The sequence below is a fragment of the Ranitomeya imitator genome, chromosome 3, assembly GCF_032444005.1.
Source record: "Ranitomeya imitator isolate aRanImi1 chromosome 3, aRanImi1.pri, whole genome shotgun sequence".
Taxonomy (NCBI): domain Eukaryota; kingdom Metazoa; phylum Chordata; class Amphibia; order Anura; family Dendrobatidae; genus Ranitomeya; species Ranitomeya imitator.
In genome coordinates this window covers 61,471,224-61,607,631 of record NC_091284.1, presented here as the reverse complement: position 1 = coordinate 61,607,631, position 136,408 = coordinate 61,471,224, and the positions used below count along the sequence as shown (strand labels likewise).

Here is a 136,408-nt window from a genome sequence, read left to right as displayed (position 1 = left end):
TAGCGGAACGCACCAAATATAAGACAGATAGTGTATGGTGCGTTCACAGCCCGGGGTCCACCGTGCAGAGATGGAACCTGCTGCTAAGTAATGACGGACTATATGGCGGTACTCATAAGTAGTCCACACAGTCAAAAGCGGCGCACTCACTATAAGTTGGTGCTCAGAGGTAAAAAATGGTCATGCAAAAGAAAAACAACCTCTAGCACTCAAAAGTAATTCAACACTTTTTTCTTTCTTGAGAAAAATATTATTTATTAATCTTCAACATTCAGCCGATATTTGACATAGACATCAGAAATATGCAACGTTTCGGCACATTAGTGCCTTTCTCAAGGAAGTCTATTCCACAGGGATAAGTTGCCAAAAAGAACCACGGAGCCTTCAGGCTCATCTATATACTGGCACTGTAGTAATGTATGGAATCGGCGTGTGTCACAAGAAGACAGGAAGTAACTCATAAGTATACACACGTGGGTTAAACTTCACCCAGCGTGAAGGAAGCGATCCTGTTGTGTCACAGGATCGCGGTATCGCACATAGAAGGCGAGCAAGTAGTCAGCGAACTCAACCCCAACTAGGATTGAAGTCCGATTAGACCCTTGCTGGCACAACACCGCAACTGGGTGTGTAAGGAAGCAGAATAACAATATTAGGGCACAAGAGTGCATGCGGTGCCGCACTGACAAACGCCACTAACCACCCAGGCTTGGGTAAGGAAAGCACAGAGGAAGTGCACGGCGCCGTACTGGCGGTCACAGCAACTGGACGCTGTAACGTGTGATTAGTGCTGTAGGATAAGTCGGGCGCTAGATAGCAACCATACACCTTCCGCGAACAGACATTCAATAGGGAAGGGGTATCCAAGGACGACTTGCACTCACAACAAACGTACGCAAGCAAATGTACACTAGCGCATGGCCGTGCGGTCATGCGCAGTTTATATAGTTGCAGCACAGGAAGTGGCCACAGAAACTTTGCCCTTCCAAGACCTGCCAAGAGGACCAATGGAATGTGCTGCAGAGCCTGAGCACATGACCCTCGATCTCCAACGGGAGATCTTGCCCTGGGCATGCTCAGTGTGTGCAGACAAGGACTTAGTCCCAGAGAAGTCCGCTCGCTGCTGACCAGCACTGGCTTTAATGGCAGAAGCTGAAGAAGCAGCAGTAACTCTCTGTACAGAGTGAGACTGAGCAAGACGCTGGGACCGACGTCCCTGCTGAGCAGACTCCACTGTGGCTGGATAAGAATGGGAGACCGCAGCGGAGATGGCCCGAGATTCCCCCTGTGCAGAAGCGGGAACTCGAGACCTAACATAATGTCACTGATGAGTCACTGTATTACTTGTACACTATATACAGAGCTCCTGTGTATAATGTCACTAGTGATCCCTGTATTACCTGTACACTGACACTATATAGAGAGCTCCTGTGTATAATGTTGCTGGTGAGTCTTTGTATTATCTGTACACTTACACTATACACTTTATACAGAACTACTATGTATAATGTCACTGAAGAGTCACTGTATTACCTGTACACTATATACAGAGCTCCTGTGTATAATGTCAGAGCTCCTGTGTATAATGTCACTAGTGATCCCTGTATTACCTGTACAGAGCTTCTGTGTATAATGTCGCTGGTATTACCTGTCCACTTACACTATACACTGTATACTATGTACAGAGCTCCTGGGTATAATGGCACTTATGGTAATATTAGTATTGTGGCTTTTTTTTATTAATGATCAGTATTGTAGTATTTGGTTACTATGTGGTGTCAATGTTTGATCTGGTTATGGTGTGGCATTATTTGTCCCATGCATGTGGTATTATTTGGTCACTATGTGGCACTATGTGATCTGGTCATGGTGCGGTGGTATTTGTTCATTGTATTTGGTATTATTTGGTCACTATATGGTGGCTATATGTGATCTGGTCATCATGTGGTTGTATTTGTTCCTTGAATGTGGTATTATTCAGTCACTATGTGGTGGTAATAAGTGGTCTGGTCATGGTGTGGCGGGATTAACCCCATATCTGCAGGATAATAGTGTTTTATTCTGGTAACAGGTTCCCTTAAAAGACAGTACAGCTCCATTCATTGTACAGTGGCCAATCCCAGAACTGCAGCTCAGATCTTATTTACTTCAATAGGTGCTCAGTTCTAGTACCCGAGTGTGGCCTTTACATTATGAATTACATGGCGCTGTTTGACTCTATTCCCTACTTACACCCAGCTTCTGCTAGAGCTTAAAATAATTAAAAATCTGATGTCATCGATAAAGTAAGCATGGAAAACTCCTTTAATTCCCTCACAACCACATTACGTTAATTTCCATCACGTGGTCACAGGGTAAGTATAAAGTCGGCCCAGGAGATGACGCCATAACTGGTAGATTCCAGCTGTTTTACATAACCAGCATCTGCCTGTAACTACAGCATCCGGACCGTGCTCTGAATGCTGCAGTTTAACCATTTAAATGGCACTGTCAATCTCTGGCAGCGGCATTAAAATGATGCAATTGCCGATGCGTGCCTGTGCTCCCTTTGGCCACCCACGATGCGATTGCAGGGAGCCAATTGATTACCATGAATGTCACCTTCATCCTCCTGTGAAGCTGAGCCTGTGGTTGGACTCGATAGGCGAATATTATTTAGCTGTGAAATGCAATACAGCGAGCGATCGGTGGGCTGAGTATTCTTTCTTTTATGCTTAAATCCATTCTGAGCCTTTAAAAAAATGTAGAAACTCTCGTTAAACATTCCTTTTGCCAAAATGATTGTATCTACACCATCCGATACGATCAGATCAGTGCAGGCGGTATTAGACTGGTCAGAGCTGATGGACACCCTGTTGACTAGAAATTTTTTTACACCCGGTTGTCAATTTTTCAATATATTTCCAAGGAAAAATTTTTACAACCGGTTGTCAATTTTTCAATATATTTCCAGGTAGAGTTTCAGTGGAACGGACCAATACACAGTATTACGAAGAGGCGCAACAGAATTATTATTTCAAAAGGATTACAAGCATTCACTAAACAAAGCCAAAATGTCCTCTTTAAAAGCGAAGGTGACAGATGAGCATAAGATAAAGAACATTTTTTTCCTTCTTTTTTTCTTTCAAGGATAAATTAATATATACAAATCCTACAAACCTTCAGCAAAGTAACAATGAGAAATATTGATTTTCTGCTAGCAAAACATGAATGGGAACATCAAAACTGTTCTAACCAAACAGCAGAATATAGAAGCTCTGAAACGAGAGCACATATTTCCTCCTGCTACATCAGTTCATAGAGAAGTTCCCGAGCTCGCACGTGCCTGACATGAATCATCTCCCAGAAAAGGCCTCATCTACGTCGCTGAGCCAGAAGCAGGCACCACGTATGGTCCATATTCTACACACACGCCAATAGAATGAATGAATGAATGGTGTTTACCGTGTTTAATGATGGCACAAATTAGCAATATTACGGATCCGAAAATCTGTACTGATTTCTAAAACAATCTTAAAAGAAGTCCGTTAGCACCTTTTGTCTTCTAATCTTGCCTCAATTCTACAAAATCTGAAGTTTAACCAAATGTGCTAATTAGGGTGCTGGGTGCACCCTTGGTGTGGCCAAGAGGATCAGTGCACCGTACTGCCCTCTTCTTTTGCATGGCCCACCTCTCTCACTGGTGATTGATATCGCTGGCTTGCCAGAAGCAAACACTATCTGCAGTGAAAGCTCAGGAAAGTCAGTGCTCGTCAATCACCAGTGGAAGACAGGGACGTGCAAAACGAGTGGACGGAACAGTACACTAAGGATCTTGGCCACAACAAGGGTGCACCGAGGTCAATAATTAGCATATCTGGCTAAACTTCAGTTTGTGCAGGACAGCGCAGCTTTGTTCTCTGCGTATTGGCAGATCTTAGGAGAAAATGGGAGGCTAACGTAGTGATAGGGTACCTAGATATGAGAAATGTGTGGGCACTTTCCATGTCTCCGGGTAGAGGACCACTTTAAGCCACTTTATTTGACTTCTAAGTCACCAGTTAGATCGAGTGATTACTTACCAAATAATTACTCATATTTCCTATGACCTTGCAAAACTATCCAGATTCTATAATGACGCCATTGATATTACAGGATTCTATGAAAGCAATAAACCAGTGTAGTGGAAACAGAAAGCAGCAGACGAGGAAGCATCTGATGGTTTCTCAGCAGCCGGGGCCTCGTTGGCCACATTTCCTGTCAATGAACGCTTATCGCTATCGTAAAGGAAATTTACCATCTTCTCCCCTCGATAATCATTTCTCTTGTACAGTTTTAGAGGTTTCTATTATCATTTCTTCAGAACACAAGACCAGATCATGTAACATTTTACTATCTTTTATGCGTGTAATATTAGCGCATTATCCTGCTTGGGTATAATCTTTACCAAGCATTTTCGAGCTTTAATAAATATCCTTCTCTGAAAATTAATGATACCCCTTACTTGTCTGGGGTTTCGTTTGTATTATTTTAAGAAGGGGCTTTCCAGCAAAAATGGTTGTTGTATATAATGTATAATGGTAAATTAATGTAACTTGCTAATATTATAAAATGAAAGGTGTGTTCTGGTTGAAAGAAGTGATCTGCTATCCATAGAATAGGTGGTAACTTCCAGATTGGGGGGAGTCCAACCTCTGGAAACCTCCAAGACCAATAGAACACCCACTGCTTCCCAGATTGCACACTTTTATCCCTGTTAGAATGGAGCGTCAGTGCGCATGCTCAACCGCCAAGCCGTTCATTCTCTACAGGGCTGCAGGAGAAAGTATAGCACTCCAGCAGTACCATAGAGAATGAATAAAGCCACTGGGATAAGATCATTACTTCTTCCAACGGATATAAAGAAAGCCACCCTGATACCAGTTCTAGGTCCCAGTACCTTCTGTACCTTTTTGGGAGGTCACATGAGATGCTCGTCAGGATGCTGATGGGCTGTCATTGCAGCTGGGAACCTATTGAAGGCATCACTGTCTGCCATGTTAGAACTGCTATGAAGCCTAGCCCATAGCTGGGCTTCATCGGAGAGTTTCAATTTCACATTGCACTGCAATACTATGGTATTGCAGTGTACTGTATGGGCGATCAAGCAATCATAGGCTCAAATAACCTATGCGAACCTGATAAAAATGTAAAAAAATATATACAGTTACGTCCATATATATTTGGACAGAGACAACATTTTTCTAATTTTGATTATAGACATTACCACAATGAATTTTAAACAAAACAATTCAGATGCAGTTGAAGTTCAGACTTTCAGCTTTCATTTGAGGGTATCCACATTAAAATTGGATGAAGGGTTTAGGAGTTTCAGCTCCTTAACATGTGCCACCCTGTTTTTAAAAGGACCAAAAGTAATTGGACAATTGACTCCAAGGCTATTTCATGGAAAGGTGTGGGCAATCCCTTCGTTATGTCATTCTCAATTAAGCAGATAAAAGGCCTGGAGCTGATTTGAGGTGCGGTGCTTGCATTTGGAAGGTTTTGCTGTGCAGTAAACATGCGGTAAAGGAGCTCTCCATGCAGGTGAAACAAGCCATCCTTAAGCTGCGAAAACAGAAAAAAACCCATCCGAGAAATTGCTACAATATTAGGAGTGGCAAAATCTACAATTTGGTACATCCTGAGAAAGAAAGAAAGAACTGGTGAACTCATCAATGCAAAAAGACCTAGGCGCCCATGGAAGACAACAGTGGTGGATGATCGCAAAATAATCTCCATGGTGAAGAGAAACCCCTTCACAACAGCCAACCAAGTGACCAACATTCTCCAGGAGGTCGGCGTATAAATATCCAAATCTACCATAAAGAGAAGACTGCATGAAAGTAAATCCAGAGGGTTCACTGCACGGTGCAAGCCACTCATAGACATCAAGAATAAAAAGGCTAGACTGGACTTTGCTAAAAAACATCTAAAAAAGCCAGCACAGTTCTGGAAGAACATTCTTTGGACAGATGAAACCAAGATCAACCTCTACCAGAATGATGGAAAGAGAAAAGTATGGCGAAGGCGTGGTACAGCTCATGATCCAAAGGATACCACATCATCTGTAAAACACGGTGGAGGCAGTGTGATGGCTTGGGCATGCATGGCTGCCAGTGGCACTGGGTCACTAGTGTTTATTGATGATGTGACACAGGACAGAAGCAGCCGAATGAATTCTGAGGTATTCAGAGACATCCTGTGTGCTCAGATCCAGCCAAATGCAGCCAAACTGATTGGTCGTCGTTTCATACTACAGATGGACAATGACCCAAAACATAAAGCCAAAGCAACCCAGGAGTTTATTAAAGTAAAGAAGTGGAATATTCATGAATGGCCAAGTCAGTCACCTGATCTCAACCCAATTGAGCAGCATTTCACTTGTTAAAGACTAAACTTCAGACAGAAAGGCCCACAAACAAACAGCAACTGAAAACCACCGCAGTGAAGGCCTGGCAGAGCATCAAAAAGGAGGAAACACAGCGTCTGGTGATGTCCATGAGTTCTAGACTTCAGGCAGTCATTGCCAACAAAGGATTTTCAACCAAGTACTAAAAGTGAACATTTTATTTAAAATTATTGAATCTGTCCAATTACTTTTGGTCCCTTTAAAAACAGGGTGGCACATGTTAAGGAGATGAAACTCCTAAACCCTTCATCCAATTTTAATGTGGATACCCTCAAATGAAAGCTGAAAGTCTGAACTTCAACTGCATCTGAATTGTTTTGTTTAAAATTCATTGTAGTAATGTCTATAACCAAAATTAGAAAAATGTTGTCTCTGTCCAAATATATATGGACCTAACTGTATTTTTAAAAACTGTAACTCCCCAAAATCTAAAAGTTTAAATTACCCCTTTTTATCAAACATAAATAGTGAAATGTAAAAAAACAACATATTTGGTATTGCTGCATGTGTAACTGTGTGAACTAATAGAATATCCAATAGAATAAGTCAATATTTATCCCAGAAGAAGAGCAGTAGAATTTTCATTTATTGCTTGCCACTCTTCCTTCCAAAAATGCAAGATGGAATAAAAATCTCATATGTACCCAAAATGGTATCAATAAAAATGTCAGCTTGACAGACATTTGACAATCGCCTCCACCCTCACACACAGATCTATCGATGGAAGAATAAAAAAGTATGAGCATCAGAAAATGATGACACTACTTTTTTTTTACAAAGTTCTTAATTTTTTTTAACAACTAAAGATATATATCTATGTAAGTTAGGTATTGCCGTAATCATAATGGGCTGAAGAATAATATTTCTATATTTTAATTTTTTGGCTACGTTAGTCATTTTTGCTTCACAATGGAGTCCAAAAATGCAAAATACAGTGAACATTGGCAAAATTGCACTGTTTTTCATTTTCTCACCTCACTTGGAATTGTGTAACTGTTTTTCAGTACATTATATGGTAAAATGAATGGAGTCATTGAAAAAAGCAACTCATTACATAAAACAGAAACAAAATGAACATACTGTATACCCTGTAATATGAAAGTAAAAAGCAATAGTGCATATAAACACTGTTTTTGATTTTCAAAAAATTTCACTTGGAGAATCCAAGGGTGCAGCCTCCCTTATTTTGAGCTGGACATTACATTTGTATTGCTTTCCATTGATTGGGTCCACAGTCGGGCCCCGCATCTGCTTGGCCCTTATTCAAATTTAGGTAATTTTTGACACATGATAAGATTTTAATACTAGATGACTTTTAACAATTTTTAAAAAAAATAAAAAATAGTATTTACTAAGTCTCTTTGTTATTTATATGCACTGTTGTTTTTTACTTACAGCAGGGTATATGTTAATAAAGTTTCTATTTTAGGTTTTATCTGTTTAATGGCCACTGTGAACATGCTCCCACACATTGCATGTATACCAACTTATACTCCAGTTCATTGTTCGGTTTTGTTATGCAAAAAGCCTCATATGGCATAGGTTGAAAAAATGAGTCCATCAAGTTCAACTTTTCTTCACCAGTTATACATTTTCTAGCGCTAGATTCTTTATAACACACAAGGCCAATTGTTGTTATTAAAGCTTCCAGCCGTCCTGAACTCCCAGGGATGATCACATGAGCCGGTGAAGCCGTGAGAAGTGTCAGGCGAGCCAAAGTCAGACCAGAGGACACCGCAGTAGCCAAGGGGAGAGACTAATAGTGTGGTAAGAGACAAGCTGGGGTCAGAAGCAAGAGAGAGACATGAGGTACCAGAAGGACTAACGAGTAGGAAGTCAGGGGACAAAGCAGAGATCAAAACCAGGAGTATCATGAGAAGTGCCGAATCAGGAGACAAATGCAAAAACGGGGAACAGACCGGGTCAAACACAAGCACGCAACCATGAATAAGCAATATAAACAGATGTTCATGGGGTCAGATGCTCAGCCGAGATCGGATGTATAACTGACAATGGGCACAGCACATGGGCGGGTAAATATAGTCCTTCCCAACCCAAAGAGAGGCCACATAAATTAACCCTAGAAGTACTGCCAAAGAAATCCCGAACAAACCATGACAAAAGCTGTTATAGTGTCTGCCTTTACTATTGTGATGAAAGCGTTTATTCTTAATTATTCCAGACTTATTGTTTAGTAGGTCAAGGGACATGTGGATCGCCCTCACGGACAGTGGGGTACTCAGTACCGGGTCCTTCGGTTCTTAGGGGGATGTCACGGTGGCTGACCCGGTCCGTGGCCCGTGGGATGTCCGTGTAGAAGGGAAAGGTCTTTAAAGGGATATGTTCGTGATGCCACCTGTGGTATTCGGTCAGGGTGACCGACGCTGCTTTAAGGGGTCAGCTGGGGTGATGTTATGGCAGCTAGATGGTATACCTTCCCACAGGTGAATTATATCCCCAGGGCTTCCCAGTGTGTAGATGGTGGATGGTGTGAGGCGCGGTGAAGAACGAGGACACAAGGTTGCAGTCTCTTTACCTTTTACTGAAGGCTTCAGCATCCACAGTCCAGAGTACAGACCACAGGGCAGGAAGAGTCCGATCAGTTTGGAGGCAAATCCAGAGTCCCCTTATCCAGGTAGAAATCAGTAGCCTTCCTCTAGCACCTTGGTGCCATAGTACCTTACTGCTAAGCCTCTCATAAGGTCTTCACAGATGTTGTTGATGTTGTTGATGTTATATCTCTCTGTCCCCCAGATGGATAGGACAACCCGTATGACCGGTGACGTGAGGCTTTTTTACAGGGACTCTATCATGCCCCGGCCTCTCGTGGGTGCCACCTTGCCTCCTGGGTGTGGGGCGGATCAGTAACATGAAATTAGCTGTCCTGCCGGTCTCTGGAGCAAGGCATAAAGGACTGTTGCTCCCTCGGTGTTCCGGCTACCGGGATCCTGCGCCTCTGAAGGAGGCAGCCTGTGCAGGGCAGAACTCCTTCTGGTATCCACTCCTTTGCTATGACTTCTTCTCACTCTCTACAATACAGTTCTCTGTTCGTGTCCTTTCTTAGGAACTGCCGCATGTGGGGCAGGCGCAGCTCCGTGACCTTCCGTCTAGGCCTCTGACAGGCTCCCACCCCTGTCAGGGACCAACTACCTGAGCAAAGCTAACTGCCTAACTTCCTCTCCAGGCAACCAGTTTTACCTAAGTGTGAAGAGTGCCCTAATAAATAGGAGCATAGCTCCCCCTGGTGGACTGGAGTATAAAATGTGTTGTATCTTTTTGTTACCTGGTAAAGAGATCTCCTTCATTGCCTCCAAACGTAACATCACTCCCCCCTAGAGGAGAATGATATTACTGCAACGACCAGGACCCTGGGGCGCTGCACTTGAGCCATTGTTCATATGAACCTGTACGTTGACTCTCGCATGTTGATTTGTTGAATGCCTGCTGATTATCTATTGTATCAGCCCCTGCAGATTATTAGCCTACTGAGCTTGGAGGACAAATACGCAGGTTAATTGAACGATTGATGATGGTTAATTTGTTGGGTCAAATGATTAAGTGTGATCAGTCACCTGAAACACATCGATGTCGCATATCATGTAGCTTACATCGCTGATTATGTTTTATCCTACATCGAGCACTTTTGGTGAATAAAGACTTTTGTTCACAAGTTCATTGAGTCGGAGTTTTTTGTGCTTATTTAATTTGTTGAATACCTGCTTACTACATATTGTATCAGCCCTTCAGTTTATTAGTCTACAAACCTTGGAAGACAAAATATGCAGGTTAATTGAACAATTGTACAGTGAGCGATTACCTCCTCCCACCTTCCCCAACCCTGAGGAAGAATGCCCTGAATAAAGAGCTGTGGAATTTAAAAGGGATCTGCCTCTGTTTCCAGTGTCACTCTTCAGGACATCAGCTAAGGTGAGGAACCATGGCTTCATCTGGTGTAATACAGATCTGCTTCACTGCCCATCACTGTACCCACGACGACATTGGAGAACCCAGGTTGGAACAATCAGGTCACTTGGTTACATATCTCACTGTACTTAGTCAGCATCCTAAGCTTGTCTCAACCTCCTCTTTGTGGGTGCCTGCCAAAAACAGGGTGCTACTGGTTGGGGTAGTTGGCACTGAATGCCCCAAAGCCTCATATCTAATCCCTTGTCATTTGCCCCATCTTGAGCAGTTGCTGGGTCTGTACTATATGTTATTGACTGTTGGTGAACCAATAAAGTATCACTGCAGTATGTTAGCTTAACCCTGTGTTGTCTGAGTAGTATTCTGCCCATTGAGAAAGAGTATGAGAATTCAGTGGTATGTGCCCTGGCCCATGGTGTTTCTAAAGACAGTGAGGCCAGCGGAAGAGAGCACCCACTGACCCTCGTGTCTCCACAACTACCTCTTGCGGTCTGGCATTTCACAGTCTGACTGCTCCAACTGTAAAGAACCCTTCCTATTTATCTGATGGAAACGCTTTTCCTCCACATGTAATGAGTGCCCCTGGTCCTTTTGTAAATTTCTTGGAAGGAATAAGTCATGTGCCAGTCCATTGTATTGACCAAAAATGTATTTATACATATAAATGAGATTGCGTCTTTTTTCTAAGCTAAACAATCCCAATTTCCCTAACTTCTCATCACAGGAAAGGCCTTCCATCATACAGTATGTAATGACCTACTTGCCACCTTTGAACTCACTCTAACTTCCAATATTTTTTTTTAAATATGGTGCTAAAAACTGAAGCCGACATTCAACATGTGGCCTTACGAATAAGTTATAGAGGGATAAAAATACTTTTGGATCGTAGGATCTTATCTCTCTTTTTATACCCCCCTAATATCTTGTTTGCTTTTCCCGCTGCAGCTTGACATTGAGTACTGCTGCTCAGCTTACTGGTGACCAGAATGTCCTTTTCCTGTTGATATAGTCCCATTTAATGCATTTGAGTTAATATGATTACTGCGGTCACAGTGCATTATTTTACATTTATCAACATTAACCCCTCAGCACTGACATACCATTACGTCTTGGAGCATGTCAGGGACGTCTGAGTGCGCTCAGAAGCAGAGCCCGCTCCACAGACAACAGATGCCGGATATCTGTCTGTAACAGCAGCGATTGGCGTTCCCACAGATCATTACTATTAACTGCTTAAGTGCCAATGTCAATCACTGATCCAGCCTGTAGGTTGGTTAGGATGCCCATGAGCTCCCCTGCAAGTTGACCGTAGGGAGCCAAAAGGTAACCGTCATGTGATTGCTTCTGTGATGCCAAGCCTGTGGCAATTAATCTCCGAGATACAGTAACAGGAGGTTGAACTACCTTTTTTGGATATCCTGATTACGAAGTCTGAGGATGGAGAAAGCTTACAAGCTACCATTTACAGAAAGCCTACTGCAACCAACTCTTTGCTCAGATGGGATAGTCAGGACTCTCACCCCCTTAGGAAGGGTATTCCTAAACGTCAATATCTGAGACTGAGAAGAAACTGTTCCAATCAGGGGGACTTTAAAAGGAAGGCGGATGATCTCAGACAGATTCCTGAGTAAGGGCTACCCGGATTGGGTTTTGAGGAGGGCGTTTCAATTTGCCAATAGACAATGTAGGGTATCTCTTCTAACACCCTCTACGAGAGAAGGAGAGAAAGAAAAGAAGGTAAGATTGATTTGTGCCTACAATAATGGCGCATCCTCTGTGAAGGAAATTTTGAGGCGCTATTGGGGGATTTTGAGGATGGTTGAGGATCTCAGGGATGCTGTGGGAGAGGAGCCACAGATTACCTACCGAAGATGTAAAACCTTGGGGGACAAGACTTGTGCATAGCCACTTTAGCACTCCTAAAAAGGAGTCTTGGCTCCCTAAAAAACCTGTGGGATGCTTTAAAGTTGGCACTTGCACAGCATGTGCATTCATCCAAGGGGGTAAGGAATTTTTTAAGAATAATACACAGGAAACGTTCACATTAAAAGAATTGATCAATTGTAAACTACGGGCATCATTTACAGAGCCATTTATATATGCGCGACTACCTATATTGGGAAGACCATCTGGGAATTTCGGAGACGGATAGGAGAACATGTGGGTGACATGCGTAACAAGAGGGATACCCCCATTGCCAGACATGTCAATGGTATACATGGGGGGGACACAAAAGTGATATGTTTCATGGGAATAGACAAAATCAGTATGCCCCCCAGGGGAGAGGATCTGGATAGGCTACTCCTACAAAGAGAGGCGAGATGAATATTCACCCTGGACTCATGTCACCCCCGGGAACTAAATGACCAACTTAGCTTCGCATGTTTCCTCTAACCCAATGTGGTCTGATTTTGTATCTCCATCAGTGCCCTTATCAATTTGTTTTTTCCTCTCCTCCCCTTTTCTCCCCCCCACCCCCCTTTTGTCCTTGGAATCCTAATTCTTCATTCCTCCTCATTGGGCATAATGTATTCCTTTATGAGATATTTGACCACTGTAGATATCTGTTGTTTAGATATGTCTTCTTTTTTTTTTTAATCCATATTTTCATCTCTCCCTTTTTGGTTTGGTATGGACTGGTTAATTAGGGGACCACCAAAGAAAACAAAGCGTGACATGTCGATTGTGACAGTATGAGGGGCCTACCTGTTCCCCTTCTAGATATAGTAATCCCCACCGTATGACTGACCCCGCTACCCATTCGGGGGTTATGGGACAGCTATTTTTTAGCAACTCAACTTTGTTATGACTTGCCTCTCACTTAACCAACTCTCTGTGTTACGGTTTCTTGTATCCCTCTCCTCTTTTTCGTTTCTCTCCTGTGAGAGAAAATATATATACACGTGTTACCTTGTCCTTGTGTCTGCATAATATGATTGGAATCCTGCTGCCATATACTACCATTATGCATATCCTTTAATGTGGGTGTACATATTACCATTCTGTTTTAACATACTGTATCTTTATTAATAGGGCACCCCCTTTGTTGTGGCACTACTAGGCACTCTATTTGTTATTTTTCAGTACGGAGCATTTAGTATCAAACAGCTTAGCATTATGCAGCCGCCCCTTACAAATGTGCGTTCCAGTGTTGGAGCGCACAGAAGGGGCGTGATAGGGAGGCTTACCCGACCGGAAGTGATGCATACAAAATGGCGGCGACACTTCCGGTTGGCAAGCGTGTCTGGAGCGCATGCCATGACCATGTGTGCGGGGTAGGCGGACATGACGCCGATGCTACCTGTAAGTATAGTGATCCTTGTACCAACCCCGTCCCTATACGGTACCCGTGATAGGGACACGTGGAGGGACTAGTTAATTATAACACAGGTGCAGAGGCGAACCTTAATCTGGCAGCTATATAAGGAGGGTAAGGATTGTTACCATGAACATAGACGGCTGACTGCACTCTATGGGTACCTAGCCACTGCGGGTCCCTAGACCTAAAAGGACTTTTATTGGACCTTTATTAGACTATTGGCCAGATCTTACTGGCATGTATATCTTGCCTGCTCCCCTGATGAGTCTCCGCTATTGGATATGAAATGCGTTGGGAGAATCTGTGATTGTCCATGTATTGGTGGTGTCCATAGTTAGGGATCACTTGGGGCCTGTCCTTGTTAGGACAGGAGTTCGAATGGGCATAACAGGGAAGGAAAGATATCACCCCATCCCCAGCCCCTATCCCTATGCGTGGACAACGGACCTCCAGTCAAGGATACTGGGAGGCACTCTATGGTGACCATACGTCTGCTACTTCTGGAGAGGCACACCGCTCTGCTATCATTGGTGAGATCCAACCAATTTTTATCTCTTGAGCACTGGTTCACATGAGCACTTTTTGGTTTTTTGTTAGTTGGGTTGTTTAGATTTTATGTGTTTTATTAAAAGTTAAGTTTTACTATAGGGGTATCCTCCAAGCTAGATAATATTGTTAACCCTGAGGGTACATTAATAGTGGCGATCATATCACACTATAGCTAATTGTATCCATTTTCCCTTAGTCTATATGTTATCAGAGGGTCACTGGCGCTGTGTGTGCGGGGAGATATGTGTCACGAAGGTTGCTATCTACTGTGGTGTGAAACCCAGAAGTTTCTCTCCAGCATGTTATGTGCTAAGGGGTTAATCGGCCATGACAGGGTTGGGTTTCTTGTGAGTAGCTGTAAGAGATGGGTGGGATGGCCACTCACCCTATCTCCTCCCCAAGGCTGTGGTTGGGGGAAGATAAATGTCCAGCAACTGTATTTTTTTCTCTGCTGTGTGTTTGGAGACAGGGAAGTCTCCGGGTGGTAGCTCCAGTGGGAGTTGAAGTGTACTGTATCCTGAGCGGGGAATCCTGCAGATACACGGACTGTGCTATAAGTTATCTTTTGTTTTGCTGTTATGCCAGAAAGGCCATGTTTATTTTGTTAAATCCTGCCGTGGTTTATGCTGTTTAATAAACCAGCAGAAGATTAACCTAAGCAGTATTCCTGTGTCTACCTCTGAGAGCAGCTGAGTGAGTCAACCTACACATTGGTACTATAATAATAATAATAATAATCTTTATTTTTATATAGCGCTAACATATTCCACAGCGCTTTACACACATTATCACATTACTATGAATAGTGTAATTCAAAACAACATCTTGTCACACTAAAAAATAAGCCCCACTGCTCATAGTACAGGCATTTGTGGACCCCACTTCTCCTGGTACAGATCTTTGTGGTCCCCACTCCCCACTGCTCCTGGTATCCTTGTGGTCCACACTGGTCCTTGTGCAGATACTTGTGGTCCCCACTGCTCCTGGTGCAGATAATTGTCCTCACTGCTCTTTATGCAGATAGTTGTGGCCTCCACTGCCACTGGTATCCTTGTATTCCCCACTGCTCCTGATGAAGATACTTGTGGTCCCCATTGCTCCTGGTGGTGGTCCCTACTGCTCCTGATGCAGACACTTGTTGTCCCCACTGCTCCTGGTGAAGATACTTGTGTTCCCCATTGCTCCTGGTGCAGATAATTGTTGTCCTCACTCCTCTTTATGCAGATAGTTGTGGCCTCCACTGCCACTGGTATCCTTGTATTCCCCACTGCTCCTGATGGAGATACTTGTGGTCCCCATTGCTCCTGGTGGTGGTCCCTACTGCTCCTGACGCAGACACTTGATGTCACCACTGCTCCTGGTGCAGATATTTGTGGTCCCCACTTCTCCTCGTGTAGATACTTGTGGTCCCCACTGCTCCTGGTGCAGATATTTGTGGTCCCTACTGCTCCTGGTGTAGATACTTGTGGTCCCCACTTCTCCTGGTGTAGATACTTGTGGTCCCCACTGCTCCTGGTGCAGATACATGTGGTCCCCACTGCTCCTCGCGCAGATACTTGTGGTCCCCATTGCTCCTGGTGCAGATAATTGTTGTCCTCACTGCTCTTTATGCAGATAGTTGTGGCCCCCACTGCCACTGGTATCATTGTATTCCCCACTGCTCCTGGTGCAGATACTTGTGGTCCACACTGCTCCTGGTGCAGATACTTGTGGTCCACACTGCTCCTGGTGGTGGTCCCTACTGCTCCTGATGCAGACACTTGCTATCCCCCCTGATCCTGGTGCAGATACTTGTGGTCCCCACTTCTCCTGGTGCAGATACTTGTGGTCCCCACTTCTCCTGGTGCAGATACTTGTGGTCCCCACTGATGCCTTCATCCCATTTAGATAATGTACCATTTACAATGACTTTTTGTTTCCTGTCCCTTGACCAGTTTTTTACCTATGTGCATGCAGTGTCCACTAGTCCCAGCTTCTGGAGATTCAGTGTGAGGCTGTTGTGTGGTCGAGCATCACATGCCTTTGTAGAGCCAATATATGTCACATCAGCTTCATGGCCATCATCCAGACTTAGAAACCCAACATGTTGATTAGATACCACTTATCTTTCATGAATCCATGTGGTTGTCAGTTATTACCGTATATTATTCTCTGCAATATATTTCTGCAGGTCATCTCTTATAAAGGCACCAAAAATGTTGCACACTACTGATGTCAGACTTACCGGATGGTAGTTGCCTGGATCCACCGTCTTATATTTCTTAAGTAAACAAAAAGTAAGCGTCACACGGCTACGTAACGACACAAAAATAAAAAAGTTGTGTCTCTTGGAAGAAGGTGAGGAGAAAACAAAAGTCCAAAAATGAAAAATCGCCAGGGGTCAATAAAATTCAGGTACCTCAAAGATTGAGGCTACGACAACATTGATCTTCTCATGCTGCTGAATACATACTATCTAACATGATTTGTGCAAAAAACATAGAAAAGTCTACTTTTTAAGATTACGAATCTGGAGATAAGATGCTGGTGGGGGACACTGCACAATAATCTCCATCTAACACCAGACTCTTATCTCTACTAAGTATCAAAAACCCAAAAAAGTTTTGAGTTCCTTTTTTGACTTTTGCTTCTTGCTGATGTTTTTTCTCCCAAATTCATCAAAATAACACTTGCAAATCATGAATTTTGTGCAAAGTCCAACATGTTCTTTTTTTGTCTTTAACTGATTTTGCAACATTTTAACGGGAAACGTTGCACGTTTCGCAAAATGTTGCAATAAAGTGCCAAAAAAACCTCTTACATTCATAAAATCATTCCTGCAGGGAACTGAAATAGAGTTTTGCTAAATGTTTTGACTTTTAAAAAAAGTAAAGAAAAAAAAAATCACATTTCATAAATCTGGAAAACATCTAGAAAAATTAGCTAAATCATGAAAGACATCTTGAAAAAAAGACGCAAATCGTTTGATGAGTTTGTTGCAAATCAAGAAGTTCCCAAATGAAAAATATTTATGACAAAACACTGGCAGTAATGCAATGATTAATTGGGGCTTGTGACCCTGATTCCAGCAATGTTTCACTTACTAGATTGTGTGTTGTTATTTCTATAAAATCAGTGTTTTGTCAGCAGGAGATTATCACTACAGGACTAGCTGCCTCTCGCCTCCTGGTCTACGTATTCTGTGTAATCCTTCCCCCACTACTGATTAGCAGCTTTCTGACAATGTATATGGTACAGAGAAAGCAGCCAATCAGTGGTGTGGGTGGGGTTATACAGAGCTCAGCATTCCGAGCACTGCTAGATCTGCAGCAGAGAAAACGGGGATTGTAAAATAATGAAAATATGCGGAACTGAAAATGACACATCTTTGGAATCAAACTTTCAGCCCCTACATCATGCTGCTCTAAGATTACATAGTAAAAACCTGTTGACAGATTACATTTAAAGCACACTGGGGGACACACTGGGGGATATAGATAGCTGCTGGTAGGGAAAACGGTTCTGTGTGCTGATCCATCAATGAATGAACAACTGGACATGTGTGCTCGCTACCGCACTGAGGCAGATCGACTGCTGCCAAAAGGATGAAATTGAAAAACCGATTAAAGTGTCAGTATCGACATATAGTGCGTCTAGACTAGCCTACAGATGGACTAGCCATCATGTGCCGTTATCTTGGAACTTATGTGTTGTCTGCCATGTTTATTTAAATAACTTAAACGCAATACCGCAGGGAACAACCAGGGTGTCAAATACACATTGGAATGGAGGTTTAGTGATACTGATAATAATTCCACATAAAGGATAAATAAGAGGTCATTGAATCTTAGATTTTTTATTTACAAAAAATATTTCTATCTACAAAAATGGGGTACAGCCATGGGGTACAGCCATGGGGACGCAATTTGCCCCAAGCTACAAAATCTATAAGTAGGAAGATGAAAGGACTCAACAATCTACTCTGAAGGCCATTTACGGAATGGGCTAATATTATGGTGATGTTTCATTGATGATATTTTGTTTATTTGGGATACTTTGGAGAACTTTAATTAGTTCCTTAATTTCATTCTTTTGTCAGCAGTCTATTTGTCTCAGCGCTGTAACAAGCACACATATCCAGATATACTTTTAAAGATAATAATAACTTTTATCAACCACTGTTTGGTAACATTAACACCCTGGAAAAAGGGTTCAAAAACAAGCTTTGAGATGACTTACCCAAGCATACGGAAGATGTGTGTCAGTGAAGGAGCATGGGATTTGGGCCTGGTGGTTGCAACAAATGCAGGTTTCCCATTCTTCTATGTGTGATGTTGAGAAAATCAAAGGATCAAAGTGATCAGGAAAGGATTTCCAGTCAGTGAAGTAGAAAGAATGGCTCTCTAGAGATGGGACCATACTTTTTGGAGGGTTCCATTTAAGGCTGATAGACTTGTCTAACGAAGTGCCGTTGTGCTCTGTATATTGCTCTGGTTCTTGTCTTTTTTTGACCATTTTTTTGTCCTGGGATTTCGATAGCTTCATGCATGTTACTAATGTCTCTTCTTCCTCCTCGTCCATGTCCTGGGTAGGAGCTGTGAAAGAAACATTGAACCCATGATTATAAGTCTAGAATTCGGATTCTTCCTGGCAGGAAAACTATACAAAGCAAAAATGAAATAATGTTCGAAATATGTTGACAATTTTGGAACTTGAAGTTGTGTCATAGATGTAATAGTTCTGCAGTTTTACCATGACTTTTCTACCAATGCAGTTTGCCACGTACTGGGTATATCACAGTTCTCTCAGTAAAACTGCAAGCAAAGATATTAATAACCATTAATGTGGCTCAGTGGGTAGCACTGTCGCTTCGTATCACTGGGGTCTTAGGATCCTATCCCACCTAGGTCAACATCTGCAAGGAGTTTGTATGTTCTCTCCATGTGTACGTGGGTTTCCTCCTGGTTCTCCGGTTTCCTCCCACACTCCTAAGACATACTGATAGGGATTCTAGATTGTGAGCTCCAATGAGGACAGAGATGATAATGTCTGTAAAGCGCTGTGGAATTAATGGCGCTATATAAGGGAGTAAAATAAATTAAACATTGATACGTAAATGATATTGGCAAATTGTTGATTTCTTATAATAAAAAAATATTTATTTGCTAAAACCAGAATCCGCCTTTTAATTTACAAAAAAATTAGAAAACATCCTCACCAATCTTTCCCTTACATTTCTGCTGTTACTTTGATCCCATTTAGTTTTATGCTGCTTATGAAAATATTTAAAGTGTCCTTTAATCTCAGCCACGTCCCCACTCCTTTTCTCAATCTTTTTACTAGCTGTAAAATGTCATTAGTTGCAGCAGGAGCCTCCCCCCATTGCCCTGTGCTGTGCTACATAAAGAATGTTAAAGAGTAACGGTCATTTACATCTTTTTTGCATAATTAATAGTACCCAAAGTTGTAATATCACTTATTAGCGAAATCTTCTTCTGGACAGAACTTTTATTATTCAAGTTCTCAATTCATGGGTAAAATGTGTCTTCAGCTAATACAGACTTTCCATTACTGAGATGGGAAATAACAGTTGGTGCTTTTAAAGTTTTATGGAACGTGCAGCAGAATATCCGTGCCTGCCTCTAGCTTTGCCCATCTCCATAGAACTGCGGAGGTCAGATCCGCTTTGATGTGGGCTCCGGCGGTGAGCCCGCATCAAAACCGCGACATGTCAGCTGTTTTGATGATCGCTGCTATGTAGCAGAGCCGATCAGGCTATGCCAACTTCTAGCCTCCCATGGAGGCTATTGAAGCATGGCAAAAGTTAAAAAAAAGTTTAAAAAAATATGAAAAAATAAATAAATAAATAAAAGTTTCAATCACCCCCCTTTCGCCCCATTCAAAATAAAACAATAAAAAAATGAAACCTACACATATTTGGTATCGCTGCGTTCAGAATCGCCCGATCTATCAATAAAAACAAAGCATAAACCTGATCGCTAAACAGCATAGTGAGAAAAAAATTTGAAGCTCCAGAATTCCGTTTTTTTTGTCGCCGTGACATTGCATTAAAATGCAATAACGGGCGATCAAAAGAACGTAACTGCATCAAAATGGTATCATTAAAAACGTCAGCTCGGCACGCAAGACATAAGCCCTCAACTGACCCTAGATCACGAAAAATGGAGACACTACGGGTATTGGAAAATTGCGCTTTTTTTTTTTTTTAGCAAAGTTTAGAATTTTTTTTTACCACTTAGATAAAACGTTACCTAGACATGTTTGATGTCTATGAACTCGTAATGACCTGAAGAATCAAAATGTCAGGTCAGTTTTAGCATTTAGTGAACCTAGCAAAAAAGCCAAACAAAAAACAAGTGTGGGATTGCACTTTTTTTGCAATTTCACAGCACTTGGAATTTTTTTTCCCGTTTTCTAGTACATGACATGGTAAAACCAATGATGTCGTTCAAAAGTGCAACTTGTCCCGCAAAAAAACAAGCCCTCACGTGGCCATATTGACGGAAAAATAAAAAAAGTTATGGCTCTGGGAAGGAGGGGAGGGAAAAACGAGAACGCAAAAACGGAAAAGGGCCGCGGCGGGAAGGGGTTATAAGCACCAACCGCCATCTCCTATCTCAGTAATGGGAAAATCACTGAATGCAGATTTTACTCGAAAAGAAGAAAGGAGCAGATTTCTCTGATAAAATCTATCACAAAGTTATTTATTTTCATGTAGTGTTTCCTTGTACAAGTGTAGTTGTGCATTGCACCATCCATGCATCCATTTCTATATGTATAAAGATATCTGCAGCACCCCACCGCCGCCGTGTACACAGACCTGGTAACACATGCCGATACGTCTCCTGTCCCTCCTATAGGGCTAGTATTTTTATACTCTGCTTCCCCAGTAATGCTCCAATCACAGACTATATGGGTTCATTTCTATGCTATATACCAGGGGTGTCAAACTGCATTCCTCGAGGGCTGCAAACAGGTCATGTTTTCAGGATTTCCTTGTACTGCACAGGTGATAATTTAATCACCTACACAAATAATGAGTTGGTGATTAAATTATCACCTGTGCAGTACAAGGAAATCCTGAAAACATGACCTGTTTGCAGCCCTCGAGGAATGCAGTTTGACACCCCTGCTGTATACTAAGCCTAGAATACCCATACTTTTGGAATATGGACTAAAATCCTATGCTAAGAATGCGAGGGTAAACTGAAGACAGTACTCCCAGAAATAATGTATAGGTGCAGGTTAGATCTGTATATATGACATGAGATCTTACACTGTAGCAGAGAGTGTCTCACGTCATCATTGGCCTTTTTATTTCGGACTATCTTCTGCAATCTTTTTAATGTCCCCATCGACTCGGATTTGCTGTCATCCATCTCCTGTAAAAATATTAAAAAAAAAGCAAAAAAGAAAAACAAGCAACGTAAGGGCACTTTATATCTATGGACTATTTTGCACTCATTAAAGGGGACATCTCTATCTCAGATAAATATGGCATATTCGTAAGACTTAGGCAGGGGTCACACCACCGTATTTTCTCTCATCCGAGATAATCTGTCCGATTATGCTAAACACACTATGATCAGAGTGTGATCACAGTGTGCTCTGATTCCCACAAATGAGAAAATGGATACAAAAAAGTCTCCATCTCCTCCGTGAAAATCGGACTGCACTCAGATGTCATCTGAGTGCACCTATGTTGTGTACCCAAGGTTAAGAAAGAATGGGGAGGTTTTATGTACATTAGCATGACTCCCTCCATTGTGTACTATGTGCATTATGGAAACAGCCAGGCTAAATTCATACTCTGAATGCGGTGGCCTGCGGCAAGGGATCCGCACTCTTGTCAGACATTTATGTCATTCTACAACCCTTTGAACTTTCATAGAAACTAGATTGACCATAGATAAGGGACAACCTATATTTCAGGGTATGTTTACTTTTTTTTACTGTATAGTAAAGTGGAATACCTTTTTTTTCATACTTTATTTTTTTTACTATGAGAGTCAATGGCTGACATATGTCACCGAATGCCTATGCAGAGGCATTCATCGAGGCTTCTGTTGGATGTATAAACATGTAAAATGTCTAACATATACAAAAAAACTAATGTGAACAAGGCCTTCAATGTAAAACCTGTGATGTTAGCATCATTTTATCTGCAGTTTAGAGGGTTGTGTGACTTGACCACCCATCTGATGGTGCTGCAATATGCCTAATGACTACTTCGGCAAGCAATTAGCTGCCAATGTCAGATATGGCATGCAATAAGTCACAAAAATGAATCGTGGCACCATGGCAATGTTTCAACATATCCCAATGATTCTGAGATTATTTTTTCATGTCACATTCTACTTGGTAGAGGTACATCTAAATATAGGTTCCCTGGCATCCCTCTGCCCCGACGCGCATTTCACTCTGCTTCTATGGGAGCCGTGTCTAGGCAGGGGGCATGCCGGTTTAAATAGTCCAGCTGCCTAGACATGCTTCCGTAGAAGCAGAGCAAAACGCGCGTCGGGGCAGATGGCGGCCCGGGAACCTCCACCTAGCCACTATCTGGTATGTTATAACCCATACAATGACTGTTATTATGTCACTATAGTGATTGCTCACAGCCATATATTTAATAATGTATATTTGGGACAATTACTTTGCAAAAATTTGCATATATGTCTTATTTGGCAATACTTATTGCAAGTATTATATTGTTCCATTGGTATGAGGCTACAAGTTTGGTTGTTGAGCGCAGATATTGCATATTATGTACTTGGGGGTTATATGGCATCTGTGGGTTTGTTGTAGGAGATCCAAGGGTATTGCAGTCCCTCTTTTTTGGATCTAGCACCTTCTCTTTATGATGTTTTATTGATATATAAATAAAGAGATATTTTATTTTACTAAGTACCAGTGCTGGAGACCCTTAAATTGTCACTTAGGGGTTTCCGTTTTGTGAATAATCATACAGCCAGTGTCTGATACGTGCTGCCCGTGGACCTGTATCAGATGTAAGGGTCCCTTTAATAAATGACATTTACCATGTGTCTACATTACATCAACACTATTTTTTTAATGTCCTTTTACTTTGGTAGGATGTTAGAGGGGTGTTAGCATAACATTTTCATTTTTTCAAGACAATTTAAAAATCTTTTTTATATATATATTTTTTTAGACACCTATTGAGTTTTGAAGTGAGGATTTTGAGGGGCCTTTATATTGGACAATCCCTAAAATTAATCTAATTATAAAAACAACACCGGTCAAAATATCCAAAAACTGATTTCAGGCAGTTTGTGAACCCTTTTAGATTCTTCTTAATATTAATGTATCCCAGCATCTGTTCTCACCATCTCCGTGTTTGCAGCTGACCCTTGGTTCCGCGTTGGGTTCCATTGCTCGTGTGGAGGGATCTGTCAAATATTACGGATTAATTTCAGAGATGGTATCTAAATAAATCCTAAATTCTGTGCAAAATAATGTCTGAATATTAATAATACTGAATATTTTTTTTTGTAGAAATCACAGACCAATTCTCCCTGTGAGCGCATTCACACATCAGGTTCCATGTTTTGCGTCTTCGAAAACGGACGACTTTTTTTTCTAATGCGGCATCCGGTTTGATGCATTTTATCTCATCCGTTTTTTTTTTATCACTTATCAGTGGATCCAATGAGAATACAATAAAAAAAATTGTAATAAAATGTCTTCCATTTTCCATCCATTTTTATTTGATTCCTATAGTCTTTAACCCATTATCTACCAATGTCCTTTTTTTGGGACGCCTTATCCTTAGCTTCTAGCAACTAAGATTTTATCATTTATATAATTAGGTCCAATTTTTTTTGTGTTGTGTTTGTAAAATGAATGTTTTCAAAATAGGAAATCGTGTCGTTGTCATTTTTAATCGAATATTGGGACGCCCTTTTCTGAAAAATCCGTACTTGTAAAAAAATTTTTGGCAAGTAATGGGTTAATGGCCGGTTCTGATCCGCAAAAATGGAGGAAAGTACACAGATCCGTAAAAAAATAAGTAGTTCCATTAAAACTCCATGAATCTGTGTGCGCTCCATACTGAAAGTGAGAAAACTGATGAGTTAATGTGCTGTCGATATAAAAAGTCTACACACCCCTGTTAAAATACCAGTTTTTTTTGTCATGTAGAAAAAATCATGCCAAAAGGATCATTTCATAACTTTTTCCACCTTCAATGTCACTCAATCTGTAAAATTCAATTGAAAAATAACTGAATATTTTTTGGGTGAAAAAAGAAAAATAATTATATAAAATGACGTGGTTGCATAAATATTCACCCCCCCCCCCAAACTATCACGTTTCTAAAGTAACCTTTGAATTTCGGATGGCATTCAGTCTTTTTGGGTAGGAGTCTATCAGCACGGCACATCTAGAATTGCCAATCTTTGCCCACTCTTCCTTGCAGCGGTGCTCCAAATCTGGCAAATTGTGAGGGCATCTCCGGGGTACAGCGCCCCCATCAGGTCTCCTACAGATTTTCAATTGGATTCAGGTCTGAGCTCTTGCTGTGCCATTCCAACACTTTGATCCTCTTCTAATAAGGCCGTTCTTACTCTTAGTTTATTTGGGGGAATGCTTAGGGTTGTTGGCACACTAGAAGGTGAATTTTCGGTGGAATTTGGCGAGGGCAAAGAGTGGGGGACGGGTTATACCATGTCTGATAAATGCAGCAGCGGACCTCCTGAAGTGGGATAGAATATGGGAGGGAGACAACCAGCCGCTGCGCAGCTTCTCTGTGACATGTCAGGGAATGTAGAGGGAACCATGACTGTCTCAGACAAGCTGTGAAGAAGCAGTCATAGGTTACAGGTGAAATCGCACAAACTGTGGGAAGACGTTACAAGCCCGCGTACAAGACATCAGACTTGATCAGGGGGCTGGCTTGAATTCCAGGCAAGATACAAACCACGCCACTTGATCCATGACTGAGTGGAAGGAGGTATTATTAGGGGGCTGGCTTGAATTCCAGGCAAGATACAAACCACGCCACTCGATCCATGACTGAGTGGAAGGAGGTATTATTAGGGAGCTGGCTTGAATTCCAGGCAAGATACAAACCACGCCACTCGATCCATGACTGGGTGGAAGGAGGTATTATTAGGGGGCTGGCTTGAATTCCAGGCAAGATACAAACCACGCCACTTGATCCATGACTGAGTGGAAGGAGGTATTATTAGGGGGCTGGCTTGAATTCCAGGCAAGATACAAACCACGCCACTCGATCCATGACTGAGTGGAAGGAGGTATTATTAGGGAGCTAGCTTGAATTCCAGGCAAGATACAAACCACGCCACTCGATCCATGACTGGGTGGAAGGAGGTATTATTAGGGGGCTGGCTTGAATTCCAGGCAAGATACAAACCACGCCACTCGATCCATGACTGGGTGGAAGGAGGTATTATTAGGGGGCTGGCTTGAATTCCAGGCAAGATACAAACCACGCCACTCGATCCATGACTGGGTGGAAGGAGGTATTATTAGGGGGCTGACTTGAATTCCAGGCAAGATACAAACCACGCCACTCGATCCCTGACCGGGAGGAAGGAGGTATTATTAGGGGGCTGGCTTGAATTCCAGGCAAGATACAAACCACACCACTTGATCCATGACCGAGTGGAAGGAGGTATTATTAGGGGGCTGGCTTGAATTCCAGGCAAGATACAAACCACGCAACTTGATCCATGACTGGGTGGAAGGAGGTATTATTAGGGGGCTGGCTTGAATTCCAGGCAAGATACAAACCACGCCACTCGATCCATGACTGAGTGGAAGGAGGTATTATTAGGGGGCTGGCTTGAATTCCAGGCAAGATACAAACCACGCCACTCGATCCATGACTGGGTGGAAGGAGGTATTATTAGGGGGCTGGCTTGAATTCCAGGCAAGATACAAACCACGCCACTCGATCCATGACTGGGTGGAAGGAGGTATTATTAGGGGGCTGGCTTGAATTCCAGGCAAGATACAAACCACGCCACTCGATCCATGACTGGGTGGAAGGAGGTATTATTAGGGGGCTGGCTTGAATTCCAGGCAAGATACAAACCACGCCACTCGATCCCTGACTGAGAGGAAGGAGGTATTATTAGGGGGCTGGCTTGAATTCCAGGCAAGATACAAACCACACCACTTGATCCATGACCGAGTGGAAGGAGGTATTATTAGGGGGCTGGCTTGAATTCCAGGCAAGATACAAACCACACCACTTGATCCATGACCGAGTGGAAGGAGGTATTATTAGGGGGCTGGCTTGAATTCCAGGCAAGATACAAACCACGCCACTCGATCCATGACTGGGTGGAAGGAGGTATTATTAGGGGGCTGGCTTGAATTCCAGGCAAGATACAAACCACACCACTCGATCCATGACTGGGTGGAAGGAGGTATTATTAGGGGGCTGGCTTGAATTCCAGGCAAGATACAAACCACACCACTCGATCCATGACTGGGTGAAAGGAGGTATTATTAGGGGGCTGGCTTGAATTCCAGGCAAGATATAAACCACGCCACTTGATCCATGACTGAGTGGAAGGAGGTATTATTAGGGGGCTGGCTTGAATTCCAGGCAAGATACAAACCACACCACTGGATCCCTGACTGAGAGGAAGGAGGTATTATTAGGGGGCTGGCTTGAATTCCAGGCAAGATACAAACCACGCCACTCGATCCATGACTGGGTGGAAGGAGGTATTATTAGGGGGCTGGCTTGAATTCCAGGCAAGATACAAACCACACCACTCGATCCATGACTGAGTGGAAGGAGGTATTATTAGGGGGCTGGCTTGAATTCCATGAAAGATACAAACCACGCCACTCGATCCATGACTGAGTGGAAGGAGGTATTATTAGGGGGCTGGCTTGAATTCCAGGAAAGATACAAACCACGCCACTCGATCTATGACTGGGTGGAAGGAGGTATTATTAGGGGGCTGGCTTGAATTCCAGGCAAGATACAAACCACACCACTTGATCCATGACCGAGTGGAAGGAGGTATTATTAGGGGGCTGGCTTGAATTCCAGGCAAGATACAAACCACGCCACTCGATCCATGACTGGGTGGAAGGAGGTATTATTAGGGGGCTGGCTTGAATTCCAGGCAAGATACAAACCACACCACTCGATCCATGACTGGGTGAAAGGAGGTATTATTAGGGGGCTGGTTTGAATTCCAGGCAAGATATAAACCACGCCACTTGATCCATGACTGAGTGGAAGGAGGTATTATTAGGGGGCTGGCTTGAATTCCAGGCAAGATACAAACCACGCCACTCGATCCATGACTTGGAGGAAGGAGGTATTATTAGGGGGCTGGCTTGAATTCCAGGCAAGATACAAACCACACCACTGGATCCCTGACTGAGAGGAAGGAGGTATTATTAGGGGGCTGGCTTGAATTCCAGGCAAGATACAAACCACGCCACTCGATCCATGACTGGGTAGAAGGAGGTATTATTAGGGGGCTGGCTTGAATTCCAGGCAAGATACAAACCACACCACTCGATCTATGACTGAGTGGAAGGAGGTATTATTAGGGGGCTGGCTTGAATTCCAGGAAAGATACAAACCACACCACTCGATCCATGACTGAGTGAAAGGAGGTATTATTAGGGGGCTGGCTTGAATTCCAGGAAAGATACAAACCACGCCACTCGATCCATGACTGGGTGGAAGGAGGTATTATTAGGGGGCTGGCTTGAATTCCAGGCAAGATACAAACCACGCCACTCTATCCATGACTTGGAGGAAGGAGGTATTATTAGGGGGCTGGCTTGAATTCCAGGCAAGATACAAACCACACCACTGGATCCATGACTGAGAGGAAGGAGGTATTATTAGGGGGCTGGCTTGAATTCCAGGCAAGATACAAACCACGCCACTCGATCCATGACTGGGTGGAAGGAGGTATTATTAGGGGGCTGGCTTGAATTCCAGGCAAGATACAAACCACGCCACTCGATCCATGACTGAGTGGAAGGAGGTATTATTAGGGGGCTGGCTTGAATTCCAGGAAAGATACAAACCACACCACTCGATCCATGACTGAGTGGAAGGAGGTATTATTAGGGGGCTGGCTTGAATTCCAGGCAAGATACAAACCACACCACTCGATCCATGACTGAGTGGAAGGAGGTATTATTAGGGGGCTGGCTTGAATTCCAGGCAAGATACAAACCACGCCACTCGATCCATGACTGGGTGGAAGGAGGTATTATTAGGGGGCTGGCTTGAATTCCAGGCAAGATACAAACCACACCACTCGATCCATGACTGAGTGGAAGGAGGTATTATTAGGGGGCTAGCTTGAATTCCAGGAAAGATACAAACCACGCCACTCGATCCATGACTGAGTGGAAGGAGGTATTATTAGGGGGCTGGCTTGAATTCCAGGAAATATACAAACCACGCCACTCGATCTATGACTGGGTGGAAGGAGGTATTATTAGGGGGCTGGCTTGAATTCCAGGCAAGATACAAACCACACCACTTGATCCATGACCGAGTGGAAGGAGGTATTATTAGGGGGCTGGCTTGAATTCCAGGCAAGATACAAACCACGCCACTCGATCCATGACTGGGTGGAAGGAGGTATTATTAGGGGGCTGGCTTGAATTCCAGGCAAGATACAAACCACACCACTCGATCCATGACTGGGTGAAAGGAGGTATTATTAGGGGGCTGGCTTGAATTCCAGGCAAGATATAAACCACGCCACTTGATCCATGACTGAGTGGAAGGAGGTATTATTAGGGGGCTGGCTTGAATTCCAGGCAAGATACAAACCACGCCACTCGATCCATGACTTGGAGGAAGGAGGTATTATTAGGGGGCTGGCTTGAATTCCAGGCAAGATACAAACCACACCACTGGATCCCTGACTGAGAGGAAGGAGGTATTATTAGGGGGCTGGCTTGAATTCCAGGCAAGATACAAACCACGCCACTCGATCCATGACTGGGTGGAAGGAGGTATTATTAGGGGGCTGGCTTGAATTCCAGGCAAGATACAAACCACACCACTCGATCTATGACTGAGTGGAAGGAGGTATTATTAGGGGGCTGGCTTGATTTCCAGGAAAGATACAAACCACACCACTCGATCCATGACTGAGTGAAAGGAGGTATTATTAGGGGGCTGGCTTGAATTCCAGGAAAGATACAAACCACGCCACTCGATCCATGACTGGGTGGAAGGAGGTATTATTAGGGGGCTGGCTTGAATTCCAGGCAAGATACAAACCACGCCACTCGATCCATGACTTGGAGGAAGGAGGTATTATTAGGGGGCTGGCTTGAATTCCAGGCAAGATACAAACCACACCACTGGATCCCTGACTGAGAGGAAGGAGGTATTATTAGGGGGCTGGCTTGAATTCCAGGCAAGATACAAACCACGCCACTCGATCCATGACTGAGTGGAAGGAGGTATTATTAGGGGGCTGGCTTGAATTCCAGGAAAGATACAAACCACACCACTCGATCCATGACTGAGTGGAAGGAGGTATTATTAGGGGGCTGGCTTGAATTCCAGGCAAGATACAAACCACACCACTCGATCCATGACTGAGTGGAAGGAGGTATTATTAGGGGGCTGGCTTGAATTCCAGGAAAAATACAAACCACACCACTCGATCCATGACTGAGTGGAAGGAGGTATTATTAGGGGGCTGGCTTGAATTCCAGGCAAGATACAAACCACGCCACTCGATCCATGACTGAGTGGAAGGAGGTATTATTAGGGGGCTGGCTTGATTTAGAAGGCAGTAGCAAGCTTCGCTCCTTGACCTGGGACCCAGCATCCTAGAAGGGAGGATGAGCTCTCAGGAGCTGCATCTCCGTCACAGTATATAGTTCTACATATCACATAATGTGATCATTAAAACACTACTATGAATGTGAGCTTTATAGTATTTGAAGTAGCGTCGATGTGAACATATTATTTGTATCTCCCCGGAGTACCCCTCTTTCTAGTAAGATTACATTTAATCCGCTCTAATACAATGTTATACACATGAATAGATGAAAATACCCAAACGGGTGACTCTTGTTTATAGGCATTGCATCTCCAGTTTATAGATGTTATCTACAGCTTATAGCCATTTATCAACTTCATGCCTCTTATTATTGTTAATCTGAAACACCAGCACAAGACAGAAAAATAACGATAAAGATCGATAGATAACCAGGACTTCCGTTTCCATGTTCTATGGGACAAACAGAACATCACGATATGATTTTATTGTCATCTAATTAAAACCATTAAACTCTATATCAATCGCCTTTAATAAAGTAGTGGCTGCTAAAAAGCTATCGGTGATTGAAGCAGCGCTCCATATATTAATATTTATTGCCTAGCCATGTGACCTACACAGATATCCTGAGTCGATAAACTCCATTTCTACCCAGATGGATAAAAAAAGTGTAGGAGTCATCGTATTTAACTAATTCTTAAGAGTGGCCATCCTTGCTTGGAGGGAAAGTGGATGGGGGTCCTAAGTGGTGAGACCCAACATTTATCTCTGACGCACTTCAACACTATTTATAAGTCAATTCTACATAAACTTTTTCCTTTATTGAACAACATAATTAACATAATGTTTCCTTCATCGTTTACACCCTTAGGTCCACCCAAGTCTCCACGATAGCATTAGAGTATAAAAACATCATAATATCATACTTTATTCCACTCTTGGGGACTCAGTGCAACCAAGAAATGCATGGCTTAAATGAATGCCATATAGTTAACCAGGAATAAAAAAAATGAAAGCGCTTGTCTAGGACTTCTGCAGCGTCCCAGAGTCCTGGTCGTTGCAGTAATGTCGTTCTTCCACCAGGAGGGAGCGATGTTACGTCTGATGGCACCAAAGGAGTTCACCCTGCCAGGTATCACATCCACACACACACTTCACACGCAGGGGGAGCAAAAGGTTCTAACTATTAGGCCACTTCTCACATTTGGGTAAAACTGGGGGTTGGTTAGGAAGTGAGTACAGTTGCAGTTGGAGTTGGAGCCAGGAGGAGGAGAGGAAGAGAAGGAGACTGGGCTCGGCCCAGGGAATTCCTGTCAGGCAGACAGAGGAACAAGGAAGAACTTCAGCGGCTCAGTAGGAAGGACACGGAGCTGCGCCTGCAACCCATGCGGCAGCCTCCTAAGAAAGGACAAGAAAGGAAGTGTGCTGTAGTGAGTGAGCACAGAAGTCATAGCAACAGGAGTGAAACAACAGCGGGAGACCAGCTAGAAGCAGGCTGCCTCCATCTGAGTGCAGATCCGGTGGCCGGAACACCGAGGGAGTGATAGACTCTACGCTTTACTTCAGAGACCGGCAGGGCAGTCAATTCCAAGTTGGCTGTCCAACCTAAGAGCCTAAGCAGACAAGGTGGCAACGCGGAAGAGGGGCATCTCTAGGGTCCCTATAAAATAGCCTCAGGCCACCACCGTCATACGGGTTATGTCCTATCCATCTGGGGGACAGAGAGAGAGAAGTAACAACAGTGAGGACCTAATAGTAGCTACTGCAAGTAGGGACCTACTACGTTACTGTGCGCAAGGGGAAGGCTACTGATTTCCACCTGGATGAGGGGACTCTGGAATTGCCATCAGACCGGCCGGACTCTGCCTACCCTGTCATCCGGCACCCTGGACTGTGGATGCTGAAGCCTTCAGTAAAGGTAAAGAGACTGCACCCACTGTGTCCTCGTTATTCACCGCGCTTTACATCATCCACCATCACCATCTACACTCTGGGAAGCCCTGGGGATATACTTCACCTGTGGGAAGGTATACCATCTAGCTGCCATTCCATCACCCCAGCGGACCCCTAAGCAGCGTCGGTCATCCTGACCGAACACCACAGGTGGCGTCACGAACACTACCATTATCTACAAACTCTGCCTTTTATTGGGCGCCCCTCATAGGGCCACGGTCTGGGTCGGACCACCGTGACATCCTCGCTGAGGGAACAGAAGGACCCGGTACCGAGTACCCCATTGCCCTTACGTGGGGTCGATCCAATTACACACCCAGAACTGCCACCGAACATCTGTTTTAAGCTCACAATGCAAGCAAAAATGCAAGGTATACAGCATGGCTTTGTACACTCTGTACACTGTGTTGCTGTCATTATTGGGTACCACAGCTCAGGTCCCACGTACTTCAGTAAGAGCTGAGCTACAGCACCCAAGAATGGCTGCTGTGTAGTGTCGGGAGCTGTGCTGTTCCAGCTCTGTACACTGTGTACATCCGTCCACCATGGCAACTGCAAAATGCTGATCAGTGGCGGTGCAAGATGTCAGTTATCTACTGATTGAAAAGCGATCTAATCTGAACTGGTGCATAACCAAAAAAGACTTACATAGCAAATAGATCAATGGCTGCACTAATGTTACTGTACTAAAGCAAGGGAATGTGCGATACATGAAATGTGAATAGCATAATGGCTTGTGAAATCTATGAAAAAACACATGAGATGCTTAGCACAAAATTTGGCCAAAAAATGTGAGCCCATCCACCAAACGTCAAGGTAATCTCATGGATCGAATGGGTCCCTGACCTGTCTACCTAGTGTGAACACTTACCTATGGCTAATAACATGGTAAAACCTGCATTAATAGGAAGGTCGGAACCAACTGTGTTTGGATGTAATTAAAATCACAGCATGGTGAAGGGCGGGGCGTTCAAGTCAGAAAAAATAGTACAGTTGAGTGCAGCCATTGATCTATTTGCTATGTAAGCCTTTTTTGGTTTTGCATCAGCTCAGACTAGATTGCTGTTCAGTCAGTTTTCCTATATTTACTATGTACTATTTTTTCTGACTTGAACGCCCTTCACCATGCTGTGATTTTAATTACATCCAAACACAGTTGGTTCCGACCTTCCTATAAATGCAGGCTTTACCATGTTATTAGCCAGAGGTAAGTGTTCACACTAGGCAGTCAGGTCAGGGACCCATCCGATCCATGAGATTACCTTGACGATGGTGGATGGGCTCACATTTTTTGGCCAAATTTTGTGCTAAGCATCTCATGTGTTTTTTCATAGATTTCACAAGCCATTATGCTATTCACATTTCATGTATCGCACATTCCCTTGCTTTAGTACAGTTGAGCGCAGCCATTGCTCTATTTGCTAGTTATCTACCGATATCATATTGATGACCTATACTAATGATAGGTCATCAGTATATAAGATCTGGTCAACTGAAAAATCCCCCCAGCTTCCTCCAAGCCACCATTTTCTCATTCACTGTTCATGTCCTGTATTAGCAAAATCCAAATGTCCAGTGCAGCCAGTCACTGCCTTCAGCTGTCATGTTAGCATGTTCAGCACAAAACCACTGAGGGCAGTAATTGGATGAAGTAGTCGCATGGATGTACAGCACATCATTACGATAGGAAAATCAATAAAGACCAGTGGGCTCCGCCAGAGTGGCATGGCTGGAACAGCACAGGATTTAGCAGGTGAGCCACGGTTTTTGATTTGCTTGTAAAGCATATTGTTTTCAAATTCTATGTAATCCTTTAAGTTGAGGAGTTAAAGAGGTTGTCTACCATGTATCCACAATTTTCTCTTTTAACTAATTAATTACTTTACTATGTACATTTATCTAGTTATGTTTCCTCGATCTTGCTGTGCAGATAGCGATCACATGATGCCATATGGCGGTTTCCATTTTCTTTTTGCAGCATCTGTTGGAATGCCACAGTGAGGTCGCTGGACAGGTTTGTCAATGAGGTGTGCCTGTGTGGTCTTCTTCAGGCCTCCTGAGATAACCTCTAGAGTGATGTCACTATGTCGGAGGCTGGAGGCTAGAAGGAAATCCTAAATGTATTTAGAAAAGTGTTTCCCTTTGCCTAAGTTAGTTAAGAGGGTGGACATGTGGTGGACAACCCCTTTTGAAATAGATTCCGGATGGTAAAGTTTAACTGGGTAGTCTCCAGAGGAATTGTCATAAATGTCTCTCATGAAATGATCCCATTGAGATTTGAGGCTTCTTAATGAACTATTACCATCGCATGCTAAAAAGAGTTATCTAGATTTGGGATGAAAGCCTGCAGACATTCTATTTGTCTTCAGACTTTTGAATCCTCACCACTCACAGTCAAGATTTTCCAATTCGGCATCGAGAGCGAGTAGTCGCTTTGCATGCATGCAGTCACGTACCGACTAGATGTGCTTGACCTCATTCATTTCATTTGTGTTGAGCAAGGCACGTCTGGTTGGAATGTGGCCGCACTTTGGCGCTCACATGGCCATCTGGTCTCACCGCCTGAACCAAAGAGAACTGACAGCTTGCAGTGGCAGCAGACTTTTATCCCAAATCTGGACAACCCCTTTTAAAGACAAATCTCCAAATTTCCCATACAACCTCAAGGAAAAACAAAAACCAATGTACTGTTCATACGATGGACTGCTTTTTTCTGACCACTGTTCCATATAACTGTATATTATTATTAGGAAGTTTAATTTACCTGGCAAAGATTTTCTTCAGCTTTCCTCCTGGTAAGTAAAGTATTTCTGTCTCCCATCATAAATTCTTCTTCACTGAGATCTACGAAATATACACAGAGTAAAGTTTACTTCCTAAATGTTTTTACAGCTTAAAGCCTCCACCTTGAGACTGAAAAATGACTTGCTCTACCTGGCGTCCTCCATTTGCCACACCCTGCCTACTTCGCTCAGGTTGTGGTGTTAGCCTCCATCTCCTTTTGGGATGGCATGGGGAGAGCAGGGCTAAGGCTGGGTTCATATTGCGTTGAACCCGCCCGTTGGACGGACTACGTTACACCGCGGCATAACGCGGTGTAACGTAGTCCCTTAATGCCGCCATTGAATCCAATGTCGGATGCATCGCTAGCACAAGCCCACCATGGGCGTGCGCTAGCGATGTGCAGTCATTGAGTGACGGACCCCGAGACGCGGGCTGCAGCGTTTCCGAGTGCGTCACCGCTAGGGCAGATAGAGCTAGCAGATGCTCTATCTGCGCTAGCGTGCTTCCATACCGGCACTTGCGTTTACAGCAGCCCGTTACCGTATGTGTTGAACGGGCTGCTGTAAACGCAATGTGAACCCAGCCTAAGTCTAAAGCTCGTCTGCCTGCCTTTCCTATCCTACTGCCAGGACAGGAATGGCAGAGAAGGCAAGGTCTACACTCACTATTGAACTCCCCATACTACTGTAGTGGCCATCCCGAAAGCAGAGGGAGCGGAACGCTGATCTGAGTAATGGAAGCAGCGGGAAGTAACTGGAGGGTGCCATGTGTGGTGACTAAAAATGAAAAATGTTCAGTCCTGTTTCAGTCCCAGGGTGAAGGGACGCTTCAATTATCACATATCACAGGCTGGAGCAGCACTGATATTTTGTACATCACGACTGCTGCTGGTTTATTGGGCTCCAATATTGACTTACCGGAGATAGATCAGATTGCACCCGCTACACTGACGAATGCCTTCCTGTCTTTATATTACGTTGTTCATATTATCGATTGTGACCCAACTGCAGCCCCAAGAGTCCAGTATAAGGCAATCCCATTTGGAAACTGATTTTGGAGCCAGTCCCCAGAATCTTGGGTCTATTTCTTAGAGGATGATACTTTTGATAATGTGTGCCATAGTTTTAAAATTATTTTTTTTTGTCTCTGTGCGATAAATTGGCACATATGCACAGAGAGTTTTTTGCCACTTTTTGTTTTTTTGCGCCTTTCAATAAACTGGACAATCTTCAACTTAAAAAAGAATACAATTAAAAAGATTTTGCACTCCACTCGGTTACAAGAGTACAGTTGCACAAACTAGGTGGCAAACGATGAATTAGATGTAGGACAACCCAACCCAAGGTCATAATGCTGAAGAAAAGCCTGAAGAAACTGAGTAAAATTAACCTTAAAAGGTCACAAATTAAATAAGGAATAAAGTACAAATAAAAAAAGTCGCTATTAAAATTATTTTTTCTGCAGAATCAAAAGAGCGAAAGCAATGATGTATCTGCCCCCCTAGATTACAATACAGTATGCACAAACATGTTCTGTATGGACGGGTGGTGTACCACAGAACCGTTTACCTGAAGGGCCCATGGGACTTAAGTTTGAGCTTGGCATTACATGAGTAATGTATACAAATATACGGGAACTAAAAATATAGGTGGATGATGAGTCTTTGGGGGATCATATGGAAGTATATATGGAGACATATGTCATCACACTCAGTGGCGTAGGAAGGGGGGTGCGGGGGGGGGGCGGTCTGCCCCGGGCGGCACAATGCGGGGGGCGGCCGGCGCTGCAGGAGAAGAAAAAAAAAAAAAAGACGCCCCTTTAAATCTTCGGGTGGCACTGTCCGCCGCCACGACCAGGGCCAGCTCCCCCCACCCCCTCCCCTGCCCCCGCCCCCCGCTCTAATACTCACCTCTCCTGGTTCCTGCGGCTTCAGCGTCCTCTGACTCTGCGACGTCTCAGAGCAGAGGGCGCGATGACGTCACTACTGTGCGCGCCGCTCAGCCTCTCTGTCCTGAGCGTCGCAGAGATGGAGAGACGCTGACTGCACCGCACCGGACCTGCGCTAGGAACGGGAGAGGTGAGGATTTTACTTTTTTTTTTTCTTTATGTCTGACTGTCTGGGGGCAATGCTGGACACACTGGGGCAATACTGGAGACCATGGGGCAGATTGCTGGACACACTGGGGCAATACTGGAGACCATGGGGCAGAATGCTGGACACACTGGGGCAATACTGGAGACCATGGGGCAGAATGCTGGACACACTGGGGCAATACAGGAGACCATGGGGCAGAATGCTGGACACACTGGGGCAATACAGGAGACCATGGGGCAGATTGCTGGACACACTGGGGCAATACAGGAGACTATGGGGCAGATTGCTGGACACACTGGGGCAATACTGGAGACCATGGGGCAGAATGCTGGACACACTGGGGCAATACAGGAGACCATGTGGCAAAATGCTGGACACACTGGGGCATTACTGGAGACCATGGGGCAGAATGCTGGACACACTGGGGCAATACTGGAGACCATGGGGCAGAATGCTGGACACACTGGGGCAATACTGGAGACTATGGGGCAGATTGCTGAACACACTGAATACTGGAGACCATGGGGCAGAATGCTGGACACACTGGGGTAATACTGGAGACCATGGGGCAGAATGCTGGACACACTGGGGCAATACAGGAGACCATGGGGCAGAATGCTGGACACACTGGGGCAATACAGGAGACCATGGGGCAGAATGCTGGACACACTGGGGCAATACAGGAGACCATGGGGCAGATTGCTGGACACACTGGGGGCAGTGCTGGACATACTGGGGCAGATTGCTGGACACACTGGGGGTAATATGCTGGACACACTGGGGCAGATTGCTGGACAACATGGGGGTAATATGCTGGACACACTGGGGCAGATTGCTGGACAACATGGGGGTAATATGCTGGACACACTGGGGGCAGGACTTGAGGCATGGGCAGAATGTAGATACGGGGCATGATTGGAGACACGGGGCAGGATTGGATCATGGGGCAGGATGGATACGATGGAGGCTGGTGGGGCAGGATGGGGAGATCATATGGGGTAGAATGGATACTCATGAGGGCAGGATGCGAGAACATATGGCTGGAGCCAGGAATGAGACACACGGGGCCAGGATGTGGAATATTATTACCATAGGGGATAATTAAGGGATATTATTACTGCAGTGATGTATTTATTTTATTTTTTGAGTATACTGTTTTAAATGGGGGGGCGGTCCTGTTACTGTGCAGAGTGACACTATATCACCTTTTTTTCTTCATGTGATGTAATGTAGAAGTTGTGAAAAATTAAGTAATGTGTTCTGCAAGCGGAGCTCGAGATAACTGTGTTATTTCCTGCAGAAACGAGTCCTGGCTGGAAGGAATGATGGCGGTCTGTGCTGGATGAAAGATGAAGGACTTCACCTAGAGACGTCACTGGTGAGTCAGTGTTACCTATACACTGACACTATACACTGTATACTATATAGAGCTCCTGTGTATAATGTCACCAGTGATCTCTGTATTACCTCTACACAGACACTGCATACTAAGTACAGATCTCCTGTGAATACTGGCACTTATGGTGATAGTATTGTGGTTTTTTTTTTTTTATTACTGATCAGTATTGTAGTATTCAGTCACTATGTGGTGGTAATATGTGGTCTGGAAATGGTGTTGTGGTATTTGTCCCTTGTATGTAGTATTATTCGGTCACTATGTGGCCTGGTCATGGTGTGGTGGTATTAAGTCACAGGTGTGGCATGTGGGGGTGACACCATTAGGCCCAGTTTAAGTTCTACAAAACAGGAAAACCATTTTTGGTAACCTTTGTGTGTATTGAGCCGGGGAGGGGGGGGGGGCGCCAAACTCGGGAACAGCCCCGGGCGGCAAAAGCTCTAGCTACGCCTCTGATCACACTTATGAACATATTACCTTCAATGGGACCGTGCCTTCTGAGGTAGGAATCATGGTCAGGTCTCCTGGAGGTAAGGTAATGTGCTGTTACTCCAACTCTCCTGTCTGGCATCAAAGAGGCGAAAGTTACAATCACTACATCAGTCAAATGTATTTTCAGAGATTCACTTTCCGATTCTTCCTGTGTAATGTGCAGGGCTTTTGACAGATTTCCAGCGTGAGGGAACATACAATTGCATTGCATTACTTCCGGGCCATAGAATGTAATGGAGTATGCCGGCACATGCGCAATACTGATTTTATGCTTTGCCCACAATATGGCAAAGCATACTGCGCATGCGCGAGAGGACATTTGAATGCGCACATGCGGTAACTCTACGTGAACACAGGAATTACCTGAAAGAAATGCGTAGAGCTAGCCAGGAGGGGGAGAGAGATGGACAGTAAGCCCTGCCCAAAGGACCGGACCGAGCATACACCGCGGGAGGATTATAAACGGTATTTGTGGATCATAGGTGGGGAGTCGAGGGGTATCAAAAGTACTGGTATAATGCATAGGTGACAATAAATTGAATGATATTTTTACATGATATCCCCAAAAAGTGGTGACAGATTCCCTTTAATGACCAAATACTTATTTTCCATCATAATTTGCAAAATAAATCTTGCCAATTCAGACGAGGTGATTTTCTGCATTTTTACTCTCAGGCTATGTGCACACGTTCAGGTTTTTCATGTTTTTTTCGCAGTAAAAATGCTATAAAAACTCATTAAAAATGCATATATTATGCATCCAATCATTTAGAATGCATTCTGCATGTTTTTTGCACATGATGCGTTTTTTTTCCGCAAAAAAAAAGCATCGTGGTAAAAAAAAGCAGCATGTTCATTAATTTTGCAGATTTTCTGCGTTTTTCCCGCCATTCTATGCATTTGGGAAAAAACGCACAAAAAACTCACCAAAAACGCGTCAAAAACGCATGAAAAAAACGCATGCGGATTTCTGGCAGAAATGTCCGGTTTTTGTCAGGAAAATTTCTGCAAGAAATCCTGACGTGTGCACATAGGCTCATAGTTGTGGTCTACCTATGATGTCAATTACAGGCCTCTCTCATCTTTTTAAGTGGGAGAACTTGCACAATTGTACCCTGACTAAATACTTTTTTCCTCACTGTAGTTAATGCGCAAGTTTTTAGCAATGTCCTGGATAGCCCATTTAAGGCTGCACTTCTCAGTAAAGATACAATAGATGAAGGATGGTTCAGCTGTCAGCTAACTCCCCCAACTCCTCCATACACATGAGCCAGACTCCTCTGGTGGTGGCTTATCTCCACATAATACAAAAGGATCTGCTGTCCAAAACCAGATATACTGGATCCTTATCTACCCTGACATCTTTCATGAGAAAGTCAGGAGCCCCCCCTTGCACTTTAGATTGTCAGCTGAGCCTGAAAATATTGGTGGTTTTAGCCAACTTTAGTGTACGGGAATTTTAATCTAATATTGTAAGGGTACCGTCACACTATAACATTTAGATCGCTACGACGGTACGATTCGTGACGTTCCAGCGATATCGTTACGATATCGCTGTGTCTGACACGCAGCAGCGATCAGGGATCCTGCTGAGAATCGTACGTCGTAGCAGATCGTATGGAACTTTCTTTCATCGCTGGATCTCCCGCTGTCATCGCTAGATCGGTGTGTGTGACACCGATCTAGCGATCTAGCGATGCGATCCAGCGATGCGTTCGCTTGTAACCAGGGTAAACATCGGGTAACTAAGCGCAGGACCGCGCTTAGTTACCCGATGTTTACCCTGGTTACAAGGGTTAAACAAAAAAAAACCAAACAGCACATACTTACATCTGGTGTCCGTCACGTCCCTTGCCGTTTCTGCTTCCCGCACTCAGTGACTGCCGGCCGTAAAGTGAAAGCAGAGCACAGCGGCTGTGCTTTCACTTTCACTTTACAGCCGGCAGTCACAGTGCGGGAAGCAGACGGCAAGGGACGTGACGGACACCAGATGTAAGTATGTGCTGTTTGGTTTTTTTTTGTTTAACCCTTGTAACCAGGGTAAACATCGGGTAACTAAGCGCGGCCCTGCGCTTAGTTACCCGATGTTTACCCTGGTTACCCGGGGACCTCGGCATCGTTGGTCGCTGGAGAGCTGTCTGTGTGACAGCTCCCCAGCGACCACACTACGATTTACCTACGATCACGGCCAGGTCATATCGCTGGTCGTGATTGTAGGTAAATCGTATAGTGTGACGGTACCCTTAGAGGTCAAACCAGCATTGTTAGCTTAATCAATCTTGTATGTAATTCCTTGTACGTTGTAATAAGAGTTCATCTTGTGCACAGCAATCAACCCTTACACTAGAATGTAATGAAATATTAACACTTACCGAATGCTTCATTTTCTGAAATGGATTTCTGCATGAGAGACCTGAATAAAGAGAATATCAATTAACATTGATAGCTATGATCTATGGTCAAAGTTACATAAGGTGCAGTATAGGACATGACACTGAGCTAAGATAAGGCAGGACAGTAGGAAGATGATTTTTTAGGCATTGGGCCTGTAGGGGGTCAGTCCTTGCCAAGAGCTGAATTACACTGTGACTAAGGGTCCCGTCACACAGTGGCATTTTGATCGCTACGACGGCACGATCCGTGACGCTCCAGCATCGTAACAATATCGCTCCAGCGTCGTAGACTGCTGTCACACTTTGCAATGTACGACGCTGGAGCGATAATTTCATGACGTATGTGCGATGTAGAAGTCGTTGGTTACTATGCGCACATCGTATACAATATCGTGCACACCTTTCTTACACCATGCGATCATGCCGCCACAGCGGGACACTAGACGACGAAAGAAAGTTTCAAACGATCTGCTACGACGTACGATTCTCAGCGGGGTCCCTGATCGCAGGAGCGTGTCAGACACAGCGAGATCGCTGGAACGTCACGGATATATCGCTGGAACGTCACAAATCGTGCCGTCGTAGCGATCAAAATGCCACTATGTGGCCGTAAAGTGAAAGTGAAAGCACGTCACCGCTGTGCTCTGCTTTCATTTTACGGCCGGCAGTCACAGTGCGGGAAGCAGACTGCAAGGGACCTGACGGACACCAGAATGTAAGTATTTGCTGTTTGGTTTTTTTTAGTTTTACGCTTGTAACCAGGGTAAACATTGGGTTACTAAGCGCGGCCCTGCGCTTAGTTACCCGATGTTTACCCTGGTTACAAGCGAACGCATCGCTGGATCGCATCGCTAGATCGCTAGATCGGTGTCACACACACCGATCTAGCGATGACAGCGGGAGATCCAGCGATGAAAGAAAGTTCCATACGATCTGCTATGACGTACGATTCTCAGCAGGATCCCTGATCGCTGCTGCGTGTCAGACACAGCGATATCGTAACGATATCGCTGGAACGTCACGAATCGTACCGTCGTAGCGATCTAAATGGTATAGTGTGACGGTACCCTTAGACCGCATTCAGACACCCATTTTTTTGCATGTGAGAAAACAAGAACCATTTTTTAACTGGAGTGCTGGATCTAATTTTCCTCCATCTTTGGTCTTTTATGTTTAATTTTTAATATCAGTATGACATTGTACAGAAAAAAATTCTAAGCTTCTCTGATTTATTAGAGTAGATAGTAAAAAATGGACAGAGGTCGGATGACACACAGAACGCATCCTAGTGTTACCTGCTTGTTTGACAACCCATTCACATACGGAGCAAAAACAGATGCAAAATGTAAACCATCACATACGGAGCAAAAACAGATGCAAAATGTAAACCAAAGTTTTTGTTGTTGGAAGGATGTGTCTTTAAAAATCAACCAGACAAAAAAAACATCCATTATGGTATATTTCCCATATATTTAGATGTTTAAAAAAATGGACGCAGTTGCTCTTTGTTTTTGTTTTTTGGCTGAACAATAAAGTTGTGCAAACTATTGCGGTTTTAGACATTTCCTTTCCTCATATGAACAGGTCCTGTACTGGATCATTTTATTTTTGTTTTTGTCATTCAAAAGCAGATCCAAAAATAAAAATGCCAAATAGACATGTGAATATTGCCTTATTCCCTGTTGAAAAAAACATCATGATTGACCGAAATAAGACCTAGCCATACACGTAACTGTTATGTCTGCTAATGAAAGGTGTTATGAAGGCAATCCAGAGACACAGTGTGCCTAGCGATCAGAGCGCACACAGTGATCTGACAAATACCCAAAAACAAAAGAACGAGCTCTGAGACGTGGAAACTCTGTAGACTGCACACCTGATCCTATCCTAAACACAACTAAAAGCGGCTGTGGATTGCGCCTAACAACTACCTATGCAACTCGGCACAGCCTAAGAAACTAGCTAGCCTGAAGATAGAAAAATAGGCCTGACTTGCCCCAGAGAAATACCCCAAAGGAAAAGGCAGCCCCCCACATATAATGACTGTGAGTAAGATGAAAAGACAAAACGTAGGGATGAAATAGATTCAGCAAAGTGGGGCCCGATAATCTTAGACAGAGCGAGGACAGTAAAGCGAACTTTGCAGTCTACAAAAAACCCTAAAGCAAAAACCACGCAAAGGGGGCAAAAAAGACCCACCGTGCCGAACTAACGGCACGGCGGTACACCCTTTGCGTCTCAGAGCTTCCAGCAAAACAAAAGACAAGCTGGACAGAAAAAAAGCAACAAAATAGCAAAAAAGCACTTAGCTATACAGAGCAGCAGGTCACAGGAACAATCAGGAGAAGCTCAGATCCAACACTGGAACATTGACAAGGAGCCAGGATAGCAGCATCAGGCGGAGTTAAGTAACGAAGCAGTTAACGAGCTCACCAGAACACCTGAGGGAGGAAGCTCAGAAGCTGCAGTACCACTTGTGACCACAGGAGTGAATTCAGCCACAGAATTCACAACAGTACCCCCCCCCTTGAGGAGGGGTCACCGAACCCTCACCAGAGCCCCCAGGCCGACCAGGATGAGCCGCATGAAAGGCACGAACAAGATCGGGAGCATGAACATCAGAGGCAAAAACCCAGGAATTATCTTCCTGAGCATAACCCTTCCATTTAACCAGATACTGGAGTTTCCGTCTAGAAACACGAGAATCCAAAATCTTTTCCACAATATACTCCAATTCCCCCTCCACCAAAACCGGGGCAGGAGGTTCAACAGATGGAACCATAGGTGCCACGTATCTCCGCAACAACGACCTATGGAATACATTATGTATGGAAAAGGAGTCTGGGAGGGTCAAACGAAAAGACACAGGATTGAGAACCTCAGAAATCCTATACGGACCAATAAAACGAGGTTTAAATTTAGGAGAGGAAACCTTCATAGCAATATGACGAGAAGATAACCAAACCAGATCCCCAACACGAAGTCGGGGACCCACACGGCGTCTGCGATTAGCGAAAAGTTGAGCCTTCTCCTGGGACAAGGTCAAATTGTCCACTACCTGAGTCCAGATCTGCTGCAACCTGTCCACCACAGAATCCACACCAGGACAGTCCGAAGACTCAACCTGTCCTGAAGAGAAACGAGGATGGAACCCAGAATTGCAAAAAAAAGGAGAAACCAAGGTAGCCGAGCTGGCCCGATTATTAAGGGCGAACTCAGCCAACGGCAAAAAGGACACCCAATCATCCTGGTCAGCAGAAACAAAACATCTCAGATATGTTTCCAAGGTCTGATTGGTTCGTTCGGTCTGGCCATTAGTCTGAGGATGGAAAGCGGAGGAAAAGGACAGGTCAATGCCCATCCTACCACAAAAGGCTCGCCAAAACCTTGAAACAAACTGGGAACCTCTGTCAGAAACAATATTCTCAGGAATGCCATGCAACCGAACCACATGCTGAAAGAACAAAGGTACCAAATCAGAGGAGGAAGGCAATTTAGCCAAGGGCACCAGATGGACCATTTTAGAAAAGCGATCACAGACCACCCAAATGACTGACATCTTTTGAGAAACGGGAAGGTCAGAAATGAAATCCATCGAAATATGTGTCCAAGGCCTCTTTGGGACCGGCAAGGGCAAAAGCAACCCACTGGCACGAGAACAGCAGGGCTTAGCCCTAGCACAAATCCCACAGGACTGCACAAAAGTACGTACATCCCGTGACAGAGATGGCCACCAGAAGGATCTAGCCACTAACTCTCTGGTACCAAAGATTCCAGGATGACCAGCCAACACAGAACAATGAAGTTCAGAGATAAGTTTATTAGTCCACCTATCAAGGACGAACAGTTTCTCCGCTGGACAACGATCAGGTTTATTCGCCTGAAATTTTTGCAGCACCCGCCGCAAATCAGGGGAGATGGCAGACACAATGACTCCTTCCTTGAGGATACCCGCTGGCTCAGATAAACCCGGAGAGTCGGGCACAAAACTCCTAGACAGAGCATCCGCCTTCACATTTTTAGAGCCCGGAAGGTACGAAATCACAAAGTCGAAGCGGGCAAAAAATAACGACCAACGGGCCTGTCTAGGATTCAAGCGCTTGGCAGACTCGAGATAAGTCAAGTTCTTATGATCAGTCAATACCACCACGCGATGCTTAGCTCCTTCAAGCCAATGGCGCCACTCCTCGAATGCCCACTTCATGGCCAGCAACTCTCGGTTGCCCACATCATAATTACGCTCAGCGGGCGAAAACTTCCTGGAAAAGAAAGCACATGGTTTCATCACTGAGCAATCAGAACCTCTCTGTGACAAAACCGCCCCTGCTCCAGTCTCAGAAGCATCAACCTCGACCTGGAACGGAAGAGAAACATCTGGCTGACACAACACAGGGGCAGAACAAAAACGACGCTTCAACTCCTGAAAAGCTTCCACAGCAGCAGAAGACCAATTAACCAAATCAGCACCCTTCTTGGTCAAATCGGTCAATGGTTTGGCAATGCTAGAAAAATTACAGATGAAGCGACGATAAAAATTAGCAAAGCCCAGGAACTTTTGCAGACTTTTCAGAGATGTCGGCTGAATCCAATCCTGGATGGCTTGGACCTTAACTGGATCCATCTCGATAGTAGAAGGGGTAAAGATGAACCCCAAAAATGAAACTTTCTGCACACCGAAGAGACACTTTGATCCCTTCACAAACAAAGAATTAGCACGCAGGACCTGAAAAACCATTCTGACCTGCTTCACATGAGACTCCCAATCATCTGAGAAGATCAAAATGTCATCCAAGTAAACAATCAGGAATTTATCCAGATACTCACGGAAGATGTCATGCATAAAAGACTGAAACACAGATGGAGCATTGGCAAGTCCGAATGGCATCACTAGATACTCAAAATGACCCTCGGGCGTATTGAATGCAGTTTTCCATTCATCTCCTTGCCTGATTCTCACCAGATTATACGCACCACGAAGATCTATCTTAGTGAACCAACTAGCCCCCTTGATCCGAGCAAACAAGTCAGATAACAATGGCAAGGGATACTGAAATTTAACAGTGATCTTATTAAGAAGGCGGTAATCAATACACGGTCTCAGCGAACCATCCTTCTTGGCTACAAAGAAGAACCCTGCTCCCAGTGGTGATGACGATGGGCGAATATGTCCCTTCTCCAGGGATTCCTTCACATAACTGCGCATAGCGGCGTGTTCGGGCACGGATAAATTAAATAATCGACCTTTAGGGAATTTACTACCAGGAATCAAATTGATAGCACAATCACAATCCCTATGCGGAGGTAGGGCATCGGACTTGGGCTCTTCAAATACATCCTGATAATCAGACAAGAACTCTGGGACCTCAGAAGGGGTGGATGACGAAATCGACAAAAATGGAACATCACCATGTACCCCCTGACAACCCCAGCTGGATACCGACATGGAATTCCAATCCAATACTGGATTATGGGTTTGTAGCCATGGCAACCCCAACACGACCACATCATGCAGATTATGCAACACCAGAAAGCGAATAACCTCCTGATGTGCAGGAGCCATGCACATGGTCAGCTGGGCCCAGTACTGAGGTTTATTCTTGGCCAAAGGTGTAGCATCAATTCCTCTCAATGGAATAGGACACCGCAAAGGCTCCAAGAAAAACCCACAACGTTTAGCATAATCCAAATCCATCAGATTCAGGGCAGCGCCTGAATCCACAAACGCCATGACAGAAAACGACGACAAAGAGCATATCAAGGTAATGGACAGAAGGAATTTGGACTGTACAGTACCAATGACGGCAGACCTAGCGGACCGCTTAGTGCGCTTAGGACAATCAGAAATAGCATGAGTGGAATCACCACAGTAGAAACACAGCCCATTCAGACGTCTGTATTCCTGCCGTTCAACTCTGGTCATAGTCCTATCGCACTGCATAGGCTCAGGTTTAACCTCAGGCAATACCGCCAAATGGTGCACAGATTTACGCTCGCGCAAGAGTCGACCGATTTGAATGGCCAAAGACAAAGACTCATTCAAACCAGCAGGCATAGGAAATCCCACCATGACATCCTTAAGAGCCTCAGAGAGACCCTTTCTGAACAAAGCTGCCAGCGCAGATTCATTCCACTGAGTGAGTACTGACCATTTCCTAAATTTCTGACAATATACTTCTATATCATCCTGACCCTGGCACAAAGCCAGCAAATTCTTCTCAGCCTGATCCACTGAATTAGGCTCATCGTACAGTAATCCGAGCGCCAGGAAAAACGCATCGATACTACTCAATGCAGGGTCTCCTGGCGCAAGAGAAAATGCCCAGTCTTGAGGGTTGCCGTGCAAAAAATAAATAATAATCAAAACCTGTTGAATAGGATTACCAGAAAAATGAGGTTTCAAGGCCAGAAATAGCTTACAATTATTTTTGAAACTTAGAAACTTAGTTCTATCTCCAAAAAACAAATCAGGAATAGGAATTCTTGGTTCTAACATAGATTTCCGATCAATAGTATCTTGAATCTTTTGTACATTTATAACGAGATTATCCATTGAAGAGCACAGACCCTGAATATCCATGGCCACACCTGTGTCCAGAATCACCCAAATGTCTAGGGGAAAAAAAAAAAATGAACACAGAGCAGAAAAAAAAAAAATGATGTCAGAACTTTTTCTTTCCCTCTATTGAGAATCATTAGTTAGGCTCCTTGTACTGTTATGTCTGCTAATGAAAGGTGTTATGAAGGCAATCCAGAGACACAGTGTGCCTAGCGATCAGAGCGCACACAGTGATCTGACAAATACCCAAAAACAAAAGAACGAGCTCTGAGACGTGGAAACTCTGTAGACTGCACACCTGATCCTATCCTAAACACAACTAAAAGCGGCTGTGGATTGCGCCTAACAACTACCTATGCAACTCGGCACAGCCTAAGAAACTAGCTAGCCTGAAGATAGAAAAATAGGCCTGACTTGCCCCAGAGAAATACCCCAAAGGAAAAGGCAGCCCCCCACATATAATGACTGTGAGTAAGATGAAAAGACAAAACGTAGGGATGAAATAGATTCAGCAAAGTGGGGCCCGATAATCTTAGACAGAGCGAGGACAGTAAAGCGAACTTTGCAGTCTACAAAAAACCCTAAAGCAAAAACCACGCAAAGGGGGCAAAAAAGACCCACCGTGCCGAACTAACGGCACGGCGGTACACCCTTTGCGTCTCAGAGCTTCCAGCAAAACAAAAGACAAGCTGGACAGAAAAAAAACAACAAAATAGCAAAAAAGCACTTAGCTATACAGAGCAGCAGGTCACAGGAACAATCAGGAGAAGCTCAGATCCAACACTGGAACATTGACAAGGAGCCAGGATAGCAGCATCAGGCGGAGTTAAGTAACGAAGCAGTTAACGAGCTCACCAGAACACCTGAGGGAGGAAGCTCAGAAGCTGCAGTACCACTTGTGACCACAGGAGTGAATTCAGCCACAGAATTCACAACACGTAACAATCTGTCTGCTTTGGAGACGCCATTCGAAGCCTCCGTCACAAATTGATACCAGACAAATCAGCACAATAGTCTTATGAGCCAGAATGTGTCCCATCATCTGTGTCCCATCATCTGTGTCCCATCATCTGTGCAATATCCCAGTCTGAACTGGCAGATCGGGGAGATAGTTAAATAATAAAAAACAACAGAATGGGCCAGCGCAAAGTAGCCGCCAACATTTGGCCAACCGTGCCGCACTCTTGCAGTTTTAACTATCTATGGCTGAGTCGATCTTATGGATTTTGATTTTTGAGGCAATTTCTGCTGTCAGAATGATCAAAATATAGTGCCCAACTTATACAGAATTTACTGTAATTACTTATTTTTCACAGTGTTGGTAAGCAGATCTCTAAATAAATTAACGTTGTCCTTTGTTCTTCTGTGAAGACCACGTTTCATCATCACGTCGTCAGCTGTAGTAGGCAACATACTGTACCTTTATTTCAGCATCAGATACATTTATGGCTGACATGGATATAGTTTTCATGTGTTCTCCACTTACTTTTTACGTATTTTGTTTGCATCCGTAGCATTCATTTCCGACATTTCCTTAAAAGAAAAAGTAAAACAAAATAATGAAATTAAAAGCGATAATAAACTCGTTTTTGCCCAGAAGACTTTACTAGAGGAACCTGTCACCAGGTTTTCCCAATAAAAACTACAACCAACACCATTAATACTTTTTTTTACTGTATTCTAGCAAAAGGTATATAAGTCCTCAACCCCCTCTGCATAACCCCAATAATATCTTTTATAGTCCCCCATACGGCGCAGTCTAGTCTGATGGGCAGGGCTTGTCTTACTTCGTTGCTTCCTCTCTCCCGGCAATCACCGTCCTCCTTCCCTGCTTCATGTGAATGATGAGTTTTACACATGGTGTCCCCAGTTGTGCTCCTGCACAGGCGCACTACTCTCTGTCTTGTTGAGGGCAGGGCAAAGTACTGTAGTGCGCATGCGCCGGCTTTACTCTTGGGTCAATGGTAATCTTTGGCATCTCCCGTCGCATGCACATTACAAGACTTTGCTTTGCAGTCAGCAGAAGTACACCTGTGCAGGAGCATGATTGTGGACACTGTGTCGGTGACAAAGGACATATTACCACATAAAGTAGGCAGGAGGACGGTGATTGCAATGAGAAAGGAGGCGCCGCAATAAAGGGTGTGGACGGGCCTGTTCCTGCCTTTGAAGACAACGTCGAGTGTCATGCTTTTTACTGCATTTTATTGTGCCATGTGAAGTATGTTCAGTGTTATGTGGTTTTTATTAATGTGATGTAACTAATGCATAGTGTTGTAGGTACTGATGCTGCTGTGTTAAGGTAATGCATACTCTCAGTAACATTCACTCAGCTCAGGTATACGGTAATAACGTAGCTTAGTGCTTAAGTTAGTATTAGTACTGTGGATACATTAAAGCAAGATATATTTAAATGTTTGGGACTAGCCCATACTAGGAGGGGAAGTAAAGCGGGAACCAACTCCTGGTTTAGTGAGTCAGTGAGAAAGTTAGTGAAACTGATCGTTGGAGGCAAGGTGAAGTTCAAGGTGCAGTGGGCTGGATGCACGGTGTGAACAAAACATTCTGGCGGTATGAGGTCAGACAAAACTCCCTGTGGACATTCCTGCAATGTCCGGAGCCTATGACTCGATACAGGTGCTGTGAAGAGTACCTTAAACCCCTTCCGGGTAGAGGAAGATGAACGTGGAACCGCTTGAGGGAACCGTAATGGATCTCGGTAATATTGTGGTGCTGGATAGGAAATCCCTGGGAATAACAGTATCAAAGTAGGGATAGTCCGAGCTAAATGTAAGAAAATTATTGAACAAAGCGAGTGGCGAAGGGTGCTGTGCCTGATACTGCGTGTAAAAGACTGATGTACTTGAACTGTCCAGTAAATCTGAACTTGTTAAAACGAACCAGGTGTCCCGTGATGTGTGTGGCTGATCCGGGAACTATCGACGTGGAGACACCCAAGGCTTATGGCCTGTAAGTAAGTGTAAACCTCCATGCACAGCACAACACTTATAGATTGGGACACGGTTTTCTTGTAAAGTGCCAGGGCGTGATGGAGGAGCAGCCTACGGCTACCGTCCTAGTCACCTTGCACAGCAGCAAGAAAAGTGACACCCATCGGACCAGACCATAGCATGCCATATGAGGGGGATTATAAAAGGTATTTTTTGGGGCTTTGCAGGGGGGTTGGAGACTTATATTCAGCTTGCTAGACTGCTGTAAAAGATTAATTAAAGGTGGTGGTTATAGTTTATATTGGGAAAACCTGGTGACAGGTTCTCTTCAACATAACGCTTGTGAACTACTCTCATCATAGATTGTATGTTGGGAGTGCTCCTAAGGAAGAGATCAAAGATGCCCAATAAACTGAGTATTAAATGATGACATAAACTACAGTGTGTCCATAAAGTCATGGTGCACTTTTGACCAGTCACTGGAAAGCAACAAAAAACGATAGAAATGTGAAATCTGCTCCAAATAAAAGAAAAACTCTCCCAGTTTCATACCTATTCAGTGTAGTTTGATGTGGGCTCCATTTGTTGCCCTAGACACATCCAAACAATAGTGAAGTTTTTTCCACACACGGGTAAGGACGTCTGGTGTAAGAGAGTGAATTATATCTGTGATTCTCTGTTTTAAGTGATTAATGTCGTTGATATATTCAATGTACACTTGTTGCTTCACATAACCCCAAAAGTAAAAGTCTAAGGGCGTCAGATCCGCGGATCATGGTGGCCATGGCTTGACAGAACCCCTGCCTATCCACCGCCGGGGGAATGTTCTATCCAGAAACTCATGAACCAAGGTGGCGTAGTGTGGAGGAGCGCCGTCCTGTTGAAAGATGACACCTTTTGGAAATTGTGGCACTGCATACAATTCCAACACGTCAAGATACGTGTTTGCCGTCACAGACCACTCCGTGAAAAAAAATGGGCCCATCACCTTATCATGCATCAGGCCACACCACACGTTCACTTTAGGGGTGTTACCTTCATACTCAACGTAGGCATGAGGATGTTCAGCAGCCCATATTCAGACGTTATGGCGATGAACATGTCCACAGATATGGAAGGTCACCTCATCACTAAACACAGTCTTCTGCAAAAATCTTGCATCATTATCAATCTCATGAAGCATATCTGTAGCAAAAGCGCATCGTTTGGGTCAATTCGCCGGTTTGATAGCGTGCAACAGCCGCAATTTGTATCCCATAAACAGAGACGTTTCTTTAACACCTTGTTAATCAGAGTTTAGTTTATCAGGGGTTAGTCTGACTGGGCTCAGCGACAGCTTAAATGAGTTTGTGTTGTTTGATTGGTTCTTGTTATCTCTCCTCATGAACAGGTCTGATATGATTTGGCCACAGAAAGCGTGCCAGAATGTAAATTATAAATAGATCCTGTGACTGGTCAAAAGTGCACCATGACTTCACGGGCACACTGTATATACTATAGGGTAAGGCTGAACACGGCCTTACTTTAGCATGAATTATTATTTTTTACAAATAGGTCAAAAGGAAATGTGTTCTCTGTTTAGATGTTGGGTAGGGAGCGCTGTGAGAAGAACTGATTTTTATTGCTTCATGGCAGTATTAAGGCTGGGGTGACATAAGTGTATAAATGATGGGTCTGATTTTCACCCGGAAAAGTGGGATGATTTTTTACTGAACAGTTATTAATTTTTTACAGGACAAATTACAGTTTCCCCTCTGACAGACCTGCAATATATCCATAAAAATCAAATGAAACGCTGATTGTCCTTATGGGATCCGATTTTTTTTTCTCGCGCTTTTCCGTTTTTGGAGTGAAATCGCAGGATGTTGTGATTTTTCCTGACTCTGAATACAGCTGAGAAAAAAAACACGGCCTCAGTGAATTACATTGTTCCAAGTGCAATATCTTTTTTTATCGGATTCCACTCGTTAGAGTTATGCGCTCGTGTGAACGAACTCCATACCCGTCATTGTCAGTAAATGGCTATATTTCCAAAAGATTTAGTAAAGTGAAACCGCTATGGAGAACTGAAAAAAAGGACAATTACTTACAACTAAGATTTAATGTAACATTAAGAAAAAAAAAATGGTTGCATTATATATGGTTCTAACAACTAGGCCAATGCATAGGCCCTGTGTCACCATCTACTGGGTACAAATGAAAGTACAAAAAGTCAGATTTTCCTGTTCTAAGGTTTAAGTGTAACGCTATGTGCCCACGATCAGGAATAGCAGCGTTTTGGACACAGTGTTTTTTCGCTGCCTCCAAAAGGCTACGTTCTAATTAGTTAAATCGGCAAGTTCTTAGGGAACTATGCGGATTTAACGCATCTAATGAATGGCTATGGGGGAATCTACACAGCAGAGACTAGCATCTCCGCTGCCGAAATGAACGTGCTGCGGCTCGTAAAACCGCTCCGCGAGTCAGAATACGCAGCAGTGGTCGTGGGATTTCCATAAACCACATCGGCTGTGCTTGTAATGTAGAATGCAGAGTTTTGGGCATCCAAAACATTGCTATTCCTAATCGTGGGTGCGCAGCCTAAGGGGTTTTTCAGGAGTGCGACACTGCTGACTTGTGCTGCTTTATAGCCCCAACCCCCTGAGGAAGCCTGTGTGGCGAAACTTGTTGGGGTGGCTATGTGATGTTTTTAGGTAGAATGAGTGTTGCCTGTATATTCTTGGAAGAGAGATTCTAATTGAGTCGCTTCTAATCTATGAACTGAAGTCATGGTAGATATACAGGCGCACAGTTGTGCATAGAAATTAGAATGCTCTATTAATCAGACAGATCCTAGAGATTATAATTGTTATTGTAATTGCACAGGCACACTAGTGTGTTTTTTATTTCCCCAGCACTATTTTTAGAATGTACAATAAAAGTCATGTTTTAATGCATCCCTTAATTATGGTTTATTTACCCTCTGGGTAATTTGGTGACATGAATTTGACCATGGTTAATCTCTTTTTGTCAGAGCCAATTTTTTTTTGCGCTTTGTTTTATTCTCCTCTTCTTCGAAGAGCCATAAGGGTATGTGCACACGTCCGGATTTTTAGCGTTTTTTTTGCGGAATTTCGCTATAAAAACGCTATAATTCCGCATCAAAAACGCTAAAAATATGCATCCTATCATTTAGAATGCATTCCGGAATTTTTGTGCAGATGGATGCGTTTTTTTCCGCAAAAAAAACGCATACCGCAAAAATTCCGGACATGCTCATTCTTTTTGCGGATTTTTAGCGGATTCCATGATAAAAGGAAACTCAGGAAAAAAAAAAAAAACGCCAAAAATCCGCAAAAATTCCGCGCAAAATCCGCGCAAAAACCGCGCAAAAACCGCGAAAAATCCGCGCGGAAAAAAACGCAAATTTCTGCCAGATTTCTCCGGATTTTGTCAGGAAAAAAACCTGACGTGTGCACATACCCTTAATGCTCAGATTTTCCACAAATGGGGCGATGCCAAATATTTTTCTTTCACTATTATTATTTTTTCTTTATAGACTGGGCAAAGAGGGGTAATTTAAACTTTTTTGTTTTATTTATTTTTAAAACTTTTTTTAATTAACTTTATTTCTTTTTTTTTTTTAGTCCTCTGGCCGACTTGCGCCTACAACCTCTTTATCACTTTTACTATGTGTAAAGTAAAAATAACGATCTTCTATAAAGCCCAGCCCATGTCTGCGCTTTATAGGAGTGCAAAGACGGTAGCGATGGGGCCTTCAGTAGAACCCTGGCTGCCAGTGAAAACCACTGGGATCACGTGATTGCATTGCGGGTGGTTAGGGGGCGTTGGAATGAGTGACCCACTGGGATTACAACAGTTACATGCTGCTGTCACAGAATGAAAGCAGCATTTAAGTGTTTAATCAGCAGCGCTGGTGTAGGAGGCAAGCACTGGCTGTATAACACAGCTGACACCCCTTCTGTATGTATGGTATTGCAGCTCAGAGAATGCAGAAATCCCTGTATTTTCAAGAAGCACTGCTCCTCCTCCCAGCAATATTTTTATCCTCTTAATATATTGCAGCCATCATATTATATAGCACTGTGTACTTACAATTGCTCATTCTGCCTTTCTACCCAGATAATTCTTCTCTTTTCTATGACATCACGAGATTAAAAACAGACTAGCTGAATCCTTCTACCTTCTGTGTAGAAAAAGGAGGTCAATTTTGTCTGCACATCATAAGTTGCTGCAAAAGTCCTTGGCAGGGGAGAGGATGGAGCAGTGGGGTCAGGAATTGAGGGGGGATAATAAATGTAGGAACAAGAGACTTCCTGTTTCTACATAGATCAGAGAAAAGAGAAGAATTTACTTGGTAGAAAGGCAAAATGAGCAATTGTAAGTGCACAGTACTGTATAATATGATGATTGTAATATACTGTATAGAGGATAAAAACTTTGATGGGAGGAGGAGAGCTTCTTTCATGATTAGTAAACGTCCTGTGGTCGGACCTCCACTGATAAAACACTGATGATGTATCTTAAGGATAAGCCATCATTTAAAGGGAATGTGCCACCAAGTTTTTGCTATGTAATCTGAAAATACCACAATGTAGGGGCTAAGACCCTGATTCCAGTGATGTTTCACTTGCTGGGCCGCTTCCTGTCATTTTGATACAATCACAGCTTTCTCTGCTGCAGATCTAGCAGAGTTCTTAATGCTGAGCTCTGTACAACCCTGCTCACACCACTGATTGGCTGCTTCCTGTGTATACTGACAGTGGTGGGGGCGGGGTTAGATGACTAGGAGGCACAAGACAACTAGTCCTGTAGTGATAATCTCCTGCTGATAAAACGCTGATGTTATTGAAACAGCAACACGCATCCTAGTAAGCGACACATTACTGGAATAAGGGTCTCAGCCCCTACATTTATTTATTTTACCCACATATATAGCGCCATTCATTCCACAGCACTTTACATTCAGCAGTAGTTATGTCATTCCCTATCGGTATGTCTTAGGAGTGTGGGAGGAAAGCCACGCAAACACAAAGAGAACATACACACGCCATCATCATGGTGTTCTGATGACACTGATCATATTTTAAAACAAATTTCCTTGGTCACTAAGGGATTATCGTAGGCTGCATGTGATTCGCCCAGTTCCTTTCCACTTGTTTGTTTGCATCTCAACACCATTAACTACAATATAGTGCGAACGGTAATACCAGGCATGGCCTATCAACAAAAGTGGCGCTGTGTCTGGAAACAAAATATGGACCTCGTTGTAGGGTTTTTTGTCAGCTGGAGAGAAATAGGTCTGTAACCAAGGCTCTAAAGCATCTGTGAACTGGAATGTTTTTTTTTGCCTACACTGCTTATTAATTTTCTCCCGGTGACATTATTTCTAGTTCTAGTATTGCTCGGCTTAACTTACTGATGCTGAACATCTGTTAACAACTTTTGCAAAGAGGTCTCCAAAGCAATTTAGGATTAAGATCTTACGTATTCTAAATGAAAGTCACCAAAGCCCCTTCTGCTTTCTGTGCGGTATGTATTCGTACGTCGGTTTACGGAAAAAATGTCATTAATTCAATTTATTTCATATAAGTTAATTATGTTAGTTTTTTTTTAATTGTTTTATTTTTTTTAAATCCAGCAATGGCCTTTGCCTGTAAGGTCGCCCCCGTCTGTGCCACAGCACCCAGCAGGTAGTGAACAGCTTCCAGGGTGCCAGGACCACCAGATATTGATTATTTCAGTGTAGGGACTGGTATCAACAGTGGGAATTGGAGTCAGGATGGAATATGTAAAATCAATGTTCCATTAGAAAGAATAGCAAGATTATAAAATGGACAATTAACCCCGACCGCTGCAGCCTTATGGCTCTGTAGACAGCGCTTACAGGGGGTTTAATCTGTATCCAAGGGTTCCAGATGGTGGGAAACACTGGGTATTTCATCTGGCCATGCTCCTGAAAAGATCCTGTTAATCGCAGTATGACTCGACTTATTCCTGGCCAATTGGAAGAGGGAAGATATAAGACAAAGAGCTGCAGAACAGAGGCCGCCCCAAGCCAAAAAGTCAGATCTGAGACCATATTTTACAAGAGGATTCAGATCCGGGACATCAGAATGTGAAGATCATTGATCATCAAAAATGAGAGCAAAAACTCAGTAAATTCAATTATTTGTAAATATAAAAGTTCCGCACAATACTTTTACGCAGGTGGGAAAAAAATGCTGCAAAGCAAGAAATAAAAGTGGTAATTGCATTTTGTCAATTGATAAAAAATAAACTATTTTCGCTTACAAGAAAAAAAAGAAAAAACGTTACAAGGAATGTGTCATCAGAAAATGAGTCTTTAATCATGTTTTTAGAATAAATTTTTTTTTTTACAATTTTTATGCAATTCTTTTTATTTCTCATATGTTACTATCTATATAAGAAAAAGAAAATAAAAAATCTTGCATCTTTTGCCTAAAATGCCTAATACTAGACTTATACTTCCTGTTCTATACACTATTCAGCTGTCTCATTATTATTGCAGACAGGATTACAATCAATCTTTAGGCCGGTTTCACACATCCTGATATTTCCGATACCGTAAAAAAAATGGCACCGGAGATGTCAGTGTCCGTGTGTGTAATACCTGCAGCACACATGTGCCACATCAGAACCACACGTAGCAACGCATGAGAAGCAGCGGTACAGTAAGCGCTGTTCCCCAGCGCCGGGTGCTGAACACGGCTCTCATCATTCTCCCCTGCTCTGCCTTCGATCAGTGCAAGCAGGGGAGAATGATGAGAGGTTTATTCAATGATAACAGTGACAGCAGACGGTGGCTGATGGGAATATTACTCCCATCAGCCTTCCCCTGCTGCTGCTAATAACAGTGACAGCAGGAGCGGCTGATGGAAGTATTCATCGCCTGCGCTATAAATAAATAAATAAATAAAAAAATTGGTGTGGGTTCCCCTGTATTTTCTATAACCAGGTGGGTGGGTGGAGAAAATGAATTTGGCCCTTCTTGTATAGCCCTTTCCCAGAATTGATATGTTTTTTTTATCAGTGTGAATAAAAATTTTAACCTACAAGCAACCTGAAGTTTCTGCACCTTGATGGCAAAGACAGCGTTATTCCTGGTCCACCATTCTGGCATCCACGCTGTGGGATACTTCTGTTTCAGGGTGTAATCCCTCCTCACCAGATCGGCGGCAATCTTTTGCAAATACATCCATACTTCAAGCGGGAGTTGTGCCTCAGTTTGGATAACCGCGTCAGATGAGCAATTTCCTATAGATACTCACTTTTTCAATTGATGAAATCTCACTACTCTTAGATAGCGCCATGTTATTTCTCCTCTAGGAACTTTATCACTATCTGCAGAGCAAGGAATTATTATCCCCACTATTATCCCCTTTATAAAATGGAGCAGAAGGCCAGATGCCCCAATGCAGACCCATTCATTTTCTATGGGGCTGCCTGAAAAAGCCAAATACAGTACTTGGAACAAAACTAGGTCCAGCTCACCATGTGTTATCCTCTACTGAGCACTATCACTGAATAAAGAAAGAACTTTGCTCACAAGTTCGTTGTGCTGGATTTTCTTCTCTTTTGTGGCAGTACTCGGAAGCCCAATAGAAAATGAATGGAGCAACAGTTGAGCATGCGCACTGCCACTCCATTCTAATGGGGGCAAAAATGTCCAGTTTTTTATTGGTGCGGGTTCCAGCAGTTGGACCCCCACTGATCAACAAGTTATCATCTATTCCATGGAGAGATGATAAATTGTTTTCACTAGACAACCCCGTTAAATTCAAGAAGTCCATATATACCTCAGTAGTACGTGCAATCAGTCCTGGTGAGCTCTCAGCCTTAGTAGGAACCCATAGTGTGCCCTCAAGCTATGGGTTTCTACATCACCTGGATCCAGCTAGCTTCAGTGCCCCTGAGGTCCTCTAATTCTGCAGAGGTTATGCTACCTCCGCTAGCAGCATCAGAGAGCGCACATTTTGGGCTGGCAGCTCAGCCATGCCACCGGTCCAAACCTTCAATCGTCTGGAGTGCACCGCCTCCACAAGCAGGAATCCGGCATGCATAGGAGAGGTATTCTCCTGAAGAAGTTCAGGCAACCCCTTTAATCACATGGATACAATTATTGGATCACTTATTAAATTTCCATGATTAGCTATAGAGCTCTAAAGACTTAGATCTGGTCTATGACATATGGTATTGAGCCTATGTTTTTGCCCAGAAATTCCTGTCTTGTAACCCACTGTTGATCAGGTAATCAGAAAGCATTGGCATCAGATGCTGATTACTGTCATCTTCTACCAATATGATATCCAATACTGTAAATGAACACAGTAATACCCAAATCTCATTTAAAACACATGCCTATGTGAAAGAAAAGAAGGAAATGTATGTGTTTCCATATGGAAATAATATAATTAACTTGATCCGAAAGCATTCTCTACATTAATACACTATTTCACAATCTGCAAATAATCTCTAATTTCTGTCTATCTAAACTGTAGCATGCATGTAGCTTTCTACAAAGCAGCACAAAACATACCACATCCTGCTGGGGGAGACCGAAAATAGGTCTCACTTCTCGGTCATTTTTTAATAAACAGAAAAAAACCTCATTAAAATGACCTTTGTTTTTCCGGTGTCTGTAGAAGAGACAAGGGGAGTTCACGCTTAAAGCTACAATTTTGTTTATTAATATTATTATTGCTATTATTAATAATCATGCAAACATCCTTAAAGGGAAAATGTTAGGATGGGTTTACTAATCAAACTAGTGGTATGACACGGAACAATAAACAATGACCTGCAAGACCCAGAAGAAAAAAGTCGGGAATTGTGGAACTCACAGCATGAACAGACATTTTAAAGGGACTCTGTCACCTGAATTTGGCGGGACTGGTTTTGGGTCATATGGGCGGAGTTTTCGTGTGTTTGATTCACCCTTTCCTTACCCGCTGGCTGCATGCTGGCTGCAATATTGGATTGAAGTTCATTCTCTGTCCTCCATAGTACACGCCTGCGCAAGGCAAGATTGCACCTTGTGCAGGCGTGTACTATGGAGGACAGAGAATGAACTTCAATCCAATATTGCAGCCAGCAGGCAGCCAGCGGGTAAGGAAAGGGTGAATCAAACACCCGAAAACTCTGCCCATATGACCCAAAACCAGTCCCGCCAAATTCAGGTGACAGAGTCCCTTTAATGATCTGCAAATGATGAAAAAATGAAAACAAAATTTTCAAAACATCTCGATTTATTCAGTATCAAATAATATGCCATGTTGAATGCTTGGGCATGCAAATCATCAAGATTCTTGCTGGCAGCTCCCTTTCAAATTACTGACGAATGATGTCCCAGATGTGGTCAATGGGAGACAAGTTCAGAGAGGCTGCAGGGCATGGTAGCACGTATAGGCCATGCAAGCTCACTGTAGCATGAGCAACATGAAGCCTGACGTTGTCGTGATAAAAAACAGCTCCTGATACACATGTTCCGTCATGAAAGCCTCTTCATGGCATGCTCACATAGCCCCCAACTAATCTCCAGTTATCATTGTGTCCAAGACAAAAGTGGGACTATCATGGGTCTGGATTTGACCACTAGTGAATGAACTTCCGTGAGCGCAGCATCAGTGACTTGCGGTAATGTAATCAAGGTTGCTGCTGGTCACTGAGGCTGTGTTCCCTGATGCAAATGAACTGCGGTGATCTCTGCACTGTGAGAAAAAGTCTCACGTAGCAGGGGAGAGTTCACCACAGCTCAAATTCACCGCAGTGAAAATCTCCCTGAGTTTCCCACGGTGCAGCGGTCACTGCAGTTCATTTGATGACTGGGAACGCAACCTCAGTGACCAGCGGTAAACTCGATGAAGTCATCGGTAGTCACTGATGCTGCACTCGCCTGGACGGTCGCATCTTGTACCTTTCAGTTTGAAAACTGTTTATCAACAAGACATGGATTACAGCGTGGGGCAGAAAGATGGACAGGTGACGAATATTGTTTTTTTTGTTTATTATAGGAGATGAGGGATTCAGTGGAATTAGGCTTTAGGTGAGTATAACTGTGTTTATTATTTTTAAATAAAAATGGAAAATTGAGTTTTGTTTTATTTCAAATAAAATATTTTATTCTGGCTGTGTCTTTACTAATCCTATAGTTATATGGTAAATAATGGATAGGTGTCTTATTAGACGCATCTCCATTACTAAGCCATGGGCTTGAGGTCACCTGACAATACAAAGGTGACATCATCCACACAAATATCAACCCTAGTGATGAGCGAGTGTACTCGTTGCTCGGGTTTTCCTGAGCGCGCTCGGGTGGTCTCCGAGTATTTGTAACTGCTCAGATATTTAGTTTTTGTTGACTCAGATGCATGATTTATGGCTGCTAGCCTTCCTGAGTACATGTGAGGGTTGCTCGGTTGCTAGGGAATCCCCACATGTAATCAAGCTGTCTAGCAGCCACAAATCACGCAGCTGCGGCAAGGAAAACTAAATCTCCAAGCAGTCACAAATACTCAGAGACCACCCTATTGTGCTCGGGAAAACCTGAGCAAAGAGTATACTCGCTCATCACTAATGAACCCCACTTGCCATCACTGCAGGGCAAGTGGGAAGAGTCGGGCAAAGCGCCAGAATTGGTGCAGCTAATACAGGTCCTTCTCAAAAATTAGCATATAGTGTTAAATTTCATTATTTACCATAATGTAATGATTACAATTAAACTTTCATATATTATAGATTCATTATCCACCAACTGAAATTTGTCAGGTCTTTTATTGTTTTAATACTGATGATTTTGGCATACAACTCCTGATAACCCAAAAAACCTGTCTCAATAAATTAGCATATCAAGAAAAGGTTCTCTAGACGACCTATTACCCTAATCTTCTGAATCAACTAATTAACTCTAAACACATGCAAAAGATACCTGAGGCTTTTATAAACTCCCTGCCTGGTTCATTACTCAAAACCCCCATCATGGGTAAGACTAGCGACCTGACAGATGTCAAGAAGGCCATCATTGACACCCTCAAGCAAGAGGGTAAGACCCAGAAAGAAATTTCTCAACAAATAGGCTGTTCCCAGAGTGCTGTATCAAGGCACCTCAATGGTAAGTCTGTTGGAAGGAAACAATGTGGCAGAAAACGCTGTACAACGAGAAGAGGAGACCGGACCCTGAGGAAGATTGTGGAGAAGGACCGATTCCAGACCTTGGGGAACCTGAGGAAGCAGTGGACTGAGTCTGGTGTGGAAACATCCAGAGCTACCGTGCACAGGCGTGTGCAGGAAATGGGCTACAGGTGCCGCATTCCCCAGGTAAAGCCACTTTTGAACCATAAACAGCGGCAGAAGTGCCTGACCTGGGCTACAGAGAAGCAGCACTGGACTGTTGCTAAGTGGTCCCAAGTACTTTTTTCTGATGAAAGCAAATTTTGCATGTCATTCGGAAATCAAGGTGCCAGAGTCTGGAGGAAGACTGGGGAGAAGGAAATGCCAAAATGCCTGAAGTCCAGTGTCAAGAACCCACAGTCAGTGATGGTGTGGGGTGCCATGTCAGCTGCTGGTGTTGGTCCACTGTGTTTCATCAAGGGCAGGGTCAATGCAGCTAGCTATCAGGAGATTTTGGAGCACTTCATGCTTCCATCGGCTGAAATGCTTTATGGTGATGAAGATTTCATTTTTCAGCACGACCTGGCACCTGCTCACAGTGCCAAAACCACTGGTAAATGGTTTACTGACCATGGTATTACTGTGCTCAATTGGCCTGCCAACTCTCCTGACCTGAACCCCATAGAGAATCTGTGGGATATTGTGAAGAGAAAGTTGAGAGACGCAAGACCCAACACTCTGGTTGAGCTTAAGGCCGCTATCGAAGCATCCTGGGCCTCCATAACATCTCAGCAGTGTCACAGGCTGATTGCCTCCATGCCACGCCGCATTGAAGCAGTCATTTCTGCCAAAGGATTCCCGACCAAGTATTGAGTGCATAACTGAACATTATTAGTTGATGGTTTTTTTGTTTGTTATTAAAAAACACTTTTATTTGATTGGATGGGTGAAATATGCTAATTTATTGAGACAGGTTTTTTGGGTTATCAGGAGTTGTATGCCAAAATCATCAGTATTAAAACAATAAAAGACCTGACAAATTTCAGTTGGTGGATAATGAATCTATAATATATGAAAGTTTAATTGTAATCATTACATTATGGTAAATAATGAAATTTAACACTATATGCTAATTTTTTGAGAAGGACCTGTACATGCACCTTTTCTGGGCAGCTCTGGGCTGCTATTTTTAAGCTTCGGAGGGAGGGGCAATATCAAAGGCCCCTTACCATCCTGAGAATACAAGCCCCCAGTTGTCAGCTTTAGCTTGGCTAGTTGTCAAAATTGAGGGGGAACCCACATCATTAAAAAAATATATATTTATTTAAATAATTTAAAAATACGGCGTGGGGACCCCTCTATTTTTGATAACCAGCCTTGCTGAAGCTGACAGCTGAGGTTTGCAGCCCCAGCTGTGAGTTTTGCCTAGCTGGTTATAGAAAACACAGGAGAACCCATGCTGTTTTTTTTATAGATTTATTTACAGCGCAGGAGCCGGCTGCTGAATACTCCTACTGTCACTGTTATTTGCAACAGCAGGCATCAGCTGATGAGAGTTAGTAGTCCCATGAGCCGACACCAATGACCAGAGATAACTTTTCACCTCCGATCATAGCTGTGGGCTCACGCTGTCATTTGACAGCGTGGGAACAGCATCTGTCTAACCTCTGCACCGTGAGAAGAAACTCTCACGGTGCCGGGGCAAGGTCCCTGCAGTTCACACGGAGGATTTCACTGCAGTGAACTCGCCTCTGCACCGTGAGACTCTTTTTCACGGTGCAGAGGTCACCGCAGTTCATTTGTCGGCTGGGAACGCAACCTCAGTGACCGGCTGTTACCTCAATGACGTCACTGCTAGTCACTGATGTTGCTGTTTCTCAGCCTGGACGGTCGCATCTTGACACTGTCCAGGTTGAAAACTATTTATCCTCCGGACATGGATTATGGCATGGGACAGAATGACAGACAGGTGAGGGATATTGTATTTTATTTTCGTTTTATTACAGGAGATGAGGAGATTCAGTGGAATTACGCGTTAGGTGAGTATAACGGTGTTTGTTATTTTTAAATAAAAATGGAAAAGTGCGTTTTGTTTTATTTCAAATAAAAGACTTTACTCTGGCTGTGTGTTTATTTACAATATAACTATAGGATTAGTGATGGATAGGTGTCTTATAGACGCCTCTCCTTTACTAAGCCGTGGGCTTGAAGTTGTGATCTGTCAATACAAAGGTGACATTAACCCCACAAATATGAACCCCACTTGCCACCACTACAGGGCAACTGGGAAGAGCCTGGCAAAGCATCAAAATTGGCGCATCTAAGAGATGCGCCTTTTGTGGGCTCCTGCTATTTTTAGGCTGGGGGAGCAAAATCCATGGCCCCTTGCCAGCCTGAGAATACCAACATCCAACTGTCTGCTTTAGCAAGTCTGGTTGTCAAAAATGGGGAGACCCACACTGTTTTTGTAAATTATTTATTTAAATAAAAAATATGGGATGGGGACCCCTCTACTGCTCTCATCAGCTGACCCCAATGACCGGAGGTAAACTTTATACCTCCGATCACAGCTGAGAGCTCACGCTGCAATTTGACAGCATGGAAACTGTGGCTGTGTGACTGGCAGTGATGATTTTACCACCGATCAGAAGCTGTGTTTGCTGTGCTGTCATGCACATGACAGCGTGGCAAGCACTGGATGTTCGGGCCCCCCATTTAGGTGAATGGGGTTCGAGTTCGTGTCCGGGTACTGGTCTGGTACCCGAACCTGAACTTTTAATACGTTTTCGGCTGAGCCCACCGGACCCGAACATCCAGGTGTTTGCCCATCTCTAGTAATAGGTGCACAAGAATTAGGTCGAGGTGCAGCCTAAGCAGTGCGCTGCTGTCTGTGTTCTTGCAAACGCCTATTAAGAGAGATTTCCAGAGACATGGTCAAGTTAAGGGAGTCAGGAGATGGGAATTACACTAACATGTCCTTGATGTGATCAGAAAGTCTAGTGCGAAACTGATAGCGAAGGCCTTGGTCATTCCTATTTGAGCAGTAGACCATCCCTGGAACTCCATTTAGTAACCCTTAGCCGGACTTCGCCCCTGGGGGGCTGTTAATTTACTTTTTGCCAAAGCTACTTTGTCAGGGATGCCCTAAGGTATCAAAAAACGAGTTGACTGTGGAGAGTTCTGGGATGCCAGCGGGAAGAGAAGAGGCCCAAGCCTAGAGGTGACCCTGCAGCAAGGAAATGATGAGTCCCACACATGGGATGTCAGAACCAGATGATGATGAGCCTGAAATACAGACAACAGATTTTCTTAAAGTAAAAAATATTCTCATGGTCACCTTAAAATCAATCACGTAGGTTACCCTTGAGTTCAGAAAGTGTGAAAGGCGAAGCTGCAGAGGCTTGGGCCTGAGTGGTTTCATAATGGTGAAACCACCCTGCATGACCTTGGACCACCCTGCATGACCTTGGACTAAATGGGTCAGGACTTGCATTTGATCTACCACCATTTGAAGGGGATCCATAATTTGTGGTCTAGTCAATCTTTCTCTATAACACTGCTATTTGAAACCTGACAGCTGTTAATTAGAGCTTCCACGGACAGGCTTATCAGAAGCCATTTACCAGATCCCAGTGGTTGCCCTGGCTTTCACTCTTTAACCCTTTTACAGGAATCTGGGCTTACACAAGGACCCCTGGCCTTGGACAAGAAGCTGGCGGAAAGAATCTTCATTATGCGGAGTCGATACCAAAACATCATGTCAGGTAGAGAATGGGATCAATCTAGGTGACACAACAGGTGCATAGAACAGAGCTATAGGCCAGGGAAGCAGAACTATTTACTGGCAGTGGAAGTCAGAGCCTGAGGGGTTTAAATAGCTGACAGCCCCGAAGGAGTGATCAAAACCAGACCACATTTAACCACACATCTGTTATTAGGCAACACCAAAAGTCCCAGAAAGAATAGCAGGACTGACGTCATACATTGCCTGCAAAATAGGCGCGCCGCTGCCCAGCGAACAAAACGCAAACAAAGGAGACACAAATCAGCTCAGATGTTACAGTTTCCATGTTTTTGTAATTTGCAGGTCATTAATATGTCTATCAATACTGTTATTTCCATAGTTCCACAAGTTTCCCTACTTAAATTTGCAATTTCATAGTTGAGAAGTGTATAAAACCGATACATGTCTTGTAGTTATGATTAACCTTTGAAGCCTCATGAAATTAGGCCAGAAGTACAATTGGGGAATATCAATGTATTCAGAGTAAAATTTGCATGTGGATAAAGAGCTTGAATTTTCAGCACTGGCTCGTTGGATTATTGTAAGAAAGGTATCATTTTTATTGTTGTTCATCAACCTATACGGCCAGGCTATCAGTTACGGGTTAAAATCATCCTGACAAATTCCCTTAAGGCTATCTTCAAACATCCGTCTAAAACCAGTAACAGAAAAAGCAGCACCGGTATCATCAGTGTCCCATCAGTGTGTTATGAGTGTGTCATCAGTGTGCCATCAGTGTGTCAGCAATGTATCATCAGTGTGCCATCAATGTGTTATAAGTGTGCCATCAGTGTGTCATCAGTGTGCCATCAATGTGTTATAAGTGTGCCATCAGTGTGTCATCAGTGTGTTATCATTGTGCCATCAGTGTGTCATCAGTGTGTTATCAATGTGCCATCAGTGTGTTATCAATGTGCCATCAGTGTGTTATGAGTGTGCCATCAGTGTGTCAGCAATGTGTTATAAGTGTGCCATCAGTGTGTTATCAATGTGTCATCAGTGTGCCATCAGTGTGTTATGAGTGTGCCATCAGTGTGTCATCAATGTTTTATGAGTGTGCCATCAGTGTGTTATCAACGTGTCAGTATGCCATCAATGTATTATGAGTATGCCGTCTGTGTGTCAGCAATATATCATCAGTGTGTCATCAGTGTATTATCAATGTGCGATCAGTGTGCCATCAGTGTGCCATCAGTGTGTCATCAGTGTGCCAGCAATGTATCATCAGTGTGTCATCAGTGTGCTATCAATGTGTCATCAATGTGTTATGAATGTGTCATCAGTGTGGTGTGGCACCCCAGGAGTACCACAGTAGTGCTGTCTTTCTCACGGGGAGGATAGTGCTATGTCTGGAGACAAGTGAGATTTCCTTTAGCAGGTTTACACACACACAACACCTTCAACTTCCAGGCCAGGAGGGGGAGCTCCAAGCCCTGTGTTAGGGCAGCTTCCCTGAATAAAGATCTTGGTTTGGAGGCAGAGAGAGCTCAGTTTGTAGCAGAAGTCTGAGTGCAAGGACAGACAGGAGTGGAGCACAGAGGAGAATGAAAGCTCCAAGAGGCCACAAGCAGGCCTCTGAAGAGTATCAGCGCAAGAATCCGGGTACCGGGAGCCTGAGGCTTTTATGGATTATAAAACACAGAGCAGAACCGGAGGGTATTGTTCTACAATGACTTTGCCCATAATTACCTATGGCACAGCAGCACCTAGGAGCCTGGAGTCACCGAGAACAGACCGCAGTTCACACGGCACGAACTGCCTGCCTTACAGGTACCTGTCCTAGGACAGCAGAACGATTAAAGATCTTGTTGAAACACTCAGTGGCAGCAGGCACTTAGGGACAGAAAGCGCAGAGTGGTAGGCTCCCACCTGACTTACCCAGGGGAACTCGCTTGTCTCTGGACTGCCTGGACTTCTCTGCCTGCCCTGTGATCTGGTGCTCTGGCCTATAGATGCTGAAGTCTTCAGTAAAGGTAAAGAGACTGCAACCTTGTGTCCTCGTTCTTCTCTGCACCTCTCACTATATCACCATATACACACTGGGAGCCCTGGGGATATACTTCACCTGTGGGAAGTTATACCATTTAGCTGCCATAACATCACCCCAGTGAACCCCTTAAAGCAGCTTCGGTCACCCTGACCGAATACCACAGGTGGCGTCACGAACATAAACTCTATCCCTTTAAAGACCTTTCCCTTTTACATGGGCACTGTTATGACCTGGTGGTTAGGAGCACCCGGAATGACCTGATAGTTAAACCTCATACAGGACGAGCTCTGGGATGTGGGAGCTCTGCTGACTGCAAGCCCTAATCCTAGCACACACACTAGAAATAGCCGTGGAGCGCTCCTGACCAGACCTAGGCGCCTCGTCACAGCCTAAGAACTATCTAGCCCTAGAGATAGAAAATAAAGCCTACCTTTCCTCAGAGAAATTCCCCAAAGGTAAAGGAAGCCCCCCACATATATTGACTGTGAGTAAAGATGAAAGTCACAAACAAAATGAAACAGGTTTCAGCAAAGGGAGGCCAGACTTACTAAATAGACAGAGGATAGGAAAGGTAACTTTGCGATCAGCACAAAAACCTACAAAAGACCACGCAGAGTGTGCAAAAAAGACCTCCGCACCGACTCACGGTGCGGAGGGGCCACTCTTCATCCCAGAGCTTCCAGCTAGCAAGACAAAATCATGAAAACCAGCTGGACAAGAAAACAATGAACAAATAATGACTATCAGGAACTTAGCTTCTGCAGGAGAAGGCAGGTCACCAGGAGCGAACTGAACCAATGCAAAAACATTGACAGCTGGCATGGAGTAACGATCTGAGAGGAGTTAAATAGAGCAGTCAACCAAAGGATAAACCACATCACCTGTGTAAGGAACTTCAGAAGCAGCAGCTTCACTCACAGCCACCAGAGGGAGCCCATAGACAGAACTCGCCGAAGTACCATTCACGACCACAGGAGGGAGTTCGACAACAGAATTCACAACAGGGCACCCTTGGCCATGGACCGGGTCGCAGCCACCGTGACATACCCCTGTGAAGTACCGGACCCGGTACCGAGTGACCCCTGGCCTGTGGGGCAACTCAGTGTCATCGGTGTGCCATCAGTGTGCCATCAGTGTGTCATCAGTGTGCCATCAGTTTGTCATCAGTGTGCCATCAATATGCTATCAGTGTGTTGTCAGTGTGTCATCAGTGTGCCATCAGTGTTTTCCAGTATGGCAAAAGAAAAATAAATTACAAAGCTTCTCCAATACTTTGCAATATACAGCATATACAGTGTATACTCGAGTATAAACCGACCTCAGTATAAGCCGAGGCACCTACTTTTGCCACAGAAAACTGGGTAAGCTTATTGACTCGAGTATAAGCCGGGTATGCACTGTCCCCTCATCCCTGTCCTGCTATGCGTGGCTCCCCTTTCCTGTCCTGGTATGAATGCCTCCCCCTTCGGTCCCTGTATGCATGCCTCCCACTGGCCCTGTCCTAGTATGAATGCCTCCCCCTTCCCTGTCCTGGTATGCATGCCATGAATATGCGCTCCACCCCTATGGGAGTGGAGATGCGTCCATATTCATCACCTTAATGAGCGGTACCATGTGACCGCTGAGCACAGGAAGAGCTGCAGGCAGGCGCAGGTGGCCAGAACAAGATGCAGTGACAGCACCGAGGGCGCGAAGGTAGGTGAGTATGATGTGTGCGCCGGCTCCTGGCACCCGCTGCTCTGCTGCCCCCCCCCACCGGCTTTCTGTACCATCTCTCGTGTATAAGCCAAGGGGGGGCATTTTCAGCACAAAAAAATGTGCTGAAAAATTCGGCTTATACACGAGTATATACGGTACATCTGTACGTGTTCTGTACATGTTTTACACAGAACCATAGACTTTTATCGACCCTTGTCATCCATGGCGCCAGTGAAAAACGGATGTATCTCCGCGTGAATTACATGAGCAGATGGTATAAAAAATGGCCATGTGCACAGAAGCATAAGTTATAATGTGTATGTGTGGCATTTGTGAAAAAAACGGATGCCCCACGTACTGCAAACATGGACATGTGAAGGGACCTAAATTCTGGTTTAGAACAATCTAGAAGGTCTAAAAAGTATTTCCTTTACAGTACAAAAGTAATATACATTCTGTAATTGTTCAGTACCAGAAGACCGAGCAAAGAGAATTAGGTTGCAAAATGTGATACTTGCATATTTTGAGTTACAGTATATCTTTATATTTTTTACATTTACTAGTATTCTAGTATTTACTGGTTTTCTAAGTTCTTTAGTTTTCATTGACTATACGATAATGTAGATAAATATACATACATATACTGTATGGAAAAATATGGCACATATCAATTCCAAACAATACTGGATTAAAGTCATTTCCCATCAGTAATAGTTGTGCTTGGACGGTTTATAAGTACAAGGACGTGGCAATATAAATGTCATCTATGACACATCGTACATTTTCTGTTCTGATGTAAACACATTTCAAGATTACAGGCATTTGATCCAAAAGTACTGATGAAATGTAACAAGAACGGTAATGACCTGACGCCCGCAGATTGATTGAGGCGTCTTCTTGCTCACATGATTTAATGGACAATATAGCAGTATTTCCAACTGACTGATGGACATTAAAAGGCCGCCGTGACAATAGTGCCAATTCTTGGACATTAATGGCCCCTGAGTTGCATTTCAACTTATTTTTTCAACCTCTTGGGCATTAGAAAGTATTCTCCAGTGACCATACCACACATAGGATGACTTCCATACCTCATAGAAATAAGACCCCTTTCAGATGCTGCTTGACGCCAACATCTCTCTAACTTCCCAGGACAGGAGACATGGTGTCCTCATTCCATGTTCTTGACTTAAGGAGATCACATACCTGTAAGGACCTCGCCGCTCATTAAAATGAGGAGCAAACTGATATGGCAGGCCAACTCTGTCTCTCGAGGGGCCCAGTAGCACCTGTATGGTTTGCTTTAATGTCGTTTGGAGGAACCCTTACTGATTTTGAGGATCGGGCTCTGAAATGAGCCATCAAAATGAAATGATGGCCACACAAACATCGTCTATGGGACTACGAGAAAGGGCCCAATCTCTGAGACAATGACCACAGTGGTGAGGTGCGTTAGTGGTCACCATTCTATCGCGATGTGGCATCTCACAGCCCCATTTTCAGAATCGGTGAGGACCATCGCGATCAGATTCCCATCAGTCAAGTATCCTTTGGATAGGTATAACTTCGAATGTTAGACCTAATCCTGGAAATCCAACTTGATCCTTGGCAACTAGATTTTGCAAGTTGTATTCCTTCTGCTGTTTCATTCTGCATTTAAGTCAATGGGAAATAAGTAAATGAAGACTGGTCTGCGCACTGGGTTTTAGATAATCTCAGTTGTAGTTGATTACATATTTTACATAAATTTGCATCTGAACATTTTCCGCTCAGACAGACCTAATTGATTATTGATTTGTTGTGTGCTTATAATAAAGTGCCGAGAAGTAATAAAGATTTCTTTATTTTCCATTTCATTACTCACTCTTTCTTACATGAAAAGACAGTTTATCTCCCATGTTCATATTGCTTCCGACTTTACAGTAGCTCATTAAAAATCCTACTGAAAAAAAAGAAAACCGAGCTCAGTAAAAACTAATTGCCCCTATCCAATGCCGGGGTGTAATTACCGGAGAGTTTGTTCATTAGTTCCAAGCTTCCAAGAGTTTGTTTCATTTTTATGACTGTTTATATTTCGTGGCTGTTCTTCCAGACGGCAGCGGTAATAATCACAGAAGGAAGACTTTCCTCCATGCTTATGTAGTGTAAGGTATGTACAGATTATACGTATGATGTCTACATCTACTGAACAGCTTTAATCTCCTTCCCAGACAATACTGCAGACTGCACACGAGGACAGGAAAGCATTAGTAAGCTTTCTATTCAATAATAAGGGGTCATCATCACAAAAATGGTTCCAGAAAAAAAAATCTTGTAATTTCTAGGGGACATACAATTTGCTTAGCTTTATGTTTTACATCGTGTTGTCAAACGTTTTTCCGAAACTTAACTGTGGAGGCTCTTTCTGCCTTGAACGCAGCAGGAAGTCACAGCACTGAGCAACCAATCAGCAGAATAATTACTTACAGCCAATTAACTTCATGCATATCAAACTAATCCTTTGTTTAAAGTGGACCTGTCCCCAGATTTCTCAATACAAACTGCATGTTTTATTAAAGAGCTCTCGTAGACATGATCAGTCTGGTGTAATTTCTTTTAAAATCAACACATCAGAATGTCTTTATAATACTTTGTGAAAGTGTAAACTCAATCTCTGCCCACCCAGCCTGATTGACAGCTCCTCAGTGCCCTCCTCCCTGCTGCTGCTGAAATCTCACACTGCTCAGTATAAGCTGCAGCTGTCAATCAGGCTGGGTGGGTGGAAACTGAATACACTTGAACCCATGAGCTCTACCACACTTTAGATCAGGGGTGGGAAACCTCAGACCCACAGGCCATTTACGGCCCTTGATTACCTTTTATGACCTTTTATCAGGCCCCCCAGGAAGATTCCTGGGACTGCAGTGCTTGAGCTGGCAGCTGTGTTTTGCCAGCCACCGACTCTTTAATTTCTTCTGGCTTTGTGAGAACGTACATGCAGTGTTCACAGAGTAAAGCAGAAGCATGTACAATGTAAAAATTATGTCCTGACACCAGTGCCAGCGTCAGGGCGTACTTTGTGGGGGGAGTTAGAGCATGATATGTATGGCCCTCAAAGGCCCTTTGCAGAAAGAATGGTTTCCCACCAGAATAATACTATCATTCTGAAATTAATTTTCAAATTAATTACAACAGCTTCATCACGTCTAAGACATTTATGGTATTTGTCAAATCTGGTGGCAAATCTGTTTTAATCCAGTGTAGGACTGGCCCACTAAAAGAGTAAAGGATCCTTTAGTGGAGCTAGCCACTGGCACAATAATGGGCCTCAAGGGTTCAGAAGAAGATAACCAAATCGGAGTTTGGAGCCAATCACTTGCCACAAGGGTTTATTTCCTATATGTAGATATAATCCGTTAGACTGTATTGACGATGGATTCTGTGTGTAAAATGATAACAGAAACATGTCACGCTGCAGCACTGCAGGTAAATGCAAACTCCGCTAGATGGCAGCAGAGTGGAAAGAGGGCTGAAAGACCTGCTCAGAGCAGACCAGCAGAATTGCAGCGAGGCTACCACCAGGTGGCAGCAGAAAAGTCAGACAAGCCGGGTCAATATCAGAGAGTAGTGTAGTACCAAGGGACATCCCAAACACAGTGTCAGAGCAGCGCCAAAGGTCAGTAACTGTCCGTAGCGGAAGTACCGGAGGGAAGAGGCAGAATCAGGTCAGAGCCAAAGCAGAGTCGAGAACCGGGGAATCCAAACACACAGGAACACACAGAGTCAGGGTAGGAAGAGAGGAATGAACAGACATGGGCAAAGAAGGCTGAACACAGCAGGACAAATCAGGGTCTCACCAGAGCCAGCTACACACGCTGTAGGCAGGAAATATAACTGGCACTGAATACAGGGAACAGCACAGATATATAGCAGACCTGACACGGGAACAAGGCTGTGAAAGTTAACCCCTGACATGACCAGACCGGGAAAAGAGAGAAAAGACCCAAAATCCGGTCTGGATCATGACAAAAAGCTTATGATGTACAGATCCAGGTCCAGATCCAGTCTACCATCAGTATGACCTGGGGAAGACTATGATACCCGGAAGGAAAGGTTTGGGCTGTAATCATTTAGGACTTACTATGTTTTATCTAAAATATAGTTAAAAGTATTAGACATTGGATATTTCATAGTGACATATCAGACCAGTGGATGTCTGGGTGCTAAAAACAATGGTGCCGAAATGCTAGGTTGAGAGTTGCTCTCCTCAGTTAGATGGAGATGCCTGGAGACCATCTCTTAGACTTTCTATGACCCCATCTTCAGCTATCGTCACTAATCCAAGGAAAATAGTGGTCTGCTTAGGGCTCCTGCCCCCTTATTTCAGCAATTGTTGGGGCTCTGAGGAGCCAGACCCCTGCTAATCAAAACTTCTGACATGTCACTACTATGACATGGCTAATGTCTCTTGAAAGTGCGGTTATACCTTAAAGAACACAGTAAATGTATATTTGAAGTCAGGGTCATAATTTGAAGCCGCTTATTAAAAAGGGCCCAGTGGTCCACTCATAAATTAGCTGCATGTACCATATTCTCTGAATCAGTTTTCATCTGATCTTTGTCTGATGCCATCATAGAAGATGAGGCCACCATAGTGCGGATGCTGTGAGTTCCCTTCCAGATTATTACTTTTTTCACATATATCACAATTTTCACAATGGAAGTCACAAATTTAGACCTACCGATGATCAAATGTCTGCAGCAGCAGACACATCAATGTCACGGGGTTATTGGGTAGACTAAGGCTGGTTACCCGGGCCCCTGCGTTATCCCTCAGACTAGGGGAAACCCTGTCTGTCCCTCTCCCGGAATTTACACTGATGGTGTGCTTGTCTGGGCCGCCAGGCCTGGCCCTAACTCCTGTTTCAGCCCTATGCTGAAACCTCCACCTGCCACCCAGTGAAGAGACCACACACCAATCCCCCACAGAAAGCACAGACAGAGAAAACTAAAAACGCACCACGCCGAAAGCACACAGGAAAATACGATAATGTGCACAGCGCAAAACAAATACAAATATAGGAAGGAGAAATATAACAACGGATCATACACCACCAGATACGATATTAATACTCCAAGACCTCCACTCCAGACCGGAAACACTAGGCACGAGGCACAAGCTATAATCGGCGACGCCCAAAGTCCAGCAAGACTATTTAAAGGCCATGGGCGTAACCCAACCTCCAACTAAATTAACCCCGAGAAACCTGGATAAAGTCTAGCCGGCGCCACTGAGCATATAGTGGACGTAAATGGAATTACCGCTGTCTGTCGGACGCCCTAGTGTGAATAGCATCCGACATGACAGTCATTACCTAAGAGCTGCCTTTGGTGGAGATAGACGATATCAAAGCCGACATATACTGTATCTCCTCGCCTTTCCTGAAACAACGTTTGTCTGAGCCACCAAAATGCATTGACTGCACCGGCTGGCAAGTTCCATGTGTTTAATGTTTACAGCACTGACATCTTCTACTCAACCATGCCCCTTTTTGACGTTCCTCCCCCATGACTGTTCCCAGCCACATTCATGACCTGTTTAGCCGCCCACAAAGAGCGATTAGATGCCGGGCCTCTGTCTCACAAGAGAGAATACTAGCAACAGGCAAGACAGGAACGTTTCTGGAAATGCTGTTTTCGGAGAGGGTCAGGTGTCATTCGAGAGAAGCCCGGACACCTCAATCTTTACTCTTTTCCAGGAGCCTCATGGCTGTTCCTGGAGAATTGTCCAGTGAGATATGTGCCAATGACATTTAGTTGTATAAACAATGTACAGCTCACCATGGAGTATGATCTCTCATGCGCTATGTTCCTTGTGAAGGTACAAGGTGGCGTGCTCGCCCTGTTCTCATGGTTCCTGGTTGTTTCTTGTATATTCTCTACCGGCTCATACAGACTGTCCATGGACCCCTCCTGAAAAAATCAAGTCACAAACATTAATGGTGTTCCCCCATGAATAATTTTCACCTACAAGTCCTCAAAGGCTGTTATTATAGTTTTTTTAGCAAACAAATACTAATTAATTATTGTTGCTTCGATGTGTCTCTCTTGTTGCTACTGGACAGAATCAGTCTCCTTCTCTCTATGTAATAATATAGGTCCTTATATGTCTGTTGTCTGCTCTGTAGTGAACATAAGATCATTGTACAAAGAGTAGACAGTGTGGAGAGAGACTGAACACGAGCGTCCACCAACACTCGTTAGATAGGCGCACACGTTGCTATACATCTTAAACACCAGGTGGCGCAATACTATGTTAGCTAGGCCACATTCACACGGTCAGTATTTGGTCAGTATTTTACATCAGTATTTGTAAGCCAAAACCAGGAGAGGAACAGAAGAAAAGTATAATAGAAACATATGCACCACTTTTGTATTTATCACCCACTCCTGGATTTGGTTTACAGATACTGATGTAAAATCCTGACCAAATATTGAACATGTGAATGTGTCCTAAAGAATTTTTCACTAGGTCATTTTTTTTTTCAGCATGAAAATAATAAAAATAAAGAAACAATTTTTTGAATGTGTACAATTAATTTGCTTTTTTGCTAGCGCAAATACATAATTGATCATCGATGCATTGACATTGTGAAGGGAGGGTTAAGAGTTGCCCAGCAACACATTATTGGAGGACAATTCAAATTAACTAGTGCTGCTTTAACTAAAAAACAAAAAAGTCAATTTTCCTATGTTTTTGGGTGGAAATGTGTACACTGTAATATTAAAGTAGATCCGACACCACATTTCACACCCACAAACTGCATACGGTAACCAACAGATGTTTTAAACCTGACAAGGCTGGTGTACTTACTTTGAAAATCCTTTTCAGAAATGGCTGCATAATCCTGATATTATTAGAGCCTGAGAGGGCTGATAAAATGCTTATTTAAATATTGAAAACTTTCACAAAGGAGTTACACCGCCAATTGTATCAAAAATTTTCATAGTAAGTACATCAGGTACTTATCAAGTCTAAGAAATCTATTTAATAATGTGCACAGCCTATATTGTGAACTTTGGTGACAGATTCTCTTTAAATAAGGTTACTTTAAAGTCAGAAAGCAAGAATTCTGCGTGTCCTTAAAAATTGTGACCAGCAAGATTTCAGATAATGCAATAATAAATAAATCAAATAATGGGATTATATGTAATAAAAAATTATGTATATGCAAAATTGCACATATTATCATCGTAGGAGGGATATGAGACCACACAGCTTTCTCTGATTCCGCCACGTGTTCTATATGAAGGACTCATCTTTTACGCATAGAAGCAAAACCAACTTATAGCCTTGTATAGAAAAATCACAAATACATTGCATCCATTTTATAAAACACCATGATAGAAGAAAATAAAATCTACATTTGTGGATATGGAGCTAGTATATGTGCCATGTAAAGCAGATTTATCTGTCCAGTGACGCTTCCATACATTAGTCCCATTAGTTGTGAACATATTTCGGTATATTTATCAGTTTATTAAACAATACATATCGTGATCATTTAAGTACTGATAGAACCGAATTGTGATGAGAAACAGTTACAAATTCTGGATTAAATATTTGGATAAATATAGAAAAAGAGAATTTTGGCTGGGTCATAGAAACCTAATATTCCATATTTAGGAGCAGTAATTAGATGGGATGATTATTGTTAATCGTTATTTACTCGCGCGATACATCTTGGGGGTTATAGATATGTGAATGTGACACTTACGAGCGAGAAACAGAAGAGATTCATCCCGGTTTGTGGGTTAAGTTCGGTCCTGAAAAGTTGTATTCCTCAGGGTTCCGATGGAAGAATGCTGATCTGTGGTGTCCTCCCAGCTGTTTGTATATTTCTTCCTAGAGATTACAGCAAGATAAAATCCCTGCAGTAATCCACGGGACTCAGAGCCCATTATTAAATGAGACAGGCTGCCATTCCGCAAATAAAAGAGACAGCGTTCCCATCAAGACGATAATCGCTAGAGAGAAAAAGAGATGGAAAGTGCTCACAAATAATGTTATCGTCAGGTCAGCACGCACACAAACGAAATAATTAATTGTTACGGATTTTGCGGGTACAGATGCGATTCGCCAGAGGCTCTGGTTGTCAAATGTAGCACAATCTGTTACTTGTGATTTCACGGAAATGCTGCCTCAAATAATGAAGTAGCAATTTCAGAATTTTATCAAAATGTTTATAAAAATGTTAAAAAATATTCTTCCTCCAAATATTTCACGCAAAGAAAGGAATATAAATATAAAAAAGTAAATAAATAAAAAAAGGTAAAAAAAAAATGTAGTTTTTCTACAATTGGATTTTTGTTTTTATCCCTGAATCATAATGTTTCAGGAACATCAGAGCTGGATTTGCCCGATCACTTTGTGATACCACGATATACTGTCTGTGCTTTTACATGGGACTTCAAATTAAGATACTACGTAATGTTAATGGAATGAACACTGCCAAAGAAACATGAAAAAATCGTCTCTGCTACATCTGAATAACTTTTATCCATTGTTGCATAAGAATCATTTGACACAATTTATTTATTCGATTACCGTATATATGATACTACAGGTATATAATATTGATGCAGACGATAGATTTGATTAGTATTAGCTTTAAGTTAGCATTAATGCCCAAATTATTATTTTTCCTCTTTGTTTGTTTTTTTTTACAGCGTGAAATAAAATAAACATGGTGTCATCGAATGTTAATGCTCATTAGAAATTTCATGATTAATTTTATCCACCATCCAATTCAGTGATCATCCGGTAATACTCACCACCGCCGTGCAATCCTGAATGTGCTTTTGGCATTAGCCCCTGTTTGAGTGTTTAATTCCATAAGCCGCGACTCAGGAGGCTGCCCTGCAAATTCAGCTACAGCATCTCCGCAACACTGGGTTTTAAGCCCAGATGGAAATCGTGAGCAGATATTATTTCTGTTTGCTCAGTAGAACTGTGACCTTGTTAAGGACAACACCAATGACTGCAAGATGTGTTTAATTGCGGCACAGCTGGACATTCCCTCGGGCCCTTGGCAAAGTGATAGGGCGCCGTGTGGCAAGAACTAGTAAGAGAACTCTTGCTAAGCCCTTCATTTATAGACATCAGCTCACACAGTTTAGAAACTCCAGATTGAACTTGATAAATTAAAATTGACCCTGCAACCAGTGGCCTTGTCATCAGTATGTGCAGAAAGCAGGACTATAGGGTCTCCAGTGATTCAGTAATTACTCTTCTATCACATGACACCATTACATTTGTGCATCTGCAAATGGCTGGCTCAATTGAAGCCAGTGGGATTCACTGACATTAATCTAATCTGTACGACCTTGGGTTTGTTCCCCTTGAAACAAGACCCTAGTCCATACCCTTATCATCTCCCGCCTCGACTACTGTAACCTCCTGCTCTGTGGCCTCCCCTGTAACACTCTTGCACCCCTCCAATCTATTCTAAACTCTGCTGTCTGACTAATCCACCTGTCCCCCCGCTATTCCCCGGCCTCTCCGCTCTGTCAATCTCTTCACTGGCTCCCCATTACCCAGAGACTCCTATACAAAACCCTAACCATGACGTACAAAGCCATCCACAACCTGTCTCCTCCATACATCTGTGACCTCGTCTCCCATAACTTACCTACACGCAATCTCCGATCCTCCCAAGACCTCCTTCTCTACTCCCCTATTATCTCCTCTTCCCACAATCGTATACAAGATTTCTCTCGCACATCACCCCTACTCTGGAACCCTCTACCACAACACATCAGAACCTGGAGACCTAACTTTTCCGACAAGCCTACAACCTGCAGTAACCACAGCATCCACCAAACCGCTGCACGACCAGCTCTACCCTCACCTACTGTATTCTCACCCATCCCTTGTAGACTGTGAGCCCTCGCGGGCAGGGTCCTCTCTCCTCCTGTACCAGTTGTGACCTGTATTGACTAAGATTCATGTACTTTATTATGTATACCCCTCCTCACATGTAAAGCGCCATGGAATAAATGGCGCTATAATAATAATAATTGATAAAATTCTGACTCCCCGCTGCCAACTCTAGGGGGAGCTAATACCTTATAGATTGGTGTCACCCCTATCAAATGCAATGTTATCTGTATGAATCCCAATGCAGGGAGCTCACACAGTCCAAGCTGAACACCTGTGTAATTACCACTTTTATTTTAATTAACTCCCAAATTTTAAGAACAGGTAAAATGTACAGGTAACACTGTGCTCACAGTGTGCTGTGGCAAATTGTTTCACAGCTAAGCCACAACTCAAATCCCAACCAGTCCTTTTTGTTCACACAAACAAAAATGGTGAAGCCCCTTCATGTTCCCACAGTTTGATACCCCTTTTATGGTCCCTATGACGCCCTTCCACACATTAAGATGCCCTCACACTGCCCATCCACACATTATGATGCCCTTAGTGCCCTCCCAAAAAGCATGATGGCCACACTTCATGGTCCCTAAGTTCTCAGTGCCACAATACCATAAATATTGGTGCCCTATACTCCACTCTGCTGGTAAATTGAAAAATTATTACTCACTTCACTCCATCCCCACAGTGGGAGGAGCAGTTTGTGCTGTGTGTGGCTTATTATCATGTCTGCTGTGTGGAGTGTCCGATGGCTCAGGTAAACTGTGGAGTGGAGAGCTGATAGCTCCTTGCTCCACCATAATAATCAACAGTACCTGTGACCTAATGTGAAACATGCCATGGGATTCAAATTTTTAACAGCGCATTACCTGTTTGCATGAGGACCAGTCCATAACCAGTTACATGCCCTACCACACCCATAAAATAAATGTGATACACATTTTCCTGCCACCCCATGTAACGGCACAAATTACATAGTGATATAGTAAGTTTTATACAGGTACTGTATTCCACAAAGTTACAGAAGCTTCACAGACTACACAGCACACTGAAGTTGGTATTCCCATTTTTATGGCCCCCCAGCAAATACAAAGGTTTAATGCTCCTAACATAACTACAGAAGTAGTAATCCTTAATAACAGTACTTAATTAATATAGCCATGTAGAACATCATCCAGAATCAATAACAGTGCAAGAATATAACACCAGAATCATCATTGGTGCATGAATACAGCCCCAGACCCACCATTGTGACATAAATACTGCACTAGGACCATCATTAGTGCATGAATACAGCATCAAAACCACTATCAGTAGATGCATACATCACCAGAGCATCCTCAGTTCAAGAATACAACACCAGAACCATCAGCAGTACATGAATTCAGCACCAGAACCACCATCAGTAGATGAATACAACATCAAAATTATAAGTACATAAATACAGAACCAAAATCACCATTAGTAGATTAATGCAGCATTAGAACCACCACCAGTATATGACTAAAGCAACAGAACCATCACCAATTCATTAACTCGGCACCAGAACCAACATCAGAACATGAATACAGCACTAAAAGCAACATCAACACAGAATACAGAATTAGAAAAGCCATCACTACAGCAAAAAGCACCAGAACCAATATCAGTACATGAATACAGCACCATAATAACCATCAGTTCAAGACACCAGCACCAACATCAGTGCATTAATACAGCACCAGAACCATCATAAGTACTTTAATTCAGCACCAGAACCACTATCCCTACAGCATGAAATCATAATCATTATATAAATGCAGTACAAGAACATCATCAGTACATGAATACAGTACCAAAAGCAACTTACAGAATATGTAATCAAAGCATGCATCATAACAATAAATCGGCACCAGAGCCAATATCAGAACATGAATACAGAACCATAACAACCATCAGTACAGGATAACAGCACCAACACCAACGTTGGTACATTAATACAGCACCAGAACAATCAAAAGCACTTTAATGCAGAACCAGAACCATCATCCCTACATGAATACAGCACCAGAATCACAATCATTACATGAATGCAGTACAAGAACATCATCAGTACATGACAACATCACCAGAACCATAATCAGTATCTAAATATATCATCAAAACATCCACTAGTACATGGATAATGTACCAAAAGCAACTTCAGTACATGAATGCAGTACCATTATTAGTACGGTAATACAGCATCAAAACCACCATTAGTACATGAATACACCAACAGAACCATCATCAGTACATAAATGCAGCACCAGAACCATGATCAATACATAAGAACATCACCAGAAATATTGTCAGCACAGTATAACTAAACACTAGAGTACCACTAAAACCACAATCGGTACATTACTACAGCACTAGAACCACCACCATTATATAACATGAATACAGCACCATAATAACTATGAATACAAGACACCACCACCAACATTAGTACATTAATACAGCACCAGAATCATCATAAGTACTTTAATGCAGCACCAGAACCACCATCCCTACATGAATACAGCACAGAATCATAATCATCAAATGAATGCAGCTCAAGTACATCATCAGTACATGAATACAGTATCAAAATCAACTTCAGCACATTAATGCAGTACCAGAACCATCATCAGTATATGAATTCAGCTCCAGAACCAACATTTGTAAATTAATACAACCATCATCAGTGCATGGATATAGCACCAGAACCATCAGTACATGAATATAGCACTCCCAATAGAAACCTTACAATGGTAAGGAGATGCTGAGAGTTGTTGTTACTAGCCATCTTCAGACTGTGGACCATACAGGAACCACAGTACAGATTAGACACTGTCAGTATCACACACATTTAAAACCAGGGACCTCATAGGTGATGTCTTCTGATTGGAGTCATTCTCTTTCTTTTCTTGTCCATAAGGTCCAGATGCCATGAGACTTTTCACATTCACAGTTTTTCTTTGCAGACTTCTATCTTCTTCGGCATTCAGCAGCACATTCCAACATGGTGGCCATAAAAATGAGAGTGACCCACCTAAATAAAAATATCTGCTTAGGCGATGCTATATAATAATTCGTTTTTCCATCCACCAGGTAGTTGGAAAAACTAGCACCTATAACTGGCTCTGAGGCCAATAAAAAAGTGATAAGTAATCTGTCTACTGACAACCCTACACCAAGATATTCTGATCTGGAATATACTAACGCCTGTCAGTAACTTAGGCCATCAGCTGCCAAGGAAAGCAAGTGGAGCCCAGCAGTTTAATCATGGAGATGACAATCAGGTGACAGAAGGTCTCTAAACCCTTAGATGCCTCTGTTAGCATTCATTGTATCTCTTAAAATGGGTAATTTCAAGCTGCAAACTGCATACATTAGATCTTTAGAACTGATGAGGCTGGTGTATTTATTTAGAAAATGCATTTTAATAGAAATGTACAATCCTGATATTAAGATGAGCATTTGATGAGTTTGTAAGAATCGCAGGGACGCGGGATGCAGTGACGAGCAGGAGGCAGAGCAAGAGTTAAAGGGGTTTATTACAGGGGTTACTCCATTAAGGGAGAGAAAGGGTTAAGAGGAGAGTTAAACTAAATATTATGTCAGGGTAAGAACAAGTGGTTATGCAACAGGTAAACTTATCAGTCTGATGGGATCCGGCCTGTCGAAGCTTGAAATCCCACGGTGGCACCATAAGCGACGCGTGAAGTCTTTGGCCCGATCTTGAAGAAAGTTGATACACTGCCTCCTGACGGACATGGCGAATCCTGGGTCTCCGAGGTGAGGTCCTGGAATATAGGGAAGACGTCCGAGCTGGAAAGTCGTCTGTGGTACCGCCGGACTGGGAGTCAGTTCACAGGCAGAGGCGGGGATGACTCTACCCTGCTCTGGATGACTCAGCGGGTCTGACTCAGGCCGCGAGCCCGCGGCAGAAGGCGGAACAGTGCAGGAAGAATTCCCCGAGACTGGGGTAAGTGGGGACACAGTTATATGTTCCTCACAACCGGTCTGCAGCGGAGTGCTGCAGCGCAGGTCTGGCCTATTGCGTAGCTCCACAGAGAGTGAGTGAACCGTCTCCTAATGCGTGCTTTGTCTTCCCGCCAACTGACATGTCAGATCACAGATAAAGATTTTAGCATAGTCTTCTCATGTTATTAATATATGGACTCAGCATCTATATATTTACTAGATGGTGGCCCGATTCTAACGCATCGGGTATTCTAGAATATGCATGTGGCAGAAGGACCGTGACATCATGGCAGGTCCTTCTGCCACCGGAACCTGCAACGGAAGATGGCGGCCGGCGCGAGTGGCTACGGAGGGTGAGAATAGCAGGTTTTTTTTTTTAATATTATTTTTAACATTACATTTTTTACTATTGATGCCGCATAGGCAGCGTCAATAGTAAAAAGTTGGGGACACACAGGGTTAATAGCGGCGGTAACGGAGTGCGTTACCAGTGGCATAACGTGGTCCGTTACTGCCGGCATTAACCCTGTGTTAGCGGTGACCGGAGGGGAGTATGCGGGCGACAGGCATTGACTGCGGGGAGTAAGGAGCGGTCATTTTCTTCCGGACTGTGCCCGTCGCTGATTCGTCGCGGCAGCTATGACAGGCAGCTGGCGAGACCAATCAGCGAATGAATAACCGTGACAGACAGAAAGACAGACGGAAGTGACCCTTAGAAAATTATATAGTAGATTCTTACTGCTAGCACAAGTCACTTTATACTTTTATCTGATACACTTAAATTTTGTATAGTACCACTTTTTGGTATTTGTACAGTTTGTATATATGTGTTATATACCGTGTTTAATGTTTATTAGATCTGTATATTATGTACTGCTTGTACACTGTTCACTCCCTTTCGTCACTTATTGTTTATCATAGTAGGCTTATAATAGCTTTTAGTATTGTAACACTTTATAGTTACTGAGTCCAATAGTTGGCGCTGGACAGCTCAGCTCTGTCAGTTTATATGTCCGCTGGCTCTAGATTCTGTTACCCACACTTTATGTTTATAGAAAGGTATTCTACCTGGCTGTTCCTTGCGGCTGGGTGGTGGTTTCGTGTTGGATAAAGTCTTTTTTCACATTTTTTAGGCTGTTGTTGTGTTAGAGTGTACCTAGTCTCTATGACTTGGTGTCCAGTCATTTTTAGATTTGTGTATCCATTTTTGTACTATACAATAAAGATATTGTTTTGGATTATACTCAGTTTTTGGTCTTTTTGCACCAGTTTTTGTTGTTAGTTCATTCAGTGATGAGTTTTATGTCCTTCATGCTATTTTGGGAGTAATTTTGAGTGTTAAAATAATGTTCACAGTAAATACACCAGCATCATCAAGTCTAAGAGTACTATTTAATTATGTATGAAACTTGTATTAAGAAATCTGATGAGAGGTCAGCCTTAAGGGATTAAAAGGCCAGTATCAGAGTTGTCTGAATCCTAGTTTATATAATAGACTCTTAAGAACTCCTGTGCCTATGTTGTCACTGTGGAACACTAGTACGCAACTTCGCTGCATTGACCCAATTATTATGATATAATAGTACTTCATAGGGCTGCTAAGGGTTAAAATAATGCACATTTATTACAATCTATCTATCTTAGGAAGTGCTGTTCAGATTTTTTCTCTATATTTTACTATTAGAGGTGTGACAGCCTCTACCTATCTATTATCTATCTATCTATCTATCTATTCCTATCTATCTATCTAGCTATCTATATTTCAATCTATTATCTATCTGTTATCTATCTATTAGCTATCTATCTGTAGGTTTAGCCCAGAGTGACATGTTTTGTCCATAGTTGTAGGCTGGTGGCCCAAAAGTGGCATGTATGGTAGAGTAGGACCCATCAGAGGGAGATCACCTTGCTGTGGTTGATGGGCACGCATGAATTGGCCAATTTATGCGCTAAGAATCTTCATTTCATCTATTACTGTAAGTTTTTATGAAAAAAAAAATTTTTGAAAAATATTTTTGAGAAGTATAATTCATTGTCATGAAACTGCAGTGCAATACAGCGCAGCCTTCACCAGGGGGAGTTTAATAGGGACGCAAGACTGCACACACTGAGCAGCTGAACAGATGCCACCTAGTGGCAAGAGAGTAGTCAGAAAAAGCCGAGTCAGGGCACAAGATAACACGTCAGTACAAAAAGGATTAAAACAGAAAGGATAGTCAGGATGTAGCAAGAGATCAGTAAACCAGGGCGAGCAAAATACGGTACAATAGGGACAAATCAAGACAGAGTCAATAGCCAAGCCAGGAGATCAGAATCAGAGAATCAATAAGAACAGACAAACGCAGGGAAAGGGCAGACAGAGGGGGATAACAGACACAGGACAAGTCAGGGTTCACAGCAGGACAAACCAAGGGTTTCCAGAGTCAGGTTCACAAGCCAAAGACAGAACTATAACTGACACTGCCAGCAAGATTCCTAAGAGCTAAATAGCAAACCCGAACCCAGAATGAGGCAGAGCAAAGTTAACCCTTGATATGATCCGTCCAAAAAAGGGCAGACACTAATAAACCCTGGAACGGATCATGACATTCATATTGAATATTTGTCTGTGTTTTCACATGGCCTAGATTCATGTACATGTGCTGCTGTGTTCTTTTCTATCTATCTATCTATCTATCTATCTATCTATCTATCTATCTATCTATCTATTATCTTTCTCTATCTATTATCTATCTATCTATTATCTATCTCTATCTATTATCTATCTATCAATCTATTATCTATCTATCTATTATCTATCTGTTATCTATCTATTATCTATCTATCTATATTTCTATCTATTATCTATCTGTTATCTATCTATCTATCTGTTATCTATCTATCTATTAGCTATCTATTTATTATCTATCTATTATCTATCTATCTATCTATTATCTATCTCTATCTATTATCTATCTATCAATCTATTATCTATCTATCTATCTATCTGTTATCTATCTATCTATCTATCTATTATCTATCTCTATCTATTATCTATCTATTATCTATCTATCTATCTATCTATCTATCTATCTGTCTATCTATCTATCTATCTGTTATCTATCTATTATCTATCTATTATCTATCTATCTATCTATCTATCTGCTATCTATCTATTATCTATCTATCTATCTATTATCTATCTCTCTATCTGTTATCTATCTATCTATTATCTATATTTCTATAATCTACCTATCTAATATCTATTATCTATCTATTATCTATCTATCTATCTATCTATCATCTATCTCTATCTATGATCTATCTATCAATCTATTATCTATCTATCTATCTATCTGTTATCTATCTATCTATTATCTATCTCTATCTATTATCTATCTATTATCTATCTATCTATCTATCTATCTGTCTATCTATCTATCTATCTGTTATCTATCTATTATCTATCTATTATCTATCTATCTATCTATCTATCTATCTATCTATCTATCTATCTATCTATCTATCTATCTGCTATCTATCTATTATCTATCTATCTATCTATTATCTATCTCTCTATCTGTTATCTATCTATCTATTATCTATATTTCTATAATCTACCTATCTAATATCTATTATCTATCTATCATCTATCTATTACACTGGTCTACAAAAATTTTTTTTTTCTGGCATGGACTTTAAGAACAGTTTTAGACTAATTTGAGGGTGCTGAATTCAAATCTGATCTTATAATTTCTCTATCATATCACGTTTTTGCGCTATAGGTATATAGCCTATTTTCATGAATTCCATGATAAATATAGTAGTGTATGAATAGTGCCGTTTTATATGGTTCACTAAGGTAAATTTAGTTTTCATTTAGTCTCCCAATAAATGTGAGAATATCTTTGTTTTCTTTGAACATGCATAATTCTCATTTGCTATGATAACACCCTTGTTTTCTGTGCTACTGGGACAGTAGAGCTACAGCAGAGCATTGGGTGAAAACTGAATGGCCTCAGCGACAGAGTTTGGCATCTGGCGATAAGAATGTCATCCATGATCCTCTAGTGGATAGGGAGGACATTGTCTTTCCTCCCTTACACATAAAACTTGGATTGATGAAGCAGTTCGTCAAAGCTCTCAATCACAGTGGAGAATGCTTTAACTACAGTTAGGGCCAGAAATATTTGGACAGTGACACAATTTTCGCGAGTTGGGCTCTGCATGCCACCACATTGGATTTGAAATGAAACCTCTACAACAGAATTCAAGTGCAGATTGTAACGTTTAATTTGAAGGGTTGAACAAAAATATCTGATAGAAAATGTAGGAATTGTACACATTTCTTTACAAACACTCCACATTTTAGGAGGTCAAAAGTAATTGGACAAATAAACATAACCCAAACAAAATATTTTTATTTTCAATATTTCGTTGCAAATCCTTTGGAGGCAATCACTGCCTTAAGTCTGGAACCCATGGACATCACCAAACACTGGGTTTCCTCCTTCTTAATGCTTTGCCAGGCCTTTACAGCCGCAGCCTTCAGGTCTTGCTTGTTTGTGGGTCTTTCCGTCTTAAGTCTGGCTTTGAGCAAGTGAAATGCATGCTCAATTGGGTTTAGATCTGGAGATTGACTTGGCCATTGCAGAATGTTCCACTTTTTGGCACTCATGAACTCCTGGGTAGCTTTGGCTGTATGCTTGGGGTCATTGTCCATCTGTACTATGAAGCACCGTCCAATCAACTTTGCAGCATTTGGCTGAATCTGGGCTGAAAGTATATCCCGGTACACTTCAGAATTCATCCGGCTACTCTTGTCTGCTCTTATGTCATCAATAAACACAAGTGACCCAGTGCCATTGAAAGCCATGCATGCCCATGCCATCACGTTGCCTCCACCATGTTTTACAGAGGATGTGGTGTGCCTTGGATCATGTGCCGTTCCCTTTCTTCTCCAAACTTTTTTCTTCCCATCATTCTGGTACAGGTTGATCTTTGTCTCATCTGTCCATAGAATACTTTTCCAGAACTGAGCTGGCTTCTTGAGGTGTTTTTCTGCAAATTTAACTCTGGCCTGTCTATTTTTGGTATTGATGAATGGTTTGCATCTAGATGTGAACCCTTTGTATTTACTGTCATGGAGTCTTCTCTTTACTGTTGACTTAGAGACAGATACACCTACTTCACTGAGAGTGTTCTGGACTTCAGTTGATGTTGTGAACGGGTTCTTCTTCACCAAATTAAGTATGCGGCGATCATCCACCACTGTTGTCATCCGTGGACGCCCAGGCCTTTTTGAGTTCCCAAGCTCACCAGTCAATTCCTTTTTTCTCAGAATGTACCCAGCTGTTGATTTTGCTACTCCAAGCATGTCTGCTATATCTCTCTGATGGATTTTTTCTTTTTTTTCAGCCTCAGGATGTTCTGCTTCACCTCAATTGAGAGTTCCTTTGACCGCATGTTGTCTGCTCACAGCAACAGCTTCCAAATGCAAAACCACACACCTGGAATCCACCCCTGACCTTTTAACTACTTCATTGATTACAGGTTAACGAGGGAGACGCCTTCAGAGTTAATTGCAGCCCTTAGAGTCCATTGTCCAATTACTTTTGGTCCCTTGAAAAAGAGGACGCTATGCATTACAGAGCTATGATTCCTAAACCCTTTCTCCGATTTGGATATGGAAACTATCATATTGCAGCTGGGAGTGTGCACTTTCAGCCCATATTATATATATAATTGTATTTCTGAACATGTTTTTGTAAACAGCTAAAATAACAAAACTTGTGTCACTGTCCAAATATTTCTGGCCCTAACTGTATATATGTTCAACTTTTCCTGGTCTTAGTGAAGAGATGAAAAAGGCTGGAATATTTGATGGACCTCAAATAAGAACACTTATGAGAGACCCAAATTTTTTCACATCAATGAATGAGACAGAAGAAAGAGCTTGGAATGCATGTGGTGCAGAATTTTCTAGGGAATAAGAAAGCAGACAACTATGAAGAGTAGAGTTGAGCGACCTTGACCTTTTTAGAGTCGAGCCGGGTTTTGCGAAACCCGACTATGTCCAAAGTCGGGTCGAGTGAAATCGGCCGATTATGACGTAAAGTCGGGATCGACCGAAACACGAAACCCAATGCAAGTCAATGGGGCAGCATAGTCGGCAGTGAGTGGGGGCCAGGAAAACACCTAGAGTGCCCATTTTAATGTCAAAACCATCCATTCTTCTTAATGAAGCTTGTCAAGCGTAATTTACCTTATAATAATTGGAAGGCATTTGAAATTGGGGGTCATTTGGCTAAAGTTGTGGGGGGTAGGGCTGGTTCAAGTAATTAGTGGGCCCAGGAAATCTGGACCACGTCACGGCAGTGGAGCAGGGAGAGGTAAGTATTTCAACTTTGCAAGTGCTGTGAACCTGAGCAAGCAGGGGGGGCCCACTCGTTGGCATTGGCACTGGCACAGGGCCCCTCAAAGTACAGCGGTGTGTTTGCACGGCGGGGGCGCCTCCCACCGGCAGCAACACTTTTGCGTACTATGAGAGGCCCTGTGCCAGTGACGTCGCCAACTAGTATTCCTCCCCCCACCTGATGAAGGAACCTGCACTTTCATCTGCACCTTCCTCTTTGTCCCCGTGTAAGGTGGTATGGTATGCGGGAAGAGCAACCTGACTTTCAGCAGGGTCACAATGTTGTTGTGTAGCGTGCACGGGGAATGTTGCGTTATGGGTCAATGTACCAGCAGACTCATCTATCACTGGCTGGGCAATGGGCACGATGAAGTGGAAACACAGATATAGGCCCAAAGAAGAAAGTGGGCTAAATGCAGTTCAAAATTGGTAACACAGGAATAACCAGGGGGCATTGCAGTGGAGGACAACTGGAATGAGAGGCTGACACAGAGAGTAGGGCCAAATCAGTAAGTAGTCGAAATGCAGTTCAAAATTGGCAACCGTAGTAAACAGGCGGCACAGCTTTGTTCAGTGGAGGAGAACAGCAAGGAGTGGCAGACACCGATAGTAGGCCCCAAACCAACTAGTACGCCAAATGCAGTTGTTCCATTTAACCACAATTTAATGAGAGCCTGAAGATAGAAGCTCAGGAAAGGCAACCTGGGGAACACCTTGGAGTGTAACACACCATCTCTCTACACCCCATACCCAATTTGTAGGCCTAATGCAGCGTAGTTTCCGACAACTACTAAACGAGAGCCGGAATATCGAAGCTCAGGAAAGGCAACCTGGGGAACACCTTGGAGTGTAACACACCCTCTCTCTACACCCCATACCCAATTTGTAGGCCTAATGCAGCGTAGTTTCCGACAACTACTAAACGAGAGCCGGAATATCGAAGCTCAGGAAAGGCAACCTGGGGAACACCTTGGAGTGTAACACACCCTCTCTCTACACCCCATACCCAATTTGAAGGCCTAATGCAGTGTAGTTTCCAAGAACTACTAAACGAGAGCCGGAAGATCGAAGCTCAGGAAAGGCAACCTGGGGAACACCTTGGAGTGGAACACACCATCTCTCTACACCCCATACCCAATTTGAAGGCCTAATGCAGCGTAGTTTCCAACAACTACTAAACGAGAGCCGGTAGATCGAAGCTCAGGAAAGGCAACCTGGGGAACACCTTGGAGTGTAACACAACGTCTCTCTACACCACGGAAGGGATGATTCTTAGGAAGGAAGGCTGTTGGAAATAAGCATTGCGCGTCCGAGGGTGATTAGATTCTTATTAGGTATATACTCACCCTCGGACGCGCCCTGCTTCTTTATTTGGAATGAATGTTTATTTGCAATGTGGTGTTGACTTTCTCTATTATTTTGGTAATTAATGATTTTATTATTTTCATTATTTTGCATCTTATCGGCAATAATATAAAGAAGACGCGACAGGACAACACTCGGTGGATGCCATATGTGTGTTTTCAATTTAAAAAACCTTTCAGTTAACTACTTGCAGGAGAAAGTAATTGTAGCTGGTGGCCATTTTTAGTACTGTACCAGATTTTAGCTGTTTGTTTGTTTTTAATGTCAAAATGTCTGCATTTGATATCTCACCAGTATTTTCTTTTTTATAAGCAAAATCCTTTTTTTTTTATTTTATGATGTTGGTTCAAGGGGTACACGGGCAGCAGTAGACAGGTCAGTGGAGGCCTAGTGGAAGGAGGGACCGCAGACAGGCTTCGAAGCCCTAACATAATAAATTGGGCTGCCTGTAGGCAATTTAAAATTGGTTCCAGGGGAACACGGGCAGCAGTAGACAGGTCAGTGGAGGCCTAGAGGAAGGAGGGACCGCAGATGCGCCAATGTTTCCCCCATACCAAATTTGTAGGCCTAATGCAGTGTAGTTTCCAACAACTACTAAACGAGAGCCGGAATTTCGAAGCTCAGGAAAGGCAACCTGGGGAACACCTTGGAGTGTAACACACCCTCTCTCTACACCCCATACCCAATTTGAAGGCCTAATGCAGTGTAGTTTCCAACAACTACTAAACGAGAGCCGGAATATCGAAGCTCAGGAAAGGCAACCTGGGGAACACCTTGGAGTGTAACACACCCTCTCTCTACACCCCATACCCAATTTGAAGGCCTAATGCAGTGTAGTTTCCAAGAACTACTAAACGAGAGCCGGAAGATCGAAGCTCAGGAAAGGCAACCTGGGGAACACCTTGGAGTGTAACACAACGTCTCTCTACACGACGGAAGGGCTGATTCTTAGGAAGGAAGGCTGTTGGAAATAAGCATTGCGCGTCCGAGGGTGATTAGATTCTTATTAGGTATATACTCACCCTCGGACGCGCCCTGCTTCTTTATTTGGAATGAATGTTTATTTGCAATGTGGTGTTGACTTTCTCTATTATTTTGGTAATTAATGATTTTATTATTTTCATTATTTTGCATCTTCTCGGCAATAATATAAAGAAGACGCGACAGGACAACACTCGGTGGATGCCATATGTGTGTTTTCAATTTAAAAAAACTTTCAGTTAACTACTTGCAGGAGAAAGTAATTGTAGCTGGTGGCCATTTTTAGTACTGTACCAGATTTTAGTTGTGTGTTTGTTTTTAATGTTAAAATGTCTGCATTTGATATCTCACCAGTATTTTCTTTTTTATAAGCAAAATACTTATTTTTATATTTTCTGATGTTGGTTCCAGGGGTACACGGCCAGCAGTGCCCTGGTCAGTGTAGTAGTAGTTGAAAGAATGGACCGCAGACAGGCATCGAAGGCCTAAAATAAAAACACATGGCTGTAGGCAATTTTAAATTGGTTCCAGGGGTACACGGACAGCAGTGGTGTGGTCAGTGGAGGCCTAGTGGAAGGAGTGACCGCAGACAGGCATCGAAGGCCTAAAATAATAACACATGGCTGTAGGCAATTTTAAATTGGTTCCAGGGGTACACGGGCAGCAGTGACCTGGTCAGTGTAGTAGTAGTTGAAAGAATGGACCGCAGACAGGCATCGAAGGCCTAAAATAAAAAAATTGGGCTGGCTGTAGGCAATTTTAAATTGGTTCCAGGGGTACACGGGCAGCAGTGGTGTGGTCAGTGGAGGCCTAGTGGAAGGAGTGACCGCAGACAGGCATCGAAGGCCTAAAATAATAACACATGGCTGTAGGCAATTTTAAATTGGTTCCAGGGGTACACGGACAGCAGTGGTGTGGTCAGTGGAGGCCTAGTGGAAGGAGTGACCGCAGACAGGCTTCCAAGGCCTAACATAACAAACTTGGGCTGGCTGTAGGCACTTTTAAATTGGTTCCAGGGGTACACGGGCAGCAGTGGTCTGGTCAGTGGAAGTCTAGTGGAAGGAGTGACCGCAGACAGGCTTCCAAGGCCTAACATAACAAACTTGGGCTGGCTGTAGGCACTTTTAAATTGGTTCCAGGGGTACACGGGCAGCAGTGACCTGGTCAGTGTAGTAGTAGTTGAAAGAATGGACCGCAGACAGGCTTCGAAGGCCTAACATAACAAACTTGGGCTGGCTGTAGGCACTTTTAAATTGGTTCCAGGGGTACACGGGCAGCAGTGGTCTGGTCAGTGGAAGTCTAGTGGAAGGAGTGACCGCAGACAGGCTTCCAAGGCCTAACATAACAAACTTGGGCTGGCTGTAGGCACTTTTAAATTGGTTCCAGGGGTACACGGGCAGCAGTGGTCTGGTCAGTGGAAGTCTAGTGGAAGGAGTGACCGCAGACAGGCTTCCAAGGCCTAACATAACAAACTTGGGCTGGCTGTAGGCACTTTTAAATTGGTTCCAGGGGTACACGGGCAGCAGTGACCTGGTCAGTGTAGTAGTAGTTGAAAGAATGGACCGCAGACAGGCTTCGAAGGCCTAACATAACAAACTTGGGCTGGCTGTAGGCACTTTTAAATTGGTTCCAGGGGTACACGGGCAGCAGTGGTCTGGTCAGTGGAAGTCTAGTGGAAGGAGTGACCGCAGACAGGCTTCCAAGGCCTAACATAACAAACTTGGGCTGGCTGTAGGCACTTTTAAATTGGTTCCAGGGGTACACGGGCAGCAGTGGTCTGGTCAGTGGAAGTCTAGTGGAAGGAGTGACGGCAGACAGTCTTCGAAGGCCTAACATAACAAAATTGGGCTGACTGTAGGCACTTTTAAATTGGTTCCAGGGTAACACGGCCAGCAGTGCCCTGGTCAGTGTAGTAGTAGTTGAAAGAATGGACCGCAGACAGGCATCGAAGGCCTAAAATAAAAACACATGGCTGTTGGCAATTTTAAATTGGTTCCAGGGGTACACGGACAGCAGTGGTGTGGTCAGTGGAGGCCTAGTGGAAGGAGTGACCGCAGACAGGCATCGAAGGCCTAAAATAATAACACATGGCTGTAGGCAATTTTAAATTGGTTCCAGGGGTACACGGGCAGCAGTGACCTGGTCAGTGTAGTAGTAGTTGAAAGAATGGACCGCAGACAGGCTTCGAAGGCCTAACATAACAAACTTGGGCTGGCTGTAGGCACTTTTAAATTGGTTCCAGGGGTACACGGGCAGCAGTGGTCTGGTCAGTGGAAGTCTAGTGGAAGGAGTGACCGCAGACAGGCTTCCAAGGCCTAACATAACAAACTTGGGCTGGCTGTAGGCACTTTTAAATTGGTTCCAGGGGTACACGGGCAGCAGTGGTCTGGTCAGTGGAAGTCTAGTGGAAGGAGTGACCGCAGACAGGCTTCCAAGGCCTAACATAACAAACTTGGGCTGGCTGTAGGCACTTTTAAATTGGTTCCAGGGGTACACGGGCAGCAGTGACCTGGTCAGTGTAGTAGTAGTTGAAAGAATGGACCGCAGACAGGCTTCGAAGGCCTAACATAACAAACTTGGGCTGGCTGTAGGCACTTTTAAATTGGTTCCAGGGGTACACGGGCAGCAGTGGTCTGGTCAGTGGAAGTCTAGTGGAAGGAGTGACGGCAGACAGTCTTCGAAGGCCTAACATAACAAAATTGGGCTGACTGTAGGCACTTTTAAATTGGTTCCAGGGTAACACGGCCAGCAGTGCCCTGGTCAGTGTAGTAGTAGTTGAAAGAATGGACCGCAGACAGGCATCGAAGGCCTAAAATAAAAACACATGGCTGTAGGCAATTTTAAATTGGTTCCAGGGGTACACGGACAGCAGTGGTGTGGTCAGTGGAGGCCTAGTGGAAGGAGTGACCGCAGACAGGCATCGAAGGCCTAAAATAATAACACATGGCTGTAGGCAATTTTAAATTGGTTCCAGGGGTAGACGGGCAGCAGTGACCTGGTCAGTGTAGTAGTAGTTGAAAGAATGGACCGCAGACAGGCATCGAAGGCCTAAAATAAAAATATTGGGCTGGCTGTAGGCAATTTTAAATTGGTTCCAGGGGTACACGGGCAGCAGTGACCTGGTCAGTGTAGTAGTAGTTGAAAGAATGGACCGCAGACAGGCATCGAAGGCCTAAAATAAAAAAATGGGGCTGGCTGTAGGCAATTTTAAATTGGTTCCAGGGGTACACGGACAGCAGTGGTGTGGTCAGTGGAGGCCTAGTGGAAGGAGTGACCGCAGACAGGCATCGAAGGCCTAAAATAATAACACATGGCTGTAGGCAATTTTAAATTGGTTCCAGGGGTACACGGGCAGCAGTGACCTGGTCAGTGTAGTAGTAGTTGAAAGAATGGACCGCAGACAGGCATCGAAGGCCTAAAATAAAAAAATTGGGCTGGCTGTAGGCAATTTTAAATTGGTTCCAGGGGTACACGGGCAGCAGTGGTGTGGTCAGTGGAGGCCTAGTGGAAGGAGTGACCGCAGACAGGCATCGAAGGCCTAAAATAATAACACATGGCTGTAGGCAATTTTAAATTGGTTCCAGGGGTACACGGGCAGCAGTGACCTGGTCAGTGTAGTTGTAGTTGAAAGAATGGACCGCAGACAGGCATCGAAGGCCTAAAATAAAAAAATTGGGCTGGCTCTAGGCAATTTTAAATTGGTTCCAGGGGTACACGGGCAGCAGTGGTGTGGTCAGTGGAGGCCTAGTGGAAGGAGTGACCGCAGACAGGCATCGAAGGCCTAAAATAATAACACATGGCTGTAGGCAATTTTAAATTGGTTCCAGGGGTACACGGGCAGCAGTGACCTGGTCAGTGTAGTAGTAGTTGAAAGAATGGACCGCAGACAGGCATCGAAGGCCTAAAATAAAAAAATTGGGCTGGCTGTAGGCAATTTTAAATTGGTTCCAGGGGTACACGGGCAGCAGTGGTGTGGTCAGTGGAGGCCTAGTGGAAGGAGTGACCGCAGACAGGCATCGAAGGCCTAAAATAATAACACATGGCTGTAGGCAATTTTAAATTGGTTCCAGGGGTACACGGGCAGCAGTGACCTGGTCAGTGTAGTAGTAGTTGAAAGAATGGACCGCAGACAGGCATCGAAGGCCTAAAATAAAAAAATTGGGCTGGCTGTAGGCAATTTTAAATTGGTTCCAGGGGTACACGGACAGCAGTGGTGTGGTCAGTGGAGGCTAGTGGAAGGAGTGACCGCAGACAGGCATCGAAGGCCTAAAATAATAACACATGGCTGTAGGCAATTTTAAATTGGTTCCAGGGGTACACGGACAGCAGTGGTGTGGTCAGTGGAGGCCTAGTGGAAGGAGTGACCGCAGACAGGCTTCCAAGGCCTAACATAACAAACTTGGGCTGGCTGTAGGCACTTTTAAATTGGTTCCAGGGGTACACGGGCAGCAGTGGTCTGGTCAGTGGAAGTCTAGTGGAAGGAGTGACCGCAGACAGGCTTCCAAGGCCTAACATAACAAAATTGGGCTGGCTGTAGGCACTTTAAATTGGTTCCAGGGGTACATGGGCAGCAGTGTATGGTCAGTGGAAGTCTAGTGGAAGGAGTGACGGCAGACAGTCTTCGAAGGCCTAACATAACAAAATTGGGCTGACTGTAGGCACTTTTAAATTGGTTCCAGGGTAACACGGCCAGCAGTGGCCTGGTCAGTGTAGTAGTTGTAGAAAGAAGGGACCGCAGACAGGCTTCGAAGGCCTAACATAACAAAAATGTCAAAACAATGGTATTGTCAGTGCCAGGCATTGAAGGATGTCAGCGCCTAGACTACACATTGGTGAAGCTGTGAGAGATAATTTTGCTAGTGGTAGAGCACTGTTTGAGCTGGGGGGGGGAACTGTCTTGTGGCCGGCGTTACAGGCACAGGGCCCCTCATATTACAACGGTGTGTCTGACGTTGGGTGCGCACCACCACCGCCAGAGACACTTTATTGTACTATGAGGGACCCAGTGGCAGTGCCGTCGACCAAAAGCGGCCACACCCACCTCTTCAGACAAACAGCACTCTCAAGGGTCCAAGCGCAAAGTGGCGATAGCTGTTATGGCTGGCAATCAGGCAACACAGCGTGCAGTAATCAGCGCACATACAGAGATCTGGCAAAAACCCAAAACAATAGGACGAGCTCTGAGACGTGGAATCTCTGTAGACTGCAGTACCTGAACTGTCCTCACACAACTGGAAGCAGCAGTGGATTGCGCCTATCACTACCTATGCAACTCGGCACTGCCTGAGGAGCTGACTAGCCTGAAGACAGAAATACAAGCCTGACTTACCTCAGAGAAATACCCCAAAGGAATAGGCAGCCCCCACATATAATGACTGTTAGCAAGATGAAAAGACAAACGCAGGAATGAAATAGATTCAGCAAAGTGAGGCCCGATATTCTAGACAGAGCGAGGATAGCAAAGAGAACTATGCAGTCTACAAAAAACCCTAAAACGAAAACCACGCAAAGGGGCAAAAAAGACCCACCGTGCCGAACTAACAGCACGGCGGTGCACCCCTTTGCTTCTCAGAGCTTCCAGCAAAAGATAATAACAAGCTGGACAGAAAAAACAGAAAACAAACTAGAAGCACTTATCTAGCAGAGCAGCAGGCCCAAGGAAAGATGCAGTAGCTCAGATCCAACACTGGAACATTGACAAGGAGCAAGGAAGACAGACTCAGGTGGAGCTAAATAGCAAGGCAGCCAACGAGCTCACCAAAACACCTGAGGGAGGACGCCCAGAGACTGCAATACCACTTGTGACCACAGAATTCACAACAGTACCCCCCCCTTGAGGAGGGGTCACCGAACCCTCACCAGAACCCCCAGGCCGACCAGGATGAGCCACATGAAAGGCACGAACAAGATCTGGGGCATGGACATCAGAGGCAAAAACCCAGGAATTATCTTCCTGAGCATAACCCTTCCATTTGACCAGATACTGGAGTTTCCGTCTAGAGACACGAGAATCCAAAATCTTCTCCACAATATACTCCAATTCCCCCTCCACCAAAACAGGGGCAGGAGGCTCCACAGATGGAACCATAGGTGCCACGTATCTCCTCAACAACGACCTATGGAATACATTATGTATGGAAAAGGAGTCTGGGAGGGTCAGACGAAAAGACACCGGATTGAGAATCTCAGAAATCCTATACGGACCAATAAAACGAGGTTTAAATTTAGGAGAGGAAACCTTCATAGGTATATGACGAGAAGATAACCAAACCAGATCCCCAACACGAAGTCGGGGTCCCACACGGCGTCTGCGATTAGCGAAAAGCTGAGCCTTCTCCTGGGACAAGGTCAAATTGTCCACTACCTGAGTCCAGATCTGCTGCAACCTGTCCACCACATAATCCACACCAGGACAGTCCGAAGACTCAACCTGTCCTGAAGAGAAACGAGGATGGAACCCAGAATTGCAGAAAAATGGAGAGACCAAGGTAGCCGAGCTGGCCCGATTATTAAGGGCGAACTCAGCCAACGGCAAAAATGACACCCAATCATCCTGGTCAGCGGAAACAAAACATCTCAGATATGTTTCCAAGGTCTGATTGGTTCGTTCGGTCTGGCCATTAGTCTGAGGATGGAAGGCCGAGGAAAAAGATAGGTCAATGCCCATCCTACCACAAAAGGCTCGCCAGAACCTTGAGACAAACTGGGAACCTCTGTCAGAAACAATATTCTCAGGAATGCCATGTAAACGAACCACATGCTGGAAGAACAAAGGCACCAAATCAGAGGAGGAAGGCAATTTAACCAAGGGCACCAGATGGACCATTTTAGAAAAGCGATCACAGACCACCCAAATGACAGACATCTTTTGAGAAACGGGAAGGTCAGAAATGAAATCCATCGAAATATGTGTCCAAGGCCTCTTCGGGACCGGCAAGGGCAAAAGCAACCCACTGGCACGTGAACAGCAGGGCTTAGCCCTAGCACAAATTCCACAGGACTGCACAAAAGCACGCACATCCCGCGACAGAGACGGCCACCAAAAGGATCTAGCAACCAACTCCCTGGTACCAAAGATTCCTGGATGACCGGCCAGCACCGAACAATGAAGTTCAGAGATAACTTTACTAGTCCACCTATCAGGGACGAACAGTTTCTCGGCCGGACAACGATCAGGTTTATTAGCCTGAAATTTCTGCAACACTCTCCGCAAATCAGGGGAGATGGCAGACACAATGACTCCTTCCTTGAGGATACTCGCCGGCTCAGATAACCCCGGAGAGTCGGGCACAAAACTCCTAGACAGAGCATCCGCCTTCACATTTTTAGAGCCCGGAAGGTATGAAATCACAAAATCAAAACGAGCAAAAAATAACGACCAACGGGCCTGTCTAGGATTCAAGCGCTTGGCAGACTCAAGATAAGTAAGGTTCTTATGATCAGTCAAAACCACCACGCGATGCTTAGCACCCTCAAGCCAATGACGCCACTCCTCGAATGCCCACTTCATGGCCAGCAACTCTCGGTTGCCCACATCATAATTACGCTCAGCAGCAGAAAATTTCCTGGAAAAGAAAGCACATGGTTTGAACACTGAGCAACCAGAACCTCTCTGTGACAAAACCGCCCCTGCACCAATCTCAGAAGCATCAACCTCGACCTGGAACGGAAGAGAAACATCAGGTTGACACAACACAGGGGCACAGCAAAAACGACGCTTCAACTCCTGAAAAGCTTCCACGGCAGCAGAAGACCAATTAACCAAATCAGCACCCTTCTTGGTCAAATCGGTCAATGGTCTGGCAATGCTAGAAAAATTACAGATGAAGCGACGATAAAAATTAGCAAAGCCCAGGAATTTCTGCAAACTTTTTAGAGATGTCGGCTGAGTCCAATCCTGGATGGCCTGAACCTTAACCGGATCCATCTCGATAGTAGAAGGGGAAAAGATGAACCCCAAAAATGAAACTTTCTGCACACCGAAGAGACACTTTGATCCCTTCACAAACAAGGAATTAGCACGCAGTACCTGGAAAACCATTCTGACTTGCTTTACATGAGACTCCCAATCATCTGAGAAGATCAAAATGTCATCCAAGTAAACAATCAAGAATTTATCCAGATACTCACGAAAAATGTCATGCATAAAAGACTGAAAAACAGATGGAGCATTGGCAAGTCCGAACGGCATCACCAGATACTCAAAATGACCCTCGGGCGTATTAAATGCCGTTTTCCATTCATCTCCCTGTCTGATTCTCACCAGATTATACGCACCACGAAGATCAATCTTAGTAAACCAACTAGCCCCCTTAATCCGAGCAAACAAGTCAGAAATCAATGGCAAGGGATACTGAAACTTAACAGTGATCTTATTAAGAAGGCGGTAATCAATACACGGTCTTAGCGAACCATCCTTCTTGGCTACAAAAAAGAACCCTGCTCCCAATGGTGACGACGATGGGCGAATATGTCCCTTCTCCAGGGACTCCTTCACATAACTGCGCATAGCGGTGTGTTCAGGTACGGACAAATTAAATAAACGACCCTTAGGGAATTTACTACCAGGAATCAAATCGATAGCACAATCACAATTCCTATGCGGAGGAAGGGCATCAGACTTGGACTCTTCAAATACATCCTGAAAGTCCGACAAGAACTCTGGGATGTCAGAAGGAATGGATGACGAAATAGACAAAAATGGAACATCACCATGTACTCCCTGACAACCCCAGCTGGTTACCGACATAGAGTTCCAATCCAATACTGGATTATGGGTTTGTAGCCATGGCAACCCCAACACGATCACATCATGCAAATTATGCAGTACCAAAAAGCGAATAACTTCCTGATGTGCAGGAGCCATGCACATGGTCAGCTGGGCCCAGTACTGAGGCTTATTCTTGGCCAGAGGTGTAGCATCAATTCCTCTCAACGGAATAGGACACCGCAAAGGCTCCAAGAAAAATCCACAACGTTTAGCATAATCCAAATCCATCAGATTCAGGGCAGCGCCTGAATCCACAAACGCCATGACAGAATATGATGACAAAGAGCACATTAAGGTAATGGACAAAAGGAATTTGGACTGTACAGTACCAATAACGGCAGAGCTATCGAACCGCCTAGTGCGTTTAGGACAATTAGAAATAGCATGAGTAGAATCACCACAATAGAAACACAGTCTGTTCAGACGTCTGTGTTCGTGCCGTTCTACTTTAGTCATAGTCCTGTTGCACTGCATAGGCTCAGGCTTACTCTCAGACAATACCGCCAGATGGTGCACAGATTTACGCTCGCGCAAGCGACGACCGATCTGAATGGCCAAGGACATAGACTCATTCAAACCAGCAGGCATAGGAAATCCCACCATTACATCCTTAAGAGCTTCAGAGAGACCCTTTCTGAACAAAGCCGCTAGTGCAGATTCATTCCACAGAGTGAGTACTGACCATTTTCTAAATTTCTGACAATATAGTTCTACATCATCCTGACCCTGGCATAAAGCCAGCAGATTTTTCTCAGCTTGATCCACTGAATTAGGCTCATCGTAAAGCAATCCCAGCGCCTGGAAAAATGCATCAATATTACTCAATGCAGAATCTCCTGGTGCAAGAGAAAACGCCCAGTCCTGTGGGTCGCCGCGCAAAAAAGAAATAATAATCAAAACCTGTTGAATAGGATTACCAGAAGAATGAGGTTTCAAGGCCAAAAATAGCTTACAATTATTTCTGAAGCTCAGGAACTTAGTTCTGTCACCAAAAAACAAATCAGGAATCGGAATTCTTGGTTCTAGCATTGATTTCTGATCAATAGTATCTTGAATCTTTTGTACATTTACAACGAGATTATCCATTGAGGAGCACAGAGCCTGAATATCCATGTCCACAGCTGTGTCCTGAAGCACTCTAATGTCTAGGGGAAAAAAAAGACTGAAGACAGAGCTAAGAAAAAAAAATGATGTCAGGATTTCTTTTTTCCCTCTATTGGAAATCATTGAATAGGCTCCTTGTACTGTTATGGCTGGCAATCAGGCAACACAGCGTGCAGTAATCAGCGCACATACAGAGATCTGGCAAAAACCCAAAACAATAGGACGAGCTCTGAGACGTGGAATCTCTGTAGACTGCAGTACCTGAACTGTCCTCACACAACTGGAAGCAGCAGTGGATTGCGCCTATCACTACCTATGCAACTCGGCACTGCCTGAGGAGCTGACTAGCCTGAAGACAGAAATACAAGCCTGACTTACCTCAGAGAAATACCCCAAAGGAATAGGCAGCCCCCACATATAATGACTGTTAGCAAGATGAAAAGACAAACGCAGGAATGAAATAGATTCAGCAAAGTGAGGCCCGATATTCTAGACAGAGCGAGGATAGCAAAGAGAACTATGCAGTCTACAAAAAACCCTAAAACGAAAACCACGCAAAGGGGCAAAAAAGACCCACCGTGCCGAACTAACAGCACGGCGGTGCACCCCTTTGCTTCTCAGAGCTTCCAGCAAAAGATAATAACAAGCTGGACAGAAAAAACAGAAAACAAACTAGAAGCACTTATCTAGCAGAGCAGCAGGCCCAAGGAAAGATGCAGTAGCTCAGATCCAACACTGGAACATTGACAAGGAGCAAGGAAGACAGACTCAGGTGGAGCTAAATAGCAAGGCAGCCAACGAGCTCACCAAAACACCTGAGGGAGGACGCCCAGAGACTGCAATACCACTTGTGACCACAGAATTCACAACAGATAGCACGGCCCCGTGTGGGGAGTTTGGCCATTTCGTGAGGTGGAAACATGTCGTATGCTGGACAATCAGGTGAAGAAAATTACGAGATTGGAAAAGTCATTCAGAATAGTCCACAGGCAAGACCTTTTCATAGGAAAGCTAGGTGTCAGCCGGGCAGGGTGGGGCAAAAGATTTTGAAATCCAGTTGTGGTTCATTTTAATGAAGGTTAGATCATCTACATTTTGGGTAGCCAGACGAGTCCTTTTTTCTGTTAGTATTGAACCTGCAGCACTGAATACTCTTTCTGATAGGACACTAGCTGCCGGGCAAGCAAGCTCCTGCAATGCATATTCTGCCAATTCTGGCCAGGTGTCTAATTTGGATGCCCAGTAATCAAATGGGAATGACGGTTGAGGGAGAACGTCGATAAGGGATGAAAAATAGTTTGTAACCATACTGGACAAATGTTGTCTCCTGTCACTTTGAATTGATGCTGCAGTACCTGTCCTGTCTGCGGTCATAGAAAAATCACTCCACAACCTGGTCAGAAAACCCCTCTGGCCAACGCCACTTCTGATTTCTGCCCCTCTAACACCTCTGGTCTGCTGGCCCCTGGAGCTCGTGTGAGAACGATCACGGGCGCTGTGTGCAGGGAATGCCAGAAGCAAACGGTCAACAAGAGTTGATTGTTTTGTTGCTAATATTAGTTCCAAATTCTCATGTGGCATAATATTTTGCAATTTGCCTTTATAGCGAGGATCAAGGAGGCAGGCCAACCAGTAATCGTCATCGTTCATCATTTTTGTAATGCGTGTGTCCCTTTTGAGGATACGCAAGGCATAATCCGCCATGTGGGCCAAAGTTCCCGTTGTCAAATCTGCGGTTGTGCTTGGTTGAGGGGCAGTTGCAGGCAAATCTACGTCACTTGTGTCCCTCAAAAAACCAGAACCCGGCCTTGCCACGCCACCAATTTCCCGTGCCCCCGGGAAAGCTTCCTCATTAAAAATATACTCATCCCCATCATCCTCCTCATCCTCCACCTCCTCTTCGCCCGGTACCTCGTCATGTACACTGCCCTGACCAGACAATCGCTGACTGTCATCAAGGCTTTCCTCTTCCTCTGGTGCAGACGCCTGATCCTTTATGTGCGTCAAACTTTGCATCAGCAGACGCATTAGGGGGATGCTCATGCTTATTATGGCGTTGTCTGCACTAACCAGCCGTGTGCATTCCTCAAAACACTGAAGGACTTGACACATGTCTTGAATCTTCGACCACTGCACACCTGACAACTCCATGTCTGCCATCCTACTGCCTGCCCGTGTATGTGTATCCTCCCACAAAAACATAACAGCCCGCCTCTGTTCGCACAGTCTCTGAAGCATGTGCAGTGTTGAGTTCCACCTTGTTGCAACGTCTATGATTAGGCGATGCTGGGGAAGGTTCAAAGAACGCTGATAGGTCTGCATACGGCTGGAGTGTACAGGCGAACGGCGGATATGTGCGCAAAGTCCACGCACTTTGAGGAGCAGGTCGGATAACCCCGGATAACTTTTCAGGAAGCACTGCACCACCAGGTTTAAGGTGTGAGCCAGGCAAGGAATGTGTTTCAGTTGGGAAAGGGAGATGGCAGCCATGAAATTCCTTCCGTTATCACTCACTACCTTGCCTGCCTCAAGATCTACAGTGCCCAGCCACGACTGCGTTTCTTGCTGCAAGAACTCGGACAGAACTTCCGCGGTGTGTCTATTGTCGCCCAAACACTTCATAGCCAATACAGCCTGCTGACGTATGCCAGTAGCTGCCCCATAATGGGAGACCTGGTGTGCAACAGTGGCAGGTGCGGATGGAGTGTTTGTGCGACTGCGGTCTGTGGACGAGCTCTTGCTTCTGCAGGAGGACGAGGAGGAGGAGGAGGGGGTGCGAACGGCTACAGACAACTGTTTACTAGACCGTGGGCTAGGCAGAACTGTCCCAAACTTGCTGTCCCCTGTGGACCCTGAATCCACCACATTTACCCAGTGTGCCGTGATGGACACGTAACGTCCCTGGCCATGCCTACTGGTCCATGCATCTGTTGTCAGGTGCACCTTTGTGCTCACAGATTGCCTGAGTGCATGGACGATGCGCTCTTTAACATGCTGGTGGAGGGCTGGGATGGCTTTTCTGGAAAAAAAGTGTCGACTGGGTAGCTCGTAGCGTGGTACAGCGTAGTCCATCAGGTCTTTGAAAGCTTCGCTTTCAACTAACCGGTAGGGCATCATCTCTAACGAGATTAGTCTAGCTATGTGGGCGTTCAAACCCTGTGTACGCGGATGCGAGGCTAAGTATTTCCTTTTTCTAACCATAGTCTCATGTAGGGTGAGCTGGACTGGAGAGATGGAGATCGTGGAACTAGCGGGGGTGCCGGTGGACATGGCAGACTGAGAGACGGTGGGAGATGGTATTGTTGCCGCCGGTGCCCTAGATGCAGTGTTTCCTACTACGAAACTGGTGATTCCCTGACCCTGACTGCTTTGGCCTGGCAAAGATACCTGCACAGATACAGCAGGTGGTGCGCTAAATGGTGGTCCTACACTGCCGGAAGGGATGTTGCGTTGATGACTAGCTTCATTGGCCGAGGGTGCAACAACCTTAAGGGACGTTTGGTAGTTAGTCCAAGCTTTCAAATGCATGGTGGTTAAATGTCTATGCATGCAACTAGTATTGAGACTTTTCAGATTCTGACCTCTGCTTAAGGAAGTAGAACATTTTTGACAGATGACTTTGCGCTGATCAATTGGATGTTGTTTAAAAAAAATGCCAGACTGCACTCTTTCTAGCATCGGATACCTTTTCAGGCATTGCAGACTGAGCTTTAACCGGATGGCCACGCTGTCCTCCACCAGGTTTTGGCTTTGCCACGCGTTTTGGGCAAGATACGGGCCCGGCAGATGGAACCTGTGGCGATGTTGATGCCTGCTGCGGCCCCTCCTCCTCCTCTGCTTCAGAACTGCTGCCGCCTGCACCCTGTTCCCCCAATGGCTGCCAATCGGGGTCAAGAACTGGGTCATCTAATAACTCTTCTTGTACCTCCTGCGCAACTTCGTCTGTGTCACCGTGTCGTTCGGTGGTATAGCGTTCGTGATGGGGCAACATAGTCTCATCAGGGTCTGATTCTTGATCAGCACCCTGCGAGGGCAATGTTGTGGTCTGAGTCAAAGGACCAGCATAGTAGTCTGGCTGTGGCTGTGCGTCAGTGCACTCCATGTCAGATTCAATTTGTAATGGGCATGGACTGTTAACTGCTTCACTTTCTAAGCCAGGGACGGTATGTGTAAAGAGCTCCATGGAGTAACCCGTTGTGTCGCCTGCTGCATTCTTCTCTGTTGTTGTTTTTGCTGAAGAGGACAAGGAAGTGACTTGTCCCTGACCGTGAACATCCACTAACGACGCGCTGCTTTTACTTTTACCAGTTTCACGAGATGAGGCAAAAGAGCTAGAGGCTGAGTCAGCAAGATAAGCCAAAACTTGCTCTTGCTGCTCCGGCTTTAAAAGCGGTTTTCCTAATCCCAGAAAAGGGAGCGTTCGAGGCCTTGTGTAGCCGGACGACGAACCTGGCTCCACAGCTCCAGACTTAGGTGCAATATTTTTTCCCCCACGACCACCTGATGCTCCACCACTACCACTACCCTCATTACCAGCTGACAATGAACGCCCCCGGCCACGACCTCTTCCACTAGACTTCCTCATTGTTTTAAAAACGTAACCAAACTAACGTTATTTGTTGCAGTCACACAACTTACACGGTGAGCTATAACTTCAGTATGATTTAGCTACCCCTTTACAGGTTGGTGAGACCACAGCGAAAATCAGGCCCAATGTTACACACTCTTTTTTTGGTGGCTGCAAATTAGAGAGATGCCCCACACGCAGGACTGTCACTGAAGCACAAATGTTAATATTAATGTCACACTATTATTTTTTTTTTATTTTTATTTTTTTCAGGAACACTTTAGAAACCCCCCCCCCAAAAAAAAAAAAAGATTTTTGCAGGGAGAATTTAGAAAACAAATGTAACAAACTATATGCTTTCTATGGGCCACTGAGTGAGAGATGACGCACACAGGAATCAGGAGTGGCACACAAGCCCAGAGGCCAATATTTTTCTACCAATGATTGATGGAGTTATTTTCTCTGGTAGATTTTGGAACCCAAATCAAGGAAAAAAAATGTAGGCTTTCTATGGACCACAATTGGAGAGAGAGAGAGAGAGAGAGAGAGATGGCACACCCAGGAGTCAAGACTGGCACACAAGCAGAAAGGCCAATATTAATCTCCCACTGTTTTTTTTTTTTTTTTTCAGGGAGACTTTAGAAAAAAAAATAATAAAAAAAATATGATTTTATCAGGAAGAATTTAGAAACCAAATAAAATAAAATGATTTTTTCAGGGAGAATTTATAAAACAGATAAAAACAAAAATAGGCGTTCTATGGCCCACTGACTGAGAGATGACGCACACAGGAGTCAGGAGTGGCACACAAACCCAGAGGCCAATATTTTTCTACCAATGATTGATGTAGTTATTTTCTCTGGTAGATTTTAGAACCCAAATCAAGGAAAAAAAATATAGGCTTTCTATGGACCACAATTGGAGAGAGAGAGAGAGAGAGAGAGAGAGAGAGAGAGATGGCACACCCAGGAGTCAAGACTGGCACACAAGCAGAAAGGCCAATATTAATCTCCCACTGTTTTTTTTGGTTGTTTTTTTTTTTTTTTTTTCAGGGAGACTTTAGAAAAAAAAAAAAAAAAAAAAAAATATGATTTTATCAGGAAGAATTTAGAAACCAAATAAAATAAAATGATTTTTTCTGGGAGAATTTATAAAACAAATAAAACCAAAAATAGGCGTTCTATGGCCCACTGACTGAGAGATGACGCACCCAGGAGTCAAGACTGGCACACAAGCAGAAAGGCCAATATTAATCTCCCACTGTTTTTTTTTTTTTTTTTCAGGGAGACTTTAGAAAAAAAAATAATAAAAAAAATGTGATTTTATCAGGAAGAATTTAGAAACCAAATAAAATAAAATGATTTTTTCAGGGAGAATTTAGAAAACAAATAAAACCAAAAATAGGCGTTCTATGGCCCACTGACTGAGAGATGACGCACCCAGGAGTCAAGACTGGCACACAAGCAGAAAGGCCAATATTAATCTCCCACTGTTTTTTTTTTTTTTTTTCAGGGAGACTTTAGAAAAAAAAATAATAAAAAAAATGTGATTTTATCAGGAAGAATTTAGAAACCAAATAAAATAAAATGATTTTTTCTGGGAGAATTTATAAAACAAATAAAACCAAAAATAGGCGTTCTATGGCCCACTGACTGAGAGATGACGCACCCAGGAGTCAAGACTGGCACACAAGCAGAAAGGCCAATATTAATCTCCCACTGTTTTTTTTTTTTTTTTTCAGGGAGACTTTAGAAAAAAAAATAATAAAAAAAATGTGATTTTATCAGGAAGAATTTAGAAACCAAATAAAATAAAATGATTTTTTCTGGGAGAATTTATAAAACAAATAAAACCAAAAATAGGCGTTCTATGGCCCACTGACTGAGAGATGACGCACCCAGGAGTCAAGACTGGCACACAAGCAGAAAGGCCAATATTAATCTCCCACTGTTTTTTTTTTTTTTTTCAGGGAGACTTTAGAAAAAAAAATAATAAAAAAAATGTGATTTTATCAGGAAGAATTTAGAAACCAAATAAAATAAAATGATTTTTTCAGGGAGAATTTAGAAAACAAATAAAACCAAAAATAGGCGTTCTATGGCCCACTGACTGAGAGAGAGAGAGAGAGAGATGGAACGCTTAGTACTGGCACACAAGCCCAAAGGGCAATATTAATCTCCCTTTTTTTTTCCAGGGAGAATTTCTAAAACCCAAAAAAAAAAAAAAATAGGCTTTCTATGGCCCACTATTTGTGAGAGAGATGGGACGCTCAGGACTGGCACAGATGGCACGCTCAGGACTGGCACAGAAGCCCAGAGGCCAATATTAATCTCCCTTTTTTTCTGGTAGAATTTATAAAACCAAAAAAAAATTTAAATAGGCTTTCTATGGCCCACTATTTGTGAGAGAGATGGCACGCTCAGGACTGGCACAGATGGCACGCTCACAACTGGCACACAAGCCCAGAGGCCAATATTAATCTCCCTTTTTTCAGGGAAAATTTATAAAACAAAAAAAAAAAATAAATAGGCTTTCTATGGCCCACTATTTGTGAGAGAGATGGCACGCTCAGGGCTGGCACAGATGGCACGCTCAGGACTGGCACACAAGCCCAGAGGCCAATATTAATCTCCCTTTTTTTCAGGGAGAATTTATAAAACCCCCAAAAAAAATAAAATAGGCTTTCTATGGCCCACTATTTGTGAGAGAGATGGGACGCTCAGGACTGGCACAGATGGCACGCTCAGGACTGGCACAGAAGCCCAGAGGCCAATATTAATCTCCCTTTTTTTCTGGGAGAATTTATAAAACCAAAAAAAAATTTAAATAGGCTTTCTATGGCCCACTATTTGTGAGAGAGATGGCACGCTCAGGACTGGCACAGATGGCACGCTCACAACTGGCACACAAGCCCAGAGGCCAATATTAATCTCCCTTTTTTCAGGGAAAATTTATAAAACAAAAAAAAAAATTAAATAGGCTTTCTATGGCCCACTATTTGTGAGAGAGATGGCACGCTCAGGGCTGGCACAGATGGCACGCTCAGGACTGGCACACAAGCCCAGAGGCCAATATTAATCTCCCTTTTTTTCAGGGAGAATTTATAAAACCAAAAAAAAAAATTAATAGGCTTTCTATGGCCCACTATTTGTGAGAGAGATGGCACGCTCAGGGCTGGCACAGATGGCACGCTCAGGACTGGCACACAAGCCCAGAGGCCAATATTAATCTCCCTTTTTTTCAGGGAGAATTTATAAAACCCCCAAAAAAATAAAATAGGCTTTCTATGGCCCACTATTTGTGAGAGAGATGGCACACTCAGGACTGGCACACAAGCCCAAAGGCCAATATTAATCTCCCACTGTATTTTTATCAGGGAGAATTTATACACCCCACAAAAAAAAATACAGAAAAATGAAAAGGCTTTCTATGGCCCACTATGTGAGAGAGATGGCACACACAGGGATGGCACTCTAGCAGAAATGCCAAATTGCCAATCTTAATCTCCCACCAAAAAAAAAAAAAAAAAAAAAACAGGGAATGTCCTACAATTACTATCTCCCTGCCTGCAGTAATCTCAGCCAGGTATGGCAGGCAGCTACTATCTCCCTGCCTGCAGTAATCTCAGCCAGGTATGGCAGGCAGCAATAAGGAGTGGACTGATGCACAAATGAAATAAAAAGTGTGGACAAACAAAAAAGATAGCTGTGCAGAAAGGAAGGAACAAGAGGATTTGTGCTTTGAAAAAAGCAGTTGGTTTGCACAGCGGCGTACACACAGCAATGCAGCTATCAGGGAGCCTTCTAGGGCAGCCCAATGAGCTACAGCGCTGAGGGGAAAAAAAAAAAAAAAAAAAAACTTCCACTGTCCCTGCACACCGAAGGTGGTGTTGGGCAGTGGAAATCGCTACAGCACAAGCGGTTTGGTGGTTAATGGACCCTGCCTAACGCTATCCCTGCTTCTGACAAAGCGGCAGCAACCTCTCCCTAAGCTCAGATCAGCAGCAGTAAGATGGCGGTCGGCGGGAACGCCTCTTTATAGCCCCTGTGACGTCGCAGACAGCAAGCCAATCACTGCAATGCCCTTCTCTAAGATGGTGGGGACCAGGACCTATGTCATCACGCTGCCCACACTCTGCGTTTACCTTCATTGGCTGAGAAATGGCGCTTTTCGCGTCATTGAAACGCGACTTTGGCGCGAAAGTCGCGTACCGCATGGCCGACCCCGCACAGGGGTCGGATCGGGTTTCATGAAACCCCGACTTAGCCAAAAGTCGGCGACTTTTGAAAATGTTCGACCCGTTTCGCTCAACCCTAATGAAGAGATTGTGGAAGAGCTACTAATGAGTCTGCGAAATCCTGGATGGAGAATGAGTATCAAGATTCACTATTTACACAGCCATTTGGACTTTTTTCCAGAGAACCTTGGGGATGTGAGCGAGGAACAAGGGGAGCGTTTTCATCGGGACATTAAAACAATGGAAGAACTGTATCAAGGCCGGTGGGACTCACATATGATGGCGACTATTGCTGGAGCTTGATGAGAGACAACCAAGAAGCTGTACATCACAGATCAGCCAAGAAAAGAAAGTTCTAATAACTGCCATTTGTCATTCATCTGTGTGCCATATATAGGTGTTTATATTTTGTAGTTTAATTCTGTAAGTAGATTGGATTTGCTGTACATAGACTTTGTAATCTTTGTTATTCCTTGATTAAAAATATACAAAATGTAGCACCGAAAATCATGTGTTTTTATCATAAAATATTAGATAGGAGTAATTTATCAAAAATTTTAAATATCTCGAAATCCTGATGGGACAGCCAAAAACGGAGTTCATATTCGCAATCAGCAGCCAAAATTGACTTAAAATATGTTTTAAAACCTTTTGCCAGAAAAAGTGCGTTGACCAGTGTTATCTATCATCTATTTTCTATCTGTCTATTTATCTATTATCTATCTATCTATCTATCTATCTATCTATCTATCTATCTATCTATCTATCTATCTATCTATCTATCTATCTGTCTATTTATCTATTATCTATCTACTATCTATCTATCTATCTATCTATCTATCTATCTATCTATCTGTCTATTTATCTATTATCTATCTACTATCTATCTATCTATCTATCTATCTATCTATCTATCTATCTATCTATCTATCTATCTAATATATAATGCTGAATGTGTGTGTGTGTGTATGTATGTCCGGGATTGGCATCTGCACCGTCGCAGCTACAGCCACAAAATTTTGCACAGTCACACGTCTGGGCCCCGAGAGCGTCATAGGCTATGTTATGAGGTGAAATTTTAACCCCGCGCTTTCCAATTCACCAAACAATTTTGCCCCTATCTACATAATGGGAAAAAATGAAAGGAAAAGTGTAGGAGGCAAATTGACAGCTGCCAGATGTGAACAAGGGGGACTTAAAGAATGAGAGTGATGGCGCCAAAGCGTATATACTGTAGAGTTGCTAAGGTGGGGCCACGACATGGAATACTCACCACACACGGGGATATGAACACACACACAAAATGCGCCACACACTATCACGTGCTTGAACACATATTACCATCAGCACACATTTCACCACAAATACACCAACCTCGCCACATAAAAGTCGAAACACAAAAGTCGCCGCTCAAAACTCGCCACGCGCAGAACTCGCCACATGCAAAAACTAGGCTCTTGCAAAACTCGCCACAAGTGCAAAACTCACCTCATGGAAAACTCGCCACACGCAAAACTCGCCATGCGCAAAACTTGCTGCACACAACTTGCTACACTAACCTGTCACATGCAACTCGACACACAAAAAGTTGCTACACGCATGTTGCCACACAAAACTCATCTCACAAAAGTCGCTACATGCATGTCGCCACACGCAACTCAACACACACAACTTGACAAACGAAACTCGCCCTAAAACACACACAAGTCTGGTATTATCCTTCAAAAATAAAAATCTGATTAATAAGCAGACAAACTACAACAAATGTACCATATAGGAAATACAGCAGCTGTCAGTCACATGACCTGTCTATTATGTGTATGTGTAAGCTAATATATACTGCCAGGGGAGGGCTTCCTGTTGGCTGGGGATTTATCAGGCTGCCAATTTAGCTTACAAATACTGAGGTAAAAATACTGAGCAAATAACGTGTGAACAAGGTCTAATACAGGAGGAGATGACACACAGGTATATACTATATACAGGGGAGATGACACACAGATATATACTATATACAGGAGAGATGACACACAGGTATATACTATATAGAGGAGGAGATGACATACAGGTACATATATATATATATACAGGAGGAGATGACATACAGGTATATACTATATACAGGAGGAGATGACACACAGGTATATACTATATATAGAAGATGACATGCAGGTATATACTATATACAGGAGGAGATGACACACAGATATATACTATATACAGGGGAGATGACACACAGGTATATACTATATACAGGAGGAGATGACATACAGGTATATACTATATATAGAAGAAGATGACATTCAGGTATATACTATATATAGGGGAGATGACACAGCAGGTATATACTATATACAGGGGAGATGACATACAGGTATATACTATATATAGGGGAGATGACACAGCAGGTATATACTATATACAGGGGAGATGACATACAGGTATATACTATATACAGGAGATGACATACAGATGTATACTATATATAAGGGAGATGACAAACATGTATATACTGAGGTGATGAGGTGAAAATGAGAGGTGTGAGGTGAAAATGAAAAGGTGTGAGTGCAAAATGAGAGGAGTGAGGAAAAATAGTGGAGTGATCAGAAAATGACAGATGTGAGGTTGAAATGACAAGTGTTAGGGGGGAATGAGAGGAGTGAGGGAGAAAATGAGAGGTGTGAGGGGGAAAATGAAAGATGTAAGGGGGAAAATGAAAGATGTGATTGGGAAAATGAGAGGCGTGATGGGAAAATAAGAGAAGTGAGGTGCTATAACTAACCACAGATATTTACTATGCCCAGGCAACGCCGGGCTCTTCAGCTAGTCTATCTATATATTATCTATCTATCTATCATCTATCTATCTATCTATCTATCTATCTATCTATGGATACTGTCTATCCATTGGGTTAATAGAAGTTAGTGTGATTTAATTATCCTTCCCACAGAACTTTTACATTCCCGCTATATAGGAATATTATAGTCCTCTATTAAACACTGCCCATGAAAAATTTATAACCTAAGCCTCATATTCTGAGCTACAGTTCTGCATTTTTACAGCTGAATTGGAGGGCATTTATTTGCACCATAAACCATACATAAAGCTAATTTTGCAAGAAAATGACTTGTCCATCAGTCTTTTCACTTAATTTCGGATGAAATGACTCCAGTCCAGAAACATTTCCATCATCACGTCGCGGCTCTTTATATAGAACAGCCAGTCAATCAAAATTTTCCATCAAAGGTTTACTAGTTATTTAATTGGGCTTCCCCTTCTCCATTTACTTATTTGAGATGGTCAATTGAGCTGAAAAATTAAGCAGCAATGCTCTTTAAACTCGTGAGTATTTCATACCTGTCTTACTGTCGGAGGATGAAGTGATGGTCTCCACATCGGGGATAGCATTGCTGATCACTCCATATGTAAGGATGACACTTGTGGTCCACAGTGCTGCACTCTACAGTGATGGCTTCCCCGGGCCACCAGAGAGCTGGATGTGGCCACTGTCCCTGACATGATTTGTTTGATCCAGTCATTCGATTTCTATGCTTAGAATTTTTTTTTTACATTACAGATCAGCGTAGAAGTTTAATTGATGGGGATCAAGGCACTGACACCCCTTCCATGAAAGGGGCAGAAGTGTTCAACCACATGCTTCTCGCGTCCTAGACAAGGACAGACTCACATGAAAATCTCTAATCAATGGTGGTCACAAAAAAAAAGGACACATTCTAGGGGATAAACAATGTTAATAGTCCGTATGGACATGAAACACACAAATCACTAAAACACAGAGACAAAAGAACAACTCTCCTCCAAAAGTCCTCCATATACATAAGACTAACATCATTTTACTGACTTCCCCTCTGTTCACAGCGGCCAGGTCTCGCGGAGTACAGTGTCAGGCCCGGCAGTGGCTGATGCACCAGTCTATGGAGCTGCGTTCTCTGAATGGGGCTTCATAGACTGGACGAAGAAGATGGGGACCTCGATTTGGATTGTAGCAGACCCCTGTGAATTTTTTTTGGGTAATAAATGGGTAAAAGAGGGAACTTGTAGGGAGTGACCTTTACAAATTAAGAACTTGTGTGTGTGTTTTTTTCTTTTGACTGTGAGGTTAGTAATGGGGGTGTCTGACAGACTCATCTCAATTACTAAGCCTTGGCCTTGATGTCAGCAGACATTACACAGCTGATATAAACCCCAATATCATTACCACAATTGCCACCACACCAGGGCAATAAAGAAGAGCCGAGGCTAAGTGGCAGAGTTGGCGCATCTAATGGATGCACCATTTCTGGGGTGGCTGAGGGATGGTTTTATTAGGCTGGTGAGAGACCAATACCTATGGAACTTCACAGCCTATTAATATAAGCCAGCAGCTCTCTGCTTAGCCTTTGCTGGTTAATAATTTTTTTTAATAACCAGTAAAGTCAAAGCTGACAGCAGGGGGCTGATATTAACAGGCTGGGAAGGTGCATGGATATTGACCTCTTCCCGGCACAATAAGACCAACTCACAGCTGTCTCCTTTCCCTTAGTTAGTTATTAAAATAGGGGGGACTGCACCTTTTGTTTTTTATTATTTATTTCACAACATCAGGCTGGGTCATGTGCAGTGCAGCCCAATCACAGCCATGCCAATGCTTGACATGGATGTGATGAGGTTGGAAGTGCCCACAGCTTTAAAACTTGTTGATTGGCTGCGATGTGCCTGATACTAGCAGTCGCTGGTGAAACTTACTTCTGCTGTCCGGGCGGGCCACAATAGTTCCGTGCTGGAGTACCTGGAGTACCTTACGGCTACCTCATCCCTGATTCGGCGGTGCTTCTGGCCAGAGCCCGCTGTTAGCTTCTATCCTGGCGCACGCCTGCAATTCTGTTTCCGTGCACCTGTGCTAGTTGCTATCACAGGAGGACGGTCCCCACACCCTGGCCTCTCTGCACACCAGGTACTCCAGCACGAAACTATTGTGGCCAGCCCGGACAGCAGAAGTAAGTTCCACCAGCGGCTGCTAGTATCAGGCACATCGCAGCCTCACACCTATACATACAGGAATACACTACCAGCACTTTATCGTAGCGCTTTGACCTTTTACCTTTACATTTTCTATTTCATATTTACAGGACCTGCACAGAGCCTGCTTTTTCACTTGCAGCTACTGACCCTTGTATGAGACCCTAGGAGCGCCAGTGTGTTACTTGTTTATGGTTTTAATTGAATCAGGATCCTATCTATCCATAAATTCAGGTTTTAACCTAAGATTGGTGTTGACACTAGACACGTAGGTTCCCAGCACCTTGTCGTTGGCTGCTGGGCATGCATGAATTGGCCAAATTATGAGCCAAGTATCTCCATTTTTTTCTTATTTTCTAGAGCAGTATTGCTATTCATATTTCATGTTAACACGCTATAGGGCTACAGAGTGCAACTTTATTTGTTTGTTATGTATAAAGATGGCTACGCTTACGTCGCACCTGTACACACCAGTTTTCTGTTTTGGTAGCGGTGACAGTCAGTTTTTTGTTACCAGTGGAAAGCAGATCTTAAAGTTATTTTCTTCTGGTTTCAGAAATTTTTTTTTCCTCCTGGCAGCATTTATTATCTGCCAATATCTGGGCTCAGCAGCTCTGCCCAAGTTGCTCAGAATTGGGGTTCAGGGGTGTTCTAAAACTAGAAAACCCCTTAATGTTCCCCAGAGTGAAAATGTATTTTATATGAATCTCTTGATTCTCATGAAAAGATTAATTTAGCATAATATATTGGGGTGTTGAGGATTCCTATGTGCTTACATATAAGCTTCTATTACTCTGGAGACTACCTGTGCGTCTGATCAGACCCTGATATGAGCCGTCAGTGCCAGGTTCTATTTGTCTCTGAGAAACGCTCGTGTGCACCTGTATAGATCATTTCCGCAGTCACTTCCCATAATTGTCCATCTGGCTCCTCAGTTTAATATAGCAGAAATCATACTGTGTACTTACGGTTTACAGGCAGGCGCTGCTTGCAGAGGTGTATCCTAAGCTTTGATGAAGTTAATTTGTGTCTGAACGTCTGCCAAAATACAAGAACCTGACTGCAAACACAAGGAAACTGATGCCCATCTTTATATGCTGCCATTTCAAGGACTGCGAGCTTTTGACCAATTTTGAAAACTAAATACAATTAGAAATATTAGTATCAACTCCCTGCGATGTCACCTAAAGTAACATTCCAGCACATGTTTTACCATATTCCTCCAGGGTTATTTGTTTTGTGCCCCCTTAGTTGAACTTTTTATCTGGGTCGTGTGATCTCCAGTCTGACCACCAGTCCGGTACGTACCCCAATGTGCGAACTACAGGATCACTTCATTATCACCTATCACATCCTTCCTGGCAGCTCTGTGAGCCCTACCCCAAATAACTCCACCCTTCTTCTTCCTATCATTGTCTCCCCATGGAGCTAAAGTCATCATTAATGCTTTATATAATGCAGCAGTGATGTGTAGTAGATGAGTCTATACCATGATTAATAAAAAATCTACTTACTCTGTCTGTCTATGCTATCTGTGAGGTTCATGTTCATATTTTTCAGTGTGTCACATGAGAAGCAGCTTTACACTGCTCTCCCTGGCTCTAGCTTACACATGCTGACAAGGAGATACCTTTCACAAGCAGGAGGTGAGAGACAGGCTGAAGATGCATCAGATAGGATACACTAACAGTCTGTAACGTGAGTCAGAGGACAGTAGTTTTACGCAACTAATCTATTACTGTTGCGTTTAGGATTTAGAGCAGAACTGCAGTGTGATGATGCTTAGCCCCATCTAGAAAAACATCCTAGGAAATGTAGTTATTAGCAGAAAAAACTATATAAGAGTGGAAGAAAGAATCACGATGGAGGACAACCATACTCCCTGCACTGCATTACATGCTGCTGGCCAATCAGAGGCCAGAGGCTGAGGTTGGTGTGCCCATCATGGGCAGCGTGTGGTAATGACCTCATGGCTGACATGCCACAGTTAGCTGTCGGCCTCTCTTTGTGCCTGCTATGGAAGTGGATGCTGCACGTCATGAGAGCGGACGGAGGTAAGAAGAAGTGTTTATTACTATTTTGAATTTTTAAATGCATTGGAAAAGAGCAGCAGAATGGACATTACACCAGGAAAGGGCCCAAGATGAGGCACTTTATACCTGGAGGGGGCCCAAGATGAGGGACTTTTCAGCAGGAAGGGGCTCAAGATGAGGGACTTTATACCAGGAAGGGGCTCAAGATGAGGGATTTTATACCAGTAAGGGGCCCAAGATGCAGGACTTTTCAGCAGGAAGCGACTCAAGATGAAGGACTTTATACCAGGAAAAGGCTCAAGATGAGGGACTTTCTACCAGGAAGGGGCTCAAGATGAGGGACTTTATACCAGAAAGGGGCTCAAGATGAGGGACTTTATACCAGAAAGGGGCTCAAGATGAGGGACTTTATACCAGGAAGGGGCTCAAGATGAGGGACTTCATACCAGGAAGGGACTCAAGATGAGGGACTTTATACCAGGAAGGGGCTCAAGATGAGGGACTTTATACCAGGAAGGGCCCAAGATGAAGGACTTTATACCAGGAAGGAACCCAAGATGAGGTACTTTATACCAGGAAGGGACTCAAGATGAGGGACTTTATACCAGGAAGGAACCCAAGATGAGGTACTTTATACCAGGAAGGGACTCAAGATGAGGGACTTTATACCAGGAAGGGGCTCAAGATGAGGGATTTTATACCAGGAAGGGGCCCAAGATGAGGCACTTTATACCAGGAAGGGGCTCAAGATGAGGGACTTTTCACCAGGAAGGGGCTCAAGATGAGGGACTTTATACCAGGAAGGGGCCCAAGATGAGGGACTTTATACCAGCAAGGGGCTCAAGATGAGGGATTTTATACGAGGAAGGGGCTCAAGATGAGGGACTTTATACCAAGAAGGGGCTCAAGATGAGGGACTTTATACCAGGAAGGGGCTCAAGATGAGGTACTTTATACCAGGAAGGGGCTCAAGATGAGGTACTTTATACCAGGAAGGGGCTCAAGATGAGGGACTTTATACCAGGAAGGGGCTCAAGATGAGGGACTTTGTACCAGGAAGGGGCTCAAGATGAGGGACTTTATACCAGGAAGGGGCTCAAGATGAGGGATTTTATACCAGGAAGGGGCCCAAGATGAAGGACTTTATACCAGGAAGGAACCCAAGATGAAGGACTTTATACCAGGAAGGGACTCGAGATGAGGGACTTTATACCAGGAAGGGGCTCAAGATGAGGGATTTTATACCAGGAAGGGGCCCAAGATGAAGGACTTTATACCAGGAAGGGGCCCAAGATGAAGGACTTTATACCAGGAAGGGACTCAAGATGAAGGACTTTATACCAGCAAGGGACTCAAGATGAGGGACTTTATACTAGGAAGGGGCCCAGGTTGGGAATTACCAGGAATTGACCTAGAATGGGTAACATTATTCCAGGATGGTATCTGGAATGGGGACATTATACCGGGGAAGGGTACATTATACCACGATGGGGCACATTATACATGGAAGGGGGACATTATAGCAGGAAGGAGCCAGGAATGGGGACATTATTACAGAAAGGGACCAGGGTGGAGGATATTATTTAAGGAAGGGGCCCAAGATTGAGATATTATTAACGGAAGGGATCTATGATGGGACATTTTGATAGAAGAAGCCAGGATGGAAAATTATTACATATAGGGTGAACACATATGTCTGTATAGGCTCTAGAATGCTACAAGAGCCCACACATTGGACCAACATGCAGGTGGGATCCAGATCCAAATTTCGCATCAGAGCCCATCAGACTCTATTTACTGCCTATGTGCAACAATTGCAATGGGATCTGCCAGCAGGGGATCTTGATGATTTGCCCAAGTGCATTTAGCATGGTAGAACAGTCCTCAGACAACCATGAATACCTTCATAGACAGCAGCCAAGCTGTGTAAAGGCAGGGATTTCTGCGCTCATGCTCGATACTGAATAAGTCGAGATGTTTTCAAAATGTTGTTTCCATTTTTCCATAATTTGCTTATCACTAACATGTCCATTGATTTTTTTATTTCCAAAAATCCACAACTTTTGCTTCTTGGTGTTGTAATTTCTAGATTGATGAGTGAATAATGCAATTTTGTACATATTTAATTTAAATTATTTTTGTTATAATTAATTTTGCAACCATATAAGTACTATTTTTAATAATAAAATCACTGCTAATAATAATTTAGCTAAAACACACGTTAATAATCAAAAAGTATGAAATTGAACACTCACACTGAAGGCATCAAAACTATGAATTAATACATGTGGAATTATATACTTACCAAAAAAGTGTGAAACAGCTGAAATTATGTCTTATATTCTAGGTTCTTCAAAGTAGCCACCTTTTGCTTTGATGACTGCTTTGCACACTCTTGGCATTCTCTTGATGAGCTTCAAGAGGTAGTCACCGGAAATGGTCTTCCAACAACCTTGAAGGAGTTCCCAGAGATGCTTAGCACTTGTTGGCCCTTTTGCCTTCACTCTGCGGTCCAGCTCACCCCAAACCATCTCGATTGGGTTCAGGTCTGGTGACTGTGGAGGCCAGGTCATCTGGCGTAGCACCCCATCACTCTCCTTCTTGGTCAAATAGCCATTACACAGCCTGGAGGTGTGTTTGGGGTCATTGTCCTGTTGAAAAATAAATGATGGTCCAACTGAACGCAAACCGGATGGAATAGCATGTTGCTGCAAGATGCTGTGGTAGCCATGCTGGTTCAGTATGCCTTCAATTTTGAATAAATCCCCAACAGTGTCACCAGCAAAGCGCCCCCCACACCATCACACCTCCTCCTCCATGCTTCACGGTGGGAACCAGGCATGTAGAGTCCATCCATTCACCTTTTCTGCGTCGCACAAAGACATGGTGGTTGGAACCAAAGATCTCAAATTTGGACTCATCAGACCAAAGCACAGATTTCCACTGGTCTAATGTCCATTCCTTGGGTTCTTTAGCCCAAACAAGTCTCTTCTGCTTGTTGCCTGTCCTTAGCAGTGGTTTCCTAGCAGCTATTTTACCATGAAGGCCTGCTGCACAAAGTCTCCTCTTTACAGTTGTTGTAGAGATGTGTCTGCTGCTAGAACTCTGTGTGGCATTGACCTGGTCTCTAATCTGAGCTGCTGTTAACCTGCGATTTCTGAGGCTGGTGACTCGGATAAACTTATCCTCAGAAGCAGAGGTGACTCTTGGTCTTCCTTTCCTGGGGCAGTCCTCATGTGAGCCAGTTTCTTTGTAGCGCTTGATGGTTTTTGCCACTGCACTTGGGGACAATTTCAAAGTTTGCCCAATTTTTTCGGACTGACTGACCTTCATTTCTTAAAGTAATGATGGCCACTTGTTTTTCTTTACTTAGCTGCTTTTTTCTTACCATAATACAAATTCTAACAGTCTATTCAGTAAAACTATCAGCTGTGTAGCCACCAGACTTCTGCACAACACAACTGATGGTCCCAACCCCATTTATAAGGCAAGAAATCCCACTTATTAAACCTGACAGGGCACACCTGTGAAGTGAAAACCATTCCCGGTGACTACCTCTTGAAGCTCATCAAGAGAATGCCAAGAGTGTGCAAAGCAGTCATCAAAGCAAAAGGTGGCTACTTTGAAGAACCTAGAATATAAGACATATTTTCAGTTGTTTCACACTTTTTTGTTAAGTATATAATTCCACATGTGTTAATTCATAGTTTTGATGCCTTCAGTGTGAATGTACAATTTCCATAGTCATGAAAATGTAGAAAAATCTTTAAATGAGAAGGTGTGTCCAAACTTTTGGTCTGTACTGTACATTTCTTAGAAAGACAGTTACAGTAGTTAACCTTTAGTATGTAGCTAAAAGAGGGAGATTGTCTACTACAATGATGACCGGGATGGTGATAAAAATCTTTGTACATTTTTTGCACAATATATTGGTGCCATATAAACAACGTAAAATAATAATGATTAAAAAAAAACAAAGTTTAAAAACAAAGTTTGTGAAACTTTTAAAATAAATATGTAATGCACATGAACGTCCACTGTGTGGCAGTGTTTGATGCAGTAGCATAAAAATCATACATGTTATCAGGATGAAATGGAGATGTCAACCAGTTCAGTCCAAGCTTAACACCCAGCAAGAATACAAAGCATGAGTAATTAATGAAAAGTTTCATAAGGGTGGTAGGAGGATAGCTGAAGCGTCTGACTAGATTCAACGTGGATCTGTAACCAACATTTGTCGTTAGAGTTGTCCAACGTTGAGGAATTTTGTTTTTACATAAATGCATGTATTTTGGGAAAAGTCATTTTGCAATGTTTGGCATATTCTAGTTCATTGTTTCTCTGTGCAGTCAACTTTAAAAAAGAGATATATAAGAGCTGCAAACTTTACTATCCGTCATCACAATGAGCTCACTGATGGATTCTCAGTTAACTCATAATAATAATAATTTTATTTATATAGCGCCAACATATTCCGCAGCGCTTTACAAATAATAACTCATTCTGCAGGAGGCAATTGCCAGTGATACGCAGAGACTATAACAGGCGCACAATGCGACATTTTTTAGGAAACCCAACAGCAAAAATGACTTTTAACCTGAAATATATGTATTTTAATAAAAAAAAAAATGACCCCAAAGGTGGACTATTCCTTTAACATTTTCCATTGCATGGAATCTTTCGGGCGGCATTCTGTAAGGATATATTCACACACACAAGATCCTGCCAGAGCTCAGACACACATTTGGACATATTGACAGAATCCGCTGACATTTTGCTATAAAGGCATCTGAGTGGCGTAGATTCCCGAGCGCCATAAACAAATCTTCATGGAATTATTATACTTTTAAAAAAAAAAAAAATTATAAAATTTATAAATCTCAAACTGAAAAATAAAATATTGTCCCAAAAGTCTCTAATTAGCTCTACAGAATTAGAATAGGGCTAATCAGTCGCCGGACAATCTGCAGATTCACCTTCTGATTATTGCTGGTGGATTTTCCTATGGCAAGCTGTAAACTAATGGGTGCAACCCAAAAAGATGCCGCACTTCTTTGTAAATGCACCAAAGTTGCAGATGGTAAAAGTTAATTTGTAGAAACAACGGTATATAACTGCTCTATTCCACTTCATTAAATAAAAAAAAAGTATCTAAAGACTTTGGAAGCCTGACAGTAAGAAGATCCATTGCTCGTCCTATTTAGAAGATTATCATAGTACAGAGCAGCATTGCTAACCTAGAAAAACACCTGGGTACAGATGTGGAGTACCGGGCCGAGATCGGAGGAGTTTAATTTATTAAGCAAGAAAACAAACGTGACAGTAGAGTTTCTGGGTCGGACGGAGATGATGCTCCATAAGACTCCATACATGACATGATCAGGCTTGGACTGGCCCTCGGGAGGACTGGAGAATCCTCCGCTGGGCCGCCACCCTCTTATATGGCCCAAATACCTGAATCACTATGTACAGGTCTGCCCAGGTCATTGTTATATAACTTTGTGATTGAGGATAAGGTCACATTTGCATGTAGCTGAGAAGTGGGGCCCTGGAGGTGGTTACTGGTGGACCCTGGGCACCCCAGTCCGACACCTGATACCATCCATATGTGCACTGATTACAGCGAGACCCAGGGTTAGAGATGGAAAGGGTTAAGTCTGGGAGGATTAGGAAGCAGGATCTGCAGATGACCTGGGATCACCTTCTAAAGATGATGTAACCTGATAGATCACAGAGTTTATCATTAATAGATCTGAAATGCTGATTAGCTAGTAGAAGCATGTGCCATGCAATAATAACACTACTACCAGTAATAAATACATAATACTCAAGAACAAGGGCACCAGTTCTGTAGTTACAGCCTGCACCCTGTGCCCTCGCTCCTCCTGGCTCATCTCTGCACCCATTATCACTGGCCATGTGCTGCGTCTGCCATCTGCTGGTGAAAAGTGAACATTACAGGAAGACTTTGGCCTTGACATTAGCCTCATGTCATTACCTGATTCTGCTTTTGCCTTGCCCTTTGAATTGTTGCCTGGTACTTGTTGTCCTTCTCTCGCTTCTAATCCTCAATGCGTCTTCTGTTTATCTCATCCAAAGACACATCTTGACTGCTTCCCTAAATATTGCTGGAGATAAGAATGAAGAAGTAGGTGATTCCTTAGACACTGTACCCCATTTTGAAATATAACAAAGTCAATTCATGTCACTAGGGATCTAATTCATTGCAACAGTTTGCAAAGTGAAACTCAGCGTTCAACTGTTACTCACCAATCCTGGCCAAGCTGCGTCCTCCTCCTGTCTCTGTCGGTTTCCTCTCCTTTTCTGTGTGATGAATTATCATGGAAACGTGGTCCAGTCTTATGAGGTTATGCTCACAGGCCTTATCGGTAACCTCAGGCGGCAAAGTGCAGCTTGAGTATTCAGGTAGTTAGTGTCCAAACAACTTCAATGGACAACTTTGGCACTCCTGACAAACTCAGCTCTGCTACATAGCTGGGTAATTTTGCTAAACTGTTTGCTAGCTTTGCCTATAGCTCTGCTATACTATATGTCTGGCTAGGGAAGGCCAGTTCTTCCTGGATGTTGTGACTTTGCTATATTACTAGAGAACCCTGTTTAACTGCTGTGCTGTCTCTGTCTTGGACTCTGTGACAAATACAGCTCCACTATTTTGCTGAATTAACTCTGCTATCCTACTGAATCAGTTTTATCTCAGAACCTCCTGTGCTTCTCTGGTTTATTGGCAGTTCGTTATTCAGTCTCATACACTGGGTCAAAAGTCTTCAAAACAATCTTCTTTACAACATTGTGCATGGGTGTGGACTGTATTGCCCTGTCACTGCCCCTGAAGACAACCATGGCATAATATATAGATAGTGTGAATATGAACTATGTGAACTAGGTACTGTGATATGGGGTAGTATAAGCACTGTTAATATAGTAATGTGAAGGATAATGTGTATAGTATGTGCCAGTGGTATAGGACAGGTGAGAGTGTACAGGATAGGACATAAGATAAGGACAAAGGCTTAGTATATATCGTTATAGGATAGTAACTGTAGTTACGGTAGCTAAAAATGTAGGTTAAGATACAGTAAATATTTGGGGCTAGCCCACAGTGGGAGGGAGCTAGAGCTGGTAAAAAGTGTGTACTTCCTGTTAGGGATAGGGAAGTACAGTCACAAGGTCAAGTTCAAGTGCAGTGGACTGTTAGGACCAGCATGTACCTATTGTTCAAGGTAATGGGAGGCCGTACTAGAATCCCGGGTGGACATTCCGGTAACATCAGGAACTCAAGGCTCAGCACAGGGGATGATGGATGCGGAACCGTGTAAAGGGAAGGTAGCGAAACGGGACAGGAAATCCCTGGGGCTGACAGAGCCAGTGGGCATAGTGATAGTCCAGGAGGAACGAATGGTAGGGCTGAAGACTTATTGCGCTAATGAAGTAAGGAATAAGAAGTGTTGGGCCCTTTCCCACATGTCACAATCTGATAAACTCGAAGTGTCCAGAAAACTTCTGTTGGTTGAAATAAACTTGGTTTCCCCTGAGTTGTGTGCAGCAGCTCCTGACATGGAGGCCTGGAGATAGTGGAGGCCTGAGGCCTACAAGTGAGTGTGATGCAGTCCACAGCTGACAGCACTCTGGGCCCGGGACACGGTTTTCCTGTAAAGTGGCAGAGTGTAACGGAACAGCAGCTCGGTCATGCCTACCGCTCGGCCACTTTACATCATAAAGCGCCACTTCAGCAGTTTTTTTATTGCAGCACTTGGGGTGGCGCTAATAATGTAAGTTCTCTGAGCTTAATCTCATACTGACCAGCCATCATCTTCTGCAGGTTATGACCTGAAGGATCGCTCCAGTGTTTGCAGGGTGGGCTGGAAGACACAACTCAATGTAAGTATTTTAGCACCAAAACGAAGCCAGAACAAGTCTCTTACAGACTAAGGCTGCCGTCACACGCTCAGTATTTGGTCAGTATTTTACATCAGTATGTGTAAGCCAAAACCAGGAGTGGAACAATTAGAGGAAAAGTATAATAGAAACATGTGCACCACTTCTGCATTTATCACCCACTCCTGGTTTTGGCTTACAAATACTGATGTAAAATCCTGACCAAATACTGAGCGTGTGACGGCAGCCTTATATTGAGCAGCAATTTATGGAATGAAAAAAGTGGAAAATTCCTCGCTGCTGGAAGATGGTAACAAGTCCTGGTCTAGGATAATATGTGTAGTTTTATTTTGTCTACGTGTTTAGAAGTACCATACTTCTTGCTCAGTCCTCTAGGCAAAGTTTTTCTTCCCCTTAGATGTCCAAAAAACTGGCAAATTTATTGCCTTGCATGTAATCGATTTGGTGGTTCTGCAGCAGCCTTCACATGCTTCACGTGCCCTCCGCTCCACTAATGACCTCAGGTTAGCATCCTCAATAATCAGAACCTCCCACTCCCGTCTCCAAGACTTTACACGTGCTGCGCCGATTCTTTGGAATGCACTACCTAGATTAATGCAATTAATCCCCAATCCCCACAGTTTTAAGCGTGCCCTAAAAACTCATTTGTTCAGACTGGCCTACCGCCTCAATGCATTAACCTAACGATCCCTGTGTGGCCTATTTAAAAAAAAAAAAAGAATGTTCTCATTCACTTTATGCAGTTAATAGTCCTCTGTGTTTGTACTGTTACATACTTAGGCAGGTAACTGGTTCATGCAGCTTTACATGAACACCTGAGCCTTACACTATGGCTGGTCCGAATAACTAAAGCAATTGTTACCATCCACCTCTCGTGTCTCCCCTTTTCCTCATAGTTTGTAAGCTTGCGAGCAGGGCCCTCATTCCTCCTGGTATCTGTTTTGAACTGTATTTCTGTTATGCTGTAATGTCTATTGTCTGTACAAGTCCCCTCTATAATTTGTAAAGCGCTGCGGAATATGTTGGCGCTATATAAATAAAAATTATTATTATAATTATTATTCTATAGGAGTTGTGACTATCACAACCCTAGCAGGTGAGCACTCTTTCTCCTTTTTATATAACTTTTGTAACCGGATAAGACCCTATTTTGCGCTTCTTGTCTCTCCAGTTATTTTATTTTTTATATATCAATATTATCGGTAACAGTAACACCTCCTTTTACTACCATATATTCATGTTGTCTGTGCCTCCCTGTACTAATAATGCCTCTTTGTGCGACCATATATTAAAATCATGTTCGACCATCTATTATTAATACCCCCTTGAGCCACTATATATTAATGATGCCATCTTGTGCCACCGTATGTTAATAATGGCCCCTTGAGCTACCGTATATTATTAATGCCCCCCTGCATCACCACATGTTATCAATATCCCATTGTGTCATTATATTAATAATGCGGCTATAGTGATAATTCCGCCTTGTGTCTCCATATATTAATAGCGTCCTCTTTGTGCCCGTATATAATAATACTTCTATATCCTCTTTGTGCCTTTAAAAAATAAATTGAAACTCACCTCACCCCGCTCCCATCATGAGCTCCTTCTCTCTGCAGTCTGTCCAATAAGCTGCTGGATGAAGTGTTGACATTGTGCCGCCATTTGTGCTCTTTGTGCTTCAGACATCTGGTTGGCCACAAACCTAAAGCTCCGTACTTTAACAATGGAGCCAATGTCGGACTGAGGGAGGTGGATCACTCCTGCACAGGAGCCCACCGGAGGATTCTCCTCTTCTCCCGTGGGCCAGTCCAAGCTTGGGTGGAGCTGACAGCTCCCTGTTCTGCCACAGTTTTCATCTCCATGCATATCATGAGGACATGGATAGCACTGAATGCAATGTCTCCCCGGGGATCTGGGTGGGCCTCCCTACCCTCCGGGCCCACTTGTGGTTGCAGAGATCCCTCACAGACCTGAAGTGACAGACATGTACTGTCACTATTCATTTATTTACATTGCACTTATACCAACATTTGTGATGGCTTGTTTCTTTGGTTTTGTTACACTGATCCAGTCTGGGTTTGTAGCCGGACCAAACCCCAACATTCATCAAGATGGTGCAGTTATAGAATGGGCCAGTTTTGTTTTTTAGGTTACGACTGAAGCCACAAAGCGGAAACCATGCTCGCGTTTGGCAAGCAACGGCTGCCCGATTTTTAAGGAAATCCTAGAATTATGCGCTAATTGGCATGGTTACAGCTACACGCGTGAAAACCCGGTCTAACTTTAGATGCTTAATTTACCTAAATAGGATTAGTGCAACTTTAATTTGTATAATTGATACTGGACTAAGCATCGTAGACAGAGCAGCCATGGCACATTACTATAAAGCTACAGTCACAGGAATGCCCCAAGCAACGTGATCCTTGCTGAATATGCTATAAAATAAATCGCTTTGCTCGGTCATGTGCAACAAAAGAAACTGCAATGACTTCAAAAGATACAGGCAAATTAACAAAACTTCCTCCATGGCCTAATAGATGTACTTAAAATATTGCTCCGTGCGGACAAATTGCGACTTTCCCTGAGCGCTGCTTGGCACCATACAGGCATTGTAAAGTGACACTATGAGAACTGTTTGGTCTTTGTGTGGCAATGTCTGACATTATCTCCACAGTACACACGACAATCTGCCTGGTAATGTGCTTTTCGCCTTCTATCCTAAATAAACTTATCTGCTTAAAAAAATTAAAAAATATGCAAAATCCATAGAGATGTTTGAACTAATATATTATGCCCAGACAGTACCATACTCGGTCCACAAATCTGTATGCTCACACAGCCACAGATAAATAGCGCTTACTGTTAAAGATGAGCGGATACGGCAAAATTCAAATTTGCCAAATCGCATGGATGTTATCGGGAAATTCCATTTGTAATGAAGTAATTTTCTGCTAGTCAAATGTTCCCGACAAGGCTCAGGGGTCTCCCCAGACCCCAGAGCATAATAAATATATGATGTAAGAAAACATTATTCACCTCACCGCTTACCTATCCTACCACACCCACTTCATCCCTTTACTTTGCGTAGGCGTCTTCATTCTAGACCAGGACTTCCGGCTGCAACCGTGCCTCAGAAATCACGTTTTCATTGTGATGTTCTGACTTGACCCCTGGGACCCCGTGTCTTCACTCTAGAACAGAACGTTTGGATGTGACCATTACATCATGTCGTGATGGTACAATGCCCCATGAGGACTGGTCACAACCATAAATCTTGTGGAGGCACTAGTGTGCAACTGAGGAAAGAAGCCCTGAGGACCAGCGGGCACTGGAGGCAGGAGAGGTGACGGGACCGGTGAGCAGTGAGGTGAAATTCATATTCTGGAGAACACAGATTCTTCTAAAATTTGCCCAACCCCACTTACAGTTTCTAGAGATACAGTGGTCTCCATAACAGAACCAACTACCACCTCCTATATTTTGCCTTAAATTTAGGGGTGGTCCATGACTTTAACATTAGTGGTCTATCCTATTGATAAGTCATTAATGTCTTATCAGTGTGGGTGCGACACCCGGCACCCCCTTGGTCAGCTGCTCCCTGTGTCCGTGTTAGGCAGGACTGCTCAGTTGCAGAATAGTGGCGGCGGACTGGTACTGCACATTCACTCCCTATAGATTTCAATAGGGGGGGGCAGAGGTGCATTTCCCGGCGCGGCTGCAGCCACCATACAGTCCATGGAGTTGTGCTGTGAAGTGTTGCAACTGAGCAGTTACGGCGACTGACATCGGGAACAGCAAATTTGCGGGGGGTGCCAGATGTCGCACCTCCACCGATCAGCCATTGATGACCTGTCCTAAAAATATGCCATCAATGGTAAAGTCTCGGACAACCCCTTTAAGGAGGACCTGTCGAGGATTGTGAAATCTGACATACTGACCAAAAATGGATCGAGCACACTGAAAAAAAAACTAATGTGTAAAACTGGCCCCCGTAGGCACAGTATTATCACCGCAACAATAATGAAAGTGCTGTCAATTTTTAACCTGCAGCACAATCATTATTCTGAGTGGATTTTCTTGCTGCGTATGAATAACACATAGTACCTCATTCACTTGCCTTAACTGCAGGATGTTAGCAACAGAATCCTGAGCATGTAAACACGGCCTGAGTATAATTAGGTGTTGATGTGGAAGGAGGGGAATTTCGCTGTCTCAGTCGTGGCCATGAACATACTTGAAAATCCACTTTAAAAATCCTGCTACGTCCGCTGCATGTATCTTACAGTATCTATTAGGTTGGAAAAACACATTTTATAATAACCCAAACAGAATAATATTTCTAACATCTCATTTACAAGGTGCTTATATTTTTTGCATTTTCTGACCCTTGGTTTGTTTAAAGCATGTCAAGATTTTCCGGGGTTTTACTGCAGCTATTTCCCATTGAAATTAAAGAGGCTGAATAGCAAAAAATGTACCCTGCAACAAATCATCAAAGAATGTACCAAGAGCACAAGTGAAAATGTGGTCAAAAATGCATCAAAATGTGCAGAATTGTGTTTTATGCCAAAAAATAATCAGATCAAATGCCAGGTGTGAACAAACCCTTGGGAAGCACTCACACATTGCTGCTGCAGTGAGTTTTTTTCTCGCAGCAGTTTTGAAAATCAAAGAAAAATTGTGCAACAAAAAGAATGCTGAATGACCAAAACACGTGAACGCAGGGTAATGTCCCATTTAGATGTGTCAACAATTGGGGAACAATCTTTTGTTGGAAGAAGCTTGCAATCACTCAACAAAACAGAAAAAAAAAAATTGTTTGTTGTGAGTGATGATTTTTTAGCCTAGTGTAAAAATCATCATTCTTGGCAGCACATCATGCTGTGTAAACATGAACTGTGCTGCTGAAAACATGATAGTCTAGGTGCACAGAACGATCGCACTAATAATCGTTCTGTGTATAAAGAATGTTTGTCGACCTAAACAGGCTGGCAAATGACTGTGTCACAACTCTGTTCCTTCTCTCCTTCCTTCCTGCCCTGTCCGTAACACTAAGGGCGCCCTAGCTATCCCTGCTCTCCAGATTACTTCTAATGTTGAAGATGCCAGGGCCACATACCTTGCTAAGCTCCTGAATCAGCCCTATATATGCCCCACTACTCCACCCAGGGAAGTGGGGAGTAATAGTGTATGAATATACACAAACCAGACAAACAAGGAAGGATGTATAGGGATAAATGATAAGATCAAACTACAAATATGCACTCACAGACAACAGAAAGGAACATCTGGGAGAGAAGGGAGGTAAACAAAATAGGAGAGGATGAGGAATCGCACACAGTCAAAACACCAAGCAACAATCGCAGATCCACACTCTCCAAATGCCTCTACCAACAATTGACACATCCACTCCACATCAGGTAGTACAAGACTAACACTGGCAATCCAGATAGCAAACGGCAAGTATATTTAGGAGAGGTGAGTGGCCAATACTGATCAGCTGAGATCATCCAAGCAGGGAGGCTTCAGAGACTCAAAGCTGAACAGTTTCACCCCTGAACTGCTAACAGAAACTTGCACTGTTTAATGTGAAGGAGAAGTGCTTCTAATCAGTGCTGGAGCCACTCTTGTCTTTAAATCTAAAAACTGAATCAGAAATTGTCAGAAAAACTAAATGCGCTATTTCAGTGTTAAAGGGGCTGTCCAGGTTTGGGCTTAGTGCATAGCGTGTGTAGTGTGGGAATTCACAAGCATATAGTCATATAGATTGACTGCGAACTTGAATGCTAAGTCTGGACAACCCCTTTAAGGAGCCCAAATAAACACGCTAGCTTTTGAGCATTTAGCCAGCAACTATCTCTCCTGAATACACCATACACATGGACCCCCTGCCTGGAAAGAACGGAATAAGCGCTTTTCGGAGACCTTTGGCACAGGTTTTCGTGCAGTAAGAGCAAAGAGATAAGACACTAGGGGAAAATAAGGAGGACCAAAATCATCTGCTTTGGACGACTTTAATGTAATGTGAACTGGGCACTCTGGAGTTAACTTCTTGAAATAACTGTAAAGAGCAGTGGAACATATTTGTCTCATTGAGCAGTCCCATCTGCTGCATGTATTTATTACGTCTTTCCGTCTTTAGCTTCCATTTATCTTTCTTGGAACTCACCCCATACACCTCTCACGTTAGTAGTAACCATCAAGTGCTTTCAGAGAATCCTGTCATTAATCTTCCTGCTGTGTAAACTCCTGGAGTAATCTCAGTTTTTATTTCCAGATCTTGTTTTGTCATTGTCACACTCAAGTTTCACCAATGAAAAAGTAAACTACAGGATTATTTAACTACTACATGGAGGCTAGATGCTAACACATTGGGAGGGCGGTAATGTCACGATGGGGGCTGGCTTTGCAGCGTTGAGAATCTCTCCCCCATGTGCTCGCCCAGCTATCCACTCTCTCTTTCCCCATGTGCTGACTTCTCTCGTCTGTGCTCTCTTATTTGACCCGTCTACCCCATGTGCTATCCCCCTTGTCTGCTGTCTCTCTCCTTCCTGTGCTGTGTTTTCTCCTCAAAGACAATACTGACATTACAGCAGGAGATCACAGAGGATACATTTTGTGAGGTAAAATATTGTTTAAAAACAGTCAGTGAAATATTTTACCTCACAAAAGAAATCCTCTGTGATCCCCTGCTGTAATGTCAGTATTGTCTTTTGCTTCCTCCCCTGCCCAGGAGATGTGGTATGCTCCGTACATGGTCACACACAGACAATTTTTAAAATGAACTTTCTTTTGTGGGAAAACCCCTTTAGGCTGTGTGCAAACGTTCAGGATTTTTTTATAGCGAAAAAACGCGATAAAAATGCTTAAAAACGCTTACATATGCGTCCCATCATTTATAATGCATTCTGCAATTTTTGTGTCTATGTTGCATTTTTTTCCGCTAAAAAAATGCATCGCGGTAAAAAACGCAGCATGTTCATTAATTTAGCAGTTTTTTTGCGGATTTCCCACTATATTATCGCATTGGGAACCTCTGGAAAAAAACCTAAAAAATCCGTTTCATTTCACACTCCATTTTCTTTCCGGGGAGAAGAACATTCGTGCCGACGCTCTCTCTCGCTCCATTGTATCATCTAAGGAGGAGGAAGAAGAGCCTTTGCTTATTGTCCCCATTGAGAGCCTGAGAACTGTGGCCCCTGTTTCGCTAGAGACTGTGCCTCCGGGCAAGACTTTTGTACCATCCAGTCTGTGTCTGGAGGTTCTCTCTTGGGCTCACTCGTCCAGGGTGGGTGGACATTTTGGCTCCAAAAGGACATGAGCTTCTGGTGAGGACATATTGGTGGCCGCATATGGCTCGTGGCGTCGCAGACTATGTTTGGGCGTGTGTCTCTTGCGCCAAGAACAAGTCCCCTCGACAACGGCCAGCTGGGTTGCTTTACCCCCTGCCGGTGGCAGACAGGCCCTGGGAGATGGATTTTGTGGTGGGCTTACCCAAGTCTCGTAGCTGCACCATTATTTGAGTGATCAAGGACCATTTTTCCACGGCTACCTTCTGCATGGGCTTTGGCAGCGTTGTTTATTAAACATATCTTTCGCCTACATGGTATGCCGGACAAAATTGTCAGTGACCGGGGTCCCCAGTTTGCGTCTCAGTTCTGGAGAGAGCTTTGTCATCTACTCAGCATTGAGTTGAATCTCTCCAGCATATCATCCAGAGATGAATGGCTTGGTATAGAGGGCCAACCAGACCCTGGTCACATATCTGCGACATTTTGTTTCAGCCAGGCATGATGACTGGGCATCCTTGCTACTGTGGGCGGAATTTGCACTAAACAACACCGTAGCCAACTCCACTGGTCAGACCCCATTCCTCCTTAATTACGGCCAGCATCCATGGGTTCCTGTGCCTATGCCTGTGTCTTCCGCCGACTCCAGGGTGGCAGACTGGGCTTTGGAGGCATGGGACATTTGGGACCACACTCAGGATGCCATCCAGGCCTCCAAGGAGAGAATGAGGTCCTCCATCGATGCCCATCGGCACCCCACTCCGACCTCTGCTCCTGGCGACTTGGTGTGGCTCTCCGCCTGTAACATCAGGCTGCGAGTTGAGTCCACTAAGTTTGCACCTCGCTACTTGGGTCCCTTTAAGGTCTTCGAACAGGTTAACCCTGTGGTCTACCGTCTGGCCCTTCCTCCATGCTTAGGTATCACTGACACCTTTCATGTGTCCCTCTTGAAGCCCGTATACTTGTCCCGGTTTTCCGAGTCATCTGCCGGGACAACGGGTTCGTCTACGGACGATTACGAGGTGAACGCTATCTTGAGGTGTAAGGTGGTACATGGTAAAACATTTATTTGGTGGATTGGAAGGGTTATGGCCCAGAGGACAGAGCCTGCTGAGTACATTCGATCTCCACAGCTCATTGCTGCCTACAAGCGTAGCAGGGTCCAAGGAGGGGGAGCAATGTTAGGTGTTGAGTTCTGCACAGGGGGAATCTTGAACCATCTCCGTTGCAGTCTCCCATTCTTCTCCAGCCGCAGTGGAGTCTGCTCAGCAGAGACATTGGTCCCAGCATCTAGCTCAGGCTGATACTAGACAACTGGTTACTACTGCCCTTTCAGGCACTGTCCTTGTAGCCAGCAATGTTCAGCAGCGAGCAGGTCTTTCTCGGACTAAGTCCTGCTTTTCAAATACTGAGCATGCTCACGGGACGACCTCCCATTGGAGGTTGGGGGTCACATGCTCAGGTCCTGTTGCGGCTCCTATTGGTCCACCTGGAAGGTCATGGTGAGGCCATGTGCTAGAGTATACTTGAAAACGTGTGTGTGTTGATGTGTTAAAATTGCTCATTAATCATCCCCTCCCTTGTGTATGACTGCTCGTGTAAGGTGGATGTTTGCTATCTAGTGCCCGACAGAGCCATCAGTAATAAACACACGATACAGCGTCTATATCTGTGACTGCCAGTGCGGCGCCGTGCGCTATTAGAGCGCTTCCCTGACCCAAGTCTGGGTGGTTAGTGGTGTTCACCAGAGCGACACTGCTCGCACTCTTGTGCCTAAAATTACTATTTTTGTTATACTGTGACACCCAGTAGCGGTGTCGAGCACAAGTGGTCTAGACGAACTCTAATTCCAAGTCTTGAGATTGAGTTCTGTGACTCCTTGCTTGCGCTCTTTGTGACTCAACAGGGTTCGCTTCTTTCATACAGGGTGAAGCTAACCCGTGTGTGTATCTTCATTGTACCGCCATATAGTCCGTCATTACTCAGCAGCAGGTTCCATCTCTGCACAGTGGACCCCGGGCTGCGAACACACCTTATACCATCTCTCTAATTATTTGGTGCATTCCGCTTGCCCTAACACCCTGTCCTTGAAACCGCACATCCAAGCTCTTTCCACCTCCTGTCGTCTCCAGCTCAAAAACATCTCCAGAATCCGTCCTTTCCTCAACCGTCAATCTGCTAAAATGCTTGTGCATGCCCTCATCATTTCCCGCCTTGACTACTGCAACATCCTTTTTGTGGCCTCCCTGCTAACACCCTTGCACCTCTCCAGTCCATCCTTAACTCTGCTGCCCGACTAATCCATCTCTCTCCTCGCTACTCCTCTGCTTCCCCCTTCTACAAATCTCTTCACTGGCTCCCATTCCCTCAGCGTATTACTAATACTCACCTACAAAGCCATCCATAGCCTGTCTCTTCCATATATCTCTGAACTAATCTCCCGATATCTTCCCTCACGTAATCTCCGATCCTCCCAAGACCTCCTACTCTCCTCCACACTTATCCGCTACTCACCCAACCACCTCCAAGACTTCTCCAGAATATCCCTCATCCTCTGGAATTCTTTGCCCCAACACATCCGACTATCAACCACATTCAGATCCTTCAGACGGAACCTGAAAACCCACCTCTTCAGCAAAGCCTACTGCCTGCACTGACCCCGATGCCTCCTCATTACTACCGAAGCTACCGCCTCACCAACACCGGAGCTCCTACAACCCTCAACCTGTTGTCTCCACCATCCTGTAGAATGTAAGCCCGCAAGGGCAGGGTCGTCACCCCTCTATATCAGTCTGTAATTGTTACTTTGCTTACTGTAAGTGATATATTTTGGAACCTCTTGGATTTTAGAGCTTTGCATTGTGCAGTTACTCTATTAATCCTCCATGAAATGTATGACTAAAGTGACAACTAGGTGTTATCATTTACTTTGTCAAAAGGGGTGTGTCACTGCATAGCCTGACACTAACGTCACTGATTGGACAGCGTCAGTATATGCCTCCAATAAATAAAAACCCAATGATCAATTTGTGTATGAATTTCCAGGAGGAATTTCAGAGGCACAATAGAACACAGAGATATAAGAGAAGATGCCCCAATCTATAATATAACGCTGGGAGCGTCACTCTGTCCGAAGCCTCTATAGACTGCGCAAGCGCAAGCGCCGGCGCAGTCTGGGCCTCACAGAGCGACGCTCCCGGGAGATCGCGGTGTGCGTTCACACTGAACACACACCGCGATCTCCACCGCAGAAGCAGGGACCGCCAGGAGGGTGAGTATCGGCCTATATTCACCTGTCCCCGTTCCATCGCTGAGCGGCGCCATCTTCCCGGTCTTCGGTCTGTGGCCTTCAGTTCAGAGGGCGCGATGACGCGCTTAATGCGCGCCGGCCCCGCCCTCTGACTGAATAGTCACGGCCAGGAGACCGGGAAGATGGCGGCGCTCAGCGATGGAACGCCGGACAGGTGAGTATAGTAAGTGCTGGGGGGGCCTGAGCTGGCGGCGATACCGGCACCTGACCCCCACAGCGCGCCGGTGTCCCCGCCTGCTCAGGCCCCCCAGCACTCGGCGCCGAGCGGGTCAGAGGCAGTATGGGGA

The 136,408-nt window shown here is 43.7% G+C and overlaps 1 protein-coding gene across 1 annotated transcript; it reads right to left on the bottom strand.

Moving 5' to 3' along the window:
- Positions 1 to 17,519: 17,519 nt before the first annotated feature.
- Positions 17,520 to 77,055, bottom strand: SAMSN1 (SAM domain, SH3 domain and nuclear localization signals 1). Its single transcript, XM_069759731.1, has 10 exons — positions 76,984 to 77,055; positions 75,047 to 75,178; positions 49,160 to 49,206; positions 41,097 to 41,137; positions 38,710 to 38,796; positions 34,722 to 34,801; positions 23,570 to 23,632; positions 21,499 to 21,604; positions 18,441 to 18,796; positions 17,520 to 17,525 (listed from the first exon to the last, which is right to left on the bottom strand). The coding sequence occupies exons 1-10, from the start codon at positions 77,005 to 77,007 to the stop codon at positions 17,520 to 17,522; spliced, it is 942 nt and encodes a 313-aa protein (XP_069615832.1). The 5' UTR covers positions 77,008 to 77,055.
- Between the last annotated feature and the right edge of the window lie 59,353 nt (positions 77,056 to 136,408).

Excerpts from the sequence above, each read along its gene's own strand:
- SAMSN1 (XM_069759731.1), bottom strand. The coding sequence starts at position 77,007 with ATGAATCTCTTCTGTTTCTCGCTC. Across the intron at positions 41,138-49,159 it reads GCAAACAAAATACGTAAAAA|GTCTCTCATGCAGAAATCCA; the intron begins GTAAGTGGAGAA and ends CTCTTTATTCAG. Across the intron at positions 38,797-41,096 it reads TTCAGAAAATGAAGCATTCG|ACAGGAGAGTTGGAGTAACA; the intron begins GTAAGTGTTAAT and ends CTTTGATGCCAG.